Below are 144,179 nucleotides of genomic sequence, written 5' to 3' on the forward strand. Positions count from 1 at the left end.
AAGTTTAATTAACTTTCCTCAGTATCTTACATCACCAGTCACGCTCTCGATCCCGCTAGCTAGGCAATAAATCATCAAAAGTCGAGTTACAATTACGTTCTTATCCTACTTCAGAGCCCCTCACCTATCCGTTATCCAATTTCCTCTTCGAAATCCCATCGTGAAACCGACAATTAACTACTGTTCATCAGCATACGTACAGTTGACGGAATCGACATAATGAGACAGCGGAGTTAAATGTTAAAAAGTTTGCATATTTTATAATTTGAATGGCGTAAGGGAAAATAAGATGTTTGATTCGCCTAAGATCGTTTCATCCTGTATGGCACCAACATTTCATAAAATATTATATAACACAATTTGGAAAACAGGGTTGAGAATCATAGTGGTGTAAGTTAGGCCATTGCCAGTTTTCATCAAATAATCTTCTGTGTTTATTACCGTAAAAATAGATTACATCTGTTCAAACCGTGGAAACAGAAATGGTAGAGAATAAAGTTACGACTTAATCGGTTCTGAAACCAAAGGGAAGATATGTTTTAGAGTAAAAATGAATTCAAACATTCGGAATTACGACTTAAACCACTATGACATTGAATTTGTCGTATGAAACCTACGCGTTGGGGAACGTGTTGAGGATGTCCCGAAACGTAGTTACAAATTAAGACAGGTCCGCGAGGCTAACTGTAAAAGAGCGAGCGTAACTGTGCGGAGTCGATGTTAACGGAGAAGATCTTCCTGCCGAAGATTTGTTCCGCTATGTCTAGACGTTCTATCCTTTGTTTCCTCGTTGCATTTTTTTACTTTCATTATATCGCCACGAACAATGTTGCTCGTCGTGCTCTTAACCGTGCAACAGTCGGACAAAAACCCGTTCTACCTCGTATATAGCGTTCTGTTCGACACGGTCCACGAACTTACGGACAGATTTTTCGCGATTAAAAGAACAAGATAAGACAATTTCACGGTGATCTCATTGTTGTATATGTATACGGAAGTCCCATGGTTGTCGAAGTTTGTGCAGTAATTCTTCTTTCTCTTTCTCTTTTAATTATCGTTTTTTGCAGAAGAATGACCGTGGTGTAGAACATGATTGATGTTGATGGTGTAGTAATGGGCGGTGATGCTTCAAACGTATATAATACACTTGAGTTGTATCAAGCATGTTTTTACAACTTTGAGTCGGTTTTACGTGTTCTCATGTTATTGTAACGATTAAGTTACCATAAATATAGCAGTTTTCCCAATGGATCCACGCGTCGAGAGAAGCCATATCACGTAAAACATACATTTCCGTATAATGTTGTACAAATAACAGTCTAAGAAGAGTAAACACTCTTTATTACGATCATACATGTATATTGAAAATATAGCGATCGTTGCAACGTTATGAAAAATTATTGCAATGAAAAATTTTGACGGTGGATACGTATCGTTAGCAGATGATTCACAAGTTTCGAATCGTCTGACGGTACTGGTGCGTTGAACTTTCAGTGGTTGCGCGCGTACGCGTGTCGAGTCGAATTCTAGTTCGATTTCGCTATGGTAAATGTAATCGAGTGAACAATCGCGCTACCGGGTCTACGCGTATTCCGGAACTCGGCGCATAATGCCGCGGAAACGGGCATTACAGGTCATTCAGAAGTTACGTCTCATAAATTAAAATACATAGAAGAATGGCAATTACATTCTCCTTTTTATTATTTATATTCTATTATTAGAACACGTATCATTTTTCAAAATTTTCCTTGCAATCTACAATTGTTTATGTTATCTTCCTATTGATCATCGACTTTGTCATTTGCATGTCTCATTTTCCTCGTGTTCGGCATTTCAATATCAGGGAACGAATTTGTATCTTCTACATGAAATCATCTCTTTAATTTCAGATAGACGAATATGCGGCTGCTTCTGTTCCAAATATCTCCGTTACTGTGCCTGTTGACGGAAATCGGCGCGGCTGGGATCGGTAAAGCATGGCAGATCCTGCCATACGCGACCGATTCCTGGAATCACCCATCATGGCCACGGCTCGACTCTTCCGCGTTCGAAGTTCGCAGCGTGAGCGGGATTGGTCATCTCAATCCCTTGTTTAATTGTTGATTTTTTTAAATCTTTGTTTATTAATTCCAGATTTTTTACATATTTTTTTTTTACATGATTTTCTTCCAGAATAAACGCTGAATTCTGATTGTAGGGTGGTACAGGCAAAAGTACCGATACGCGACGGTACGACATAGCCATGCATTATTACATTTTTTTTCTTTTTTTTTTTTTTTAAGATTATTATTGTAACTTAAATTTAAGCCGCTGTTACGCTGTGCTTATGTGCGATATTTTAATTTATGTCCTGAAAGCCTGGACGCAAAAACAGGACAGTTCGTTAGCGTAGGAGGGAACTTCTTCGTTAGACTGAACTCTGTTGATTGACTATTGAAAGCGCAAAGCGTAATAAGTTATAGTAATTCTTTTGCACGAGATTAAATAATTCAAGAGCGTTATTTTTTAGTATTGATTATTTATTTTAAACATTGAAATTTACAATAAACATTTAGAATTTACAACAGAATTTGGCTAATAATTCAGTTGTATGAGAAAAATTTCAAGACAATTATCGATACATAATCCGACATCGCATTTTCTGCATTCTCTTATTTTTCTCACAAACAACACATTTTCTTCTCGATAATTAGATGCGACTGTCCTCGAAACAGGTAGACAATTATAACGAGACATTATTGGCATTTGCTTACTGCCGTTACTAAGGAATACATTCATATTTATCTCACATAAATGTAATAGTATTACTTCTACTTGATCGGAAAAATCGACAAACGCGTATATCTGTCCTTAGGCCATGCGGAATACTTGCAAAAAACGCATATATGTGTTCTGAGTCTACACCCATAGCTTTCGCCCGGCGCATATACGCGCCCATACATGCGTTAATAAGATAAGAGGAAATAAAAGACAGATTATCGATAAAATACACTAACACATATGTAATACGTGGATATATTACCACTCAGATTACACATATTATATATTATAAGGGAATACGTATACCACGTATACATATATGTAGAACGAACATTTCAAACTTGTTTATAGCGCGTGCGCACACATACATGCACGCACACGAACAATTTTTCGAACGATAATTATATTAATGATATATATTATGATAACCATTTATATTTTTTAAAATATGTTCTTATGGCATACATATTTATTCCACGCTTTATATCTATCCACATCCGTGACTGTAGGTGACATTGTTTTTAACAATTTTGCTATTATTTCATAATTCTTTAATTCATATTTCAAAGTCGTAACAGATGTTTCTTTTTTTTCAAGTTTTTCCCACATTGGACTTATTTCTAGCAGCCATGCTTGCTTACAAAGCAATTTTATATCCGCGCAAGAATATTTTTCAGTAGATTTTATTATGTGGTTTACAATATCCATATTCTCTAATAACTGGTTGCTAAGGTATAATTTGAACATATCGAGTCGAGTAACTTCATTTGGTAATGATACGTATATTTTCTTTTCGAGGCGTCTGTGTAAAGCTGAATCAATGTCCCTAATAATATATTTACAATAAATATTATTGTTCTGTTATATTAATAATAACGAAGGAATATTCCGAACAACACAATAATTAAGATTAAGATAATGAATAATTATGATATTAAGATATTTTCTACTTAGAAAACATTGAAATAGCGTGATATACATACCAAGGGCAATTAGTTGCAGCCAAAAGAACTACATTAGAATTTTCGTTAGATACTAATCCATCCAATCTAGAAAGAAGTTCTGATCTGAATCTCTTTGCAGGTTCAGACAATGTACAGTTTACTCCTCTATTTGTGCCTATCCAGTCAATCTCGTCGATAAAAATAATTGTAGGCGAATAATTATAGGCAAGTTCAAATAAAACCTGTTCAGTTTAACAAATGTATTTATTATTTATTAAATATTATATTCAAAATTCCTTAAATTCATTGTTTCATCACGAACGTAATATCATTTCGTTTTCCAAACAACTATTCTATTTATATATGAATGACGACAAATAAAAACAAATCTTTTTAAACCTAGAATCTCTTCTTCATAGACAAAGGAAATCAACTTACACGGATATACTTCTCGGAATCGCCTCTCCATTTGCTCACCAATGAGCTGGCCGTTATGTTAAAAAAGGTGCATTGGCATTCTGTTGCGACTGCCTTCGCCAACATCGTCTTCCCTATTTCGTAATTGATTGTAAACATGTACGGGAATGAAAGAAATACGAGTATCTTACCTGTACCAGGTGGTCCGTATAGCAGAATACCTTTCCAGGGAGAAAATGGGCCATTAAAAAAGATAGGGTACTTAAGGGGATACACAATGGCCTCCTTAATAGCAGATTTACATTCCTCTAGGCCTACAATGTTGTCCCAATATACATTTAATTTTGTCAGTATGATTTCCTGCGACAATACAAAGATGAAATGGCGCATAATCTCCGTATTAATTTCCGTAAGTGTTATGTAATTCGTTATTTAAAGCTTTACTGAAATCCCTGCGTCATTGATATACAGTGGATTGTTTATCGATAGGTATTTTATTTTTAAAAAGCTTTACAATACGTATATTAATCGAAAATAACTTACGCATGAAATGTCTTCAGCAATCTTCCGCAATTCCGGATTGTCTATATAAAGCTTCCGAGCCCGTTGCGATATCTTTGATTGCGTGGATTGTTCCATTGAGACGTTAAATAGCTCTTCTGATGAAGCTCCATCGCTTTCATTGGCGAAAATTGGTGTCACTGTCATTGCGAGATTAATATCATCCGTAGCGTCACCCGTCATCTTCTGTTGTACATTCCTCCCTTTCACAGACTCACTTCTCGTTTCTTTGCTAACAGATTTGACACGTTTTACTACTTCTTCGAAGATTGAATGATATTGTAATCGATACGTTGAATACGTTGAGAACGTTGAATAGTGTTAAATAATTTAAATTCTTACACTTTGTTCGCATTTGTCATTTCCCTCGTCTTTATTTCCTTTTCAGTTATTTTCTTGCACAATATAGGATATTTTTGGAATTTCATCTTGTAATAATTTTCATATTCTGTAAGAATAATTTCCAAATCGACGTTGTCGCAGACTCGATATTTCCGAGGTAGACGAGCTTCCCGGATTAATACATCGCTAATGTCTACATATCTAAAAAATATAATTTTTAATTCATTGAACAAATTTTATGCTATGAGTACACACTATACGATAATCATCAATTAACTGTTTTATTTCTAGGTAAGACAGACAAAAAGAATGTACTGTCTATTTATTATTATATAAATCCTCGGCGATAATATTTTGCCTTCTGCTTTTTAATTTCCAATTTTTAAAGTTTGAATTTATATATATTTTCATTTATAACTAGTTAATCTACGTTATCGATTGAGTTATTCTATAACTACTGAGTTACCGATGTCGATTTTCAAATTTTGGTTCCTTCCCCTCTTTCCGCACTAATTTCTATTTCGATTGGTCACCGATATTATTCGAAAAAATTGCAACTAAGAAGATATCTAAATTGCAATGTACTCACCCATTGCGTCCCAAATAATCACATATAAGGTACAATATGTTCCGATTACGTTCCGAAGTACGACTCTCCTCCTAATGCGACATTTATTTTTTTTATTATTAACAATAATTATTAATAATATAAAGATTTTCATGCAATTTTCTGTTACATTGCGAGTTTAATCAATTTGTTACACATAATTTTGTTATCTACCATCTTGATACGTGCAAAGATAAATCTTAATGATATATAATACAGCGTAAATGGTTATAAATAATTAATTATTGACAATAATTATAAGAATTATCGAAAGAAAAAATCATAGATACTATGTGCGAGTGTAAAATATCACAAAAAATGAACAACAATTGTGAAAAACGCAATATGGCAAATCAATGACAAAACACACTCATGACTGTCATGGAAGTTCCAAAGTCTAAAATCTAGAATATTCCTTACCTCTTTTCGCAAATTATAAGATATCTTATTTGTGGTACCTTGCAGCGATAAATCACCGTTCATTGTGATAGTTTTAAATGTGATAATGATATCCTTGTATTGACTATCGTTTTTCGATAGTTACGAGAATTTTCGTTTATTACTTTGAGACAATCCGTCACTTCCTTTCTCTTATAAAGTTTCCCTTCAACTCCGTTGAAAACTGAGCATCAAACAGGAGACGAACGATTTGTTGTCATGGCGATGTTGGTTCACGCATAAGCAGGGTGCGAATATAATGATGGAATAGTCGAGTCCTGTCTACTGTATAGTAAGATGGATGCGACATGGAAATAGAAAGAGAAGGCTGTATATAGGCATTTCCTGTCCTTGTTTAATCAGGCATGCACACTAGTGGACACTGACGGCGCTCGTTTACCGTTGTTACATATTTCCGGTACAAGTACGCGGGCATTAGAGAAGGACGGAACGGTCTCTCTCTTTAGCCCTATATCGCGTTTTTAGTTCGCTCACGCGCTCTGTACTTATATCTGTCGGACGCACGTCAGGATTGGGGGTGGGGGTGTTCGGTGAATCTTCGTTGGAATTAGCCATAGGTGCGGTGTAACAATGGTTGAGTTTATTGACACAAATTAGGGAGATTTACAGCGTCGATAGATAATCGCAAGGTTTCGATATTCGCGGCACTATGACAATGGTCTCGGCTCCGGCAACGTTTCCGCGGTCAACGGATACTGGACTTTACCCTTCGTTTGCGTTTAAGTTACACTATATGTTAGAGCACGGGGGCAATTATTTCGTATACGAAAGACAGGTCGATTACTGATGAGATCGCACTAGAGAGTGACTCTCCGTCGCGGTGACGCTGTCGAAGAAAACTATGATGGGTGTGCCTAAGGGCACGAGATCATCGGATTCGCGGAGAAAAGTCTTCGCTCGAAGGGTGAGGGAAATTGACGTTGCTGTTAATTGGTCAATTTCCATGTTGGTGGTTAGAGAAAGATATTAGCTGTCCTTGGGGAAAGTTGCTAGCGAGAAGCGTCGTTCGTGGAAGGATAGATTTCTCTTATCTTCCCGTAGTCGGGGCACAGGCCATTTGTCTATTTGAGAGACTTTGTGTAATTGAAATTTAATATTCGTAGCGGGTCCTCGCCCAGCTAAACATATACTGTGAAGATGCGTTGGCATCTGGCAATCGTCTTACCCGAAGGACAAAGTCTGCGTGTGGCGAGCCACGGGACAGAAATCGTTGAAATGTTTACCGTCGTGCCCCGTCCCAAGTATTTCTTTTAAGGAAAGCTATAGAGTTACTTCATGCCTCTGTTAGATAAAACGTTCATCCCTTGACCGCGACTACGTTCGGCGACCGGTTGTCACCTCGAGCCCGAGCTCACTATCATAAATTTCGAATAAGTACAGTCGGATCGAATTACAACAGTTTCTTAGTGCGGCTATGATGAAATCTGGATTACAGCGCTAAGGGGGTCCTCCCACCGCTCCAAAGGGGAGGCTCCGGTGTTCTTTCATCTCCGACACGGCCATTCTGACTATCACACGTCCTCGGGTGGATCTAAAATATTGGGTTTTCCTAATATTAAACTTGATATAACTGGTATTTTGTTCCTTTATAGTTTAGCTAAATTATATTGTACTGGTTTCTTTATGGCTTAACTAACTGTCCAAATAGGTCAAGGGCCCAGGTTAACAACAAAAATTTCGATTGGATGTTCAATGATAAAGTAGGGAAGAAAAAACACAAAAGTCAGTAGCATTATGATTGGTATTCAAAGCGCCAGTTGCATCTTGTGAGTTACCGGTCAGACCGTAATAACATGACAGATCATTTTCGATTTCGTACACGGATGAGTCTCAGTTTGTTGGATCCTATTACCGCACTGGGCGTGTGTGGAGACACTGGGTGCGGGTGCATTGATGTAATAGGCGTGTATGGAGACACTGAATGCGAGTGCAGTGTATGGAGACACTGAACACGAGTGCATTGATGTAATAGGCGTGTATGGTATCACTAGGCTTATGTGGGAATGCCGAATGCTAGTGTGTATTCGCACTAGGCTTGTGTGGAAATATCGAATGCTAGTGTGTGGTCGCACTAGGCTTATGTGGGAATGCCGAATGCTAGTGTGTATTCGCACTAGGCTTGTGTGGAAATATCGAATGCTAGTGTGTGGTCGCACTAGGCTTGTGTGGAAATATCGAATGCTAGTGTGTGGTCGCACTAGGCTTGTGTGTGGAAACATTGTGTTAAATGTCATAGTCATAGTGTTAATGATCCTCTGAGATCGGTGTAGTCATATCGTCATTGTCACTGCCATTGTCATCACTACAGACGTCCAACTCAGCAGGAACGCAACTATTCGGCATTTTTCTTAATCTATCATGACTGTATTTATACGATCGTTTGCCATCTAATGTCTTTAAAGTATATCTATCCCCTTCCAAAATCTCTGCTATTATCAATGGGCCGCTAAACTTTGGATCTAACTTGGTTTGGTTTCTTTCCTCGATTTTGCGCAATACGAAATCACCGACATTAAACCTAACCACTTTAGCTTTGGTGTTATCGAATCTTTCTTTGTCGTGTTTGGCAAAAATTGCTATATTTTTTGTCGCCTGTTGTCTTACATCGGAGATATCTATTTCTCTTTCTTCAACGCTATCAGGTAGCAACAAGTCGTACGGTCTTGCTGTCCTACCGATTAGTAGTTCCAGTGGGCTCGCTTTAGTCACGCGGTTGGTGGTGCAATTCAGGGCCAATTGTATCTCCCCAATCGCGTCTTGCCATGATCGACCGGTCGTCTCTACTACCGTGAACATATTTTTCAACGTACTCATAACACGCTCTACCTGCCCATTGGCTCTACTAGCACCGGTCGCTATCAAGTGGACTTTAATTTGTTTGCTTTCACAGAACTCCTGAAATTCCCTGCCCGTAAAACATCTACCCTGATCTGCTGTTATCCGGCAGGGACTGCCGAATAAAAATATAGCGGACTTGAGAGCTTCGATGGTGTTAAAGGAGTCTATCTTACGGGTATGATGTAAGTGTACAAACTTCGTGAAAGCATCGACTAAAACAATGACATATTCCTTGGAATCCTTTTTACCGCTTAGCTTGCCCGTTATGTCCGTGTGGACCGTATGCCAAGGTATGCTGGTCTTAGGTATAGGATGTAGCTCGGCCTGGATCTTACCCGAGCTTGCCTTCGAACTCTACAGGCATGACAGTTCTCTACGAATTTGCGAACATACTTCGCCATTCCTTCGAACCAGTAATACTCGTACAGCTTCTCGAGCGTCTTATCCCAACCCAAGTGCATAATCGACTGATGCACATGGTTGATAACGGACCATCTAAAGCCTCTCGGGACGATGGGCAAGCAGAGGGTTCTACCCCTCCGCTGCACTTTGCGATAGAGCATACCTGAGCGCAACTCATAGGTATTCGCGATATCTTCCGCGAGCTCGTCGTTTCGTAGTTTGCGGGTAGTTTCTATAATTTGCGGGTCGCGACGCTGTTCGGCCAGTAGCCAGTCTTCCGATATTTCGGCCAAGTTGATTTCTTTCTCCGCAATTTTATCAATTTTACGGTGGCCTAAGTCTACGGGATTTCGCGAGAAGAAATCTACGTGGGACATCCTCTTCCCTTCTCGGTACATAATGTCGAAGGTGAAAGTCTGCAAGTAAGCCCACCACCTGTGGACTCTATCGTTCAAATGCGCTTTGTTACTTGACGCTTTCAGCGAATTGCAATCCGTAACAACAAGAAATTCTCGTCCGTGTAGGTAGTGACGGAAATGCTTGATGGCGTTTACGACTGCTAACGTTTCTAGTTCGTAGGAATGATATCTAGATTCCGCGGGGGTAGTTCTTTTGCTGTAGTACTCGATTACTCTATTTTTACCTTCGACTTTATGCATCAAGATCGCTCCGTAGCCCTCCGAGCTGGCGTCGGTATGTAGCTCAATTGGGTAATTAGGGTCGAATATCATTAGTACCGGCGCGTCGGTCAGGACGGAAACTACCTGTTGTCTGATTTTCTCGTGCCTATCTGACCATGTTATGTTTTTGCTACCTGAGGTGAGCGCATACAGGGGTTTCATCATCTGCGAGAATTTAGGGACGAACCTACGGAAATACGAAGCTAACCCGATGAATTGTCTGAGCTGAGTGACGGTCGTTGGCGCGGGTAAGGAACTTAAGGCGTGTATTTTACCCGGGTTGGGGCGAACTTCTCCGTTATGGATTATATATCCCAAGTAAAGTACCGTTGTTTTCAGAAAAGAACATTTCGCGAAGTTGAACGAAAATCCGGCTTTCACAAGAGTATCTAGTACGGTGTTCAACCTTTCTAGAGCTTGATCTATCGAGTCGGCAATAACTAAGACGTCATCTAAATAAACGACGACGTAAGAATACGCAAGGTCGCCTAAGGCGTTAAAGATGGCCCTCTGAAAAACGGACGGTGCATTTTTCAATCCGAACGGCATTGTTACATACTCATATTGTCCGTCGGGTGTAACGAACGCGGTATACTCCGTTGAATTGGGATGTATGGGGATTTGGTGGAACCCGCTGGCCATATGGATATTAGCCTGGAGGCTAATGAAGTATTTCGCGTTCTGCAATCTCGCAATTTGGTCTGCGATAAGGGGTAGGGGATACCGATCCGCAACCGTATTTTTATTTAGCGCTCGGAAGTCTACGCACAGTCTATCCGAGCCGTCCTTCTTCTTCACGAGCAACATAGGACTTGCGAACGGTGACTTACTAGGTCTTATAATGTTTGCTTTAATTAGTTCGCTAATTCTCTCCCGCACGGTTTTCCGCTCTTCCTCGCTAAGTCTGTAAGGACTTCTTTGGACGGTGACGTTAGGGTCGATTAGTCGTATCTCTAGCTGGTCCGTAGTTACACGAGTACGTGGGAAACCCGTGATGAATGAGTTTTTAAACCTTTCGAGAATGGAAATTAACCGGCCCTTATCGTTACCAAGTACCTCGGTGTCTACTTCACCGAGATCGATCTCGTTTTCGACGGTCCTATTACAGGCGTTAACTATTTTCGTTTTGCAAATATTGAGACTGTCGCGCGTAATATGTACGTCGAAGCCTTGGCTCAAAATTTCGCGACCAATCATGATATCGTATTATAAGTGGCTATCGGGGAGGACGTGAAAAGTTATCTCGAGCGCAAAACCGTTGATGCATACGGTGGACAAAATCTGCGACGTACTCTTAACGCATGCATTCCCTATCCCTCGCATTACTACTACGTCGGCCGTTCGTATGCCGGGAAATTTCGGGGCAACGGACTCCTTAATTAACGAGCATTCGGCCCCAGAATCGAAGCAAAATGGGAACGACTCACCCTGGAGGCTTAATTTACCGGTTGGGGCCTCCACCACGCAGGATTCGACTCGACGTTCCTGGCCGTTGCTGTCTCCTCTCTCCTTCCGCAGCGGGTAGTCAGAGGCGATGTGTCCTTCCGCTTGACACTTGAAGCAAACCGGCTTGGACGATGTAGCTTGTCGGCCTCCTTCTGGACGTCGTATCTTCCGTTTCTCGGCCCGCATCTTCTTGCGGCACTCCGTCATTTTATGTCCAAAGGCACCGCAGTAGAGGCACTTGTTCTGGGGGTCGGACAGCTTGTGTCGTTTGGTTTCGGGTATTGCTTGTCGCCGGCCTCTTCTCGTGAGCGAAGACTCTTATTTCGCTTAAAAATTGGTCCTCGGTCCGGATATCCTTCTCGAGTGCCACTCGTTCGATACGCCGGTCGACTGACTTCACTCGATAAAAGGCGATAGCATTGAATAATTCCGGCAAGGTTATATGTTGCCACTTCATCTTTATGAGGGAACGGACGCGAGCGGCGAAAGCCGCCGTGTTTTCGCCCTTCTGTGGTTGTTCGTTAAGTATCTTTATTAGTGTCGAGGTTGCTGTATCCTTGCCACCAAAACGCGTCGTAAAAAGTTCCGTAAACGCTGGCCAAGTGAGGCCTTCTTCGAACACTCCCTGCGTAAACCAATTTGCTGCGGAACCCTTCAGAGCACTGCTCAAAGCGGTGGCTAGCGAACGGTCTTGTAGGGGGTGGTCCTTCATAATCAGACCAGCAGTGGTACACCATGCGACTGGATCGGCGCCCGGGATGTCGGGGTTAAAATCCGGTAGCACAGTTTTGGTAGGTTCCGCACTCGGCTTCAAATTCAGCTCCTCCACTAGGCCACGCAAAATGGCCCTCATTCCGTTCACCGTCATAACCGATTCGAATCCCACTTCTGATGTCGGACGCACGTCAGGATTGGGGGTGGGGGTGTTCGGTGAATCTTCGTTGGAATTAGCCATAGGTGCGGTGTAACAATGGTTGAGTTTATTGACACAAATTAAGGAGATTTACAGCGTCGATAGATAATCGCAAGGTTTCGATATTCGCGGCACTATGACAATGGTCTCGGCTCCGGCAACGTTTCCGCGGTCAACGGATACTGGACTTTACCCTTCGTTTGCGTCTAAGTTACACTATATGTTAGAGCACGGGGGCAATTATTTCGTATACGAAAGACAGGTCGATTACTGATGAGATCGCACTAGAGAGTGACTCTCCGTCGCGGTGACGCTGTCGAAGAAAACTATGATGGGTGTGCCTAAGGGCACGAGATCATCGGATTCGCGGAGAAAAGTCTTCGCTCGAAGGGTGAGGGAAATTGACGTTGCTGTTAATTGGTCAATTTCCATGTTGGTGGTTAGAGAAAGATATTAGCTGTCCTTGGGGAAAGTTGCTAGCGAGAAGCGTCGTTCGTGGAAGGATAGATTTCTCTTATCTTCCCGTAGTCGGGGCACAGGCCATTTGTCTATTTGAGAGACTTTGTGTAATTGAAATTTAATATTCGTAGCGGGTCCTCGCCCAGCTAAACATATACTGTGAAGATGCGTTGGCATCTGGCAATCGTCTTACCCGAAGGACAAAGTCTGCGTGTGGCGAGCCACGGGACAGAAATCGTTGAAATGTTTACCGTCGTGCCCCGTCCCAAGTATTTCTTTTAAGGAAAGCTATAGAGTTACTTCATGCCTCTGTTAGATAAAACGTTCATCCCTTGACCGCGACTACGTTCGGCGACCGGTTGTCACCTCGAGCCCGAGCTCACTATCATAAATTTCGAATAAGTACAGTCGGATCGAATTACAACAGTTTCTTAGTGCGGCTATGATGAAATCTGGATTACAGCGCTAAGGGGGTCCTCCCACCGCTCCAAAGGGGAGGCTCCGGTGTTCTTTCATCTCCGACATATCTATTACATTCCCACCATAAGCAGCGGCCGTGCCAGTGACTTACAAAAGTTTCGAACTCGCGGACGTTTAATCACGTTCCCTACTCCGAAAGGGTAAGTACAAAGTTGCTCGTCTCAGTACTCTTGTTAGAAGTTTTATCATATTTTTCATTTCGTGGCTACAAGTTTTTCCAGGAAATTCTTATCGTTTTACAAGGGCTGTGGGGCACAATGACGTCAGCTATCGATCATATACGCGAATTTGTTGTAAATTAATTAGGAGAATATCTGGAGTTCTTTATCGTTGTCAGCTGTAAAATATTAGAATTTTTCATTTATAATTGTCATATTTTCGACTCTTCCGTTGCCAAGACCATCTTGAAAGATTTTTGGTATGTTCCATCACCCTTGTTAAAAGTGTGCCCATTGGTTAGATATATTGATTTTAAAAACCAATACGTATATCAAGTTTATTATCTCACAGAAACAAAGAAATTCGTTTTATTAACGAATTTTCGATGTTTCTTCTCAATTTCCTTTAGTATCGAACGAAGAACATTATTTGATCAAACGTTTCATCGTTCAAGTAAGGTTCACCTTCTTTAATGTCAATGATTTTGAGATATGTTATTAAGCTCCAAATTCTAAGCAATCTTCTATATATGTACATATAATTGTGTATTATATATATATATAACATACGTATAATAGCCAAAGTTCAACTCCCAAGTATACGCAAAGCTTTTATTTTCAATTTATGCGATACCACTATGTTTCATGAATTTATTTGTTAACGGTATTGAAACAAATACCAAGCAGAGGACGAACTATCCGTGAACTGTTTTGCCAACGAGTACGCTTCCAATATTTTCTGTTTGAGAAAACACGATCTAAGGGGGGGGGGGGCAAAGCTTGATAATCTCGAAAGAATACAAGCATCAATTTCAAGCGCTTATAGGGAATCAAGCGGGCTTGTTAAGGTCGTAAGTTGGACAATTATCCCGTGTTAGGTTCAGTCAGCTTAGTCCTACACAAAATTGATCCAATCATGTGAAAACAAATGCATTCTGATTTTTGTCGCAGATATTTCTGGTCTACGCACTCCAGTGCCCACACAACAGTTATTTAAACAGCTGATTTTCCCCTATTCCAGAGCGACAACATCCCCTGATCTTTTACAACCATGAAGAACTCGTACTCGAAAATACTTGCAATGCTCATCTGCTTGCAGGTTATTTTTGTCACTTTCTTCCCGTCAGGGGCTGGTAAGTTGATACTGATTAATTATACCATCGAAATTCTATATAATGGCTACAAAAAATATTTGCATCATTACCCTCATTTCCTAACGAAGCGCGTCTTTTTACCAAGTTTTATATTTCATTTCATAGTATCAAATCTCTGTAGTTACACGAAAGTATTAAATGATAGGAAACTTGATATACACGAATTTAATTAATTAATAAGTTAGTCGTTATACAGCCATTATTATTTCATGTGAAATATTACAACGTCAAAAACTTAACGTTCTTGTACGTACAGTATTAATCACAAATTGTAAGAATGTTTACTGATAAGCAAAATATTTAATATGGGAAACGCAGATCTATGGAAAGAGAATTCCTGACATTAGACAGGAATACGCGATTGCACGAAATATTTTATGGTATGTCTAACATGGAGAATATATGAGGCGAAGTACGAAAAATTGTCGAGTGGCAAAGATATTGACGCTGGTAATCGTTTTCAGTGGCTTTAGGAGAAAACTGTATTGATTTCGAAGGAGAAGTTATCTCACATGGACTGATGTATGTGCCGGGACCTTCGGTTTGCAGCCTCTGCGTCTGCTACCATTCGGAGCCAAAATGGTGCCAGGCTATCTTCTGTTCACCTCCTTTTGTAAGTATATGCTCATTCTAAGAGCAACCAGCTTAACACAACCATGAGAAACTAAAGTACACCGTTAACGCTTGCATGCTGGTCGTTAAAACACATGCTGCGCGAATAGGGTACACAGCGATTCATTTAACTCGCCTTGAATTAGTTTTAGAAAAACAAACATGGACAGGGATAATTTTTGTCACGAGCCGTTTAATTTATTCGTTCATTAGAACGAATTAATTTACACCTGCTGAGATCGCGATTGATGCGACAAATTCGAAATCTTGTTCCATATAAATATTTTTAAACAAGCACGTCGTAAGCTTTGTATATTTTTTAATCGCAACGAAACTGTTCAGAGAAATGCTGAAATTATTAATTAGAAAAGGAGATTTCTACGCATCATTGTAAAAGTGTCAGGGAAAATATTCGTGAAACAGTTACGTTGTTACAAGTTCTACAAGAAGAAATATTGAAAATCACGTTCCACTTATTCAGTTGCACGTGTAAAAGGTATCTTGCGTTCGCGCAAAAAATCTCTGAAGGGTACATGCTTTATAATAATTGGAGTGTCGAAGTTGTTACGCGGATCGGCGTACACGTACCTTTTAATGAAACTAGGTTACTCATTCGTTATTCGTTCCTAATTTTCAGCTTCACGATTTTTACGCAATAAAATTTTATACACCTGTTCGGTTTATAAATGATTCAATTCAAATTTAACAGAATTAAAGTTGAAATAATCATTTGTACTTCGTTAAAAGGTTCTTTCAGCATCTCGTTTTAATATTTTTATTGGTAATATTTTGTTAATCGTTATATTTAAATGGAGTTTTTCAAAGGAGAGACATTTTAAGGTAGGAAATGGACATACATTTATAATAAGAATTCAGAAGAAAGAATATTTCATACAGAAAGAAATATTCCGTATGTATAAATAACTACGCTATGAATTTTATATGTATCGGATATTCCTTCTGGTTAATGTATCTGATGTTTTTTCACACGAGGTAGCGTATATTTGCATCTATATGTCTCTTCGTTTCTCAGTAGTAAAACTTAGCATTCATGCGGCTGATAAGTAGTTACGCACTGACAACGAGAAACATAAAATGAGTAAGAAGCATGAGACATTCTATAAGAAAAATAAAGTTGTTTTTATCTTTCATTGCATATTCGTCAGAATATTGTTAATAAATATTTAAGTTAAGAATTCAGTTGAAATAAATACATAGGATTATACATTTATTTATATATGTATCTATGAACGCATTTGACATAAAATTTTGATAACGACTAAAATTATATATTCTGATATTAAATTAATTTAATGAGAATAAAAAACTAATTTTTTTAAACAAGATTTTGTATAAAGTTATATTTATTAGGAAAAGTTCGTTCATCCCTTTATAACATGATAGGATTAGACTCATAGCTGTGTAAATCATTTCATGGAATAGTATATGTGTGCGTATGTGTTCTAAGTTTTTATTATAACAATGCTAAATGTACTAGGAGACGTTTTTAAAAATTCATAAATTTTTCTTCATCAAACATATCAATCGTTATATTGAAAAGTTAATTATCTTTTATTTGTTTCGAGCTGCACATTGATTGAGACATTCGTGTTGGTTATAATTGCGAATTTAACGCAACGAAGTTGTTTGAATCCCTTGCAAGCATGTAAATATATCGTCGAATTAATAGGTCAATTACTTGAGGTTGGAATTGAAAGAAAGGGAAAGGTGGAGGAGAAGTCTTGCGTTTGAATGCGGGACACTTTTAAAGCCCACAGTTCGTTGAAATTGCCAGAGAATTCAATTAAATGGCAAATTAAACCATTGAACTGAATCTGTTTCCAATCGCGAGCTTAGAAGTTCTATCCTTTGAATTTTTATATCAGTCAACTTTCTTTTTGTACGTACGGTAACGAATATAATTCATGAATTAATGAAGTATGTAATTGGATGAAAGTTCTTCCTCCTGGATTCAGTTTAGACTAAGAAAAATTATATAATAACGAAATTATTAACTTAAAATTGATAGAGTGTATAGTTTTTTTTTTTTTTTTTTTTTTTTTTTTTTTGCGTGAGGAGGGGAAAATGCTGTTACGCATACCCAGTGATCCGCATCACTGGGTTATGTGGGACTCGGGCGGATGTTGTTGCCATACCCACTAAAAACCCCTCCTCCTTTTTCCTTTGCTTTGAGGACAGACAACCCCGGTAAAACCTGTCGGCAGTCATCAGGGTTGTCCTTTCATGCCCCGTTGTATCTTCTTCGTCGGGCAGTTATTCTGTATATTCAGTATTGCTCTCGTCATCTTCTCAGCTAGTTCAGAATACTGGGCTGATCTCCTTCTGTGGTTCTTTGTTGTCTTGTATCTCTGCCTTCACTGCTCCGCGTAGTTGTTGTTGCTCTCGTTCTCCTCCTTACCTCCTTCAAGGCCTTCGCTGTCACCCTCCTGTGAGACATGACGGTCTTGCGAAATTGCCTGAATTTATCCCAGCTCTCGTTCTTGGCGGTCACCGTGGCGATCAGATTGTCCACGTCGCCAAGAGCGTTCTCCAGCTCAATCCTTCTGTCCGTTCACTTCGGGCACGTGAAGAGGGCGTGCTCTGCATCGTCGTTAGGGTGTGCACAGTCGAGACAGTTGCTGTCGCTGCTCTTGCCAATCCTCTTCCTATAGAAACCAAAACTCCTGTAGAGGTGAGCGTGTGTGCGTTATATATTTATTGGACGTGCGTGATAGTTGTAGTAGTTGGGCCTGGTCCGCTGTAATTGTCACTGGGAGCTGTAGATGTCGCTGCCGTCGTCCGACAGTATTTAGTGTCGAGTGGTGGTATTTGGCTTGTCGAGTGCCGTCACACTCCCATGCCCGGTTAACAGCTGCACGGTGTGATGATCGATGTCCATCTTCTTTTTGGTAAATAGCAGCGCACTCGGTATTAATTTCCTTGCGCCTCCAGTTCCTCCTTCAGCTCGTTGCCGTCATCCGCGCCGATCCTGGTCTTATGGATCTTGTTCCTCTCGTAAGTCTCTCCGAGCATCTTTATCTTTATGTAGATCGGGAGATTCCCGGTCAACACGCAAAGTGCAGCGTGGGAGACGGTACGGTATGCACAGGGCCGTTCGCTGTGTCCGTTTCAGCTTCTTCCTGTTCTTATCGGTATTCGCTAAGCTAATTCTTCTTTCTGAACCCATACTGCCTCCGATGGAACGGGTCCGTTCCGATGCATCTCTCGATGATCTTGTTAAAGCATTTTTCCCAGATCTTGCTCATGGCTGGGAGTATGCTTATCGGCCGGTACGCGTTAGGGAGACCGGGATCCTCTCCCGGCTTCCTTAGCAGTATTACTCTGACCGTCTTCCAGCAGTCTGGTTCCAGCTTGCTTCCAGCTCCTGCTTCCAGCAGTCCAGGAGTCTTCCATCGACTCCTGCAGCCTTCTTGGTGTTCATTCTTCCGGCGGCATCGACGACATCGCCTTCGCCGATGACGACGCTGAAGCTGATGTCTTCCTCTTCTTCGGTCTCTGCCTCTTCGCGGCCCTCGTAATGGGAGAGTCCGTGTCCCATGGTGAATAGCCTCTGTAGGACTGCTTCCACCATGTCGATCGGCATGTCGTTGGTTGGTTTCTTGCTTTTGCATCTCTTCATGACTGTGCGATAGGGTTTGCCTTCTTGCTTTTTTGTATGGATGGAAACGCGTTCTAAATGTAAAAGTAACGGAGTAATTAGCGATGCACGATCCCAGGCTGGTGAATATTTTTCCATCGGGAGAAGTCATGTCGAGCGATACAAGATTTATATGCTCGTTCTGCCAGTTATTTCAACGTCTGTTACGCGATAGAAAATGAACATAAATGAATAATAAATGTATTACAGCCATAAAGATTGCTTGATGTACGCCACCGTTTTTCCCCTATTTCTCCGATACAATTTTCCTTTTTTTTTCTTTGCCAAACACTTTACTAATCGGTACGTATTCGAATTATCCTCAATTATTCTCGGTTGTTTCCGTTTCCTTTGGATTTACATAAGTACTCGTTTGATGTACGTGCAGAGAGAGATAATAACTATTAACAGCTATAAAATAAGAAGCGAAGATACGTTGAAACTCGACTTCTAGATTCGCGAGACTTTGCAGAGCTTCGAAACTCTCGTGTTTCAAACCTAATAAAAAGTTGTAGAGGGAGAATTACATTGCGAGATCAGTTAAGGAAAATCGTATCGTTGTAATAGGATTATTTCAGCGAGGGAAATTCCGTGTTGCGTGTAACGCGTTGCAAAGCCATGAGCTTTTTTTCGGGTTAATATACATAATCGCCTTATCGAACTTTCCATCTAAACCGTTGCGCTCACACGTGAATTTTGCATTTCAATCTTCTTACTTGCAGTCCAGTCCAGTTTAGTGCGACTAAGCTAAATGTTTCAGCCCTTCCAGGTAGAATATGTTTTATAGAGAGACGTACAACTCTATGAAGGAGAGATCAATAAATTGGGTTATCTTTAAATCACTGACAATTATTTCATCGACACGATTTCACCGACAGCGAATTCATCGGCAATGTCTATCAAAGTTTATTTACCGATACACCGAGTGAAATCATCCACAATCATTTCACCAATATGCTTGCCACTACATGTTATCGTTGATTATATGTCTTTATTTACACATTCGTTTACGCGCATAACGAGATAAACGAAGAAACGAAAATGATATGTTGTCATGATGTATTGTTAAATTACTAATTAACACGAGTTATATATCTACCTACATGAAAGCTTCTAAATATCAAATATAATTCATGAAAGCACACAAGCTATTTTGCTATACACAAATAGAATTATAAGGAAATGTTACGTGCTAATGATTTAACGAAATCTATTCCTCTGTACATTCGACATTTCTGTATTATTACTTGTGTACTTTCTGCTCTTGTTTACGTCATGGGAAGTAAAAATACGTTAAGCGAATCAGCTAATCTATTTGAGCGATTCAATGGCTCGGTCTTCTCTTATTCGACTACCAAGTAGAAGATAAGTTCTTGGTTATATAACATTTTATAACATCCAAATTAACTTTTTTTTCATTTTCTTTTTCTTCCTTTTTCTTTTCTTCCTTTTCTTTCTTTTTTTTCCTTTCTCTTTTTCTTTTTTTTCCTTTTTCTTTTTTTTCCCATTTTCTTTTTCTTTTTTTATCCTTTCTCTTTTTCTTTTTCTTTCCTTTTTCTTTTTCTTTTTTTTTTTACGTGGGGAAAATTCGCTCGGACACGAAGCCACTTCTTAAGTGGCGTTGTAGTGAACATCCAAATTAACTGTTTTTTTTTCTTTTTCTTTTTTTTTCCTTTCTCTTTTTCTTTTTTTTTACGTGGAGGAAATCCGCATGGACACCAAGCCACTTTTGGGAGGGGGGGGGGGAGTGGCGTTGTAGTGAACATCCAAATCAACTGGGGCACTAATTAACTGAAGCTTCTAGTCAAACCAGGTATCAGTCTTTGTACGCAAAGGCATTCATTACAATCGTTTAAAGTTTGAAGATACACCGTTACAAATTCGTGATATGAGAGAAAGCGATTCAGAACTCGGATTCATTTGTTGGAACGACGCCGTGGGCAAAAGTACATAATGGAAAACTTTTTTCCAAGACCAATTGATATTCCTGGAACTCGATAATTCACTAGGTGATTGCTTTAACCGTGCAGAATACATGCATAAATAATTAATCGCTATTAATATTCCATCGACTTTTGAAAATCCCTGATGTGACCTATTTCACGAGATGAGAATACGTGTAAAGTAAGGTTATTGCTTGATTATCTTTAGCCGAATAAATCGAGTGATTGAAATTATAATGCGGAAGAAAGTCAAAACTATGTATATTATTTTTTTCAATTTTTATGTATCATTTGGCGGAAGGAAATTTGGTAAGTGAGGTTCACCTTCTTTAATGTCAATGATTTTGAGATATGTTATTAAGCTCCAAATTCTAAGCAATCTTCTATATATGTACATATAATTGTGTATTATATATATATAACACACGTATAATAGCCAAAGTTCAACTCCCAAGTATACGCAAAGCTTTTATTTTCAATTTATGCGATACCACTATGTTTCATGAATTTATTTGTTAACGGTATTGTAACAAATAACAAGCAGAGGACGAACTATCCGTGAACTGTTTTGCCAACGAGTACGCTTCCAATATTTTCTGTTTGAGAAAACACGATCTAAGGGGGGGGGGGGGGGCAAAGCTTGTTAATCTGGAAAGAATACAAGCATCAATTTCAAGCGCTTATAGGGAATCAAGCGGGCTTGTTAAGGTCGTAAGTTGGACAATTATCCCGTGTTGCATGCTCGATGATGGCGGCAAGCAGAACGGACACGTGCACGTCGCTCCGTAGGCATAACCGAAATATCTGGGTAAATTAAAGAACTCGGGCGGAAAAGTGCACGAAAGTGAAGTTTCTAGTGCTCCGGAATGAGTGGGAATACAAGAAATAGGGGAGCTCGCTGGTATAAAAGCGAGAGAAACGATTGAAAGTGCTGTGTGTGGAAAGTGAGGTTAGGGGCAGAGCGAAGGCCATCTTGGGTCGCGAGACCGAAGCGCCACCGTGCGGGCTACCTGGGTAACCAAGGAGTGGGAGAGCGCCCCCGTGGAGGGCCAGTCTAAACTCCCCGCGTCGAACAGTGATAGGGACACTGCGAGTTTAAGTATCCGGTCATCAGACAGACGACTGGCGACCTTACGACGACATCGGCAAGTTATTTAGGACACGAATCGCATACACGCGGAAGGATACACCTCAAACATACATATATATATATGTATATTAAAGTCATAAACACAATATGGACAAGTACTACAAGGTAAGTAAACTTACGGCTCAGGGGGTTTCGGAGCTTCCAGGCCCCGTCGGGGATTCGAGTAGCGTCCCAGGCTCGACCCGACGGTCACCCAACGACTGGACGAACGGCGAGGGGAAGGTCGATCCCAGGGCCTCCCCTCGTTCGGTAAACACGACCGGGGACCAAGAAACACCCGCAGATGTCACAGAGGAAAAGATGTGCAAAAAAAGCACAAGAAGATACCTCGAATTTGATGAAGACATCGCGGGATTCATCGAGGATGTCGAGATGCCAATGCAGGCACTCAAGGATAAGACACCACCCACCGAAAAGGCGACCCGATTCGCCAAGGAAAAAATCCCGAAAGGTGACAAGATCACCAGATATTTGAGAAAGTCCCCAGTGGAGGGGAGCGCGTGCAAGACAACGAGAAGCCTGGCCAGGAGCCAGCCGATGGCAACGAAGGACGAAGCGGCCAGCACCTCGGAGCTAGACACACCGGCGGAAATGTCGGACAGCGGCAGCGAAGCGGCGGCACCAAGGGAATGTCTCAGGAGGAAGGCCATGGCGAACAGAGCAACGGCCGAGACCGAAAGCAATGACGAGGACAGTATCGTCATCAAAATGAGCGAATGGAAGGCGATGACGGAAATCATCACAGAAGTCTTCCGCGAAATCCAATACATAGGTAGCAGACTCTACCTCATGAGCAAAAAGGATACCGACATCAAGAAAAGGAGGGACGCTATCAGTAAAAAAGCGTCCAAGCTCCACTCGATGTTGAACGAGATGAGGCTCAAGAGGAACGCTAGGACAGTCACGGCCACCAGGATGACCACCCCTTCGGGGAGGAGTGAGGAGAAGGAAGGAAAAAGGAAGGAGAGATCGCCCGTCGAGGGGAAGGGCGACACCAAGAGAAAGAGACCAACGACCATGGAGGCCTCCTACGCAGGAGCCTGTGCCGGCAACAGCTCGGCAAAAGCGACTACTGACTACACGGACAGCGATGTAAAGGATGACTGGATCCCTGTCCGCGGAAGGAGAGGAAAAAGAACGGACACCCCGACGGTGGTCAGTAAGGCGAACGCAGGAAGGGCGGCATTGGACAAGCCAAAGAGGCCGGAGGGACCGAAGAGGATACGTAACAGACCCGAAGCCATCCTCGTCAAAGTAGGGCAAGACAAGGAGTGGATCCAGGTCTACAAAGACTTGATGGGGGCAAAGGAGACCCTAAAAGAGAGCTGTGGAATTAGGAGGACCAGAACAGGTGACATTCTGATCGAGCTGAAAGCAGGTAGCAACGCTAAAAAGACCGCGGCGGATATGAACACGGCGCTAAGAGGCAAGGTGAGAGCGCTACCAATGCGCGACAAGACCTCCGTAGAGATCAGGGATATAGACCCGCTCGTAGGCAAGGAAGAACTAGCCAGGGTGATAGGAATGCATCTGGGCATAAGCGACATCACTGAGGTCGAAGTAAAGACCCTAAAAATGGCGCCGTGGGGCACCCAATCGGCAATAGTGACGATGCCGAAAGCCTACCTGGCCAAAGAGGGGGCGAGCCGGAAGATCAGAACCGGCTTGACGATAGCCTCGATAAAGGCACTACACAATGTAGTAAAGTGCTACAGATGTCACATGTTCGGTTATATCGCGAACAAATGCACGGCGATAAGCCCTGGAAAGGAGATTTGCAGGAAGTGCGGAGCCAAAGACCACACGATAGCTGCCTGCGCCAACGCACCCTGCTGCTCCATCTGCAGCAAGGAGAAAGGTGTGAAATTTGACCACGTAACCGGATCCCTGGCTTGTCCAGAGTATAGAAGGCGGTTGAAAGCGAATAAATGAGGATACTGCAGATAAACCTCAACAGATGCAAGCTGGCGCAGGACATGATGCACCAATGCGCGATCGAACTTAGGCCGGATATAATAATAATTTCCGAGCCGAACAGGCAGCTACCGCACTGGTTTAATGACACCAAAGGAGACGCCTCGATATGGGTCACACTCCTCAACGGCAAACTGCCTGATGAAACAACAGAGGTCAAGAGCGATGGGATAGTGGGCGTCCGCGTCGGCGACGTCTTCTGCTTCAGCGGATACTGTTCGCCCAACATAAATATGCTAGCATACTCCGAATACATAGACACGCTGTCGACTATGACGAAGAGCGCTGCTAGAAGACACGACAAGGTCGTCGTGGCCGGAGACTTCAACGCAAAGTCAACCTGTTGGGGAGGATCGACCACAGACAAGAGATGGAGAGTCTTAATGGAGGCACTAAGCAGCCACCGGGTGTTTCCACTGAGGCTCAAGGAAAAGTATACCTTCTTCATGAACGGGAAGACGAGCTTCCCCGACATAATAAGCGTATCCAATAAGGTCAGCGAGATACACGCCGGAAGCGCGGTCTTGGACAAATACTCGGCCTCGGACCATCTGTACGTGCTCCACAGGTTTAAGGCGAGGAAGACCCGAACCGTATCGAAGTTCTACAGGTACGTGACCAAGGACATATCGCCGGAGGAGTTCCTGAGCAGATTCGACGACACACTGAAGAAGGAAGACCTCAACGCGGCTATCGGAGAGGATGGGGCCGAGCCCCTGCAAAAGAGCATCGAAGGTACGTGCGAAGGGATGCTAAGGAAGTCGAACTGTGCGGGGACCCGCAAGTACGCGAACTACTGGTGGAACCCGATGATCGCGGAACTGAGAGCGCAGGCGCACAAAGCGCTCAGGAAGGTGACGAGAGAAAGGAAGAAGAACGCCGGCAACACCGAGCCCCTCGTCAACGCCTACAAGGAGATCCGAAGGCAATTAAAAAAGGAGATCGCCCGCAGCAAAAAAACAGCCTGGGCAGAATACTGCAAGATACTGGAGAGCGACCCTTGGGGCAAACCCTATCGCACGGTCATGAAGATGTGTAAAAGCAAGGGACCAACCAACGACATGCCGATCGACATGGTGAAGGCAGTCCTACAGAGGCTATTCAACTTGGGACACGGACCCCCCCATTATGAGGGCCGCGAAGAGGCAGAGACCGAAGAAGAAGGAGATATTAGCCTCAGCGTCGCCATCGGCGAAGGCGATGTCGTCGATGCCGCCGGAAGAATGAACACCAAGAAGGCTGCAGGAGTCGATGGCGTGCCGGGCGAGATCGCGAAGCTGGTAGCGAGTCGCAGGAGCGAGCTCGTGACAAGGGCGTTCAACGGCATCACTGAATCAGGAAGGATCCCAGTCTGCTGGAAGACGGCCAGAGTAATACTGCTAAGGAAACCGGGTAAGGATCCCAGTCTCCCTAACGCGTACCGGCCGATAAGCATACTCCCAACCATGAGCAAGATCTGGGAAAAATACTTTAAGAAGATCATCGAGAGATGCATCGGAATGGACCCGTTCCATCGGAAGCAATATGGCTTCAGAAAGAAGAGGAGTACGGTAGACGCCATCACGCAGGTGATGAAGTTTGCCAACATCTGCAGACAGAAGAAGGTAGTATGCGTGATGATCACCCTAGATATTAGCAATGCCTTCAATTCGCTCAGCTGGAAGAGCATATACGAGGAATTTGACAAGAGGAAGCTGCCATGGAAGGTCAAAAGGCTAATCGGCAGTTACCTATCCGGAAGGAGGATCATCGTGAGCAACCAGCACGGCACGGTGGAGCACGAGGTGGCGGCGGGAGTCCCGCAGGGATCCATCCTCGGACCATTCCTGTAGAACTTGGTATACGACCGGTTGCTCGAGAGACTCGACAACATGCCAATGGTCAGAGCAACCGCCTTCGCGGATGATCTGGCCATCACATGCTCCGTCGGGAGGAACGAAGAGGCCTCCGCTAAGGTCAACACGATGCTAAGGATCGCCAACGACTGGTGCACGAGTGTCGGGCTCACCCTGGCGAGAGAAAAGACGGAGGTCATGTTCATCACAAGCTTGCGAGTGCCGAGAGTGGTGAAACTCAGGTTGGGCTCCTCGGACATCGAAACGGTCGATCGCATCAGGTATCTCGGAGTCGTCATTGACTCCAAGTCGGAGGTTCGGTGCGCATATCGAGATGGTGTGTAACAGAGCCGACAAGTTAATAGGAGCACTTAGGGGAATTCTACCCAACATCAACGGGCCGCCCAGCTTGGCTCGTAGGCTCTACTACAATGTGTGGGAGTCCATCGTAACTTACGGAGCACCGGTGTGGGCTAGAGCAGCGAATACCGATAAGAACAGGAAAAAGCTGAAACGTGCACAACGAACGGCCCTGTGCATAACAACGACGGCATACCGTACCGTCTCCCACGCGGCACTTTGCGTGTTGACCGGGAATCTCCCGATTTACATAAAGATAAAGATGCTCGGAGAGACCTACGAGAGGAACAAGATCCATGGGTCCAGGAGTGGCACGGATGACGACTGCAAGCTGAAGGAGGAACTGGAGGCGATTCGCAAGAAGGCCCAAGAGGACTGGCAGAAGGAGTGGAACAACTACAAAAAAGAAAATATCACAAAGAAGCTAATACCGAGTGCGCTGCTATTTACCAAAAAGAAGATGGACATCGATCACCACACCATGCAGCTGCTAACCGGGCATGGGAGCTTCGGTGTCTATAGGAAAAGGATTGGCAGGGACAGCGACAGCAACTGTCTCGACTGTGGAGACCCGAACGACGATGCGGAGCACGCCCTCTTCGCGTGCCCGAAGTGGACGGACAGAAGGATCGAGCTGGAGAACGCTCTGGGCGGGAAGATAGACGTGGGCAATCTGATCGCCACGGCGACCGCCAAGGACGAGAGCTCGAATAAATTCAGGCAATTCTGCAAGACCGTCATGTGTCACAGGAGGGTGACAGCGAGGGCCTGGGAGGAAGCAAGGAGGAGAACGAGCGAAACAACAACTACGCGGGGCAATGAGGGCAAGAACATGAAACAACGAAAAACCGCAGAAGGAGACCAGCCCAGTATTCTGAACTGGCTGAGAGGACGACATGAGCAGTAACTGCCCGAAGAAGCAGATACTACGGGGCACGAAAGGACAACCCTGATGACTGCCGACAGGTTTTACCGGGGTTGTCTGCCCCCCAAGCGGAGGAAGAAGGAGGAGGGGTTTTTACTGGGTATGGCAACGACATCCGACGGACTCCCACATAACCCAGTGATGCGGGTCACTGGGCATGCGTAATAGCATTTTCCCCTCCCCACGCAAAAAAAAAAAAAATTATCCCGTGTTAGGTTCAGTCAGCTTAGTCCTACACAAAATTGATCCAATCATGTGAAAACAAATGTATTCTGATTTTTGTCGCAGATATTTCTGGTCTACGCACTCCAGTGCCCGCACAACTGATATTGAAACGCCTGATTTTCCCATATTCTACAGCGACAACATTACCTGATTTTTTACAACCATGAAGGACTCGAAAATACTTGCAATCCTCATCTGTGTGCAAACTATTTTCGTCACTATCGTCCCGTCAGGGGCTGGTAAGTTGATACTGATTAATTATACCATCGAAATTCTATATAATGGCTACAAAAAATATTTGCATCATTACCCTCATTTCTTTTTTTTCCCTTTTTCTTTTTCTTTTTTTTCCTTTCTCTTCTTCTTTTTTTTCTTTTTCTTTTTCTTTTTTCTTTTTTACGTGGGGAAAATTCGCTCGGACACGAAGCCACTTCTTAAGTGGCGTGGTAGTGAACATCCAAATTAACTGTTTTTTTTCTTTTTCTTTTTTTTCCTTTCTCTTTTTCTATTTTTTTTCCTTTTTCTTTTTCTTTTTTTTCCTTTCTCTTTTTCTTTTTTTTTCCTTTTTCTTTTTCTTTTTTTTTTACGTGGGGAAAATTCGCTCGGACACGAAGACACTTCATTAGTGGCGTGGTAGTGAACATCCAAATTAATTATTTTTTTTCTTTTTCTTTTGTTATCCTTTCTCTTTTTCTTTTTTTTCTTTTTCTTTTTCTTTTTTCTTTTTTACGTGGGGAGAATTCGCTCGGACACGAAGCCACTTCTTAAGTGGCGTGGTAGTGAACATCCAAATTAACTGTTTTTTTTCTTTTTCTCTTTTTTCCTTTTTCTTTTTCTATTTTTTTTCCTTTTCTTTTTCTTTTTTTTCCTTTCTCTTTTTCTTTTTTTTCCTTTTCTTTTTCTTGTTTTTTTTACGTGGGGGAAATCCGCTCGGACACGAAGCCACTTCTTAAGTGGCGTGGTAGTGAGCATCCAAATTAACTGTTTTTTTTCTTTTTCTTTTTTTTCCTTTCTCTTTTTCTATTTTTTTTCCTTTTTCTTTTTCTTTTTTTCCTATCTCTTTTTCTTTTTTTTCTTTTTTCTTTTTCTTTTTTTTTTACGTGGGGGAAATCCGCTCGGACACGAAGCCACTTCATAAGTGGCGTGGTAGTGAACATCCAAATTAACTGGGGCACTAATTAGCTGAAGCTTCTAGTCAAACCAGGTATCAGTCTTTGTACGCAAAGGCATTCATTACAATCGTTTAAAGTTTGAAGAAACACCGTTACAAATTCGTGATATGAGAGAAAGCGATTCAGAACTCGGATTCATTTGTTGGAACGACGCCGTGGGCAAAAGTACATAAGGGAAAACTTTTTTCCAAGACTAATTGATATTCCTGGAACTCGATAATTCACTAGGTGATTGCTTTAACCGTGCAGAATACATGCATAAATAATTAATCGCTATTAATATTCCATCGACTTTTGAAAATCCCTGATGTGACCTATTTCACGTGATGAGAATACGTGTAAAGTAAGGTTATTGCTTGATTATCTTTAGTCGAATAAATCGAGTGATTCAAATTATAATGCGGAAGAAACTATGTATATTATTTTTTTCAATTTTTATGTATCATTTGGCGGTAGGAAATTTGGTAAGTAAGGTTCACCTTCTTTAATGTCAATGATTTTGAGATATGTTATTAAGCTCCAAATTCTAAGCAATCTTCTATATATGTACATATAATTGTGTATTATATATATATATAACATACGTATAATAGCCAAAGTTCAACTCCCAAGTATACGCAAAGCTTTTATTTTCAATTTATGCGATACCACTATGTTTCATGAATTTATTTGTTAACGGTATTGAAACAAATACCAAGCAGAGGACGAACTATCCGTGAACTGTTTTGCCAACGAGTACGCTTCCAATATTTTCTGTTTGAGAAAACACGATCTAAGGGGGGGGGGGCAAAGCTTGATAATCTCGAAAGAATACAAGCATCAATTTCAAGCGCTTATAGGGAATCAAGCGGGCTTGTTAAGGTCGTAAGTTGGACAATTATCCCGTGTTAGGTTCAGTCAGCTTAGTCCTACACAAAATTGATCCAATCATGTGAAAACAAATGTATTCTGATTTTTGTCGCACATATTTCTGGTCTACGCACTCCAGTGCCCGCACAACTGATATTGAAACGCCTGATTTTCCCATATTCTACAGCGACAACATTACCTGATTTTTTACAACCATGAAGGACTCGAAAATACTTGCAATGCTCATCTGCTTGCAGGTTATTTTTGTCACTTTCTTCCCGTCAGGGGCTGGTAAGTTGATACTGATTAATTATACCATCGAAATTCTATATAATGGCTACAAAAAATATTTGCATCATTACCCTCATTTCTTTTTTTTCCCTTTTTCTTTTTCTTTTTTTTCCTTTCTCTTTTTCTTTTTTTTTCCTTTTTCTTTTTCTTTTTTTTTTGCGTGGGGAAAATTCGCTCGGACACGAAGACACTTCATTAGTGGCGTGGTAGTGAACATCCAAATTAATTATTTTTTTTCTTTTTCTTTTTTTATCCTTTCTCTTTTTCTTTTTTTTCTTTTTCTTTTTCTTTTTTCCTATCTCTTTTTCTTTTTTTTCCTTTTTCTTTTTCTTTTTTTTTTACGTGGAGGAAATCCGCTCGGACACGAAGCCACTTCATAAGTGGCGTGGTAGTGAACATCCAAATTAACTGGGGCACTAATTAGCTGAAGCTTCTAGTCAAACCAGGTATCAGTCTTTGTACGCAAAGGCATTCATTACAATCGTTTAAAGTTTGAAGAAGCACCGTTACAAATTCGTGATATAAGAGAAAGCGATTCAAAACTCGGACTCATTTGTTGGAACGACGCCGTGGGCAAAAGTACATAATGGAAAACTTTCTTCCAAGACCAATTGATAGCGCTGACGTAATTAAAATGTGACGATATTGCCAGCGACGTTTCTCCAAATAGACGACTAACTTATTTACGAATCGCCGTTACACGATTGTCGCTGGTAATACGGTTAGTAATCACTTTATTGAATTTTCGCTTGACGTGACAACGTCGAGTTCCTAGAGAGATTCTTCTCCCTTGTAAAACTATGTTTCTGCAACGACTGTATTTGTTGAATTACCGTTCGTGAACAAGTCCTTCTCTTTATTACGTGTAATAGATTCTTCTTTTTAAGTTTTAAATTACATTGGTAATTTTCTATAATTTATTACTCGAATATGGTAATTTTTTCTTAAAAAGTTTGCTTTTTCTACAATTATTTTACTACAAAACCCATCAAAAACATGATGTATGTATATATACCCTCAAATATTATCGGTTTATTCTCAAGCTATAGTTCAATTTCGGAAATTGCCAATTAAAATCATAAAAAAAAAACACAGAAAGTTCGTTAAAATATGCGATTTTCCAATCAAGATATAGAATTTATTCGAGTAATATAGATTACAGTAGCGATGGTGACGGCAACGATGAATGGACTGATTCTTCGTGCGAAAATAAATTGGTAGCGGAGAACGATGCATTGTTTCAGGGAATATCGATTTTCAAGCATGGTTTTGAAGTACGTGTGCGCGTGACTAGGTTTGTTAATTAATGCCGCTCCCAGGTTTTCAATATATAAATGTGACACCTACGTATCTTTAAGCTTAAAACAATTGGACTAACAATTTCATTAAATTTAAATCAATATTTATCTTTTTAAACGCAACAATATTTTTAATGACAACTTCACGTGTAAATCAAGTGCATACATATTCGATCGTTCTTGAAAACCTGATTCTCTGCGAAGAGAAAAATCCTTTGAGGTGGCCGTGTTGTGAGTTATAGTTGTGGTAGATAGTAGGCCTGTTCCGCTGTAAGTGTCACTGGGGGCTGTAGATGTCGCTGCCGGGGTACTGCTGATTTTTCGGCTTGTCGAGTGCCGCCACACCTTGAATAAAGATTTGATCTACGTTTTATACGCTACGTTTTACATCCACCTCTTTTCAGATATACCTCTCTATTTAAAATCATAGATCGTCACAATCTATAGGTATTTCCTTGAAAAGGTTAAAGTCGTTCTGTATAAAAGCCAATTCAAAGGGGAAGGAAATTCTGCGAAAAATTCTTTCAGATTACCCTATGTTTTTTATCGTTATATTACTTCTAAATTTTAAAGGACCAAATCACATGGCTGAAATTTTTAAAGTCTTTCTATATCTTCGAGGAAGTAAGATAAGGTTGATAGATAGTCGTTGTTGGTACTTAACCGAGTATGGTCATATAGTCGATTAAATGAAATTTCTATTCTTTCAGATATATATCGTCAAATATATATTATATATCAATGTTAATTGTTATCTGTGTTGGCGTAGTGAATAAACACATTGATGTTCGGTGTTTCAATTATCAGAATTATAATCGATGTTAAATGTATAGAGTGTCAAAAAATTATTTGTTATAGCTGTGGAAGATGGAGATCTGTTAGAGAAAATGGATCATGAAATTGATCTTGAGTATAATTTTCAGATAAAATTTTTTATTGCATCATAAAGTACTCATCACGAGAAACGAAAGTTTCAGAAAACCCCTGGATCGTAAATGATTCGTTCTTTTGAAAAAAGCTGTTTAAAATTTCTTATACTAATCCCTATACTAATTGTGTATACTAATTGTATTTAGTATATTATGTTATAAATAATGGTTAATATAAGTATCAAAACAAATAGACAACAATTAATTAGATAACATCGTAATAACATAATATAATATAATGGGCGTAATCATATACAGTAAAACTTAGAAAATGTGCTCTGGATGAATTCGGTGATAATTATCCTTTGTTCCGTGGTATGTATAGGCAATAACGAATGGTAGATCGCAGCATAATAGTTTCCAACCATCCACAATTGTTCTAATTCCTCACTCGACGTCTTTCATGTTCATTCATGTAGGAAAAAGTATGTTATCGTTTAATAATAAGCTTTTAAGCGTTTAATAACATCTCGTCGAGTAGAAATTCCACACGAAGCAGTGAGAAAAATAATATTTGAAGAAGATCTATGTTCTCAGCTTCGTCGTGTGCAAGAACTTTGTAGGATAGATTGTATCATGCGATGAAAATTTTATACTTGTAAGTTAAGAAAATTGGAACGAAAATTCACGTTGTCTCAAAGATATCTTGTTTTTGGATAGAAATAGTTACTTTACTAACAACATTCTCAATATTAAGGATATCAACATCTTAGATTTAATTAAAGCCGCTGGAATACGCCAGATATTTCATATCTGACTTAAACATGTACTGCGACGAGCGAAAAAAGTAAACACATAAATATAAAAAACTAATTTTTCAAGTGATCGGTAAAGATTAGGTAACAGTAACTACAAGTTATTATTAACGAAATGTAATAGTTAATTTTCATTAACATTAATAATGTACAAAACATTTTACAAAAATGGACATCTCAAACCACGTTTACAGTTTTACACATTAATTATACTCGTCGAATCAAGGTTTCAACATAGTATTTCGTCCACTAGTACTACTTCACGTTTATTATATCCAATAGAATTAACTACTATTTAGGTAAATTATTTTGTGGAATGGTCAAATAATGCTCTTTTCTCATTATACCTTCGACATTCGCTTTCTACATAAAATCAACGGGCTGTGTTTACACTTTTGCTTGTCACTGCATATCAAGGAAGATTGAAATATAAAGTAATTCGCACAAAAAAGTAGATATTAGTATTGATGTTATTGTATTCCATATTTGACCTTAAAATATGAATAAAATCAGTCTAAGTATTAATGAAATTGCAAACATTTTTTCTAAAAGAACGGAACTTTCCTTTCTAATGAGCACTATATGATGCAATAGAAAAACAATTTGACACTGAAAATTGTGGTCAAGATCAATTTTGCGCTACACTTATTTAACCAATTTTCATCAAATCGAAGGTGTAGAATGGCTTGAAAAAAAAACCGCGATAAATACTTTTTTGACACTCTGTACAAAGGTGTATATCAATGTGTATATCGATACACATACTCTGTATGTGCATATCCGTGGAACATATATCCGTTTTTCGAAGCAAAATGTCATCTACCTGTTCAAAAGAGCAAAGCAAAAACTCTACATAGAGGGTTTGTTACTGTTCACACTCTGTATTTCCGTGCGTAAAGTATCCAACCAGATATCCAGGAACAGCTTTCAGGGAACGAGATTGAATATTTGATCGAATATATTTAATATGGCAATGTTACGTATAACAATATACGTATGGAATTTTAAAAGTCACGAGGGTTGCAGCGGACTCAATTTTAATGTACATTAAACATTTTGCTCATTGATGACCTTACCTTAATTTTTTTCTCCTTCCTCACTTTCTTCTCCTATGCGAGTGACACAGCAAGATTGATAGTAACAAGCGATTTCATTAAAACACAATCTCCTTTTCCATTTGATGAACACGATACGAGACGAGGGAATGATTTAGGAACACGACTTTCGAGCGGTTTCAACAACTATTAAGTTTCATTTATAGCAACGAACACTGCCAAAGACGTAATCAATAAGATTCGCGTAGGTGCCGTAGATGACGTAGATGAAAAAACGTAGATCAAACGTAAATGACGAAATTATACATTAATTTATTTTAACGCGTTAAAATTACGCTAATGACAGTTGCTCCATTCTATTTGTTCACATATTTGAGCCCTATATGGAACAAAGTGAACGGAGCATCTGCAAGCGTGTTAACCGGACAACGACGAATTTTCACATCTACTCCACGAAGCTTCACATATATCAATGACCACTGCCGTAGTCATGGTCAAGCGTAGATGGCGAAGTTATGTATTGATTCACTTTAACACGTTAAGATTACGCTAGTGACACTTGCGCAGTACTATTTGTTCATATATTTAAGCCCTATATGCAACAAAGTGAACGTAGCATCAGCAAGCGTGTTAATTGGACAACCACGAATTTTCACATATATTGCACGAAGATTCGTATATAACAATGATCACTGCCATAATCATGGTCAAACGTAGATGACGAGATTATGCATTAATTCACTTTAAAAATTACGCTAGTGACAGTTGCGCCGTTCTATTTGTTCATATATTTAAGCCCTATATGCAACAAAGCGAACGTAGCATCTGCAAGCGTGTTAGTTGGACAACGACGAATTTCGTTTCGCAAACACGGACACGTGAAACATTTTGAAGTTACGTGGACGCGAGAGTAATTCGTTCCCTTAAATTGCTCAATTTCCATTTCTTTCGCCATGTATATTCGAGTATTGCATTTGAATTGCAGAGCAGTCGGAAGTAACGGCGCACGTCGTTGATATATCGACAGGAACATGAATTCTTTTTTCATAGGATGAATACTTTTTTCATCGAATTATTAAACCGAATCAAGTTTTCAAATCCAATCATTTAATTTCATCGTTTTACATCGAACGTTTCAATCTTTTTTCTTTTAAATACCTTACCTATATTTCATCTCGTTGAATATTCCATATTTTTAATGCTACTACCACTTATTGGTAATTTCAAATATGTAATTATCGTTCTGAAGTTAGAAATTCGAAATAGCATTCGTCAGTATATGATTCTACGTTTTATATAGAGTAATAAAAATGATACAATGAGTTTCGGTAAATAACCAATAAAAATTTTTGTTCCTTTTTCTTTTTCTTTTTTTTTTTTTTTTTGGTTTTATGTATCCCAGGTCGAGAATAAACTATGTGCACGTTTTCTCTCGTTTCTTGTATTTTTATGAGGAATTCAGTCTTTTTACGCCACAAGAGTCTCAACGTTTTCGTTTTCACGCCTACGTTACGCTCGTTAAACACGTTCCAACAAGACCATGAATAAGGATAACAGCTTTAATGTTTTCACATGTGTTTATTTATTATTTTAGACCTTAAATATTTTATTTATAAAATCTTTATTTAAACAAGTTACCATTGTCGCTACAATAAATCAATGAATGAAATCAGTTTAAATTTAAAATATCATTTCATAATTTCTCGTCACTTGTATCTAAAAACAAAAAAAACGGTGTACCCACATCGTGCGTAGACGGGAAATTAAAACAGTGGAGCTTAATTGAAACACTGATCATATTCCGCGATTGTAAAACAATAATAGAAAATCGTGTTTCTTTTGAAGGGTATGAAATTGTCAGGAGATTATGCCATAAATGAAATTGGAAACTGGCTGGTCAAAGGGATTAAATTCAATTAAACCGAACTGTGTTATATTGTACAAAGGCTAGAGAACTGCTACCAAATATCTGCTAGTTTAAAGGTGTCCCTTATAAATTATAATTATATTTCAAATTCAATCTCCTAGTAATAAGTAAATTAATATTTTACCTAAAATCTGTGATATAGATAACAAAAATAAATTCTTTACATTATTCGTTAGTTTGCAATATAATTAGAATATTATCTTTATTTTCTGGTGTCTTTGTTATTCTTAAAAGATAAACTGCTTATTTACAAATTTAACACTGCATATGCTATTAATAAATCATTTTATATTTAATTTTGCAACCTTCAGTCATTGTTAAAACTTGTTGACAATACTGTCGGTTAATAGAAATTTCTAAAATCCCCTTATTTCTACTCGATTAAAGGGTATATTGCAGAAACTATGTTAGCTACAGTGTTAGCTACAAATCACCTGTGTCACTCCATTAAACTTATACACAATAGTATTGATTCTTGTTTTAATTTAAAATAAAATATGTTATTGTAGGAATGAAGCAGAATGTTCAAATAATTGAAACAACTTTTTGTCCTATAATTAGTGCCTTTCATTTCAAAAATTAAAAAATTTTTAATCAACGATATTTGGAAGTTTCGATCTAAAATGACCAGGAATTGAAACAGAAAATATTTTTATGCCAATAAATACGTATTCTTCACATATAAAACAAATATGAAAACAAAAATCGATGTATATTAATGAATTTTGAAATGGGGAGGAATTATATGATTATACCCATTCTCTGTTGCGTTTAATTGTTTCAATTGATGTTTCATGAGAATTTTCATCGAATTTTTTAGAGATTTTTTTTTTATTAGAATATTTACGATCAATTCTCGTTGAGAATTTTCAGTAATTAATTTAATTTGGCGTGATACAATGACATGGATCATAATAGTTTTATATTGTTGGTTCTAGTAGAAACTAAGGATTTAATCTAGAGGCTATTTTCTTTTTAGTCTGCGGATCTGGTCCGTCGTGTCCAGTAGTTGGGTGACTAGTGGGTTGTGGTGGTTGTTGACTCTTGTGTTATATCTGCTTCTGGACTTGTGTATTTCATCTTTGACTGTAGGTATCTTGAGGTCACGGTGGATTGTTTCGTTGGTAAGATACCAGGGTGCATTTGATAGGGATCTTAGCGTTTTCGATTGGAAGCGTTGGAGTATTTCAATGTTGGAATTACTTGCTGTTCCCCATAGTTGGATTCCGTAGGTCCAGACAGGTTTTATTACGGCCTTCTAGAGGGCTATTTTGTTCTGTATGTTTAGCTTGGAGCGTCGGCCCGTGAGCCAATAGAATTTTCTTAGTTTTTCCTTTAGTTGCTTTGTTTTTTCTGAGATATGTTTTTTCCAAGTTAGTCTCCTGTCCAGGGTCATGCCCAGGTATCTTACGGAGTCCTTGCTTGGGATTATTGTGTTGTTAATGGTGACCTGGGGGCAGGTTTGTTTTCGGAGCGTGAAGGTTACATGAGAGGATTTTTTTCGTTTATTTTGAAGCCTCATTTTTCGAACCACTTTTCCATGGAGTCGAGACTTCGCTGGAGAGTGGATGAGGCAATTGCCGGGTCTGCGTGGGTAGCTAATAGTGCTGTGTCGTCGGCAAATGTTGCTATTGTTACCTCGTTTGATATAGGTAAGTCGGCAGTGTAGATGGAGAACAGTAGGGGTCCGAGGACACTACCTTGGGGTATGTCGGATTCTATTGGGAATGTTGCGGAAGTGGCGCCTAGGCATTTAACTATGAATTGTCTGTTGGTTAGGTAGGATTTTAAGATGGTGTAGTATGGGTGGGGTAGGATCTTTTTAAGCTTGTAGAGTAGCCCTTCATGCCATACTTTGTCGAATGCCTGTTGGATGTCTAGGAATACCGCTGAGCAGTATTTTTTCTTTTCAAGGGTTTGGCTGATCATGTGGGTTATGCGGTGGATTTGCTCTACTGTTGAGTGTTGTTTTCGGAAGCCGAATTGGTGATCTGGGAGTGTTTTCAATTCTTCTAGGAGTGGAAGGAGACGATTCGTGAGCATCCTCTCGAATAGTTTAGACAGTGTAGGTAAAAGACTGATTGGGCGATAGGAGCTGGTTTCATATATTGGTTTACCGGGTTTAGGGATGAGGGTGATCAGTGAGATTTTCCACGCCTGAGGAAAGTATTCAAGGCGGAAGATAGCGTTAAAGATTGATGCGATGAGTGCAATCCCTTTTATGGGAAGTTCCTTGATTGCTTTATTGTCTATTAGGTCGTGACCTGCTGCTTTCTTGGGGTTTAGGCGACTGATTGCTTCTATGATCTCTGAAGAAGTGAAGGGTTCAATAGGAGGGGACATTTGGAAGGGAGTGTGCAGATATTCGGTAACGTCCGCTGCAGCTATGGAGGAATGGGGTTGGAATACTTCAGTCAAGTGTTTGGCAACTAGGTTGGCTTTTTCTATAGGGCTACGCGCCCATCCACCCTGCGGACGGCGGATTGGAGGTATTATTTGTGGGAGGCGCGTGAGTTTCCTGGAGGCCTTCCATAGTGAGTAGTTGGAGTCGGCTGTGGGGGACAAGCTGACGAGATATTTGTGAAAACGGTCATTATTGTAGTTTTTTATAGTTTTGGATAATTTTCTAGTTGCGTTGTTTAGTTTGCGTTTGTCCTCCGGTGTTCTATGGGTCTGCCATATCCTTCTTAGTCTACGTTTTTCTGCTATTTTTTTTAATATGTACTGGGGGTATTCGTGATTGCCGATGGACGTTTTTGCCGGTGTGGAGAAGCGGATAGCGTTTATTATGCTCGTGTTTAAGTATTCCGTGGCTGCTTCGATTTCTTCATTGGTTTTTAGTGAAGTTGAGGCTGAAGTTGTGTGTGTAAAGACTTCTCTAAAGAGCTGCCAGTTGGTGTGTTGGTTATGTATGGAGCCATTAGGTGTATTCTCGATGATAGTTGAACTGACTGTTACTATCACGGGGGAATGATCAGAGGAGAGATCAGCCGAGGAATTGATTTGGACGTGTCTTGACGAGATATTTTTAGTTATGAGGAAATCAAGGAGATCGGGTATTTTGTTTGTGTCGGTGGGCCAGTGTGTAGGTTCGTATGTGGTAAGGTAGTTGAGGTTGTTGGTTATTACGCTGTTGAGGAGGTTTTTGCCTCTTACTGTAACCAGTCTGCTGCCCCATTGGGTGTGTTTGGCGTTGTAGTCTCCTCCAGCTATGAATCTATTGCCCAGGGTGTCCAGGAAGTCGTCAAAGTCTTCTTTGGCGATGGAGTGTCTGGGAGGGCAGTATACAGCTGAAGTGGTGATTGTACCATGACAGTCTTCTATTGCTACGTTTGTTGCTTGGAGGTAGTCTTTCTGGAATGGTGGAAGTTCGTAGTGCTTAATGTTTGATTCGATTATGATTCCGGTGCCGCCGTGGGCCTTTCCGCTGGGGTGTTGGGTGTGGTAGAAGTTGTAGCCGTGTATTTTGAGGTAGTTTTTATCGGTGAAGTGGGTTTCGGATATGAGCATCACATCGATTTGCTGTTGTTTTAAGAATAGTTCTAGTTCAAATTTGTGCTGAGCTAGACCGTTGGCGTTCCGCAGAGCTATTCGCATTGGTTTTATTTTGCTTCTGTGCGTATGAATTTGTCCATGAAGAGTGTGAGTAGTGACAGCAAGTTGTTAATTTGCTCTGATTGTTTCTCTATTAGCTTTTCAAGCCTAGAGACGTTGTCTGTATCAGGTGATTTGGGGGCACTATTTTGAGGAGGATCCCTGTGGCTAGTTGGTATATTTTGAGTGCCTTGTACCGCTTGGGCATAGGAGGTTGAGGGAGTGGTGAATTTGGTAGGGCTGGGTGTTTGATTGGTTGGGGAGATTGGGGTAAAGATGAATTTCGGTGAGCTGGGTATTTGGTAGGTTACCTCTTTTGTTCTAAGTTTGGGGTACTTGTTTGAGTACAGTGTTTTGTAGGCTGAGCAGCCTTTGTAGTTGGCAGGATGGTCACCTTGACAGTGGATGCACTTCGCTGGGATTTCTGGTGATTTACTGCACTGGTCGGTGGGGTGTGTACCTGCACATTTGACGCAGCGGAAGATATGGTTGCAGTATTTCTGCGTGTGCCCGTATCTTTGGCACCTCTTGCATTGCACTATCTCCTTTTTGATTTGCGGTGGTTCGAATTTTACTATAGCGTTCATTAGGCGACTGATGTTGTAGATTTCCTTATTGTTGGGTTTCTGTTTTAAATCGATAAAAAATAGGGATAACGGTTTTTTCGAGACTCTATGCCTTATGTTGCTGACATTGATGACTTCGTGGCCGAGTTTCGATAGTTCTAGGGCGGCTAGCACCCTTCCCTAACCACCAACATGGAAATTGACCAATTAACAGTAACGCCAATTTCCCTCACTTTCCGAACGAAGGCTTTTTTCCACGAATCCGATGATTTCGGGCCCTTAGGCACACCCATCATAGTTTTCCTCGACAGCGTTACCATGAACAGTTTGCTGGTGAGTGCCGAGGCGTGCAAACGTGTGTCCAGTGCCCTGCGAAGTCCACAAAACAGCACGTGACCATCCAGTTGCTGCTGAGTGCCGAGACGTGTGTCCAGTGCCCTGTGAAATTCACAAAACTCCACGTGACGCTCATCTGTCGAAAGCAAATCCAACAAACCTAGCTAAGGGTTAACAGCCTCTCGACTAGTTCTTTCACACTGAATTAACTAGCTCGATGATGGCTCTATCATTCCAAACAGGCTCTCCGGAGCTAAATTATAACACCGCCGTTTTTCCTCCCCCGTGGCAAGGGGGCAACACATCTATCCTGGTAAACGACCATCACTCGAAAAAACGCAAGCTGGAACCAAGCAAGACAAATGTGAATAAGAGTCAAACTAAACCACCAGCCAGCCAGGTGACCACCTTCAATAGATTCTCAATACTGGAGTCTACGGAAAACTCCATGAATACAACCGAGAAGGTAAATAATCTCCATACTCAAAGAATTCCCCCTCCTCCACCAATATTCATTGACGACGTAATCGACATACAGTCAATGATAAGGACCATTGAAAAAGATATCAGCAAAGAGGACTACAAGTTAAAAATTAACAACAACCACGTGAAAATTCTGCTGACCCACCCAGACGCCTGTAGAAAGTTAACTAAGTTGCTAAAAACGTTAAACGCTAAATTCCACACATATCAGCTCAAAGAAGAAAGACCTTTTCGTGTGGTGCTACGCAACATCCACCACTCAGTCGACCTAGATGAACTAAAGTACAAACTTCAAAATCTTGGCCATGAGGTAACAAACATAAGCAACATTAAACATAGAATCTCAAGATACCCACTATCACTATTCTTCATAGATTTAAAACAAAAAGGGAACAACAAAGAAATTTACAACGTCAACCGGCTGATGAACTCCATAGTTAAGTTCGAACCACCTCTTGTAAAGAAAGAAATAATACAATGTAAAAGGTGCCAAAGGTACGGCCACACGCAGAAATACTGCAACCATAACTTCCGGTGCGTAAAATGTGCAAGTAATCACCCCACTGACCAATACACTAAATCCCCCGAAACCCCCGCTAAGTGCATCCACTGTCAAGGAGAGCATCCTGCGAACTACAAAGGATGCTCAGCATATAAAACACTACATAATATTAAGTATCCAAAACTGAGACCCAAGGACATAACCATACAAGAACCTAGACCCCAAAGCTCACCTCACCATCAGTATCCCACGCGCAGGCAACACAAGGAAACGTAAACAACTCGAAAACCCACAGTGTACACACAGAAAATAGAATTCTCACCCCACAAAACACAAACAACTTCACCAGACTCGAAAAACTTATCGAGAAGCAAACTGAGCAAATTAACAACTTGCTGTCACTACTCACACTCTTCATGGACAAATTCATACGCACAGAAGCAAAATAAAACCAAGACGCATAGCTCTGCGGAACGCCAACGGTCTAGCTCAGCACAAATTTGAACTAGAACTATTCTTAAAACAACAGCAAATCGATGTGATGCTCATATCCGAAACCCACTTCACCGATAAAAACTACCTCAAAATACACGGCTACAACTTCTACCACACCCAACACCCCAGCGGAAAGGCCCACGGCGGCACCGGAATCATAATCGAATCAAACATTAAGCACTACGAACTTCCACCATTCCAGAAAGACTACCTCCAAGCAACAAACGTAGCAATAGAAGACTGTCATGGTACAATCACCACTTCAGCTGTATACTGCCCTCCCAGACGCTCCATCGCCAAAGAAGACTTTGACGACTTCCTGGACACCCTGGGCAATAGATTCATAGCTGGAGGAGACTACAACGCCAAACACACCCAATGGGGCAGCAGACTGGTTACAGTAAGAGGCAAAAACCTCCTCAACAGCGTAATAACCAACAACCTCAACTACCTTACCACATACGAACCTACACACTGGCCCACCGACACAAACAAAATACCCGATCTCCTTGATTTCCTCATAACTAAAAATATCTCGTCAAGACACGTCCAAATCAATTCCTCGGCTGATCTCTCCTCTGATCATTCCCCCGTGATAGTAACAGTCAGTTCAACTATCATCGAGAATACACCTAATGGCTCCATACATAACCAACACACCAACTGGCAGCTCTTTAGAGAAGTCTTTACACACACAACTTCAGCCTCAACTTCACTAAAAACCAATGAAGAAATCGAAGCAGCCACGGAATACCTAAACACGAGCATAATAAACGCTATCCGCTTCTCCACACCGGCAAAAACCTCCATCGGCAATCACGAATACCCCCAGTACATATTAAAAAAAATAGCAGAAAAACGTAGACTAAGAAGGATATGGCAGACCCATAGAACACCGGAGGACAAACGCAAACTAAACAACGCAACTAGAAAATTATCCAAAACTATAAAAAACTACAATAATGACCGTTTTCACAAATATCTCGTCAGCTTGTCCCCCACAGCCGACTCCAACTACTCACTATGGAAGGCCTCCAGGAAACTCACGCGCCTCCCACAAATAATACCTCCAATCCGCCGTCCGCAGGGTGGATGGGCGCGTAGCCCTATAGAAAAAGCCAACCTATTTGCCAAACACTTGACTGAAGTATTTCAACCCCATTCCTCCATAGCTGCAGCGGACGTTACCGAATATCTGCACACTCCCTTCCAAATGTCCCCTCCTATTGAACCCTTCACTTCTTCAGAGATCATAGAAGCAATCAGTCGCCTAAACCCCAAGAAAGCAGCAGGTCACGACCTAATAGACAATAAAGCAATCAAGGAACTTCCCATAAAAAGGAATTGCACTCATCGCATCAATCTTTAACGCTATCTTCCGCCTTGAACACTTTCCACAGGCGTGGAAAATCTCACTGATCACCCTCATCCCTAAACCCGGTAAACCAATATATGAAACCAGCTCCTATCGCCCAATCAGTCTTTTACCTACACTGTCTAAACTATTCGAGAGGATGCTCACGAATCGTCTCCTTCCACTCCTAGAAGAATTGAAAACACTCCCAGATCATCAATTCGGCTTCCGAAAACAACACTCAACAGTAGAGCAAATCCACCGCATAACCCACATGATCAGCCAAACCCTTGAAAAGAAAAAATACTGCTCAGCGGTATTCCTAGACATCCAACAGGCATTCGACAAAGTATGGCATGGAGGGCTACTCTACAAGCTTAAAAAGATCCTACCCCACCCATACTATTCCATCTTAAAATCCTACCTAACCAACAGACAATTCATAGTTAAATGCCTAGGCGCCACTTCCGCAACATTCCCAATAGAATCCGGCATACCCCAAGGTAGTGTCCTCGGACCCCTACTGTTCTCCATCCACACTGCCGACTTACCTATATCAAACGAGGTAACAATAGCAACATTTGCCGACGACACAGCACTATTAGCTACCCACGCAGACCCGGCAATTGCCTCATCCACTCTCCAGCAAAGTCTCGACTCCATGGAAAAGTGGTTCGAAAAATGAGGCTTCAAAATAAACGAAAAAAATCCTCTCATGTAACCTTCACGCTCCGAAAACAAACCTGCCCCCAGGTCACCATTAACAACACAATAATCCCAAGCAAGGACTCCGTAAGATACCTGGGCATGACCCTGGACAGGAGGCTAACTTGGAAAAAACATATCTCAGAAAAAACAAAGCAACTAAAGGAAAAACTAAGAAAATTCTATTGGCTCACGGGCCGACGCTCCAAGCTAAACATACAGAACAAAATAACCCTCTACAAGGCCGTAATAAAACCTGTCTGGACCTACGGAATCCAACTATGGGGAACAGCAAGTAATTCCAACATTGAAATACTCCAACGCTTCCAATCGAAAACGCTAAGATCCCTATCAAATGCACCCTGGTATCTTACCAACGAAACAATCCACCGTGACCTCAAGATACCTACAGTCAAAGATGAAATACACAAGTCCAGAAGCAGATATGACACAAGAGTCAACAACCACCACAACCCACTAGTCACCCAACTACTGGACACGACGGACCGATCTACATTTATCATATTTTATATAAAATTAGAAGGGACCTTTAAAAAATTGCATGCAACAACACACTTACAGGTACTCTTGAATTAGTTTTTCTACATGTCTGATTATGTCTTTATATGTGTATGTCAATTCAAATTTATTTTCTTAAAAGTCCCTTAATGAAAAACTAACACTTCATACTAACTTAGAACTTTTGAGTTCTTAGAATATTCTGATTTAGTCACTGGCTGTACCATAAATTCATTTACAGATATTATATTTCCACCAAGAGCTAGGTTTATTATGAGCCTTCCTGCATCATCATCGAATCCTTCTATTTGACCATAATTATTACCTTGTTTTCCAGCTATAATTTTCACAAATGTTCCTTTCTCGATTTTAACTTCTTCCTCTTCTTTTTTGGAATCTGTATTTTTCTTCTGCAATGCTACTTTGTCTGCTCCAAGACCCATACCTTTTGGTCGTAATTCTGGTATGACAGCTGCTACTAATCTGTAATAGTTAGAATAAACGATTGTGAAATAAAAAATGATGTTCTCTGTTTACTTTCCAATAAGTGATGTATTAAACACATATAATTAATTTAATCTAGAATAAAATTCATACTTTTCATTTCAACCAATTCCCTTTCCTGGTTGCCATCCCATTCCCTGTAACATTGCTACACCAAAAGCATCAATAGGAATTTTTTCATAATCTTGTAACGTAGACTGAAGAATAAAAAACAATATTTATAATATGCAAATGTAATACATCTGTGCATTGCACATCAATATGTTGATAACGTACCTGTTCTTTGCCTCTTAATGATTCATCTTCTACTAAAGGTAAAGTTAAATCATTTGTTTTAGTTTCATGTTCATTCTTTGACTTAAGTTCCTCAATGATTTCTTCCGCCGCTTGCTCTTCTAAAGTAACAACTTTATTTTCACTATCTTCAACTGGCTCTTTCTTTATTGATATTATTGGCGATGTTTTTCCATTAGATAGCTTTGATTTTGCCTCGTTAACACTAGCGTCTCCTACCTTTTCCTTATCTGCCTTCGGAAGGAAAATGTCTGCATCTATTTTATTAACAATTCTATCATGCCAGGTTTTTGAACCTAGTAATGGAATAATTAGAGATTCATCTTTTCTTTCTTCCTCATTGAAATAAAAAATTGTTTTCAAATATATATATTCCGCTATTGGTGATTTTTATAGGTTAGGTTGAGGTTATATGTTTCTTGATTATAAATTTTACTTTTTGAACTCACCCTATTACTTTAATACCTTTTTCATTAAGGCATTCAATGTAATCAACTTTCTTTTTTTCTTGTGGAATAGCATTTTTTCTTAATAGATTTCTTAATAGATTTTGCAAAACCGAAGGAAATCTTCTTTCCTTCTTCTGCTGGTTTGTTTGTTATTTTAACACTGACTTATAGATCAATACACATGTATATACTAGACATAAAGATTGATGTCACTTGAAACTATGTGCATGAATCTAATATCTTATTATACTTTATTAATCTACTCACAATTACTTGCACATTACTAAAATTTCATTCCGACAATATATCAAGCGCCTGAATAAGTGACATTAAAGTAAACATATATGAGAGAGGAAATAAGAAGAACTGACGCCTATGGTTTTCTATGTTACAGAGCTAGTGCTGCACCATACGGCCAAATGCCGAAAGTGGCTAGGATATCCCAGAGAGAGTAGTGCTGCACCATGCAGTCAAATGCCGAAGGTGGCTTATGCTAGTATATATCTGTCTATACGTTTCAATCAGAAAATCGATATTATGTGTTCATGTGAAAGTTCACATTTCCTTAGGAGCTGTATTTTGATAGATTTAAGCTTCTAATGGAGCATTTTAAACGTATAGAGTATACTATGAAGTAGAGTGCGGATCATTTTATATTCATAGAAAATTTGAATGTATGGAAATGTACCAAATGCTCATGATATGCAAAAATATGCAAAATATTCAAAGTAAACCAATCATCAAAAAGTTTAAAAGGTGAAACAAATTTCTTTAATAACACCTAGATTAATTTTTATTTGTTAACGATCTACATTCTACTACGCTTTTAATTCTACCCTAGTTTATGCACCATAGCGCATGACAGCGCTATTATGTCCTTTACAATTTATTCAAGATCATTCTATTTTCAGATCAGACTCTCTATTTTTCTTTTTGCATCCTGCAAATTACCGTATAGTGATGTAAAACGAAAGCTATTGCTCGTTAAAATTTGACGTACTTTTGTTTTCATGAAAATATACATATGTTGAATTAAATAAACTAAACTATTGATAATCACATTGAAAGTATATATATTTATATATAACTTAGATTTCACAGATTTGGATTCGATATTGAAGTACTTCTTATGTATTAACGAAGAAGATAAAACATACTAATACAAGCATAATTCAACTGAGCGATTATGATAATGTTAATGCGCATCTCCGAACGTGCAGAGGATAAATGAGCAGGTAAGTTGCTCCCATCACTTTCTCCTTTGTTTCATGCAACTGTAACTCTTAGAATGTAATGTATAAATGTATATAACTATCCTTAACCGCATTGACGAAATGATGATAGACACAATTACTTGTTTGTCAGTTGAAGATCTTTTCTTTCCTCTTACTACATATTTATGTACTCTTAACTTGTCTTTTTAGCAATACTATCGCTCGTTTGTTCTACAGTTTTCAGAATTCTACCTTTTAGCGTTCTACACACGATCGGAGCGTAAATGTGCCCGTAGTCTGCCTGTTCCTATAAGCTACTTTAAACGATCATCTTTGATTGTGTTGGCTCGTAGATCATAGAGGAAGCCATTTACCTATCTTTCGGAACAAGAACTACAGTTAAAAACAGCGACCAATTGAGAACGGTAGTTAAGTCCGCGAGTAGAGGGGTGAGCGTGTTTTAGCGGCGACAACAGCACACGGTATGCAGATACGAAGCCGGGGTAAACCGGCAAGCCGTAGTTCACGGACCGTAGTAAGCGTGGTAACTCTGAACAGTCAACGACATTTGAAAGCCGGCCGCGCTCTGGAATTCAGGTAAATTTACCTCTTTTTCGTCTTAAATTTTCATTGACATTTCTCTGCTTATAGATTATTATACGGTTAGAAATGACATATTTTTGGAGATATCGAGGAATGGTACTTTTAAGTAATTTTGATTTTCATCACTCATAAATTGAACCGAGGAAATTCCATCAATTTATTTACCGGCTGTTAAAAAGTTTTAATGAAATGGGACAAATGGTAATTAGTTGCGAAAATAAGGACAGTTGTGCCAGAGTTACAGTGTTTGCCTTTAATTTCAATTAACTGTACAGCCTGAACGTGGAGATTTTGTTCCTATGTAAATGATGAGATATACGACACACTGGACTGGTTTCTCGATAGTTAACATCTAAATGGTTAAATTAGGGAATGCTTTAACAAAGTTGATTCAAACATTTGATGAAAAACCCATAATTTACCTTTCTTAGAAATAGTCTTATACTCTTACATATCTTTTATACATTTTTCTTATATATAGAAATCTAACATTTATCAAATATGTGACAATTTCTACTGCAATCAAACATCTTATTTACTCTACGTAATGAAGCTAAGTTTAATTAACTTTCCTCAGTATCTTACATCACCAGTCACGCTCTCGATCCCGCTAGCTAGGCAATAAATCATCAAAAGTCGAGTTACAATTACGTTCTTATCCTACTTCAGAGCCCCTCACCTATCCGTTATCCAATTTCCTCTTCGAAATCCCATCGTGAAACCGACAATTAACTACTGTTCATCAGCATACGTACAGTTGACGGAATCGACATAATGAGACAGCGGAGTTAAATGTTAAAAAGTTTGCATATTTTATAATTTGAATGGCGTAAGGGAAAATAAGATGTTTGATTCGCCTAAGATCGTTTCATCCTGTATGGCACCAACATTTCATAAAATATTATATAACACAATTTGGAAAACAGGGTTGAGAATCATAGTGGTGTAAGTTAGGCCATTGCCAGTTTTCATCAAATAATCTTCTGTGTTTATTACCGTAAAAATAGATTACATCTGTTCAAACCGTGGAAACAGAAATGGTAGAGAATAAAGTTACGACTTAATCGGTTCTGAAACCAAAGGGAAGATATGTTTTAGAGTAAAAATGAATTCAAACATTCGGAATTACGACTTAAACCACTATGACATTGAATTTGTCGTATGAAACCTACGCGTTGGGGAACGTGTTGAGGATGTCCCGAAACGTAGTTACAAATTAAGACAGGTCCGCGAGGCTAACTGTAAAAGAGCGAGCGTAACTGTGCGGAGTCGATGTTAACGGAGAAGATCTTCCTGCCGAAGATTTGTTCCGCTATGTCTAGACGTTCTATCCTTTGTTTCCTCGTTGCATTTTTTTACTTTCATTATATCGCCACGAACAATGTTGCTCGTCGTGCTCTTAACCGTGCAACAGTCGGACAAAAACCCGTTCTACCTCGTATATAGCGTTCTGTTCGACACGGTCCACGAACTTACGGACAGATTTTTCGCGATTAAAAGAACAAGATAAGACAATTTCACGGTGATCTCATTGTTGTATATGTATACGGAAGTCCCATGGTTGTCGAAGTTTGTGCAGTAATTCTTCTTTCTCTTTCTCTTTTAATTATCGTTTTTTGCAGAAGAATGACCGTGGTGTAGAACATGATTGATGTTGATGGTGTAGTAATGGGCGGTGATGCTTCAAACGTATATAATACACTTGAGTTGTATCAAGCATGTTTTTACAACTTTGAGTCGGTTTTACGTGTTCTCATGTTATTGTAACGATTAAGTTACCATAAATATAGCAGTTTTCCCAATGGATCCACGCGTCGAGAGAAGCCATATCACGTAAAACATACATTTCCGTATAATGTTGTACAAATAACAGTCTAAGAAGAGTAAACACTCTTTATTACGATCATACATGTATATTGAAAATATAGCGATCGTTGCAACGTTATGAAAAATTATTGCAATGAAAAATTTTGACGGTGGATACGTATCGTTAGCAGATGATTCACAAGTTTCGAATCGTCTGACGGTACTGGTGCGTTGAACTTTCAGTGGTTGCGCGCGTACGCGTGTCGAGTCGAATTCTAGTTCGATTTCGCTATGGTAAATGTAATCGAGTGAACAATCGCGCTACCGGGTCTACGCGTATTCCGGAACTCGGCGCATAATGCCGCGGAAACGGGCATTACAGGTCATTCAGAAGTTACGTCTCATAAATTAAAATACATAGAAGAATGGCAATTACATTCTCCTTTTTATTATTTATATTCTATTATTAGAACACGTATCATTTTTCAAAATTTTCCTTGCAATCTACAATTGTTTATGTTATCTTCCTATTGATCATCGACTTTGTCATTTGCATGTCTCATTTTCCTCGTGTTCGGCATTTCAATATCAGGGAACGAATTTGTATCTTCTACATGAAATCATCTCTTTAATTTCAGATAGACGAATATGCGGCTGCTTCTGTTCCAAATATCTCCGTTACTGTGCCTGTTGACGGAAATCGGCGCGGCTGGGATCGGTAAAGCATGGCAGATCCTGCCATACGCGACCGATTCCTGGAATCACCCATCATGGCCACGGCTCGACTCTTCCGCGTTCGAAGTTCGCAGCGTGAGCGGGATTGGTCATCTCAATCCCTTGTTTAATTGTTGATTTTTTTAAATCTTTGTTTATTAATTCCAGATTTTTTACATATTTTTTTTTTACATGATTTTCTTCCAGAATAAACGCTGAATTCTGATTGTAGGGTGGTACAGGCAAAAGTACCGATACGCGACGGTACGACATAGCCATGCATTATTACATTTTTTTTCTTTTTTTTTTTTTAAGATTATTATTGTAACTTAAATTTAAGCCGCTGTTACGCTGTGCTTATGTGCGATATTTTAATTTATGTCCTGAAAGCCTGGACGCAAAAACAGGACAGTTCGTTAGCGTAGGAGGGAACTTCTTCGTTAGACTGAACTCTGTTGATTGACTATTGAAAGCGCAAAGCGTAATAAGTTATAGTAATTCTTTTGCACGAGATTAAATAATTCAAGAGCGTTATTTTTTAGTATTGATTATTTATTTTAAACATTGAAATTTACAATAAACATTTAGAATTTACAACAGAATTTGGCTAATAATTCAGTTGTATGAGAAAAATTTCAAGACAATTATCGATACATAATCCGACATCGCATTTTCTGCATTCTCTTATTTTTCTCACAAACAACACATTTTCTTCTCGATAATTAGATGCGACTGTCCTCGAAACAGGTAGACAATTATAACGAGACATTATTGGCATTTGCTTACTGCCGTTACTAAGGAATACATTCATATTTATCTCACATAAATGTAATAGTATTACTTCTACTTGATCGGAAAAATCGACAAACGCGTATATCTGTCCTTAGGCCATGCGGAATACTTGCAAAAAACGCATATATGTGTTCTGAGTCTACACCCATAGCTTTCGCCCGGCGCATATACGCGCCCATACATGCGTTAATAAGATAAGAGGAAATAAAAGACAGATTATCGATAAAATACACTAACACATATGTAATACGTGGATATATTACCACTCAGATTACACATATTATATATTATAAGGGAATACGTATACCACGTATACATATATGTAGAACGAACATTTCAAACTTGTTTATAGCGCGTGCGCACACATACATGCACGCACACGAACAATTTTTCGAACGATAATTATATTAATGATATATATTATGATAACCATTTATATTTTTTAAAATATGTTCTTATGGCATACATATTTATTCCACGCTTTATATCTATCCACATCCGTGACTGTAGGTGACATTGTTTTTAACAATTTTGCTATTATTTCATAATTCTTTAATTCATATTTCAAAGTCGTAACAGATGTTTCTTTTTTTTCAAGTTTTTCCCACATTGGACTTATTTCTAGCAGCCATGCTTGCTTACAAAGCAATTTTATATCCGCGCAAGAATATTTTTCAGTAGATTTTATTATGTGGTTTACAATATCCATATTCTCTAATAACTGGTTGCTAAGGTATAATTTGAACATATCGAGTCGAGTAACTTCATTTGGTAATGATACGTATATTTTCTTTTCGAGGCGTCTGTGTAAAGCTGCATCAATGTCCCTAATAATATATTTACAATAAATATTATTGTTCTGTTATATTAATAATAACGAAGGAATATTCCGAACAACACAATAATTAAGATTAAGATAATGAATAATTATGATATTAAGATATTTTCTACTTAGAAAACATTGAAATAGCGTGATATACATACCAAGGGCAATTAGTTGCAGCCAAAAGAACTACATTAGAATTTTCGTTAGATACTAATCCATCCAATCTAGAAAGAAGTTCTGATCTGAATCTCTTTGCAGGTTCAGACAATGTACAGTTTACTCCTCTATTTGTGCCTATCCAGTCAATCTCGTCGATAAAAATAATTGTAGGCGAATAATTATAGGCAAGTTCAAATAAAACCTGTTCAGTTTAACAAATGTATTTATTATTTATTAAATATTATATTCAAAATTCCTTAAATTCATTGTTTCATCACGAACGTAATATCATTTCGTTTTCCAAACAACTATTCTATTTATATATGAATGACGACAAATAAAAACAAATCTTTTTAAACCTAGAATCTCTTCTTCATAGACAAAGGAAATCAACTTACACGGATATACTTCTCGGAATCGCCTCTCCATTTGCTCACCAATGAGCTGGCCGTTATGTTAAAAAAGGTGCATTGGCATTCTGTTGCGACTGCCTTCGCCAACATCGTCTTCCCTATTTCGTAATTGATTGTAAACATGTACGGGAATGAAAGAAATACGAGTATCTTACCTGTACCAGGTGGTCCGTATAGCAGAATACCTTTCCAGGGAGAAAATGGGCCATTAAAAAAGATAGGGTACTTAAGGGGATACACAATGGCCTCCTTAATAGCAGATTTACATTCCTCTAGGCCTACAATGTTGTCCCAATATACATTTAATTTTGTCAGTATGATTTCCTGCGACAATACAAAGATGAAATGGCGCATAATCTCCGTATTAATTTCCGTAAGTGTTATGTAATTCGTTATTTAAAGCTTTACTGAAATCCCTGCGTCATTGATATACAGTGGATTGTTTATCGATAGGTATTTTATTTTTAAAAAGCTTTACAATACGTATATTAATCGAAAATAACTTACGCATGAAATGTCTTCAGCAATCTTCCGCAATTCCGGATTGTCTATATAAAGCTTCCGAGCCCGTTGCGATATCTTTGATTGCGTGGATTGTTCCATTGAGACGTTAAATAGCTCTTCTGATGAAGCTCCATCGCTTTCATTGGCGAAAATTGGTGTCACTGTCATTGCGAGATTAATATCATCCGTAGCGTCACCCGTCATCTTCTGTTGTACATTCCTCCCTTTCACAGACTCACTTCTCGTTTCTTTGCTAACAGATTTGACACGTTTTACTACTTCTTCGAAGATTGAATGATATTGTAATCGATACGTTGAATACGTTGAGAACGTTGAATAGTGTTAAATAATTTAAATTCTTACACTTTGTTCGCATTTGTCATTTCCCTCGTCTTTATTTCCTTTTCAGTTATTTTCTTGCACAATATAGGATATTTTTGGAATTTCATCTTGTAATAATTTTCATATTCTGTAAGAATAATTTCCAAATCGACGTTGTCGCAGACTCGATATTTCCGAGGTAGACGAGCTTCCCGGATTAATACATCGCTAATGTCTACATATCTAAAAAATATAATTTTTAATTCATTGAACAAATTTTATGCTATGAGTACACACTATACGATAATCATCAATTAACTGTTTTATTTCTAGGTAAGACAGACAAAAAGAATGTACTGTCTATTTATTATTATATAAATCCTCGGCGATAATATTTTGCCTTCTGCTTTTTAATTTCCAATTTTTAAAGTTTGAATTTATATATATTTTCATTTATAACTAGTTAATCTACGTTATCGATTGAGTTATTCTATAACTACTGAGTTACCGATGTCGATTTTCAAATTTTGGTTCCTTCCCCTCTTTCCGCACTAATTTCTATTTCGATTGGTCACCGATATTATTCGAAAAAATTGCAACTAAGAAGATATCTAAATTGCAATGTACTCACCCATTGCGTCCCAAATAATCACATATAAGGTACAATATGTTCCGATTACGTTCCGAAGTACGACTCTCCTCCTAATGCGACATTTATTTTTTTTATTATTAACAATAATTATTAATAATATAAAGATTTTCATGCAATTTTCTGTTACATTGCGAGTTTAATCAATTTGTTACACATAATTTTGTTATCTACCATCTTGATACGTGCAAAGATAAATCTTAATGATATATGATACAGCGTAAATGGTTATAAATAATTAATTATTGACAATAATTATAAGAATTATCGAAAGAAAAAATCATAGATACTATGTGCGAGTGTAAAATATCACAAAAAATGAACAACAATTGTGAAAAACGCAATATGGCAAATCAATGACAAAACACACTCATGACTGTCATGGAAGTTCCAAAGTCTAAAATCTAGAATATTCCTTACCTCTTTTCGCAAATTATAAGATATCTTATTTGTGGTACCTTGCAGCGATAAATCACCGTTCATTGTGATAGTTTTAAATGTGATAATGATATCCTTGTATTGACTATCGTTTTTCGATAGTTACGAGAATTTTCGTTTATTACTTTGAGACAATCCGTCACTTCCTTTCTCTTATAAAGTTTCCCTTCAACTCCGTTGAAAACTGAGCATCAAACAGGAGACGAACGATTTGTTGTCATGGCGATGTTGGTTCACGCATAAGCAGGGTGCGAATATAATGATGGAATAGTCGAGTCCTGTCTACTGTATAGTAAGATGGATGCGACATGGAAATAGAAAGAGAAGGCTGTATATAGGCATTTCCTGTCCTTGTTTAATCAGGCATGCACACTAGTGGACACTGACGGCGCTCGTTTACCGTTGTTACATATTTCCGGTACAAGTACGCGGGCATTAGAGAAGGACGGAACAGTCTCTCTCTTTAGCCCTATATCGCGTTTTTAGTTCGCTCACGCGCTCTGTACTTATATCTGTCGGACGCACGTCAGGATTGGGGGTGGGGGTGTTCGGTGAATCTTCGTTGGAATTAGCCATAGGTGCGGTGTAACAATGGTTGAGTTTATTGACACAAATTAAGGAGATTTACAGCGTCGATAGATAATCGCAAGGTTTCGATATTCGCGGCACTATGACAATGGTCTCGGCTCCGGCAACGTTTCCGCGGTCAACGGATACTGGACTTTACCCTTCGTTTGCGTCTAAGTTACACTATATGTTAGAGCACGGGGGCAATTATTTCGTATACGAAAGACAGGTCGATTACTGATGAGATCGCACTAGAGAGTGACTCTCCGTCGCGGTGACGCTGTCGAAGAAAACTATGATGGGTGTGCCTAAGGGCACGAGATCATCGGATTCGCGGAGAAAAGTCTTCGCTCGAAGGGTGAGGGAAATTGACGTTGCTGTTAATTGGTCAATTTCCATGTTGGTGGTTAGAGAAAGATATTAGCTGTCCTTGGGGAAAGTTGCTAGCGAGAAGCGTCGTTCGTGGAAGGATAGATTTCTCTTATCTTCCCGTAGTCGGGGCACAGGCCATTTGTCTATTTGAGAGACTTTGTGTAATTGAAATTTAATATTCGTAGCGGGTCCTCGCCCAGCTAAACATATACTGTGAAGATGCGTTGGCATCTGGCAATCGTCTTACCCGAAGGACAAAGTCTGCGTGTGGCGAGCCACGGGACAGAAATCGTTGAAATGTTTACCGTCGTGCCCCGTCCCAAGTATTTCTTTTAAGGAAAGCTATAGAGTTACTTCATGCCTCTGTTAGATAAAACGTTCATCCCTTGACCGCGACTACGTTCGGCGACCGGTTGTCACCTCGAGCCCGAGCTCACTATCATAAATTTCGAATAAGTACAGTCGGATCGAATTACAACAGTTTCTTAGTGCGGCTATGATGAAATCTGGATTACAGCGCTAAGGGGGTCCTCCCACCGCTCCAAAGGGGAGGCTCCGGTGTTCTTTCATCTCCGACACGGCCATTCTGACTATCACACGTCCTCGGGTGGATCTAAAATATTGGGTTTTCCTAATATTAAACTTGATATAACTGGTATTTTGTTCCTTTATAGTTTAGCTAAATTATATTGTACTGGTTTCTTTATGGCTTAACTAACTGTCCAAATAGGTCAAGGGCCCAGGTTAACAACAAAAATTTCGATTGGATGTTCAATGATAAAGTAGGGAAGAAAAAACACAAAAGTCAGTAGCATTATGATTGGTATTCAAAGCGCCAGTTGCATCTTGTGAGTTACCGGTCAGACCGTAATAACATGACAGATCATTTTCGATTTCGTACACGGATGAGTCTCAGTTTGTTGGATCATATTACCGCACTGGGCGTGTGTGGAGACACTGGGTGCGGGTGCATTGATGTAATAGGCGTGTATGGAGACACTGAATGCGAGTGCAGTGTATGGAGACACTGAACACGAGTGCATTGATGTAATAGGCGTGTATGGTATCACTAGGCTTATGTGGGAATGCCGAATGCTAGTGTGTATTCGCACTAGGCTTGTGTGGAAATATCGAATGCTAGTGTGTGGTCGCACTAGGCTTATGTGGGAATGCCGAATGCTAGTGTGTATTCGCACTAGGCTTGTGTGGAAATATCGAATGCTAGTGTGTGGTCGCACTAGGCTTGTGTGGAAATATCGAATGCTAGTGTGTGGTCGCACTAGGCTTGTGTGTGGAAACATTGTGTTAAATGTCATAGTCATAGTGTTAATGATCCTCTGAGATCGGTGTAGTCATATCGTCATTGTCACTGCCATTGTCATCACTACAGACGTCCAACTCAGCAGGAACGCAACTATTCGGCATTTTTCTTAATCTATCATGACTGTATTTATACGATCGTTTGCCATCTAATGTCTTTAAAGTATATCTATCCCCTTCCAAAATCTCTGCTATTATCAATGGGCCGCTAAACTTTGGATCTAACTTGGTTTAGTTTCTTTCCTCGATTTTGCGCAATACGAAATCACCGACATTAAACCTAACCACTTTAGCTTTGGTGTTATCGAATCTTTCTTTGTCGTGTTTGGCAAAAATTGCTATATTTTTTGTCGCCTGTTGTCTTACATCGGAGATATCTATTTCTCTTTCTTCAACGCTATCAGGTAGCAACAAGTCGTACGGTCTTGCTGTCCTACCGATTAGTAGTTCCAGTGGGCTCGCTTTAGTCACGCGGTTGGTGGTGCAATTCAGGGCCAATTGTATCTCCCCAATCGCGTCTTGCCATGATCGACCGGTCGTCTCTACTACCGTGAACATATTTTTCAACGTACTCATAACACGCTCTACCTGCCCATTGGCTCTACTAGCACCGGTCGCTATCAAGTGGACTTTAATTTGTTTGCTTTCACAGAACTCCTGAAATTCCCTGCCCGTAAAACATCTACCCTGATCTGCTGTTATCCGGCAGGGACTGCCGAATAAAAATATAGCGGACTTGAGAGCTTCGATGGTGTTAAAGGAGTCTATCTTACGGGTATGATGTAAGTGTACAAACTTCGTGAAAGCATCGACTAAAACAATGACATATTCCTTGGAATCCTTTTTACCGCTTAGCTTGCCCGTTATGTCCATGTGGACCGTATGCCAAGGTATGCTGGTCTTAGGTATAGGATGTAGCTCGGCCTGGATCTTACCCGAGCTTGCCTTCGAACTCTACAGGCATGACAGTTCTCTACGAATTTGCGAACATACTTCGCCATTCCTTCGAACCAGTAATACTCGTACAGCTTCTCGAGCGTCTTATCCCAACCCAAGTGCATAATCGACTGATGCACATGGTTGATAACGGACCATTTAAAGCCTCTCGGGACGATGGGCAAGCAGAGGGTTCTACCCCTCCGCTGCACTTTGCGATAGAGCATACCTGAGCGCAACTCATAGGTATTCGCGATATCTTCCGCGAGCTCGTCGTTTCGTAGTTTGCGGGTAGTTTCTATAATTTGCGGGTCGCGACGCTGTTCGGCCAGTAGCCAGTCTTCCGATATTTCGGCCAAGTTGATTTCTTTCTCCGCAATTTTATCAATTTTACGGTGGCCTAAGTCTACGGGATTTCGCGAGAAGAAATCTACGTGGGACATCCTCTTCCCTTCTCGGTACATAATGTCGAAGGTGAAAGTCTGCAAGTAAGCCCACCACCTGTGGACTCTATCGTTCAAATGCGCTTTGTTACTTGACGCTTTCAGCGAATTGCAATCCGTAACAACAAGAAATTCTCGTCCGTGTAGGTAGTGACGGAAATGCTTGATGGCGTTTACGACTGCTAACGTTTCTAGTTCGTAGGAATGATATCTAGATTCCGCGGGGGTAGTTCTTTTGCTGTAGTACTCGATTACTCTATTTTTACCTTCGACTTTATGCATCAAGATCGCTCCGTAGCCCTCCGAGCTGGCGTCGGTATGTAGCTCAATTGGGTAATTAGGGTCGAATATCATTAGTACCGGCGCGTCGGTTAGGACGGAAACTACCTGTTGTCTGATTTTCTCGTGCCTATCTGACCATGTTATGTTTTTGCTACCTGAGGTGAGCGCATACAGGGGTTTCATCATCTGCGAGAATTTAGGGACGAACCTACGGAAATACGAAGCTAACCCGATGAATTGTCTGAGCTGAGTGACGGTCGTTGGCGCGGGTAAGGAACTTAAGGCGTGTATTTTACCCGGGTTGGGGCGAACTTCTCCGTTATGGATTATATATCCCAAGTAAAGTACCGTTGTTTTCAGAAAAGAACATTTCGCGAAGTTGAACGAAAATCCGGCTTTCACAAGAGTATCTAGTACGGTGTTCAACCTTTCTAGAGCTTGATCTATCGAGTCGGCAATAACTAAGACGTCATCTAAATAAACGACGACGTAAGAATACGCAAGGTCGCCTAAGGCGTTAAAGATGGCCCTCTGAAAAACGGACGGTGCATTTTTCAATCCGAACGGCATTGTTACATACTCATATTGTCCGTCGGGTGTAACGAACGCGGTATACTCCGTTGAATTGGGATGTATGGGGATTTGGTGGAACCCGCTGGCCATATGGATATTAGCCTGGAGGCTAATGAAGTATTTCGCGTTCTGCAATCTCGCAATTTGGTCTGCGATAAGGGGTAGGGGATACCGATCCGCAACCGTATTTTTATTTAGCGCTCGGAAGTCTACGCACAGTCTATCCGAGCCGTCCTTCTTCTTCACGAGCAACATAGGACTTGCGAACGGTGACTTACTAGGTCTTATAATGTTTGCTTTAATTAGTTCGCTAATTCTCTCCCGCACGGTTTTCCGCTCTTCCTCGCTAAGTCTGTAAGGACTTCTTTGGACGGTGACGTTAGGGTCGATTAGTCGTATCTCTAGCTGGTCCGTAGTTACACGAGTACGTGGGAAACCCGTGATGAATGAGTTTTTAAACCTTTCGAGAATGGAAATTAACCGGCCCTTATCGTTACCAAGTACCTCGGTGTCTACTTCACCGAGATCGATCTCGTTTTCGACGGTCCTATTACAGGCGTTAACTATTTTCGTTTTGCAAATATTGAGACTGTCGCGCGTAATATGTACGTCGAAGCCTTGGCTCAAAATTTCGCGACCAATCATGATATCGTATTATAAGTGGCTATCGGGGAGGACGTGAAAAGTTATCTCGAGCGCAAAACCGTTGATGCATACGGTGGACAAAATCTGCGACGTACTCTTAACGCATGCATTCCCTATCCCTCGCATTACTACTACGTCGGCCGTTCGTATGCCGGGAAATTTCGGGGCAACGGACTCCTTAATTAACGAGCATTCGGCCCCAGAATCGAAGCAAAATGGGAACGACTCACCCTGGAGGCTTAATTTACCGGTTGGGGCCTCCACCACGCAGGATTCGACTCGACGTTCCTGGCCGTTGCTGTCTCCTCTCTCCTTCCGCAGCGGGTAGTCAGAGGCGATGTGTCCTTCCGCTTGACACTTGAAGCAAACCGGCTTGGACGATGTAGCTTGTCGGCCTCCTTCTGGACGTCGTATCTTCCGTTTCTCGGCCCGCATCTTCTTGCGGCACTCCGTCATTTTATGTCCAAAGGCACCGCAGTAGAGGCACTTGTTCTGGGGGTCGGACAGCTTGTGTCGTTTGGTTTCGGGTATTGCTTGTCGCCGGCCTCTTCTCGTGAGCGAAGACTCTTATTTCGCTTAAAAATTGGTCCTCGGTCCGGATATCCTTCTCGAGTGCCACTCGTTCGATACGCCGGTCGACTGACTTCACTCGATAAAAGGCGATAGCATTGAATAATTCCGGCAAGGTTATATGTTGCCACTTCATCTTTATGAGGGAACGGACGCGAGCGGCGAAAGCCGCCGTGTTTTCGCCCTTCTGTGGTTGTTCGTTAAGTATCTTTATTAGTGTCGAGGTTGCTGTATCCTTGCCACCAAAACGCGTCGTAAAAAGTTCCGTAAACGCTGGCCAAGTGAGGCCTTCTTCGAACACTCCCTGCGTAAACCAATTTGCTGCGGAACCCTTCAGAGCACTGCTCAAAGCGGTGGCTAGCGAACGGTCTTGTAGGGGGTGGTCCTTCATAATCAGACCAGCAGTGGTACACCATGCGACTGGATCGGCGCCCGGGATGTCGGGGTTAAAATCCGGTAGCACAGTTTTGGTAGGTTCCGCACTCGGCTTCAAATTCAGCTCCTCCACTAGGCCACGCAAAATGGCCCTCATTCCGTTCACCGTCATAACCGATTCGAATCCCACTTCTGATGTCGGACGCACGTCAGGATTGGGGGTGGGGGTGTTCGGTGAATCTTCGTTGGAATTAGCCATAGGTGCGGTGTAACAATGGTTGAGTTTATTGACACAAATTAAGGAGATTTACAGCGTCGATAGATAATCGCAAGGTTTCGATATTCGCGGCACTATGACAATGGTCTCGGCTCCGGCAACGTTTCCGCGGTCAACGGATACTGGACTTTACCCTTCGTTTGCGTCTAAGTTACACTATATGTTAGAGCACGGGGGCAATTATTTCGTATACGAAAGACAGGTCGATTACTGATGAGATCGCACTAGAGAGTGACTCTCCGTCGCGGTGACGCTGTCGAAGAAAACTATGATGGGTGTGCCTAAGGGCACGAGATCATCGGATTCGCGGAGAAAAGTCTTCGCTCGAAGGGTGAGGGAAATTGACGTTGCTGTTAATTGGTCAATTTCCATGTTGGTGGTTAGAGAAAGATATTAGCTGTCCTTGGGGAAAGTTGCTAGCGAGAAGCGTCGTTCGTGGAAGGATAGATTTCTCTTATCTTCCCGTAGTCGGGGCACAGGCCATTTGTCTATTTGAGAGACTTTGTGTAATTGAAATTTAATATTCGTAGCGGGTCCTCGCCCAGCTAAACATATACTGTGAAGATGCGTTGGCATCTGGCAATCGTCTTACCCGAAGGACAAAGTCTGCGTGTGGCGAGCCACGGGACAGAAATCGTTGAAATGTTTACCGTCGTGCCCCGTCCCAAGTATTTCTTTTAAGGAAAGCTATAGAGTTACTTCATGCCTCTGTTAGATAAAACGTTCATCCCTTGACCGCGACTACGTTCGGCGACCGGTTGTCACCTCGAGCCCGAGCTCACTATCATAAATTTCGAATAAGTACAGTCGGATCGAATTACAACAGTTTCTTAGTGCGGCTATGATGAAATCTGGATTACAGCGCTAAGGGGGTCCTCCCACCGCTCCAAAGGGGAGGCTCCGGTGTTCTTTCATCTCCGACATATCTATTACATTCCCACCATAAGCAGCGGCCGTGCCAGTGACTTACAAAAGTTTCGAACTCGCGGACGTTTAATCACGTTCCCTACTCCGAAAGGGTAAGTACAAAGTTGCTCGTCTCAGTACTCTTGTTAGAAGTTTTATCATATTTTTCATTTCGTGGCTACAAGTTTTTCCAGGAAATTCTTATCGTTTTACAAGGGCTGTGGGGCACAATGACGTCAGCTATCGATCATATACGCGAATTTGTTGTAAATTAATTAGGAGAATATCTGGAGTTCTTTATCGTTGTCAGCTGTAAAATATTAGAATTTTTCATTTATAATTGTCATATTTTCGACTCTTCCGTTGCCAAGACCATCTTGAAAGATTTTTGGTATGTTCCATCACCCTTGTTAAAAGTGTGCCCATTGGTTAGATATATTGATTTTAAAAACCAATACGTATATCAAGTTTATTATCTCACAGAAACAAAGAAATTCGTTTTATTAACGAATTTTCGATGTTTCTTCTCAATTTCCTTTAGTATCGAACGAAGAACATTATTTGATCAAACGTTTCATCGTTCAAGTAAGGTTCACCTTCTTTAATGTCAATGATTTTGAGATATGTTATTAAGCTCCAAATTCTAAGCAATCTTCTATATATGTACATATAATTGTGTATTATATATATATATAACATACGTATAATAGCCAAAGTTCAACTCCCAAGTATACGCAAAGCTTTTATTTTCAATTTATGCGATACCACTATGTTTCATGAATTTATTTGTTAACGGTATTGAAACAAATACCAAGCAGAGGACGAACTATCCGTGAACTGTTTTGCCAACGAGTACGCTTCCAATATTTTCTGTTTGAGAAAACACGATCTAAGGGGGGGGGGGCAAAGCTTGATAATCTCGAAAGAATACAAGCATCAATTTCAAGCGCTTATAGGGAATCAAGCGGGCTTGTTAAGGTCGTAAGTTGGACAATTATCCCGTGTTAGGTTCAGTCAGCTTAGTCCTACACAAAATTGATCCAATCATGTGAAAACAAATGCATTCTGATTTTTGTCGCAGATATTTCTGGTCTACGCACTCCAGTGCCCACACAACAGTTATTTAAACAGCTGATTTTCCCCTATTCCAGAGCGACAACATCCCCTGATCTTTTACAACCATGAAGAACTCGTACTCGAAAATACTTGCAATGCTCATCTGCTTGCAGGTTATTTTTGTCACTTTCTTCCCGTCAGGGGCTGGTAAGTTGATACTGATTAATTATACCATCGAAATTCTATATAATGGCTACAAAAAATATTTGCATCATTACCCTCATTTCCTAACGAAGCGCGTCTTTTTACCAAGTTTTATATTTCATTTCATAGTATCAAATCTCTGTAGTTACACGAAAGTATTAAATGATAGGAAACTTGATATACACGAATTTAATTAATTAATAAGTTAGTCGTTATACAGCCATTATTATTTCATGTGAAATATTACAACGTCAAAAACTTAACGTTCTTGTACGTACAGTATTAATCACAAATTGTAAGAATGTTTACTGATAAGCAAAATATTTAATATGGGAAACGCAGATCTATGGAAAGAGAATTCCTGACATTAGACAGGAATACGCGATTGCACGAAATATTTTATGGTATGTCTAACATGGAGAATATATGAGGCGAAGTACGAAAAATTGTCGAGTGGCAAAGATATTGACGCTGGTAATCGTTTTCAGTGGCTTTAGGAGAAAACTGTATTGATTTCGAAGGAGAAGTTATCTCACATGGACTGATGTATGTGCCGGGACCTTCGGTTTGCAGCCTCTGCGTCTGCTACCATTCGGAGCCAAAATGGTGCCAGGCTATCTTCTGTTCACCTCCTTTTGTAAGTATATGCTCATTCTAAGAGCAACCAGCTTAACACAACCATGAGAAACTAAAGTACACCGTTAACGCTTGCATGCTGGTCGTTAAAACACATGCTGCGCGAATAGGGTACACAGCGATTCATTTAACTCGCCTTGAATTAGTTTTAGAAAAACAAACATGGACAGGGATAATTTTTGTCACGAGCCGTTTAATTTATTCGTTCATTAGAACGAATTAATTTACACCTGCTGAGATCGCGATTGATGCGACAAATTCGAAATCTTGTTCCATATAAATATTTTTAAACAAGCACGTCGTAAGCTTTGTATATTTTTTAATCGCAACGAAACTGTTCAGAGAAATGCTGAAATTATTAATTAGAAAAGGAGATTTCTACGCATCATTGTAAAAGTGTCAGGGAAAATATTCGTGAAACAGTTACGTTGTTACAAGTTCTACAAGAAGAAATATTGAAAATCACGTTCCACTTATTCAGTTGCACGTGTAAAAGGTATCTTGCGTTCGCGCAAAAAATCTTTGAAGGGTACATGCTTTATAATAATTGGAGTGTCGAAGTTGTTACGCGGATCGGCGTACACGTACCTTTTAATGAAACTAGGTTACTCATTCGTTATTCGTTCCTAATTTTCAGCTTCACGATTTTTACGCAATAAAATTTTATACACCTGTTCGGTTTATAAATGATTCAATTCAAATTTAACAGAATTAAAGTTGAAATAATCATTTGTACTTCGTTAAAAGGTTCTTTCAGCATCTCGTTTTAATATTTTTATTGGTAATATTTTGTTAATCGTTATATTTAAATGGAGTTTTTCAAAGGAGAGACATTTTAAGGTAGGAAATGGACATACATTTATAATAAGAATTCAGAAGAAAGAATATTTCATACAGAAAGAAATATTCCGTATGTATAAATAACTACGCTATGAATTTTATATGTATCGGATATTCCTTCTGGTTAATGTATCTGATGTTTTTTCACACGAGGTAGCGTATATTTGCATCTATATGTCTCTTCGTTTCTCAGTAGTAAAACTTAGCATTCATGCGGCTGATAAGTAGTTACGCACTGACAACGAGAAACATAAAATGAGTAAGAAGCATGAGACATTCTATAAGAAAAATAAAGTTGTTTTTATCTTTCATTGCATATTCGTCAGAATATTGTTAATAAATATTTAAGTTAAGAATTCAGTTGAAATAAATACATAGGATTATACATTTATTTATATATGTATCTATGAACGCATTTGACATAAAATTTTGATAACGACTAAAATTATATATTCTGATATTAAATTAATTTAATGAGAATAAAAAACTAATTTTTTTAAACAAGATTTTGTATAAAGTTATATTTATTAGGAAAAGTTCGTTCATCCCTTTATAACATGATAGGATTAGACTCATAGCTGTGTAAATCATTTCATGGAATAGTATATGTGTGCGTATGTGTTCTAAGTTTTTATTATAACAATGCTAAATGTACTAGGAGACGTTTTTAAAAATTCATAAATTTTTCTTCATCAAACATATCAATCGTTATATTGAAAAGTTAATTATCTTTTATTTGTTTCGAGCTGCACATTGATTGAGACATTCGTGTTGGTTATAATTGCGAATTTAACGCAACGAAGTTGTTTGAATCCCTTGCAAGCATGTAAATATATCGTCGAATTAATAGGTCAATTACTTGAGGTTGGAATTGAAAGAAAGGGAAAGGTGGAGGAGAAGTCTTGCGTTTGAATGCGGGACACTTTTAAAGCCCACAGTTCGTTGAAATTGCCAGAGAATTCAATTAAATGGCAAATTAAACCATTGAACTGAATCTGTTTCCAATCGCGAGCTTAGAAGTTCTATCCTTTGAATTTTTATATCAGTCAACTTTCTTTTTGTACGTACGGTAACGAATATAATTCATGAATTAATGAAGTATGTAATTGGATGAAAGTTCTTCCTCCTGGATTCAGTTTAGACTAAGAAAAATTATATAATAACGAAATTATTAACTTAAAATTGATAGAGTGTATAGTTTTTTTTTTTTTTTTTTTTTTTTTTTTTGCGTGAGGAGGGGAAAATGCTGTTACGCATACCCAGTGATCCGCATCACTGGGTTATGTGGGACTCGGGCGGATGTTGTTGCCATACCCACTAAAAACCCCTCCTCCTTTTTCCTTTGCTTTGAGGACAGACAACCCCGGTAAAACCTGTCGGCAGTCATCAGGGTTGTCCTTTCATGCCCCGTTGTATCTTCTTCGTCGGGCAGTTATTCTGTATATTCAGTATACTGTATATTCAGTATTGCTCTCGTCATCTTCTCAGCTAGTTCAGAATACTGGGCTGATCTCCTTCTGTGGTTCTTTGTTGTCTTGTATCTCTGCCTTCACTGCTCCGCGTAGTTGTTGTTGCTCTCGTTCTCCTCCTTACCTCCTTCAAGGCCTTCGCTGTCACCCTCCTGTGAGACATGACGGTCTTGCGAAATTGCCTGAATTTATCCCAGCTCTCGTTCTTGGCGGTCACCGTGGCGATCAGATTGTCCACGTCGCCAAGAGCGTTCTCCAGCTCAATCCTTCTGTCCGTTCACTTCGGGCACGTGAAGAGGGCGTGCTCTGCATCGTCGTTAGGGTGTGCACAGTCGAGACAGTTGCTGTCGCTGCTCTTGCCAATCCTCTTCCTATAGAAACCAAAACTCCTGTAGAGGTGAGCGTGTGTGCGTTATATATTTATTGGACGTGCGTGATAGTTGTAGTAGTTGGGCCTGGTCCGCTGTAATTGTCACTGGGAGCTGTAGATGTCGCTGCCGTCGTCCGACAGTATTTAGTGTCGAGTGGTGGTATTTGGCTTGTCGAGTGCCGTCACACTCCCATGCCCGGTTAACAGCTGCACGGTGTGATGATCGATGTCCATCTTCTTTTTGGTAAATAGCAGCGCACTCGGTATTAATTTCCTTGCGCCTCCAGTTCCTCCTTCAGCTCGTTGCCGTCATCCGCGCCGATCCTGGTCTTATGGATCTTGTTCCTCTCGTAAGTCTCTCCGAGCATCTTTATCTTTATGTAGATCGGGAGATTCCCGGTCAACACGCAAAGTGCAGCGTGGGAGACGGTACGGTATGCACAGGGCCGTTCGCTGTGTCCGTTTCAGCTTCTTCCTGTTCTTATCGGTATTCGCTAAGCTAATTCTTCTTTCTGAACCCATACTGCCTCCGATGGAACGGGTCCGTTCCGATGCATCTCTCGATGATCTTGTTAAAGCATTTTTCCCAGATCTTGCTCATGGCTGGGAGTATGCTTATCGGCCGGTACGCGTTAGGGAGACCGGGATCCTCTCCCGGCTTCCTTAGCAGTATTACTCTGACCGTCTTCCAGCAGTCTGGTTCCAGCTTGCTTCCAGCTCCTGCTTCCAGCAGTCCAGGAGTCTTCCATCGACTCCTGCAGCCTTCTTGGTGTTCATTCTTCCGGCGGCATCGACGACATCGCCTTCGCCGATGACGACGCTGAAGCTGATGTCTTCCTCTTCTTCGGTCTCTGCCTCTTCGCGGCCCTCGTAATGGGAGAGTCCGTGTCCCATGGTGAATAGCCTCTGTAGGACTGCTTCCACCATGTCGATCGGCATGTCGTTGGTTGGTTTCTTGCTTTTGCATCTCTTCATGACTGTGCGATAGGGTTTGCCTTCTTGCTTTTTTGTATGGATGGAAACGCGTTCTAAATGTAAAAGTAACGGAGTAATTAGCGATGCACGATCCCAGGCTGGTGAATATTTTTCCATCGGGAGAAGTCATGTCGAGCGATACAAGATTTATATGCTCGTTCTGCCAGTTATTTCAACGTCTGTTACGCGATAGAAAATGAACATAAATGAATAATAAATGTATTACAGCCATAAAGATTGCTTGATGTACGCCACCGTTTTTCCCCTATTTCTCCGATACAATTTTCCTTTTTTTTTCTTTGCCAAACACTTTACTAATCGGTACGTATTCGAATTATCCTCAATTATTCTCGGTTGTTTCCGTTTCCTTTGGATTTACATAAGTACTCGTTTGATGTACGTGCAGAGAGAGATAATAACTATTAACAGCTATAAAATAAGAAGCGAAGATACGTTGAAACTCGACTTCTAGATTCGCGAGACTTTGCAGAGCTTCGAAACTCTCGTGTTTCAAACCTAATAAAAAGTTGTAGAGGGAGAATTACATTGCGAGATCAGTTAAGGAAAATCGTATCGTTGTAATAGGATTATTTCAGCGAGGGAAATTCCGTGTTGCGTGTAACGCGTTGCAAAGCCATGAGCTTTTTTTCGGGTTAATATACATAATCGCCTTATCGAACTTTCCATCTAAACCGTTGCGCTCACACGTGAATTTTGCATTTCAATCTTCTTACTTGCAGTCCAGTCCAGTTTAGTGCGACTAAGCTAAATGTTTCAGCCCTTCCAGGTAGAATATGTTTTATAGAGAGACGTACAACTCTATGAAGGAGAGATCAATAAATTGGGTTATCTTTAAATCACTGACAATTATTTCATCGACACGATTTCACCGACAGCGAATTCATCGGCAATGTCTATCAAAGTTTATTTACCGATACACCGAGTGAAATCATCCACAATCATTTCACCAATATGCTTGCCACTACATGTTATCGTTGATTATATGTCTTTATTTACACATTCGTTTACGCGCATAACGAGATAAACGAAGAAACGAAAATGATATGTTGTCATGATGTATTGTTAAATTACTAATTAACACGAGTTATATATCTACCTACATGAAAGCTTCTAAATATCAAATATAATTCATGAAAGCACACAAGCTATTTTGCTATACACAAATAGAATTATAAGGAAATGTTACGTGCTAATGATTTAACGAAATCTATTCCTCTGTACATTCGACATTTCTGTATTATTACTTGTGTACTTTCTGCTCTTGTTTACGTCATGGGAAGTAAAAATACGTTAAGCGAATCAGCTAATCTATTTGAGCGATTCAATGGCTCGGTCTTCTCTTATTCGACTACCAAGTAGAAGATAAGTTCTTGGTTATATAACATTTTATAACATCCAAATTAACTTTTTTTTCATTTTCTTTTTCTTTTTCTTTTTTTTCCTTTCTCTTTTTCTTTTTTTTCCTTTTTCTTTTTTTTCCCATTTTCTTTTTCTTTTTTTATCCTTTCTCTTTTTCTTTTTCTTTCCTTTTTCTTTTTCTTTTTTTTTTTACGTGGGGAAAATTCGCTCGGACACGAAGCCACTTCTTAAGTGGCGTTGTAGTGAACATCCAAATTAACTGTTTTTTTTTCTTTTTCTTTTTTTTCCTTTCTCTTTTTCTTTTTTTTTACGTGGAGGAAATCCGCATGGACACCAAGCCACTTTTGGGAGGGGGGGGGAGTGGCGTTGTAGTGAACATCCAAATCAACTGGGGCACTAATTAACTGAAGCTTCTAGTCAAACCAGGTATCAGTCTTTGTACGCAAAGGCATTCATTACAATCGTTTAAAGTTTGAAGATACACCGTTACAAATTCGTGATATGAGAGAAAGCGATTCAGAACTCGGATTCATTTGTTGGAACGACGCCGTGGGCAAAAGTACATAATGGAAAACTTTTTTCCAAGACCAATTGATATTCCTGGAACTCGATAATTCACTAGGTGATTGCTTTAACCGTGCAGAATACATGCATAAATAATTAATCGCTATTAATATTCCATCGACTTTTGAAAATCCCTGATGTGACCTATTTCACGAGATGAGAATACGTGTAAAGTAAGGTTATTGCTTGATTATCTTTAGCCGAATAAATCGAGTGATTGAAATTATAATGCGGAAGAAAGTCAAAACTATGTATATTATTTTTTTCAATTTTTATGTATCATTTGGCGGAAGGAAATTTGGTAAGTGAGGTTCACCTTCTTTAATGTCAATGATTTTGAGATATGTTATTAAGCTCCAAATTCTAAGCAATCTTCTATATATGTACATATAATTGTGTATTATATATATATAACACACGTATAATAGCCAAAGTTCAACTCCCAAGTATACGCAAAGCTTTTATTTTCAATTTATGCGATACCACTATGTTTCATGAATTTATTTGTTAACGGTATTGTAACAAATAACAAGCAGAGGACGAACTATCCGTGAACTGTTTTGCCAACGAGTACGCTTCCAATATTTTCTGTTTGAGAAAACACGATCTAAGGGGGGGGGGGCAAAGCTTGTTAATCTGGAAAGAATACAAGCATCAATTTCAAGCGCTTATAGGGAATCAAGCGGGCTTGTTAAGGTCGTAAGTTGGACAATTATCCCGTGTTAGGTTCAGTCAGCTTAGTCCTACACAAAATTGATCCAATCATGTGAAAACAAATGTATTCTGATTTTTGTCGCAGATATTTCTGGTCTACGCACTCCAGTGCCCGCACAACTGATATTGAAACGCCTGATTTTCCCATATTCTACAGCGACAACATTACCTGATTTTTTACAACCATGAAGGACTCGAAAATACTTGCAATCCTCATCTGTTTGCAAATTATTTTCGTCACTTTCGTCCCGTCAGGGGCTGGTAAGTTGATACTGATTAATTATACCATCGAAATTCTATATAATGGCTACAAAAAATATTTGCATCATTACCCTCATTTCTTTTTTTTCCCTTTTTCTTTTTCTTTTTTTCCTTTCTCTTTTTCTTTTTTTTTTCCTTTTTCTTTTTCTTTTTTTTTTACGTGGGGAAAATTCGCTCGGACACGAAGACACTTCATTAGTGACGTGGTAGTGAACATCCAAATTAATTATTTTTTTTCTTTTTCTTTTTTTATCCTTTCTCTTTTTCTTTTTTTTTCTTTTTCTTTTTCTTTTTTCTTTTTTACGTGGGGAAAATTCGCTCGGACACGAAGCCACTTCTTAAGTGGCGTGGTAGTGAACATCCAAATTAACTGTTTTTTTTCTTTTTCTTTTTTTTCCTTTCTCTTTTTCTATTTTTTTTCCTTTTTCTTTTTCTTTTTTTCCTATCTCTTTTTCTTTTTTTTCTTTTTTCTTTTTCTTTTTTTTTTACGTGGGGGAAATCCGCTCGGACACGAAGCCACTTCATAAGTGGCGTGGTAGTGAACATCCAAATTAACTGGGGCACTAATTAGCTGAAGCTTCTAGTCAAACCAGGTATCAGTCTTTGTACGCAAAGGCATTCATTACAATCGTTTAAAGTTTGAAGAAACACCGTTACAAATTCGTGATATGAGAGAAAGCGATTCAGAACTCGGATTCATTTGTTGGAACGACGCCGTGGGCAAAAGTACATAAGGGAAAACTTTTTTCCAAGACTAATTGATATTCCTGGAACTCGATAATTCACTAGGTGATTGCTTTAACCGTGCAGAATACATGCATAAATAATTAATCGCTATTAATATTCCATCGACTTTTGAAAATCCCTGATGTGACCTATTTCACGTGATGAGAATACGTGTAAAGTAAGGTTATTGCTTGATTATCTTTAGTCGAATAAATCGAGTGATTCAAATTATAATGCGGAAGAAAGTCAAAACTATGTATATTATTTTTTTCAATTTTTATGTATCATTTGGCGGAAGGAAATTTGGTAAGTAAGGTTCACCTTCTTTAAAGTCAATGATTTTGAGATATGTTATTAAGCTCCAAATTCTAAGCAATCTTCTATATATGTACATATAATTGTGTATTATATATATATAACACACGTATAATAGCCAAAGTTCAACTCCCAAGTATACGCAAAGCTTTTATTTTCAATTTATGCGATACCACTATGTTTCATGAATTTATTTGTTAACGGTATTGTAACAAATAACAAGCAGAGGACGAACTATCCGTGAACTGTTTTGCCAACGAGTACGCTTCCAATATTTTCTGTTTGAGAAAACACGATCTAAGGGGGGGGGGGCAAAGCTTGATAATCTCGAAAGAATACAAGCATCAATTTCAAGCGCTTATAGGGAATCAAGCGGGCTTGTTAAGGTCGTAAGTTGGACAATTATCCCGTGTTAGGTTCAGTCAGCTTAGTCCTACACAAAATTGATCCAATCATGTGAAAACAAATGCATTCTGATTTTTGTCGCAGATATTTCTGGTCTACGCACTCCAGTGCCCACACAACAGTTATTTAAACAGCTGATTTTCCCCTATTCTAGAGCGACAACATCCCCTGATCTTTTACAACCATGAAGAACTCGTACTCGAAAATACTTGCAATGCTCATCTGCTTGCAGGTTATTTTTGTCACTTTCTTCCCGTCAGGGGCTGGTAAGTTGATACTGATTAATTATACCATCGAAATTCTATATAATGGCTACAAAAAATATTTGCATCATTACCCTCATTTCTTTTTTTTCCCTTTTTCTTTTTCTTTTTTTTCCTTTCTCTTTTTCTTTTTTTTCCTTTTTCTTTTTCTTTTTTTTTTACGTGGGGAAAATTCGCTCGGACACGAAGACACTTCATTAGTGGCGTGGTAGTGAACATCCAAATTAATTATTTTTTTTCTTTTTCTTTTTTTATCCTTTCTCTTTTTCTTTTTTTTCTTTTTCTTTTTCTTTTTTCTTTTTTACGTGGGGAAAATTCGCTCGGACACGAAGCCACTTCTTAAGTGGCGTGTTAGTGAACATCCAAATTAACTGTTTTTTTTCTTTTTCTTTTCTTTCCTTTCTCTTTTTCTATTTTTTTTCCTTTTTCTTTTTCTTTTTTTTTCCTTTCTCTTTTTCTTTTTTTTCCTTTTCTTTTTCTTGTTTTTTTTACGTGGGGGAAATCCGCTCGGACACGAAGCCACTTCTTAAGTGGCGTGGTAGTGAACATCCAAATTAACTGTTTTTTTTCTTTTTCTTTTTTTCCTTTCTCTTTTTCTATTTTTTTTCCTTTTTCTTTTTCTTCTTTTCCTATCTCTTTTTCTTTTTTTTTCCTTTTTCTTTTTCTTTTTTTTTTACGTGGAGGAAATCCGCTCGGACACGAAGCCACTTCATAAGTGGCATGGTAGTGAACATCCAAATTAACTGGGGCACTAATTAGCTGAAGCTTCTAGTCAAACCAGGTATCAGTCTTTGTACGCAAAGGCATTCATTACAATCGTTTAAAGTTTGAAGAAGCACCGTTACAAATTCGTGATATAAGAGAAAGCGATTCAAAACTCGGACTCATTTGTTGGAACGACGCCGTGGGCAAAAGTACATAATGGAAAACTTTCTTCCAAGACCAATTGATAGCGCTGACGTAATTAAAATGTGACGATATTGCCAGCGACGTTTCTCCAAATAGACGACTAACTTATTTACGAATCGCCGTTACACGATTGTCGCTGGTAATACGGTTAGTAATCACTTTATTGAATTTTCGCTTGACGTGACAACGTCGAGTTCCTAGAGAGATTCTTCTCCCTTGTAAAACTATGTTTCTGCAACGACTGTATTTGTTGAATTACCGTTCGTGAACAAGTCCTTCTCTTTATTACGTGTAATAGATTCTTCTTTTTAAGTTTTAAATTACATTGGTAATTTTCTATAATTTATTACTCGAATATGGTAATTTTTTCTTAAAAAGTTTGCTTTTTCTACAATTATTTTACTACAAAACCCATCAAAAACATGATGTATGTATATATACCCTCAAATATTATCGGTTTATTCTCAAGCTATAGTTCAATTTCGGAAATTGCCAATTAAAATCATAAAAAAAAAAAAAACACAGAAAGTTCGTTAAAATATGCGATTTTCCAATCAAGATATAGAATTTATTCGAGTAATATAGATTACAGTAGCGATGGTGGCGGCAACGATGAATGGACTGATTCTTCGTGCGAAAATAAATTGGTAGCGGAGAACGATGCATTGTTTCAGGGAATATCGATTTTCAAGCATGGTTTTGAAGTACGTGTGCGCGTGACTAGGTTTGTTAATTAATGCCGCTCCCAGGTTTTCAATATATAAATGTGACACCTACATATCTTTAAGCTTAAAACAATTGGACTAACAATTTCATTAAATTTAAATCAATATTTATCTTTTTAAACGCAACAATATTTTTAATGACAACTTCACGTGTAAATCAAGTGCATACATATTCGATCGTTCTTGAAAACCTGATTCTCTGCGAAGAGAAAAATCCTTTGAGGTGGCCGTGTTGTGAGTTATAGTTGTGGTAGATAGTAGGCCTGTTCCGCTGTAAGTGTCACTGGGGGCTGTAGATGTCGCTGCCGGGGTACTGCTGATTTTTCGGCTTGTCGAGTGCCGCCACACCTTGAATAAAGATTTGATCTACGTTTTATACGCTACGTTTTACATCCACCTCTTTTCAGATATACCTCTCTATTTAAAATCATAGATCGTCACAATCTATAGGTATTTCCTTGAAAAGGTTAAAGTCGTTCTGTATAAAAGCCAATTCAAAGGGGAAGGAAATTCTGCGAATAATTCTTTCAGATTACCCTATGTTTTTTATCGTTATATTACTTCTAAATTTTAAAGGACCAAATCACATGGCTGAAATTTTTAAAGTCTTTCTATATCTTCGAGGAAGTAAGATAAGGTTGATAGATAGTCGTTGTTGGTACTTAACCGAGTATGGTCATATAGTCGATTAAATGAAATTTCTATTCTTTCAGATATATATCGTCAAATATATATTACATATCAATGTTAATTGTTATCTGTGTTGGCGTAGTGAATAAACACATTGATGTTCGGTGTTTCAATTATCAGAATTATAATCGATGTTAAATGTATAGAGTGTCAAAAAATTATTTGTTATAGCTGTGGAAGATGGAGATCTGTTAGAGAAAATGGATCATGAAATTGATCTTGAGTATAATTTTCAGATAAAATTTTTTATTGCATCATAAAGTACTCATCAGGAGAAACGAAAGTTTCAGAAAACCCCTGGATCGTAAATGATTCGTTCTTTTGAAAAAAGCTGTTTAAAATTTCTTATACTAATCCCTATACTAATTGTGTATACTAATTGTATTTAGTATATTATGTTATAAATAATGGTTAATATAAGTATCAAAACAAATAGACAACAATTAATTAGATAACATCGTAATAACATAATATAATATAATGGGCGTAATCATATACAGTAAAACTTAGAAAATGTGCTCTGGATGAATTCGGTGATAATTATCCTTTGTTCCGTGGTATGTATAGGCAAAAACGAATGGTAGATCGCAGCATAATAGTTTCCAACCATCCACAATTGTTCTAATTCCTCACTCGACGTCTTTCATGTTCATTCATGTAGGAAAAAGTATGTTATCGTTTAATAATAAGCTTTTAAGCGTTTAATAACATCTCGTCGAGTAGAAATTCCACACGAAGCAGTGAGAAAAATAATATTTGAAGAAGATCTATGTTCTCAGCTTCGTCGTGTGCAAGAACTTTGTAGGATAGATTGTATCATGCGATGAAAATTTTATACTTGTAAGTTAAGAAAATTGGAACGAAAATTCACGTTGTCTCAAAGATATCTTGTTTTTGGATAGAAATAGTTACTTTACTAACAACATTCTCAATATTAAGGATATCAACATCTTAGATTTAATTAAAGCCGCTGGAATACGCCAGATATTTCATATCTGACTTAAACATGTACTGCGACGAGCGAAAAAAGTAAACACATAAATATAAAAAACTAATTTTTCAAGTGATCGGTAAAGATTAGGTAACAGTAACTACAAGTTATTATTAACGAAATGTAATAGTTAATTTTCATTAACATTAATAATGTACAAAACATTTTACAAAAATGGACATCTCAAACCACGTTTACAGTTTTACACATTAATTATACTCGTCGAATCAAGGTTTCAACATAGTATTTCGTCCACTAGTACTACTTCACGTTTATTATATCCAATAGAATTAACTACTATTTAGGTAAATTATTTTGTGGAATGGTCAAATAATGCTCTTTTCTCATTATACCTTCGACATTCGCTTTCTACATAAAATCAACGGGCTGTGTTTACACTTTTGCTTGTCACTGCATATCAAGGAAGATTGAAATATAAAGTAATTCGCACAAAAAAGTAGATATTAGTATTGATGTTATTGTATTCCATATTTGACCTTAAAATATGAATAAAATCAGTCTAAGTATTAATGAAATTGCAAACATTTTTTCTAAAAGAACGGAACTTTCCTTTCTAATGAGCACTATATGATGCAATAGAAAAACAATTTGACACTGAAAATTGTGGTCAAGATCAATTTTGCGCTACACTTATTTAACCAATTTTCATCAAATCGAAGGTGTAGAATGGCTTGAAAAAAAAACCGCGATAAATACTTTTTTGACACTTTGTACAAAGGTGTATATCAATGTGTATATCGATACACATACTCTGTATGTGCATATCCGTGGAACATATATCCGTTTTTCGAAGCAAAATGTCATCTACCTGTTCAAAAGAGCAAAGCAAAAACTCTACATAGAGGGTTTGTTACTGTTCACACTCTGTATTTCCGTGCGTAAAGTATCCAACCAGATATCCAGGAACAGCTTTCAGGGAACGAGATTGAATATTTGATCGAATATATTTAATATGGCAATGTTACGTATAACAATATACGTATGGAATTTTAAAAGTCACGAGGGTTGCAGCGGACTCAATTTTAATGTACATTAAACATTTTGCTCATTGATGACCTTACCTTAATTTTTTTCTCCTTCCTCACTTTCTTCTCCTATGCGAGTGACACAGCAAGATTGATAGTAACAAGCGATTTCATTAAAACACAATCTCCTTTTCCATTTGATGAACACGATACGAGACGAGGGAATGATTTAGGAACACGACTTTCGAGCGGTTTCAACAACTATTAAGTTTCATTTATAGCAACGAACACTGCCAAAGACGTAATCAATAAGATTCGCGTAGGTGCCGTAGATGACGTAGATGAAAAAACGTAGATCAAACGTAAATGACGAAATTATACATTAATTTATTTTAACGCGTTAAAATTACGCTAATGACAGTTGCTCCATTCTATTTGTTCACATATTTGAGCCCTATATGGAACAAAGTGAACGGAGCATCTGCAAGCGTGTTAACCGGACAACGACGAATTTTCACATCTACTCCACGAAGCTTCACATATATCAATGACCACTGCCGTAGTCATGGTCAAGCGTAGATGGCGAAGTTATGTATTGATTCACTTTAACACGTTAAGATTACGCTAGTGAGACTTGCGCAGTACTATTTGTTCATATATTTAAGCCCTATATGCAACAAAGTGAACGTAGCATCAGCAAGCGTGTTAATTGGACAACCACGAATTTTCACATATATTGCACGAAGATTCGTATATAACAATGATCACTGCCATAATCATGGTCAAACGTAGATGACGAGATTATGCATTAATTCACTTTAAAAATTACGCTAGTGACAGTTGCGCCGTTCTATTTGTTCATATATTTAAGCCCTATATGCAACAAAGCGAACGTAGCATCTGCAAGCGTGTTAGTTGGACAACGACGAATTTCGTTTCGCAAACACGGACACGTGAAACATTTTGAAGTTACGTGGACGCGAGAGTAATTCGTTCCCTTAAATTGCTCAATTTCCATTTCTTTCGCCATGTATATTCGAGTATTGCATTTGAATTGCAGAGCAGTCGGAAGTAACGGCGCACGTCGTTGATATATCGACAGGAACATGAATTCTTTTTTCATAGGATGAATACTTTTTTCATCGAATTATTAAACCGAATCAAGTTTTCAAATCCAATCATTTAATTTCATCGTTTTACATCGAACGTTTCAATCTTTTTTCTTTTAAATACCTTACCTATATTTCATCTCGTTGAATATTCCATATTTTTAATGCTACTACCACTTATTGGTAATTTCAAATATGTAATTATCGTTCTGAAGTTAGAAATTCGAAATAGCATTCGTCAGTATATGATTCTACGTTTTATATAGAGTAATAAAAATGATACAATGAGTTTCGGTAAATAACCAATAAAAATTTTTGTTCCTTTTTCTTTTTCTTTTTTTTTTTTTTTTTTTGTTTTATGTATCCCAGGTCGAGAATAAACTATGTGCACGTTTTCTCTCGTTTCTTGTATTTTTATGAGGAATTCAGTCTTTTTACGCCACAAGAGTCTCAACGTTTTCGTTTTCACGCCTACGTTACGCTCGTTAAACACGTTCCAACAAGACCATGAATAAGGATAACAGCTTTAATGTTTTCACATGTGTTTATTTATTATTTTAGACCTTAAATATTTTATTTATAAAATCTTTATTTAAACAAGTTACCATTGTCGCTACAATAAATCAATGAATGAAATCAGTTTAAATTTAAAATATCATTTCATAATTTCTCGTCACTTGTATCTAAAAACAACAAAAAAAAACGGTGTACCCACATCGTGCGTAGACGGGAAATTAAAACAGTGGAGCTTAATTGAAACACTGATCATATTCCGCGATTGTAAAACAATAATAGAAAATCGTGTTTCTTTTGAAGGGTATGAAATTGTCAGGAGATTATGCCATAAATGAAATTGGAAACTGGCTGGTCAAAGGGATTAAATTCAATTAAACCGAACTGTGTTATATTGTACAAAGGCTAGAGAACTGCTACCAAATATCTGCTAGTTTAAAGGTGTCCCTTATAAATTATAATTATATTTCAAATTCAATCTCCTAGTAATAAGTAAATTAATATTTTACCTAAAATCTGTGATATAGATAACAAAAATAAATTCTTTACATTATTCGTTAGTTTGCAATATAATTAGAATATTATCTTTATTTTCTGGTGTCTTTGTTATTCTTAAAAGATAAACTGCTTATTTACAAATTTAACACTGCATATGCTATTAATAAATCATTTTATATTTAATTTTGCAACCTTCAGTCATTGTTAAAACTTGTTGACAATACTGTCGGTTAATAGAAATTTCTAAAATCCCCTTATTTCTACTCGATTAAAGGGTATATTGCAGAAACTATGTTAGCTACAGTGTTAGCTACAAATCACCTGTGTCACTCCATTAAACTTATACACAATAGTATTGATTCTTGTTTTAATTTAAAATAAAATATGTTATTGTAGGAATGAAGCAGAATGTTCAAATAATTGAATCAACTTTTTGTCCTATAATTAGTGCCTTTCATTTTAAAAATTAAAAAATTTTTAATCAACGATATTTGGAAGTTTCGATCTAAAATGACCAGGAATTGAAACAGAAAATATTTTTATGCCAATAAATACGTATTCTTCACACATAAAACAAATATGAAAACAAAAATCGATGTATATTAATGAATTTTGAAATGGGGAGGAATTATATGATTATACCCATTCTCTGTTGCGTTTAATTGTTTCAATTGATGTTTCATGAGAATTTTCATCGAATTTTTTAGAGATTTTTTTTTATTAGAATATTTACGATCAATTCTCGTTGAGAATTTTCAGTAATTAATTTAATTTGGCGTGATACAATGACATGGATCATAATAGTTTTATATTGTTGGTTCTAGTAGAAACTAAGGATTTAATCTAGAGGGTATTTTCTTTTTAGTCTGCGGATCTGGTCCGTCGTGTCCAGTAGTTGGGTGACTAGTGGGTTGTGGTGGTTGTTGACTTTTGTGTTATATCTGCTTCTGGACTTGTGTATTTCATCTTTGACTGTAGGTATCTTGAGGTCACGGTGGATTGTTTCGTTGATAAGATACCAGGGTGCATTTGATAGGGATCTTAGCGTTTTCGATTGGAAGCGTTGGAGTATTTCAATGTTGGAATTACTTGCTGTTCCCCATAGTTGGATTCCGTAGGTCCAGACAGGTTTTATTACGGCCCTGTAGAGGGTTATTTTGTTCTGTATGTTTAGCTTGGAGCGTCAGCCCGTGAGCCAATAGAATTTTCTTAGTTTTTCCTTTAGTTGCATTGTTTTTTCTGAGATATGTTTTTTCCAAGTTAGCCTCCTGTCCAGGGTCATGCCCAGGTATCTTACGGAGTCCTTGCTTGGGATTATTGTGTTGTTAATGGTGACCTGGGGGCAGGTTTGTTTTCGGAGCGTGAAGGTTACATGAGAGGATTTTTTTCGTTTATTTTGAAGCCTCATTTTTCGAACCACTTTACCATGGAGTCGAGACTTCGCTGGAGAGTGGATGAGGCAATTGCCGGGTCTGCGTGGGTAGCTAATAGTGCTGTGTCGTCGGCAAATGTTGCTATTGTTACCTCGTTTGATATAGGTAAGTCGGCAGTGTGGATGGAGAACAGTAGGGGTCCGAGGACACTACCTTGGGGTATGCCGGATTCTATTGGGAATGTTGCGGAAGTGGCGCCTAGGCATTTAACTATGAATTGTCTGTTGGTTAGGTAGGATTTTAAGATGGAATAGTATGGGTGGGGTAGGATCTTTTTAAGCTTGTAGAGTAGCCCTTCATGCCATACTTTGTCGAATGCCTGTTGGATGTCTAGGAATACCGCTGAGCAGTATTTTTTCTTTTCAAGGGTTTGGCTGATCATGTGGGTTATGCGGTGGATTTGCTCTACTGTTGAGTGTTGTTTTCGGAAGCCGAATTGATGATCTGGGAGTGTTTTCAATTCTTCTAGGAGTGGAAGGAGACGATTCGTGAGCATCCTCTCGAATAGTTTAGACAGTGTAGGTAAAAGACTTATTGGGCGATAGGAGCTGGTTTCATATATTGGTTTACCGGGTTTAGGGATGAGGGTGATCAGTGAGATTTTCCACGCCTGAGGAAAGTGTTCAAGGCGGAAGATAGCGTTAAAGATTGATGCGATGAGTGCAATTCCTTTTTATGGGAAGTTCCTTGATTGCTTTATTGCCTATTAGGTCGTGACCTGCTGCTTTCTTGGGGTTTAGGCGACTGATTGCTTCTATGATCTCTGAAGAAGTGAAGGGTTCAATAGGAGGGGACATTTGGAAGGGAGTGTGCAGATATTCGGTAACGTCCGCTGCAGCTATGGAGGAATGGGGTTGGAATACTTCAGTCAAGTGTTTGGCAAATAGGTTGGCTTTTTCTATAGGGCTACGCGCCCATCCACCCTGCGGACGGCGGATTGGAGGTATTATTTGTGGGAGGCGCGTGAGTTTCCTGGAGGCCTTCCATAGTGAGTAGTTGGAGTCGGCTGTGGGGGACAAGCTGACGAGATATTTGTGAAAACGGTCATTATTGTAGTTTTTTATAGTTTTGGATAATTTTCTAGTTGCGTTGTTTAGTTTGCGTTTGTCCTCCGGTGTTCTATGGGTCTGCCATATCCTTCTTAGTCTACGTTTTTCTGCTATTTTTTTAAATATGTACTGGGGGTATTCGTGATTGCCGATGGACGTTTTTGCCGGTGTGGAGAAGCGGATAGCGTTTATTATGCTCGTGTTTAAGTATTCCGTGGCTGCTTCGATTTCTTCATTGGTTTTTAGTGAAGTTGAGGCTGAAGTTGTGTGTGTAAAGACTTCTCTAAAGAGCTGCCAGTTGGTGTGTTGGTTATGTATGGAGCCATTAGGTGTATTCTCGATGATAGTTGAACTGACTGTTACTATCACGGGGGAATGATCAGAGGAGAGATCAGCCGAGGAATTGATTTGGACGTGTCTTGACGAGATATTTTTAGTTATGAGGAAATCAAGGAGATCGGGTATTTTGTTTGTGTCGGTGGGCCAGTGTGTGTAGGTTCGTATGTGGTAAGGTAGTTGAGGTTGTTGGTTATTACGCTGTTGAGGAGGTTTTTGCCTCTTACTGTAACCAGTCTGCTGCCCCATTGGGTGTGTTTGGCGTTGTAGTCTCCTCCAGCTATGAATCTATTGCCCAGGGTGTCCAGGAAGTCGTCAAAGTCTTCTTTGGCGATGGAGTGTCTGGGAGGGCAGTATACAGCTGAAGTGGTGATTGTACCATGACAGTCTTCTATTGCTACGTTTGTTGCTTGGAGGTAGTCTTTCTGGAATGGTGGAAGTTCGTAGTGCTTAATGTTTGATTCGATTATGATTCCGGTGCCGCCGTGGGCCTTTCCGCTGGGGTGTTGGGTGTGGTAGAAGTTGTAGCCGTGTATTTTGAGGTAGTTTTTATCGGTGAAGTGGGTTTCGGATATGAGCATCACATCGATTTGCTGTTGTTTTAAGAATAGTTCTAGTTCAAATTTGTGCTGAGCTAGACCGTTGGCGTTCCGCAGAGCTATTCGCATTGGTTTTATTTTGCTTCTGTGCGTATGAATTTGTCCATGAAGAGTGTGAGTAGTGACAGCAAGTTGTTAATTTGCTCTGATTGTTTCTCTATTAGCTTTTCAAGCCTAGAGACGTTGTCTGTATCAGGTGATTTGGGGGCACTATTTTGAGGAGGATCCCTGTGGCTATTTGGTATATTTTGAGTGCCTTGTACCGCTTGGGCATAGGAGGTTGAGGGAGTGGTGAATTTGGTAGGGCTGGGTGTTTGATTGGTTGGGGAGATTGGGGTAAAGATGAATTTCGGTGAGCTGGGTATTTGGTAGGTTACCTCTTTTGTTCTAAGTTTGGGGTACTTGTTTGAGTACAGTGTTTTGTAGGCTGAGCAGCCTTTGTAGTTGGCAGGATGGTCACCTTGACAGTGGATGCACTTCGCTGGGATTTCCGGTGATTTACTGCACTGGTCGGTGGGGTGTGTACCTGCACATTTGACGCAGCGGAAGATATGGTTGCAGTATTTCTGCGTGTGCCCGTATCTTTGGCACCTCTTGCATTGCACTATCTCCTTTTTGATTTGCGGTGGTTCGAATTTTACTATAGCGTTCATTAGGCGACTGATGTTGTAGATTTCCTTATTGTTGGGTTTCTGTTTTAAATCGATAAAAAATAGGGATAACGGTTTTTTCGAGACTCTATGCCTTATGTTGCTGACATTGATGACTTCGTGGCCGAGTTTCGATAGTTCTAGGGCGGCTAGCACCCTTCCCTAACCACCAACATGGAAATTGACCAATTAACAGTAACGCCAATTTCCCTCACTTTCCGAACGAAGGCTTTTTTCCACGAATCCGATGATTTCGGGCCCTTAGGCACACCCATCATAGTTTTCCTCGACAGCGTTACCATGAACAGTTTGCTGGTGAGTGCCGAGGCGTGCAAACGTGTGTCCAGTGCCCTGCGAAGTCCACAAAACAGCACGTGACCATCCAGTTGCTGCTGAGTGCCGAGACGTGTGTCCAGTGCCCTGTGAAATTCACAAAACTCCACGTGACGCTCATCTGTCGAAAGCAAATCCAACAAACCTAGCTAAGGGTTAACAGCCTCTCGACTAGTTCTTTCACACTGAATTAACTAGCTCGATGATGGCTCTATCATTCCAAACAGGCTCTCCGGAGCTAAATTATAACACCGCCGTTTTTCCTCCCCCGTGGCAAGGGGGCAACACATCTATCCTGGTAAACGACCATCACTCGAAAAAACGCAAGCTGGAACCAAGCAAGACAAATGTGAATAAGAGTCAAACTAAACCACCAGCCAGCCAGGTGACCACCTTCAATAGATTCTCAATACTGGAGTCTACGGAAAACTCCATGAATACAACCGAGAAGGTAAATAATCTCCATACTCAAAGAATTCCCCCTCCTCCACCAATATTCATTGACGACGTAATCGACATACAGTCAATGATAAGGACCATTGAAAAAGACATCAGCAAAGAGGACTACAAGTTAAAAATTAACAACAACCACGTGAAAATTCTGCTGACCCACCCAGACGCCTGTAGAAAGTTAACTAAGTTGCTAAAAACGTTATACGCTAAATTCCACACATATCAGCTCAAAGAAGAAAGACCTTTTCGTGTGGTGCTACGCAACATCCACCACTCAGTCGACCTAGATGAACTAAAGTACAAACTTCAAAATCTTGGCCATGAGGTAACAAACATAAGCAACATTAAACATAGAATCTCAAGATACCCACTATCACTATTCTTCATAAATTTAAAACAAAAAGGGAACAACAAAGAAATTTACAACGTCAACCGGCTGATGAACTCCATAGTTAAGTTCGAACCACCTCTTGTAAAGAAAGAAATAATACAATGTAAAAGGTGCCAAAGGTACGGCCACACGCAGAAATACTGCAACCATAACTTCCGGTGCGTAAAATGTGCAAGTAATCACCCCACTGACCAATACACTAAATCCCCCGAAACCCCCGCTAAGTGCATCCACTGTCAAGGAGAGCATCCTGCGAACTACAAAGGATGCTCAGCATATAAAACACTACATAATATTAAGTATCCAAAACTGAGACCCAAGGACATAACCATACAAGAACCTAGACCCCAAAGCTCACCTCACCATCAGTATCCCACGCGCAGGCAACACAAGGAAACGTAAACAACTCGAAAACCCACAGTGTACACACAGAAAATAGAATTCCCACCCCACAAAACACAAACAACTTCACCAGACTCGAAAAACTTATCGAGAAGCAAACTGAGCAAATTAACAACTTGCTGTCACTACTCACACTCTTCATGGACAAATTCATACGCACAGAAGCAAAATAAAACCAAGACGCATAGCTTTGCGGAACGCCAACGGTCTAGCTCAGCACAAATTTGAACTAGAACTATTCTTAAAACAACAGCAAATCGATGTGATGCTCATATCCGAAACCCACTTCACCGATAAAAACTACCTCAAAATACACGGATACAACTTCTACCACACCCAACACCCCAGCGGAAAGGCCCACGGCGGCACCGGAATCATAATCGAATTAAACATTAAGCACTACGAACTTCCACCATTCCAGAAAGACTACCTCCAAGCAACAAACGTAGCAATAGAAGACTGTCATGGTACAATCACCACTTCAGCTGTATACTGCCCTCCCAGACACTCCATCGCCAAAGAAGACTTTGACGACTTCCTGGACACCCTGGGCAATAGATTCATAGCTGGAGGAGACTACAACGCCAAACACACCCAATGGGGCAGCAGACTGGTTACAGTAAGAGGCAAAAACCTCCTCAACAGCGTAATAACCAACAACCTCAACTACCTTACCACATACGAACCTACACACTGGCCCACCGACACAAACAAAATACCCGATCTCCTTGATTTCCTCATAACTAAAAATATCTCGTCAAGACACGTCCAAATCAATTCCTCGGCTGATCTCTCCTCTGATCATTCCCCCGTGATAGTAACAGTCAGTTCAACTATCATTGAGAATACACCTAATGGCTCCATACATAACCAACACACCAACTGGCAGCTCTTTAGAGAAGTCTTTACACACACAACTTCAGCCTCAACTTCACTAAAAACCAATGAAGAAATCGAAGCAGCCACGGAATACTTAAACACGAGCATAATAAACGCTATCCGCTTCTCCACACCGGCAAAAACGTCCATCGGCAATCACGAATACCCCCAGTACATATTAAAAAAATAGCAGAAAAACGTAGACTAAGAAGGATATGGCAGACCCATAGAACACCGGAGGACAAACGCAAACTAAACAACGCAACTAGAAAATTATCCAAAACTATAAAAATCTACAATAATGACCGTTTTCACAAATATCTCGTCAGCTCGTCCCCCACAGCCGACTCCAACTACTCACTATGGAAGGCCTCCAGGAAACTCACGCGCCTCCCACAAATAATACCTCCAATCCGCCGTCCGCAGGGTGGATGGGCGCGTAGCCCTATAGAAAAAGCCAACCTATTTGCCAAACACTTGACTGAAGTATTCCAACCCCATTCCTCCATAGCTGCAGCGGACGTTACCGAATATCTGCACACTCCCTTCCAAATGTCCCCTCCTATTGAACCCTTCACTTCTTCAGAGATCATAGAAGCAATCAGTCGCCTAAACCCCAAGAAAGCAGCAGGTCACGACCTAATATACAATAAAGCAATCAAGGAACTTCCCATAAAAGGGATTGCACTCATCGCATCAATCTTTAACGCTATCTTCCGCCTTGAATACTTTCCTCAGGCGTGGAAAATCTCACTGATCACCCTCATCCCTAAACCCGGTAAACCAATATATGAAACCAGCTCCTATCGCCCAATCAGTCTTTTACCTACACTGTCTAAACTATTCGAGAGGATGCTCACGAATCGTCTCCTTCCACTCCTAGAAGAATTGAAAACACTCCCAGATCACCAATTCGGCTTCCGAAAACAACACTCAACAGTAGAGCAAATCCACCACATAACCCACATGATCAGCCAAACCCTTGATAAGAAAAAATACTGCTCAGCGGTATTCCTAGACATCCAACAGGCATTCGACAAAGTATGGCATGAAGGGCTACTCTACAAGCTTAAAAAGATCCTACCCCACCCATACTACACCATCTTAAAATCCTACCTAACCAACAGACAATTCATAGTTAAATGCCTAGGCGCCACTTCCGCAACATTCCCAATAGAATCCGACATACCCCAAGGTAGTGTCCTCGGACCCCTACTGTTCTCCATCTACACTGCCGACTTACCTATATCAAACGAGGTAACAATAGCAACATTTGCCGACGACACAGCACTATTAGCTACCCACGCAGACCCGGCAATTGCCTCATCCACTCTCCAGCGAAGTCTCGACTCCATGGAAAAGTGGTTCGAAAAATGAGGCTTCAAAATAAACGAAAAAAATCCTCTCATGTAACCTTCACGCTCCGAAAACAAACCTGCCCCCAGGTCACCATTAACAACACAATAATCCCAAGCAAGGACTCCGTAAGATACCTGGGCATGACCCTGGACAGGAGGCTAACTTGGAAAAAACATATCTCAGAAAAAACAAAGCAACTAAAGGAAAAACTAAGAAAATTCTATTGGCTCACGGGCCGACGCTCCAAGCTAAACATACAGAACAAAATAACCCTCTACAAGGCCGTAATAAAACCTGTCTGGACCTACGGAATCCAACTATGGGGAACAGCAAGTAATTCCAACATTGAAATACTCCAACGCTTCCAATCGAAAACGCTAAGATCCCTATCAAATGCACCCTGGTATCTTACCAACGAAACAATCCACCGTGACCTCAAGATACCTACAGTCAAAGATGAAATACACAAGTCCAGAAGCAGATATGACACAAGAGTCAACAACCACCACAACCCACTAGTCACCCAACTACTGGACACGACGGACCGATCTACATTTATCATATTTTATATAAAATTAGAAGGGACCTTTAAAAAATTGCATGCAACAACACACTTACAGGTACTCTTGAATTAGTTTTTCTACATGTCTGATTATGTCTTTATATGTGTATGTCAATTCAAATTTATTTTCTTAAAAGTCCCTTAATGAAAAACTAACACTTCATACTAACTTAGAACTTTTGAGTTCTTAGAATATTCTGATTTAGTCACTGGCTGTACCATAAATTCATTTACAGATATTATATTTCCACCAAGAGCTAGGTTTATTATGAGCCTTCCTGCATCATCATCGAATCCTTCTATTTGACCATAATTATTACCTTGTTTTCCAGCTATAATTTTCACAAATGTTCCTTTCTCGATTTTAACTTCTTCCTCTTCTTTTTTGGAATCTGTATTTTTCTTCTGCAATGCTACTTTGTCTGCTCCAAGACCCATACCTTTTGGTCGTAATTCTGGTATGACAGCTGCTACTAATCTGTAATAGTTAGAATAAACGATTGTGAAATAAAAAATGATGTTCTCTGTTTACTTTCCAATAAGTGATGTATTAAACACATATAATTAATTTAATCTAGAATAAAATTCATACTTTTCATTTCAACCAATTCCCTTTCCTGGTTGCCATCCCATTCCCTGTAACATTGCTACACCAAAAGCATCAATAGGAATTTTTTCATAATCTTGTAACGTAGACTGAAGAATAAAAAACAATATTTATAATATGCAAATGTAATACATCTGTGCATTGCACATCAATATGTTGATAACGTACCTGTTCTTTGCCTCTTAATGATTCATCTTCTACTAAAGGTAAAGTTAAATCATTTGTTTTAGTTTCATGTTCATTCTTTGACTTAAGTTCCTCAATGATTTCTTCCGCCGCTTGCTCTTCTAAAGTAACAACTTTATTTTCACTATCTTCAACTGGCTCTTTCTTTATTGATATTATTGGCGATGTTTTTCCATTAGATAGCTTTGATTTTGCCTCGTTAACACTAGCGTCTCCTACCTTTTCCTTATCTGCCTTCGGAAGGAAAATGTCTGCATCTATTTTATTAACAATTCTATCATGCCAGGTTTTTGAACCTAGTAATGGAATAATTAGAGATTCATCTTTTCTTTCTTCCTCATTGAAATAAAAAATTGTTTTCAAATATATATATTCCGCTATTGGTGATTTTTATAGGTTAGGTTGAGGTTATATGTTTCTTGATTATAAATTTTACTTTTTGAACTCACCCTATTACTTTAATACCTTTTTCATTAAGGCATTCAATGTAATCAACTTTCTTTTTTTCTTGTGGAATAGCATTTTTTCTTAATAGATTTCTTAATAGATTTTGCAAAACCGAAGGAAATCTTCTTTCCTTCTTCTGCTGGTTTGTTTGTTATTTTAACACTGACTTATAGATCAATACACATGTATATACTAGACATAAAGATTGATGTCACTTGAAACTATGTGCATGAATCTAATATCTTATTATACTTTATTAATCTACTCACAATTACTTGCACATTACTAAAATTTCATTCCGACAATATATCAAGCGCCTGAATAAGTGACATTAAAGTAAACATATATGAGAGAGGAAATAAGAAGAACTGACGCCTATGGTTTTCTATGTTACAGAGCTAGTGCTGCACCATACGGCCAAATGCCGAAAGTGGCTAGGATATCCCAGAGAGAGTAGTGCTGCACCATGCAGTCAAATGCCGAAGGTGGCTTATGCTAGTATATATCTGTCTATACGTTTCAATCAGAAAATCGATATTATGTGTTCATGTGAAAGTTCACATTTCCTTAGGAGCTGTATTTTGATAGATTTAAGCTTCTAATGGAGCATTTTAAACGTATAGAGTATACTATGAAGTAGAGTGCGGATCATTTTATATTCATAGAAAATTTGAATGTATGGAAATGTACCAAATGCTCATGATATGCAAAAATATGCAAAATATTCAAAGTAAACCAATCATCAAAAAGTTTAAAAGGTGAAACAAATTTCTTTAATAACACCTAGATTAATTTTTATTTGTTAACGATCTACATTCTACTACGCTTTTAATTCTACCCTAGTTTATGCACCATAGCGCATGACAGCGCTATTATGTCCTTTACAATTTATTCAAGATCATTCTATTTTCAGATCAGACTCTCTATTTTTCTTTTTGCATCCTGCAAATTACCGTATAGTGATGTAAAACGAAAGCTATTGCTCGTTAAAATTTGACGTACTTTTGTTTTCATGAAAATATACATATGTTGAATTAAATAAACTAAACTATTGATAATCACATTGAAAGTATATATATTTATATATAACTTAGATTTCACAGATTTGGATTCGATATTGAAGTACTTCTTATGTATTAACGAAGAAGATAAAACATACTAATACAAGCATAATTCAACTGAGCGATTATGATAATGTTAATGCGCATCTCCGAACGTGCAGAGGATAAATGAGCAGGTAAGTTGCTCCCATCACTTTCTCCTTTGTTTCATGCAACTGTAACTCTTAGAATGTAATGTATAAATGTATATAACTATCCTTAACCGCATTGACGAAATGATGATAGACACAATTACTTGTTTGTCAGTTGAAGATCTTTTCTTTCCTCTTACTACATATTTATGTACTCTTAACTTGTCTTTTTAGCAATACTATCGCTCGTTTGTTCTACAGTTTTCAGAATTCTACCTTTTAGCGTTCTACACACGATCGGAGCGTAAATGTGCCCGTAGTCTGCCTGTTCCTATAAGCTACTTTAAACGATCATCTTTGATTGTGTTGGCTCGTAGATCATAGAGGAAGCCATTTACCTATCTTTCGGAACAAGAACTACAGTTAAAAACAGCGACCAATTGAGAACGGTAGTTAAGTCCGCGAGTAGAGGGGTGAGCGTGTTTTAGCGGCGACAACAGCACACGGTATGCAGATACGAAGCCGGGGTAAACCGGCAAGCCGTAGTTCACGGACCGTAGTAAGCGTGGTAACTCTGAACAGTCAACGACATTTGAAAGCCGGCCGCGCTCTGGAATTCAGGTAAATTTACCTCTTTTTCGTCTTAAATTTTCATTGACATTTCTCTGCTTATAGATTATTATACGGTTAGAAATGACATATTTTTGGAGATATCGAGGAATGGTACTTTTAAGTAATTTTGATTTTCATCACTCATAAATTGAACCGAGGAAATTCCATCAATTTATTTACCGGCTGTTAAAAAGTTTTAATGAAATGGGACAAATGGTAATTAGTTGCGAAAATAAGGACAGTTGTGCCAGAGTTACAGTGTTTGCCTTTAATTTCAATTAACTGTACAGCCTGAACGTGGAGATTTCGTTCCTATGTAAATGGTGAGATATACGACACACTGGACTGGTTTCTCGATAGTTAACATCTAAATGGTTAAATTAGGGAATGCTTTAACAAAGTTGATTCAAACATTTGATGAAAAACCCATAATTTACCTTTCTTAGAAATAGTCTTATACTCTTACATATCTTTTATACATTTTTCTTATATATAGAAATCTAACATTTATCAAATATGTGACAATTTTTACTGCAATCAAACATCTTATTTACTCTACGTAATGAAGCTAAGTTTAATTAACTTTCCTCAGTATCTTACATCACCAGTCACGCTCTCGATCCCGCTAGCTAGGCAATAAATCATCAAAAGTCGAGTTACAATTACGTTCTTATCCTACTTCAGAGCCCCTCACCTATCCGTTATCCAATTTCCTCTTCGAAATCCCATCGTGAAACCGACAATTAACTACTGTTCATCAGCATACGTACAGTTGACGGAATCGACATAATGAGACAGCGGAGTTAAATGTTAAAAAGTTTGCATATTTTATAATTTGAATGGCGTAAGGGAAAATAAGATGTTTGATTCGCCTAAGATCGTTTCATCCTGTATGGCACCAACATTTCATAAAATATTATATAACACAATTTGGAAAACAGGGTTGAGAATCATAGTGGTGTAAGTTAGGCCATTGCCAGTTTTCATCAAATAATCTTCTGTGTTTATTACCGTAAAAATAGATTACATCTGTTCAAACCGTGGAAACAGAAATGGTAGAGAATAAAGTTACGACTTAATCGGTTCTGAAACCAAAGGGAAGATATGTTTTAGAGTAAAAATGAATTCAAACATTCGGAATTACGACTTAAACCACTATGACATTGAATTTGTCGTATGAAACCTACGCGTTGGGGAACGTGTTGAGGATGTCCCGAAACGTAGTTACAAATTAAGACAGGTCCGCGAGGCTAACTGTAAAAGAGCGAGCGTAACTGTGCGGAGTCGATGTTAACGGAGAAGATCTTCCTGCCGAAGATTTGTTCCGCTATGTCTAGACGTTCTATCCTTTGTTTCCTCGTTGCATTTTTTTACTTTCATTATATCGCCACGAACAATGTTGCTCGTCGTGCTCTTAACCGTGCAACAGTCGGACAAAAACCCGTTCTACCTCGTATATAGCGTTCTGTTCGACACGGTCCACGAACTTACGGACAGATTTTTCGCGATTAAAAGAACAAGATAAGACAATTTCACGGTGATCTCATTGTTGTATATGTATACGGAAGTCCCATGGTTGTCGAAGTTTGTGCAGTAATTCTTCTTTCTCTTTCTCTTTTAATTATCGTTTTTTGCAGAAGAATGACCGTGGTGTAGAACATGATTGATGTTGATGGTGTAGTAATGGGCGGTGATGCTTCAAACGTATATAATACACTTGAGTTGTATCAAGCATGTTTTTACAACTTTGAGTCGGTTTTACGTGTTCTCATGTTATTGTAACGATTAAGTTACCATAAATATAGCAGTTTTCCCAATGGATCCACGCGTCGAGAGAAGCCATATCACGTAAAACATACATTTCCGTATAATGTTGTACAAATAACAGTCTAAGAAGAGTAAACACTCTTTATTACGATCATACATGTATATTGAAAATATAGCGATCGTTGCAACGTTATGAAAAATTATTGCAATGAAAAATTTTGACGGTGGATACGTATCGTTAGCAGATGATTCACAAGTTTCGAATCGTCTGACGGTACTGGTGCGTTGAACTTTCAGTGGTTGCGCGCGTACGCGTGTCGAGTCGAATTCTAGTTCGATTTCGCTATGGTAAATGTAATCGAGTGAACAATCGCGCTACCGGGTCTACGCGTATTCCGGAACTCGGCGCATAATGCCGCGGAAACGGGCATTACAGGTCATTCAGAAGTTACGTCTCATAAATTAAAATACATAGAAGAATGGCAATTACATTCTCCTTTTTATTATTTATATTCTATTATTAGAACACGTATCATTTTTCAAAATTTTCCTTGCAATCTACAATTGTTTATGTTATCTTCCTATTGATCATCGACTTTGTCATTTGCATGTCTCATTTTCCTCGTGTACGGCATTTCAATATCAGGGAACGAATTTGTATCTTCTACATGAAATCATCTCTTTAATTTCAGATAGACGAATATGCGGCTGCTTCTGTTCCAAATATCTCCGTTACTGTGCCTGTTGACGGAAATCGGCGCGGCTGGGATCGGTAAAGCATGGCAGATCCTGCCATACGCGACCGATTCCTGGAATCACCCATCATGGCCACGGCTCGACTCTTCCGCGTTCGAAGTTCGCAGCGTGAGCGGGATTGGTCATCTCAATCCCTTGTTTAATTGTTGATTTTTTTAAATCTTTGTTTATTAATTCCAGATTTTTTACATATTTTTTTTTTACATGATTTTCTTCCAGAATAAACGCTGAATTCTGATTGTAGGGTGGTACAGGCAAAAGTACCGATACGCGACGGTACGACATAGCCATGCATTATTACATTTTTTTTCTTTTTTTTTTTTTTTAAGATTATTATTGTAACTTAAATTTAAGCCGCTGTTACGCTGTGCTTATGTGCGATATTTTAATTTATGTCCTGAAAGCCTGGACGCAAAAACAGGACAGTTCGTTAGCGTAGGAGGGAACTTCTTCGTTAGACTGAACTCTGTTGATTGACTATTGAAAGCGCAAAGCGTAATAAGTTATAGTAATTCTTTTGCACGAGATTAAATAATTCAAGAGCGTTATTTTTTAGTATTGATTATTTATTTTAAACATTGAAATTTACAATAAACATTTAGAATTTACAACAGAATTTGGCTAATAATTCAGTTGTATGAGAAAAATTTCAAGACAATTATCGATACATAATCCGACATCGCATTTTCTGCATTCTCTTATTTTTCTCACAAACAACACATTTTCTTCTCGATAATTAGATGCGACTGTCCTCGAAACAGGTAGACAATTATAACGAGACATTATTGGCATTTGCTTACTGCCGTTACTAAGGAATACATTCATATTTATCTCACATAAATGTAATAGTATTACTTCTACTTGATCGGAAAAATCGACAAACGCGTATATCTGTCCTTAGGCCATGCGGAATACTTGCAAAAAACGCATATATGTGTTCTGAGTCTACACCCATAGCTTTCGCCCGGCGCATATACGCGCCCATACATGCGTTAATAAGATAAGAGGAAATAAAAGACAGATTATCGATAAAATACACTAACACATATGTAATACGTGGATATATTACCACTCAGATTACACATATTATATATTATAAGGGAATACGTATACCACGTATACATATATGTAGAACGAACATTTCAAACTTGTTTATAGCGCGTGCGCACACATACATGCACGCACACGAACAATTTTTCGAACGATAATTATATTAATGATATATATTATGATAACCATTTATATTTTTTAAAATATGTTCTTATGGCATACATATTTATTCCACGCTTTATATCTATCCACATCCGTGACTGTAGGTGACATTGTTTTTAACAATTTTGCTATTATTTCATAATTCTTTAATTCATATTTCAAAGTCGTAACAGATGTTTCTTTTTTTTCAAGTTTTTCCCACATTGGACTTATTTCTAGCAGCCATGCTTGCTTACAAAGCAATTTTATATCCGCGCAAGAATATTTTTCAGTAGATTTTATTATGTGGTTTACAATATCCATATTCTCTAATAACTGGTTGCTAAGGTATAATTTGAACATATCGAGTCGAGTAACTTCATTTGGTAATGATACGTATATTTTCTTTTCGAGGCGTCTGTGTAAAGCTGCATCAATGTCCCTAATAATATATTTACAATAAATATTATTGTTCTGTTATATTAATAATAACGAAGGAATATTCCGAACAACACAATAATTAAGATTAAGATAATGAATAATTATGATATTAAGATATTTTCTACTTAGAAAACATTGAAATAGCGTGATATACATACCAAGGGCAATTAGTTGCAGCCAAAAGAACTACATTAGAATTTTCGTTAGATACTAATCCATCCAATCTAGAAAGAAGTTCTGATCTGAATCTCTTTGCAGGTTCAGACAATGTACAGTTTACTCCTCTATTTGTGCCTATCCAGTCAATCTCGTCGATAAAAATAATTGTAGGCGAATAATTATAGGCAAGTTCAAATAAAACCTGTTCAGTTTAACAAATGTATTTATTATTTATTAAATATTATATTCAAAATTCCTTAAATTCATTGTTTCATCACGAACGTAATATCATTTCGTTTTCCAAACAACTATTCTATTTATATATGAATGACGACAAATAAAAACAAATCTTTTTAAACCTAGAATCTCTTCTTCATAGACAAAGGAAATCAACTTACACGGATATACTTCTCGGAATCGCCTCTCCATTTGCTCACCAATGAGCTGGCCGTTATGTTAAAAAAGGTGCATTGGCATTCTGTTGCGACTGCCTTCGCCAACATCGTCTTCCCTATTTCGTAATTGATTGTAAACATGTACGGGAATGAAAGAAATACGAGTATCTTACCTGTACCAGGTGGTCCGTATAGCAGAATACCTTTCCAGGGAGAAAATGGGCCATTAAAAAAGATAGGGTACTTAAGGGGATACACAATGGCCTCCTTAATAGCAGATTTACATTCCTCTAGGCCTACAATGTTGTCCCAATATACATTTAATTTTGTCAGTATGATTTCCTGCGACAATACAAAGATGAAATGGCGCATAATCTCCGTATTAATTTCCGTAAGTGTTATGTAATTCGTTATTTAAAGCTTTACTGAAATCCCTGCGTCATTGATATACAGTGGATTGTTTATCGATAGGTATTTTATTTTTAAAAAGCTTTACAATACGTATATTAATCGAAAATAACTTACGCATGAAATGTCTTCAGCAATCTTCCGCAATTCCGGATTGTCTATATAAAGCTTCCGAGCCCGTTGCGATATCTTTGATTGCGTGGATTGTTCCATTGAGACGTTAAATAGCTCTTCTGATGAAGCTCCATCGCTTTCATTGGCGAAAATTGGTGTCACTGTCATTGCGAGATTAATATCATCCGTAGCGTCACCCGTCATCTTCTGTTGTACATTCCTCCCTTTCACAGACTCACTTCTCGTTTCTTTGCTAACAGATTTGACACGTTTTACTACTTCTTCGAAGATTGAATGATATTGTAATCGATACGTTGAATACGTTGAGAACGTTGAATAGTGTTAAATAATTTAAATTCTTACACTTTGTTCGCATTTGTCATTTCCCTCGTCTTTATTTCCTTTTCAGTTATTTTCTTGCACAATATAGGATATTTTTGGAATTTCATCTTGTAATAATTTTCATATTCTGTAAGAATAATTTCCAAATCGACGTTGTCGCAGACTCGATATTTCCGAGGTAGACGAGCTTCCCGGATTAATACATCGCTAATGTCTACATATCTAAAAAATATAATTTTTAATTCATTGAACAAATTTTATGCTATGAGTACACACTATACGATAATCATCAATTAACTGTTTTATTTCTAGGTAAGACAGACAAAAAGAATGTACTGTCTATTTATTATTATATAAATCCTCGGCGATAATATTTTGCCTTCTGCTTTTTAATTTCCAATTTTTAAAGTTTGAATTTATATATATTTTCATTTATAACTAGTTAATCTACGTTATCGATTGAGTTATTCTATAACTACTGAGTTACCGATGTCGATTTTCAAATTTTGGTTCCTTCCCCTCTTTCCGCACTAATTTCTATTTCGATTGGTCACCGATATTATTCGAAAAAATTGCAACTAAGAAGATATCTAAATTGCAATGTACTCACCCATTGCGTCCCAAATAATCACATATAAGGTACAATATGTTCCGATTACGTTCCGAAGTACGACTCTCCTCCTAATGCGACATTTATTTTTTTTATTATTAACAATAATTATTAATAATATAAAGATTTTCATGCAATTTTCTGTTACATTGCGAGTTTAATCAATTTGTTACACATAATTTTGTTATCTACCATCTTGATACGTGCAAAGATAAATCTTAATGATATATAATACAGCGTAAATGGTTATAAATAATTAATTATTGACAATAATTATAAGAATTATCGAAAGAAAAAATCATAGATACTATGTGCGAGTGTAAAATATCACAAAAAATGAACAACAATTGTGAAAAACGCAATATGGCAAATCAATGACAAAACACACTCATGACTGTCATGGAAGTTCCAAAGTCTAAAATCTAGAATATTCCTTACCTCTTTTCGCAAATTATAAGATATCTTATTTGTGGTACCTTGCAGCGATAAATCACCGTTCATTGTGATAGTTTTAAATGTGATAATGATATCCTTGTATTGACTATCGTTTTTCGATAGTTACGAGAATTTTCGTTTATTACTTTGAGACAATCCGTCACTTCCTTTCTCTTATAAAGTTTCCCTTCAACTCCGTTGAAAATTGAGCATCAAACAGGAGACGAACGATTTGTTGTCATGGCGATGTTGGTTCACACATAAGCAGGGTGCGAATATAATGATGGAATAGTCGAGTCCTGTCTACTGTATAGTAAGATGGATGCGACATGGAAATAGAAAGAGAAGGCATATAGGTATATAGGCATTTCCTGTCCTTGTTTAATCAGGCATGCACACTAGTGGACACTGACGGCGCTCGTTTACCGTTGTTACATATTTCCGGTACAAGTACGCGGGCATTAGAGAAGGACGGAACGGTCTCTCTCTTTAGCCCTATATCGCGTTTTTAGTTCGCTCACGCGCTCTGTACTTATATCTGTCGGACGCACGTCAGGATTGGGGGTGGGGGTGTTCGGTGAATCTTCGTTGGAATTAGCCATAGGTGCGGTGTAACAATGGTTGAGTTTATTGACACAAATTAGGGAGATTTACAGCGTCGATAGATAATCGCAAGGTTTCGATATTCGCGGCACTATGACAATGGTCTCGGCTCCGGCAACGTTTCCGCGGTCAACGGATACTGGACTTTACCCTTCGTTTGCGTCTAAGTTACACTATATGTTAGAGCACGGGGGCAATTATTTCGTATACGAAAGACAGGTCGATTACTGATGAGATCGCACTAGAGAGTGACTCTCCGTCGCGGTGACGCTGTCGAAGAAAACTATGATGGGTGTGCCTAAGGGCACGAGATCATCGGATTCGCGGAGAAAAGTCTTCGCTCGAAGGGTGAGGGAAATTGACGTTGCTGTTAATTGGTCAATTTCCATGTTGGTGGTTAGAGAAAGATATTAGCTGTCCTTGGGGAAAGTTGCTAGCGAGAAGCGTCGTTCGTGGAAGGATAGATTTCTCTTATCTTCCCGTAGTCGGGGCACAGGCCATTTGTCTATTTGAGAGACTTTGTGTAATTGAAATTTAATATTCGTAGCGGGTCCTCGCCCAGCTAAACATATACTGTGAAGATGCGTTGGCATCTGGCAATCGTCTTACCCGAAGGACAAAGTCTGCGTGTGGCGAGCCACGGGACAGAAATCGTTGAAATGTTTACCGTCGTGCCCCGTCCCAAGTATTTCTTTTAAGGAAAGCTATAGAGTTGCTTCATGCCTCTGTTAGATAAAACGTTCATCCCTTGACCGCGACTACGTTCGGCGACCGGTTGTCACCTCGAGCCCGAGCTCACTATCATAAATTTCGAATAAGTACAGTCGGATCGAATTACAACAGTTTCTTAGTGCGGCTATGATGAAATCTGGATTACAGCGCTAAGGGGGTCCTCCCACCGCTCCAAAGGGGAGGCTCCGGTGTTCTTTCATCTCCGACACGGCCATTCTGACTATCACACGTCCTCGGGTGGATCTAAAATATTGGGTTTTCCTAATATTAAACTTGATATAACTGGTATTTTGTTCCTTTATAGTTTAGCTAAGTTATATTGTACTGGTTTCTTTATGGCTTAACTAACTGTCCAAATAGGTCAAGGGCCCAGGTTAACAACAAAAATTTCGATTGGATGTTCAATGATAAAGTAGGGAAGAAAAAACACAAAAGTCAGTAGCATTATGATTGGTATTCAAAGCGCCAGTTGCATCTTGTGAGTTACCGGTCAGACCGTAATAACATGACAGATCATTTTCGATTTCGTACACGGATGAGTCTCAGTTTGTTGGATCCTATTACCGCACTGGGCGTGTGTGGAGACACTGGGTGCGGGTGCATTGATGTAATAGGCGTGTATGGAGACACTGAATGCGAGTGCAGTGTATGGAGACACTGAACACGAGTGCATTGATGTAATAGGCGTGTATGGTATCACTAGGCTTATGCGGGAATGCCGAATGCTAGTGTGTATTCGCACTAGGCTTGTGTGGAAATATCGAATGCTAGTGTGTGGTCGCACTAGGCTTATGTGGGAATGCCGAATGCTAGTGTGTATTCGCACTAGGCTTGTGTGGAAATATCGAATGCTAGTGTGTGGTCGCACTAGGCTTGTGTGGAAATATCGAATGCTAGTGTGTGGTCGCACTAGGCTTGTGTGTGGAAACATTGTGTTAAATGTCATAGTCATAGTGTTAATGATCCTCTGAGATCGGTGTAGTCATATCGTCATTGTCACTGCCATTGTCATCACTACAGACGTCCAACTCAGCAGGAACGCAACTATTCGGCATTTTTCTTAATCTATCATGACTGTATTTATACGATCGTTTGCCATCTAATGTCTTTAAAGTATATCTATCCCCTTCCAAAATCTCTGCTATTATCAATGGGCCGCTAAACTTTGGATCTAACTTGGTTTGGTTTCTTTCCTCGATTTTGCGCAATACGAAATCACCGACATTAAACCTAACCACTTTAGCTTTGGTGTTATCGAATCTTTCTTTGTCGTGTTTGGCAAAAATTGCTATATTTTTTGTCGCCTGTTGTCTTACATCGGAGATATCTATTTCTCTTTCTTCAACGCTATCAGGTAGCAACAAGTCGTACGGTCTTGCTGTCCTACCGATTAGTAGTTCCAGTGGGCTCGCTTTAGTCACGCGGTTGGTGGTGCAATTCAGGGCCAATTGTATCTCCCCAATCGCGTCTTGCCATGATCGACCGGTCGTCTCTACTACCGTGAACATATTTTTCAACGTACTCATAACACGCTCCACCTGCCCATTGGCTCTACTAGCACCGGTCGCTATCAAGTGGACTTTAATTTGTTTGCTTTCACAGAACTCCTGAAATTCCCTGCCCGTAAAACATCTACCCTGATCTGCTGTTATCCGGCAGGGACTGCCGAATAAAAATATAGCGGACTTGAGAGCTTCGATGGTGTTAAAGGAGTCTATCTTACGGGTATGATGTAAGTGTACAAACTTCGTGAAAGCATCGACTAAAACAATGACATATTCCTTGGAATCCTTTTTACCGCTTAGCTTGCCCGTTATGTCCATGTGGACCGTATGCCAAGGTATGCTGGTCTTAGGTATAGGATGTAGCTCGGCCTGGATCTTACCCGAGCTTGCCTTCGAACTCTACAGGCATGACAGTTCTCTACGAATTTGCGAACATACTTCGCCATTCCTTCGAACCAGTAATACTCGTACAGCTTCTCGAGCGTCTTATCCCAACCCAAGTGCATAATCGACTGATGCACATGGTTGATAACGGACCATCTAAAGCCTCTCGGGACGATGGGCAAGCAGAGGGTTCTACCCCTCCGCTGCACTTTGCGATAGAGCATACCTGAGCGCAACTCATAGGTATTCGCGATATCTTCCGCGAGCTCGTCGTTTCGTAGTTTGCGGGTAGTTTCTATAATTTGCGGGTCGCGACGCTGTTCGGCCAGTAGCCAGTCTTCCGATATTTCGGCCAAGTTGATTTCTTTCTCCGCAATTTTATCAATTTTACGGTGGCCTAAGTCTACGGGATTTCGCGAGAAGAAATCTACGTGGGACATCCTCTTCCCTTCTCGGTACATAATGTCGAAGGTGAAAGTCTGCAAGTAAGCCCACCACCTGTGGACTCTATCGTTCAAATGCGCTTTGTTACTTGACGCTTTCAGCGAATTGCAATCCGTAACAACAAGAAATTCTCGTCCGTGTAGGTAGTGACGGAAATGCTTGATGGCGTTTACGACTGCTAACGTTTCTAGTTCGTAGGAATGATATCTAGATTCCGCGGGGGTAGTTCTTTTGCTGTAGTACTCGATTACTCTATTTTTACCTTCGACTTTATGCATCAAGATCGCTCCGTAGCCCTCCGAGCTGGCGTCGGTATGTAGCTCAATTGGGTAATTAGGGTCGAATATCATTAGTACCGGCGCGTCGGTCAGGACGGAAACTACCTGTTGTCTGATTTTCTCGTGCCTATCTGACCATGTTATGTTTTTGCTACCTGAGGTGAGCGCATACAGGGGTTTCATCATCTGCGAGAATTTAGGGACGAACCTACGGAAATACGAAGCTAACCCGATGAATTGTCTGAGCTGAGTGACGGTCGTTGGCGCGGGTAAGGAACTTAAGGCGTGTATTTTACCCGGGTTGGGGCGAACTTCTCCGTTATGGATTATATATCCCAAGTAAAGTACCGTTGTTTTCAGAAAAGAACATTTCGCGAAGTTGAACGAAAATCCGGCTTTCACAAGAGTATCTAGTACGGTGTTCAACCTTTCTAGAGCTTGATCTATCGAGTCGGCAATAACTAAGACGTCATCTAAATAAACGACGACGTAAGAATACGCAAGGTCGCCTAAGGCGTTAAAGATGGCCCTCTGAAAAACGGACGGTGCATTTTTCAATCCGAACGGCATTGTTACATACTCATATTGTCCGTCGGGTGTAACGAACGCGGTATACTCCGTTGAATTGGGATGTATGGGGATTTGGTGGAACCCGCTGGCCATATGGATATTAGCCTGGAGGCTAATGAAGTATTTCGCGTTCTGCAATCTCGCAATTTGGTCTGCGATAAGGGGTAGGGGATACCGATCCGCAACCGTATTTTTATTTAGCGCTCGGAAGTCTACGCACAGTCTATCCGAGCCGTCCTTCTTCTTCACGAGCAACATAGGACTTGCGAACGGTGACTTACTAGGTCTTATAATGTTTGCTTTAATTAGTTCGCTAATTCTCTCCCGCACGGTTTTCCGCTCTTCCTCGCTAAGTCTGTAAGGACTTCTTTGGACGGTGACGTTAGGGTCGATTAGTCGTATCTCTAGCTGGTCCGTAGTTACACGAGTACGTGGGAAACCCGTGATGAATGAGTTTTTAAACCTTTCGAGAATGGAAATTAACCGGCCCTTATCGTTACCAAGTACCTCGGTGTCTACTTCACCGAGATCGATCTCGTTTTCGACGGTCCTATTACAGGCGTTAACTATTTTCGTTTTGCAAATATTGAGACTGTCGCGCGTAATATGTACGTCGAAGCCTTGGCTCAAAATTTCGCGACCAATCATGATATCGTATTTTAAGTGGCTATCGGGGAGGACGTGAAAAGTTATCTCGAGCGCAAAACCGTTGATGCATACGGTGGACAAAATCTGCGACGTACTCTTAACGCATGCATTCCCTATCCCTCGCATTACTACTACGTCGGCCGTTCGTATGCCGGGAAATTTCGGGGCAACGGACTCCTTAATTAACGAGCATTCGGCCCCAGAATCGAAGCAAAATGGGAACGACTCACCCTGGAGGCTTAATTTACCGGTTGGGGCCTCCACCACGCAGGATTCGACTCGACGATCCTGGCCGTTGCTGTCTCCTCTCTCCTTCCGCAGCGGGTAGTCAGAGGCGATGTGTCCTTCCGCTTGACACTTGAAGCAAACCGGCTTGGACGATGTAGCTTGTCGGCCTCCTTCTGGACGTCGTATCTTCCGTTTCTCGGCCCGCATCTTCTTGCGGCACACCGTCATTTTATGTCCAAAGGCACCGCAGTAGAGGCACTTGTTCTGGGGGTCGGACAGCTTGTGTCGTTTGGTTTCGGGTATTGCTTGTCGCCGGCCTCTTCTCGTGAGCGAAGACTCTTATTTCGCTTAAAAATTGGTCCTCGGTCCGGATATCCTTCTCGAGTGCCACTCGTTCGATACGCCGGTCGACTGACTTCACTCGATAAAAGGCGATAGCATTGAATAATTCCGGCAAGGTTATATGTTGCCACTTCATCTTTATGAGGGAACGGACGCGAGCGGCGAAAGCCGCCGTGTTTTCGCCCTTCTGTGGTTGTTCGTTAAGTATCTTTATTAGTGTCGAGGTTGCTGTATCCTTGCCACCAAAACGCGTCGTAAAAAGTTCCGTAAACGCTGGCCAAGTGAGGCCTTCTTCGAACACTCCCTGCGTAAACCAATTTGCTGCGGAACCCTTCAGAGCACTGCTCAAAGCGGTGGCTAGCGAACGGTCTTGTAGGGGGTGGTCCTTCATAATCAGACCAGCAGTGGTACACCATGCGACTGGATCGGCGCCCGGGATGTCGGGGTTAAAATCCGGTAGCACAGTTTTGGTAGGTTCCGCACTCGGCTTCAAATTCAGCTCCTCCACTAGGCCACGCAAAATGGCCCTCATTCCGTTCACCGTCATAACCGATTCGAATCCCACTTCTGATGTCGGACGCACGTCAGGATTGGGGGTGGGGGTGTTCGGTGAATCTTCGTTGGAATTAGCCATAGGTGCGGTGTAACAATGGTTGAGTTTATTGACACAAATTAAGGAGATTTACAGCGTCGATAGATAATCGCAAGGTTTCGATATTCGCGGCACTATGACAATGGTCTCGGCTCCGGCAACGTTTCCGCGGTCAACGGATACTGGACTTTACCCTTCGTTTGCGTCTAAGTTACACTATATGTTAGAGCACGGGGGCAATTATTTCGTATACGAAAGACAGGTCGATTACTGATGAGATCGCACTAGAGAGTGACTCTCCGTCGCGGTGACGCTGTCGAAGAAAACTATGATGGGTGTGCCTAAGGGCACGAGATCATCGGATTCGCGGAGAAAAGTCTTCGCTCGAAGGGTGAGGGAAATTGACGTTGCTGTTAATTGGTCAATTTCCATGTTGGTGGTTAGAGAAAGATATTAGCTGTCCTTGGGGAAAGTTGCTAGCGAGAAGCGTCGTTCGTGGAAGGATAGATTTCTCTTATCTTCCCGTAGTCGGGGCACAGGCCATTTGTCTATTTGAGAGACTTTGTGTAATTGAAATTTAATATTCGTAGCGGGTCCTCGCCCAGCTAAACATATACTGTGAAGATGCGTTGGCATCTGGCAATCGTCTTACCCGAAGGACAAAGTCTGCGTGTGGCGAGCCACGGGACAGAAATCGTTGAAATGTTTACCGTCGTGCCCCGTCCCAAGTATTTCTTTTAAGGAAAGCTATAGAGTTACTTCATGCCTCTGTTAGATAAAACGTTCATCCCTTGACCGCGACTACGTTCGGCGACCGGTTGTCACCTCGAGCCCGAGCTCACTATCATAAATTTCGAATAAGTACAGTCGGATCGAATTACAACAGTTTCTTAGTGCGGCTATGATGAAATCTGGATTACAGCGCTAAGGGGGTCCTCCCACCGCTCCAAAGGGGAGGCTCCGGTGTTCTTTCATCTCCGACATATCTATTACATTCCCACCATAAGCAGCGGCCGTGCCAGTGACTTACAAAAGTTTCGAACTCGCGGACGTTTAATCACGTTCCCTACTCCGAAAGGGTAAGTACAAAGTTGCTCGTCTCAGTACTCTTGTTAGAAGTTTTATCATATTTTTCATTTCGTGGCTACAAGTTTTTCCAGGAAATTCTTATCGTTTTACAAGGGCTGTGGGGCACAATGACGTCAGCTATCGATCATATACGCGAATTTGTTGTAAATTAATTAGGAGAATATCTGGAGTTCTTTATCGTTGTCAGCTGTAAAATATTAGAATTTTTCATTTATAATTGTCATATTTTCGACTCTTCCGTTGCCAAGACCATCTTGAAAGATTTTTGGTATGTTCCATCACCCTTGTTAAAAGTGTGCCCATTGGTTAGATATATTGATTTTAAAAACCAATACGTATATCAAGTTTATTATCTCACAGAAACAAAGAAATTCGTTTTATTAACGAATTTTCGATGTTTCTTCTCAATTTCCTTTAGTATCGAACGAAGAACATTATTTGATCAAACGTTTCATCGTTCAAGTAAGGTTCACCTTCTTTAATGTCAATGATTTTGAGATATGTTATTAAGCTCCAAATTCTAAGCAATCTTCTATATATGTACATATAATTGTGTATTATATATATATATAACATACGTATAATAGCCAAAGTTCAACTCCCAAGTATACGCAAAGCTTTTATTTTCAATTTATGCGATACCACTATGTTTCATGAATTTATTTGTTAACGGTATTGAAACAAATACCAAGCAGAGGACGAACTATCCGTGAACTGTTTTGCCAACGAGTACGCTTCCAATATTTTCTGTTTGAGAAAACACGATCTAAGGGGGGGGGGGGCAAAGCTTGATAATCTCGAAAGAATACAAGCATCAATTTCAAGCGCTTATAGGGAATCAAGCGGGCTTGTTAAGGTCGTAAGTTGGACAATTATCCCGTGTTGCATGCTCGATGATGGCGGCAAGCAGAACGGACACGTGCACGTCGCTCCGTAGGCATAACCGAAATATCTGGGTAAATTAAAGAACTCGGGCGGAAAAGTGCACGAAAGTGAAGTTTCTAGTGCTCCGGAATGAGTGGGAATACAAGAAATACGGGAGCTCGCTGGTATAAAAGCGAGAGAAACGATTGAAAGTGCTGTGTGTGGAAAGTGAGGTTAGGGGCAGAGCGAAGGCCATCTTGGGTCGCGAGACCGAAGCGCCACCGTGCGGGCTACCTGGGTAACCAAGGAGTGGGAGAGCGCCCCCGTGGATGGCCAGTCTAAACTCCCCGCGTCGAACAGTGATAGGGACACTGCGAGTTTAAGTATCCGGTCATCAGACAGACGACTGGCGACCTTACGACGACATCGGCAAGTTATTTAGGACACGAATCGCATACACGCGGAAGGATACACCTCAAACATACATATATATATATGTATATTAAAGTCATAAACACAATATGGACAAGTACTACAAGGTAAGTAAACTTACGGCTCAGGGGGTTTCGGAGCTTCCAGGCCCCGTCGGGGATTCGAGTAGCGTCCCAGGCTCGACCCGACGGTCACCCAACGACTGGACGAACGGCGAGGGGAAGGTCGATCCCAGGGCCTCCCCTCGTTCGGTAAACACGACCGGGGACCAAGAAACACCCGCAGATGTCACAGAGGAAAAGATGTGCAAAAAAAGCACAAGAAGATACCTCGAATTTGATGAAGACATCGCGGGATTCATCGAGGATGTCGAGATGCCAATGCAGGCACTCAAGGATAAGACACCACCCACCGAAAAGGCGACCCGATTCGCCAAGGAAAAAATCCCGAAAGGTGACAAGATCACCAGATATTTGAGAAAGTCCCCAGTGGAGGGGAGCGCGTGCAAGACAACGAGAAGCCTGGCCAGGAGCCAGCCGATGGCAACGAAGGACGAAGCGGCCAGCACCTCGGAGCTAGACACACCGGCGGAAATGTCGGACAGCGGCAGCGAAGCGGCGGCACCAAGGGAATGTCTCACGAGGAAGGCCATGGCGAACAGAGCAACGGCCGAGACCGAAAGCAATGACGAGGACAGTATCGTCATCAAAATGAGCGAATGGAAGGCGATGACGGAAATCATCACAGAAGTCTTCCGCGAAATCCAATACATAGGTAGCAGACTCTACCTCATGAGCAAAAAGGATACCGACATCAAGAAAAGGAGGGACGCTATCAGTAAAAAAGCGTCCAAGCTCCACTCGATGTTGAACGAGATGAGGCTCAAGAGGAACGCTAGGACAGTCACGGCCACCAGGATGACCACCCCTTCGGGGAGGAGTGAGGAGAAGGAAGGAAAAAGGAAGGAGAGATCGCCCGTCGAGGGGAAGGGCGACACCAAGAGAAAGAGACCAACGACCATGGAGGCCTCCTACGCAGGAGCCTGTGCCGGCAACAGCTCGGCAAAAGCGACTACTGACTACACGGACAGCGATGTAAAGGATGACTGGATCCCTGTCCGCGGAAGGAGAGGAAAAAGAACGGACACCCCGACGGTGGTCAGTAAGGCGAACGCAGGAAGGGCGGCATTGGACAAGCCAAAGAGGCCGGAGGGACCGAAGAGGATACGTAGCAGACCCGAAGCCATCCTCGTCAAAGTAGGGCAAGACAAGGAGTGGATCCAGGTCTACAAAGACTTGATGGGGGCAAAGGAGACCCTAAAAGAGAGCTGTGGAATTAGGAGGACCAGAACAGGTGACATTCTGATCGAGCTGAAAGCAGGTAGCAACGCCAAAAAGACCGCGGCGGATATGAACACGGCGCTAAGAGGCAAGGTGAGAGCGCTACCAATGCGCGACAAGACCTCCGTAGAGATCAGGGATATAGACCCGCTCGTAGGCAAGGAAGAACTAGCCAGGGTGATAGGAATGCATCTGGGCATAAGCGACATCACTGAGGTCGAAGTAAAGACCCTAAAAATGGCGCCGTGGGGCACCCAATCGGCAATAGTGACGATGCCGAAAGCCTACCTGGCCAAAGAGGGGGCGAGCCGGAAGATCAGAACCGGCTTGACGATAGCCTCGATAAAGGCACTACCCAATGTAGTAAAGTGCTACAGATGTCACATGTTCGGTCATATCGCGAACAAATGCACGGCGATAAGCCCTGGAAAGGAGATTTGCAGAAAGTGCGGAGCCAAAGACCACACGATAGCTGCCTGCGCCAACGCACCCTGCTGCTCCATCTGCAGCAAGGAGAAAGGTGTGAAATTTGACCACGTAACCGGATCCCTGGCTTGTCCAGAGTATAGAAGGCGGTTGAAAGCGAATAAATGAGGATACTGCAGATAAACCTCAACAGATGCAAGCTGGCGCAGGACATGATGCACCAATGCGCGATCGAACTTAGGCCGGATATAATAATAATTTCCGAGCCGAACAGGCAGCTACCGCACTGGTTTAATGACACCAAAGGAGACGCCTCGATATGGGTCACACTCCTCAACGGCAAACTGCCTGATGAAACAACAGAGGTCAAGAGCGATGGGATAGTGGGCGTCCGCGTCGGCGACGTCTTCTGCTTCAGCGGATACTGTTCGCCCAACATAAATATGCTAGCATACTCCGAATACATAGACACGCTGTCGACTATGACGAAGAGCGCTGCTAGAAGACACGACAAGGTCGTCGTGGCCGGAGACTTCAACGCAAAGTCAACCTGTTGGGGAGGATCGACCACAGACAAGAGATGGAGAGTCTTAATGGAGGCACTAAGCAGCCACCGGGTGTTTCCACTGAGGCTCAAGGAAAAGTATACCTTCTTCATGAACGGGAAGACGAGCTTCCCCGACATAATAAGCGTATCCAATAAGGTCAGCGAGATACACGCCGGAAGCGCGGTCTTGGACAGATACTCGGCCTCGGACCATCTGTACGTGCTCCACAGGTTTAAGGCGAGGAAGACCCGAACCGTATCGAAGTTCTACAGGTACGTGACCAAGGACATATCGCCGGAGGAGTTCCTGAGCAGATTCGACGACACACTGAAGAAGGAAGACCTCAACGCGGCTATCGGAGAGGATGGGGCCGAGCCCCTGCAAAAGAGCATCGAAGGTACGTGCGAAGGGATGCTAAGGAAGTCGAACTGTGCGGCGACCCGCAAGTACGCGAACTACTGGTGGAACCCGATGATCGCGGAACTGAGAGCGCAGGCGCACAAAGCGCTCAGGAAGGTGACGAGAGAAAGGAAGAAGAACGCCGGCAACACCGAGCCCCTCGTCAACGCCTACAAGGAGATCCGAAGGCAATTAAAAAAGGAGATCGCCCGCAGCAAAAAAACAGCCTGGGCAGAATACTGCAAGATACTGGAGAGCGACCCTTGGGGCAAACCCTATCGCACGGTCATGAAGATGTGTAAAAGCAAGGGACCAACCAACGACATGCCGATCGACATGGTGAAGGCAGTCCTACAGAGGCTATTCAACTTGGGACACGGACCCCCCCATTATGAGGGCCGCGAAGAGGCAGAGACCGAAGAAGAAGGAGATATTAGCCTCAGCGTCGCCATCGGCGAAGGCGATGTCGTCGATGCCGCCGGAAGAATGAACACCAAGAAGGCTGCAGGAGTCGATGGCGTGCCGGGCGAGATCGCGAAGCTGGTAGCGAGTCGCAGGAGCGAGCTCGTGACAAGGGCGTTCAACGGCATCACTGAATCAGGAAGGATCCCAGTCTGCTGGAAGACGGCCAGAGTAATACTGCTAAGGAAACCGGGTAAGGATCCCAGTCTCCCTAACGCGTACCGGCCGATAAGCATACTCCCAACCATGAGCAAGATCTGGGAAAAATACTTTAAGAAGATCATCGAGAGATGCATCGGAATGGACCCGTTCCATCGGAAGCAATATGGCTTCAGAAAGAAGAGGAGTACGGTAGACGCCATCACGCAGGTGATGAAGTTTGCCAACATCTGCAGACAGAAGAAGGTAGTATGCGTGATGATCACCCTAGATATTAGCAATGCCTTCAATTCGCTCAGCTGGAAGAGCATATACGAGGAATTTGACAAGAGGAAGCTGCCATGGAAGGTCAAAAGGCTAATCGGCAGTTACCTATCCGGAAGGAGGATCATCGTGAGCAACCAGCACGGCACGGTGGAGCACGAGGTGGCGGCGGGAGTCCCGCAGGGATCCATCCTCGGACCATTCCTGTAGAACTTGGTATACGACCGGTTGCTCGAGAGACTCGACAACATGCCAATGGTCAGAGCAACCGCCTTCGCGGATGATCTGGCCATCACATGCTCCGTCGGGAGGAACGAAGAGGCCTCCGCTAAGGTCAACACGATGCTAAGGATCGCCAACGACTGGTGCACGAGTGTCGGGCTCACCCTGGCGAGAGAAAAGACGGAGGTCATGTTCATCACAAGCTTGCGAGTGCCGAGAGTGGTGAAACTCAGGTTGGGCTCCTCGGACATCGAAACGGTCGATCGCATCAGGTATCTCGGAGTCGTCATTGACTCCAGTCGGAGGTTCGGTGCGCATATCGAGATGGTGTGTAACAGAGCCGACAAGTTAATAGGAGCACTTAGGGGAATTCTACCCAACATCAACGGGCCGCCCAGCTTGGCTCGTAGGCTCTACTACAATGTGTGGGAGTCCATCGTAACTTACGGAGCACCGGTGTGGGCTAGAGCAGCGAATACCGATAAGAACAGGAAAAAGCTGAAACGTGCACAACGAACGGCCCTGTGCATAACAACGACGGCATACCGTACCGTCTCCCACGCGGCACTTTGCGTGTTGACCGGGAATCTCCCGATTTACATAAAGATAAAGATGCTCGGAGAGACCTACGAGAGGAACAAGATCCATGGGTCCAGGAGTGGCACGGATGACGACTGCAAGCTGAAGGAGGAACTGGAGGCGATTCGCAAGAAGGCCCAAGAGGACTGGCAGAAGGAGTGGAACAACTACAAAAAAGAAAATATCACAAAGAAGCTAATACCGAGTGCGCTGCTATTTACCAAAAAGAAGATGGACATCGATCACCACACCATGCAGCTGCTAACCGGGCATGGGAGCTTCGGTGTCTATAGGAAAAGGATTGGCAGGGACAGCGACAGCAACTGTCTCGACTGTGGAGACCCGAACGACGATGCGGAGCACGCCCTCTTCGCGTGCCCGAAGTGGACGGACAGAAGGATCGAGCTGGAGAACGCTCTGGGCGGGAAGATAGACGTGGGCAATCTGATCGCCACGGCGACCGCCAAGGACGAGAGCTGGAATAAATTCAGGCAATTCTGCAAGACCGTCATGTGTCACAGGAGGGTGACAGCGAGGGCCTGGGAGGAAGCAAGGAGGAGAACGAGCGAAACAAGAACTACGCGGGGCAATGAGGGCAAGAACATGAAACAGCGAGAAACCGCAGAAGGAGACCAGCTCAGTATTCTGAACTGGCTGAGAGGACGACATGAGCAGTAACTGCCCGAAGAAGCAGATACTACGGGGCACGAAAGGACAACCCTGATGACTGCCGACAGGTTTTACCGGGGTTGTCTGCCCCCCAAGCGGAGGAAGAAGGAGGAGGGGTTTTTACTGGGTATGGCAACGACATCCGACCGACTCCCACATAACCCAGTGATGCGGGTCACTGGGCATGCGTAATAGCATTTTCCCCTCCCCACGCAAAAAAAAAAAAAAATTATCCCGTGTTAGGTTCAGTCAGCTTAGTCCTACACAAAATTGATCCAATCATGTGAAAACAAATGTATTCTGATTTTTGTCGCAGATATTTCTGGTCTACGCACTCCAGTGCCCGCACAACTGATATTGAAACGCCTGATTTTCCCATATTCTACAGCGACAACATTACCTGATTTTTTACAACCATGAAGGACTCGAAAATACTTGCAATCCTCATCTGTTTGCAAATTATTTTCGTCACTTTCGTCCCGTCAGGGGCTGGTAAGTTGATACTGATTAATTATACCATCGAAATTCTATATAATGGCTACAAAAAATATTTGCATCATTACCCTCCTTTCTTTTTTTTCCCTTTTTCTTTTTCTTTTTTTCCTTTCTCTTTTTCTTTTTTTTTCCTTTTTCTTTTTCTTTTTTTTTTACGTGGGGAAAATTCGCTCGGACACGAAGACACTTCATTAGTGACGTGGTAGTGAACATCCAAATTAATTATTTTTTTTCTTTTTCTTTTTTTATCCTTTCTCTTTTTCTTTTTTTTTCTTTTTCTTTTTCTTTTTTCTTTTTTACGTGGGGAAAATTCGCTCGGACACGAAGCCACTTCTTAAGTGGCGTGGTAGTGAACATCCAAATTAACTGTTTTTTTTCTTTTTCTTTTTTTTCCTTTCTCTTTTTCTATTTTTTTTCCTTTTTCTTTTTCTTCTTTTCCTATCTCTTTTTCTTTTTTTTTCCTTTTCTTTTTCTTGTTTTTTTTACGTGGGGGAAATCCGCTCGGACACGAAGCCACTTCTTAAGTGGCGTGGTAGTGAACATCCAAATTAACTGTTTTTTTTCTTTTTCTCTTTTTTCCTTTCTCTTTTTCTATTTTTTTTCCTTTTTCTTTTTCTTTTTTTTCCTTTCTCTTTTTCTTTTTTTTCCTTTTCTTTTTCTTGTTTTTTTTACGTGGGGGAAATCCGCTCGGACACGAAGCCACTTCTTAAGTGGCGTGGTAGTGAACATCCAAATTAACTGTTTTTTTTCTTTTTCTTTTTTTTCCTTTCTCTTTTTCTATTTTTTTTCCTTTTTCTTTTTCTTTTTTTTCCTTTTTCTTTTTCTTTTTTTTTTACGTGGGGGAAATCCGCTCGGACACGAAGCCACTTCATAAGTGGCGTGGTAGTGAACATCCAAATTAACTGGGGCACTAATTAGCTGAAGCTTCTAGTCAAACCAGATATCAGTCTTTGTACGCAAAGGCATTCATTACAATCGTTTAAAGTTTGAAGAAACACCGTTACAAATTCGTGATATGAGAGAAAGCGATTCAGAACTCGGATTCATTTGTTGGAACGACGCCGTGGGCAAAAGTACATAATGGAAAACTTTTTTCCAAGACTAATTGATATTCCTGGAACTCGATAATTCACTAGGTGATTGCTTTAACCGTGCAGAATACATGCATAAATAATTAATCGCTATTAATATTCCATCGACTTTTGAAAATCCCTGATGTGACCTATTTCACGTGATGAGAATACGTGTAAAGTAAGGTTATTGCTTGATTATCTTTAGTCGAATAAATCGAGTGATTCAAATTATAATGCGGAAGAAAGTCAAAACTATGTATATTATTTTTTTCAATTTTTATGTATCATTTGGCGGAAGGAAATTTGGTAAGTAAGGTTCACCTTCTTTAAAGTCAATGATTTTGAGATATGTTATTAAGCTCCAAATTCTAAGCAATCTTCTATATATGTACATATAATTGTGTATTATATATATATAACACACGTATAATAGCCAAAGTTCAACTCCCAAGTATACGCAAAGCTTTTATTTTCAATTTATGCGATACCACTATGTTTCATGAATTTATTTGTTAACGGTATTGAAACAAATACCAAGCAGAGGACGAACTATCCGTGAACTGTTTTGCCAACGAGTACGCTTCCAATATTTTCTGTTTGAGAAAACACGATCTAAGGGGGGGGGGGGCGAAGCTTGATAATCTCGAAAGAATACAAGCATCAATTTCAAGCGCTTATAGGGAATCAAGCGGGCTTGTTAAGGTCGTAAGTTGGACAATTATCCCGTGTTAGGTTCAGTCAGCTTAGTCCTACACAAAATTGATCCAATCATGTGAAAACAAATGCATTCTGATTTTTGTCGCAGATATTTCTGGTCTACGCACTCCAGTGCCCACACAACAGTTATTTAAACAGCTGATTTTCCCCTATTCTAGAGCGACAACATCCCCTGATCTTTTACAACCATGAAGAACTCGTACTCGAAAATACTTGCAATGCTCATCTGCTTGCAGGTTATTTTTGTCACTTTCTTCCCGTCAGGGGCTGGTAAGTTGATACTGATTAATTATACCATCGAAATTCTATATAATGGCTACAAAAAATATTTGCATCATTACCCTCATTTCTTTTTTTTCCCTTTTTCTTTTTCTTTTTTTTCCTTTCTCTTTTTCTTTTTTTTCCTTTTTCTTTTTCTTTTTTTTTTACGTGGGGAAAATTCGCTCGGACACGAAGACACTTCATTAGTGGCGTGGTAGTGAACATCCAAATTAATTATTTTTTTTCTTTTTCTTTTTTTATCCTTTCTCTTTTTCTTTTTTTTCTTTTTCTTTTTCTTTTTTCTTTTTTACGTGGGGAAAATTCGCTCGGACACGAAGCCACTTCTTAAGTGGCGTGGTAGTGAACATCCAAATTAACTGTTTTTTTTCTTTTTCTTTTCTTTCCTTTCTCTTTTTCTATTTTTTTTCCTTTTTCTTTTTCTTTTTTTTCCTTTCTCTTTTTCTTTTTTTTCCTTTTCTTTTTCTTGTTTTTTTTACGTGGGGAAAATTCGCTCGGACACGAAGCCACTTCTTAAGTGGCGTGGTAGTGAACATCCAAATTAACTGTTTTTTTTCTTTTTCTTTTTTTCCTTTCTCTTTTTCTATTTTTTTTCCTTTTTCTTTTTCTTCTTTTCCTATCTCTTTTTCTTTTTTTTTCCTTTTTCTTTTTCTTTTTTTTTTACGTGGAGGAAATCCGCTCGGACACGAAGCCACTTCATAAGTGGCGTGGTAGTGAACATCCAAATTAACTGGGGCACTAATTAGCTGAAGCTTCTAGTCAAACCAGGTATCAGTCTTTGTACGCAAAGGCATTCATTACAATCGTTTAAAGTTTGAAGAAGCACCGTTACAAATTCGTGATATAAGAGAAAGCGATTCAAAACTCGGACTCATTTGTTGGAACGACGCCGTGGGCAAAAGTACATAATGGAAAACTTTCTTCCAAGACCAATTGATAGCGCTGACGTAATTAAAATGTGACGATATTGCCAGCGACGTTTCTCCAAATAGACGACTAACTTATTTACGAATCGCCGTTACACGATTGTCGCTGGTAATACGGTTAGTAATCACTTTATTGAATTTTCGCTTTATTACGTGTAATAGATTCTTCTTTTTAAGTTTTAAATTACATTGGTAATTTTCTATAATTTATTACTCGAATATGGTAATTTTTTCTTAAAAAGTTTGCTTTTTCTACAATTATTTTACTACAAAACCCATCAAAAACATGATGTATGTATATATACCCTCAAATATTATCGGTTTATTCTCAAGCTATAGTTCAATTTCGGAAATTGCCAATTAAAATCATAAAAAAAAAAAAACACAGAAAGTTCGTTAAAATATGCGATTTTCCAATCAAGATATAGAATTTATTCGAGTAATATAGATTATAGTAGCGATGGTGGCGGCAACGATGAATGGACTGATTCTTCGTGCGAAAATAAATTGGTAGCGGAGAACGATGCATTGTTTCAGGGAATATCGATTTTCAAGCATGGTTTTGAAGTACGTGTGCGCGTGACTAGGTTTGTTAATTAATGCCGCTCGCAGGTTTTCAATATATAAATGTGACACCTACATATCTTTAAGCTTAAAACAATTGGACTAACAATTTCATTAAATTTAAATCAATATTTATCTTTTTAAACGCAACAATATTTTTAATGACAACTTCACGTGTAAATCAAGTGCATACATATTCGATCGTTCTTGAAAACCTGATTCTCTGCGAAGAGAAAAATCCTTTGAGGTGGCCGTGTTGTGAGTTATAGTTGTGGTAGATAGTAGGCCTGTTCCGCTGTAAGTGTCACTGGGGGCTGTAGATGTCGCTGCCGGGGTACTGCTGATTTTTCGGCTTGTCGAGTGCCGCCACACCTTGAATAAAGATTTGATCTACGTTTTATATGCTACGTTTTACATCCACCTCTTTTCAGATATACCTCTCTATTTAAAATCATAGATCGTCACAATCTATAGGTATTTCCTTGAAAAGGTTAAAGTCGTTCTGTATAAAAGCCAATTCAAAGGGGAAGGAAATTCTGCGAAAAATTCTTTCAGATTACCCTATGTTTTTTATCGTTATATTACTTCTAAATTTTAAAGGACCAAATCACATGGCTGAAATTTTTAAAGTCTTTCTATATCTTCGAGGAAGTAAGATAAGGTTGATAGATAGTCGTTGTTGGTACTTAACCGAGTATGGTCATATAGTCGATTAAATGAAATTTCTATTCTTTCAGATATATATCGTCAAATATATATTATATATCAATGTTAATTGTTATCTGTGTTGGCGTAGTGAATAAACACATTGATGTTCGGTGTTTCAATTATCAGAATTATAATCGATGTTAAATGTATAGAGTGTCAAAAAATTATTTGTTATAGCTGTGGAAGATGGAGATCTGTTAGAGAAAATGGATCATGAAATTGATCTTGAGTATAATTTTCAGATAAAATTTTTTATTGCATCATAAAGTACTCATCACGAGAAACGAAAGTTTCAGAAAACCCCTGGATCGTAAATGATTCGTTCTTTTGAAAAAAGCTGTTTAAAATTTCTTATACTAATCCCTATACTAATTGTGTATACTAATTGTATTTAGTATATTATGTTATAAATAATGGTTAATATAAGTATCAAAACAAATAGACAACAATTAATTAGATAACATCGTAATAACATAATATAATATAATGGGCGTAATCATATACAGTAAAACTTAGAAAATGTGCTCTGGATGAATTCGGTGATAATTATCCTTTGTTCCGTGGTATGTATAGGCAAAAACGAATGGTAGATCGCAGCATAATAGTTTCCAACCATCCACAATTGTTCTAATTCCTCACTCGACGTCTTTCATGTTCATTCATGTAGGAAAAAGTATGTTATCGTTTAATAATAAGCTTTTAAGCGTTTAATAACATCTCGTCGAGTAGAAATTCCACACGAAGCAGTGAGAAAAATAATATTTGAAGAAGATCTATGTTCTCAGCTTCGTCGTGTGCAAGAACTTTATAGGATAGATTGTATCATGCGATGAAAATTTTATACTTGTAAGTTAAGAAAATTGGAACGAAAATTCACGTTGTCTCAAAGATATCTTGTTTTTGGATAGAAATAGTTACTTTACTAACAACATTCTCAATATTAAGGATATCAACATCTTAGATTTAATTAAAGCCGCTGGAATACGCCAGATATTTCATATCTGACTTAAACATGTACTGCGACGAGCGAAAAAAGTAAACACATAAATATAAAAAACTAATTTTTCAAGTGATCGGTAAAGATTAGGTAACAGTAACTACAAGTTATTATTAACGAAATGTAATAGTTAATTTTCATTAACATTAATAATGTACAAAACATTTTACAAAAATGGACATCTCAAACCACGTTTACAGTTTTACACATTAATTATACTCGTCGAATCAAGGTTTCAACATAGTATTTCGTCCACTAGTACTACTTCACGTTTATTATATCCAATAGAATTAACTACTATTTAGGTAAATTATTTTGTGGAATGGTCAAATAATGCTCTTTTCTCATTATACCTTCGACATTCGCTTTCTACATAAAATCAACGGGCTGTGTTTACACTTTTGCTTGTCACTGCATATCAAGGAAGATTGAAATATAAAGTAATTCGCACAAAAAAGTAGATATTAGTATTGATGTTATTGTATTCCATATTTGACCTTAAAATATGAATAAAATCAGTCTAAGTATTAATGAAATTGCAAACATTTTTTCTAAAAGAACGGAACTTTCCTTTCTAATGAGCACTATATGATGCAATAGAAAAACAATTTGACACTGAAAATTCTGGTCAAGATCAATTTTGCGCTACACTTATTTAACCAATTTTCATCAAATCGAAGGTGTAGAATGGCTTGAAAAAAAAACCGCGATAAATACTTTTTTGACACTTTGTACAAAGGTGTATATCAATGTGTATATCGATACACATACTCTGTATGTGCATATCCGTGGAACATATATCCGTTTTTCGAAGCAAAATGTCATCTACCTGTTCAAAAGAGCAAAGCAAAAACACTACATAGAGGGTTTGTTACTGTTCACACTCTGTATTTCCGTGCGTAAAGTATCCAACCAGATATCCAGGAACAGCTTTCAGGGAACGAGATTGAATATTTGATCGAATATATTTAATATGGCAATGTTACGTATAACAATATACGTATGGAATTTTAAAAGTCACGAGGGTTGCAGCGGACTCAATTTTAATGTACATTAAACATTTTGCTCATTGATGACCTTACCTTAATTTTTTTCTCCTTCCTCACTTTCTTCTCCTATGCGAGTGACACAGCAAGATTGATAGTAACAAGCGATTTCATTAAAACACAATCTCCTTTTCCATTTGATGAACACGATACGAGACGAGGGAATGATTTAGGAACACGACTTTCGAGCGGTTTCAACAACTATTAAGTTTCATTTATAGCAACGAACACTGCCAAAGACGTAATCAATAAGATTCGCGTAGGTGCCGTAGATGACGTAGATGAAAAAACGTAGATCAAACGTAAATGACGAAATTATACATTAATTTATTTTAACGCGTTAAAATTACGCTAATGACAGTTGCTCCATTCTATTTGTTCACATATTTGAGCCCTATATGGAACAAAGTGAACGGAGCATCTGCAAGCGTGTTAACCGCACAACGACGAATTTTCACATCTACTCCACGAAGCTTCACATATATCAATGACCACTGCCGTAGTCATGGTCAAGCGTAGATGACGAAGTTATGTATTGATTCACTTTAACACGTTAAGATTACGCTAGTGAGACTTGCGCAGTACTATTTGTTCATATATTTAAGCCCTATATGCAACAAAGTGAACGTAGCATCAGCAAGCGTGTTAGTTGGACAACCACGAATTTTCACATATATTGCACGAAGATTCGTATATAACAATGATCACTGCCATAATCATGGTCAAACGTAGATGACGAGATTATGCATTAATTCACTTTAAAAATTACGCTAGTGACAGTTGCGCCGTTCTATTTGTTCATATATTTAAGCCCTATATGCAACAAAGTGAACGTAGCATCAGCAAGCGTGTTAGTTGGACAACCACGAATTTTCACATATATTGCACGAAGATTCGTATATAACAATGATCACTGCCATAATCATGGTCAAACGTAGATGACGAGATTATGCATTAATTCACTTTAAAAATTACGCTAGTGACACTTGCGCAGTACTATTTGTTCATATATTTAAGCCCTATATGCAACAAAGTGAACGTAGAATCTGCAAGCGTGTTAGTTGGACAACGACGAATTTCGTTTCGCAAACACGGACACGTGAAACATTTTGAAGTTACGTGGACGCGAGAGTAATTCGTTCCCTTAAATTGCTCAATTTCCATTTCTTTCGCCATGTATATTCGAGTATTGCATTTGAATTGCAGAGCAGTCGGAAGTAACGGCGCACGTCGTTGATATATCGACAGGAACATGAATTCTTTTTTCATAGGATGAATACTTTTTTCATCGAATTATTAAACCGAATCAAGTTTTCAAATCCAATCATTTAATTTCATCGTTTTACATCGAACGTTTCAATCTTTTTTCTTTTAAATACCTTACCTATATTTCATCTCGTTGAATATTCCATATTTTTAATGCTACTACCACTTATTGGTAATTTCAAATATGTAATTATCGTTCTGAAGTTAGAAATTCGAAATAGCATTCGTCAGTATATGATTCTACGTTTTATATAGAGTAATAAAAATGATACAATGAGTTTCGGTAAATAACCAATAAAAATTTTTGTTCCTTTTTCTTTTTCTTTTTTTTTTTTTTTTTGGTTTTATGTATCCCAGGTCGAGAATAAACTATGTGCACGTTTTCTCTCGTTTCTTGTATTTTTATGAGGAATTCAGTCTTTTTACGCCACAAGAGTCTCAACGTTTTCGTTTTCACGCCTACGTTACGCTCGTTAAACACGTTCCAACAAGACCATGAATAAGGATAACAGCTTTAATGTTTTCACATGTGTTTATTTATTATTTTAGACCTTAAATATTTTATTTATAAAATCTTTATTTAAACAAGTTACCATTGTCGCTACAATAAATCAATGAATGAAATCAGTTTAAATTTAAAATATCATTTCATAATTTCTCGTCACTTGTATCTAAAAACAACAAAAAAAACGGTGTACCCACATCGTGCGTAGACGGGAAATTAAAACAGTGGAGCTTAATTGAAACACTGATCATATTCCGCGATTGTAAAACAATAATAGAAAATCGTGTTTCTTTTGAAGGGTATGAAATTGTCAGGAGATTATGCCATAAATGAAATTGGAAACTGGCTGGTCAAAGGGATTAAATTCAATTAAACCGAACTGTGTTATATTGTACAAAGGCTAGAGAACTGCTACCAAATATCTGCTAGTTTAAAGGTGTCCCTTATAAATTATAATTATATTTCAAATTCAATCTCCTAGTAATAAGTAAATTAATATTTTACCTAAAATCTGTGATATAGATAACAAAAATAAATTCTTTACATTATTCGTTAGTTTGCAATATAATTAGAATATTATCTTTATTTTCTGGTGTCTTTGTTATTCTTAAAAGATAAACTGCTTATTTACAAATTTAACACTGCATATGCTATTAATAAATCATTTTATATTTAATTTTGCAACCTTCAGTCATTGTTAAAACTTGTTGACAATACTGTCGGTTAATAGAAATTTCTAAAATCCCCTTATTTCTACTCGATTAAAGGGTATATTGCAGAAACTATGTTAGCTATAGTGTTAGCTACAAATCACCTGTGTCACTCCATTAAACTTATACACAATAGTATTGATTCTTGTTTTAATTTAAAATAAAATATGTTATTGTAGGAATGAAGCAGAATGTTCAAATAATTGAAACAACTTTTTGTCCTATAATTAGTGCCTTTCATTTTAAAAATTAAAAAATTTTTAATCAACGATATTTGGAAGTTTCGATCTAAAATGACCAGGAATTGAAACAGAAAATATTTTTATGCCAATAAATACGTATTCTTCACACATAAAACAAATATGAAAACAAAAATCGATGTATATTAATGAATTTTGAAATGGGGAGGAATTATATGATTATACCCATTCTCTGTTGCGTTTAATTGTTTCAATTGATGTTTCATGAGAATTTTCATCGAATTTTTTAGAGATTTTTTTTTTATTAGAATATTTACGATCAATTCTCGTTGAGAATTTTCAGTAATTAATTTAATTTGGCGTGATACAATGACATGGATCATAATAGTTTTATATTGTTGGTTCTAGTAGAAACTAAGGATTTAATCTAGAGGGTATTTTCTTTTTAGTCTGCGGATCTGGTCCGTCGTGTCCAGTAGTTGGGTGACTAGTGGGTTGTGGTGGTTGTTGACTCTTGTGTGATATCTGCTTCTGGACTTGTGTATTTCATCTTTGACTGTAGGTATCTTGAGGTCACGGTGGATTGTTTCGTTGGTAAGATACCAGGGTGCATTTGATAGGGATCTTAGCGTTTTCGATTGGAAGCGTTGGAGTATTTCAATGTTGGAATTACTTGCTGTTCCCCATAGTTGGATTCCGTAGGTCCAGACAGGTTTTATTACGGCCTTGTAGAGGGCTATTTTGTTCTGTATGTTTAGCTTAGAGCGTCGGCCCGTGAGCCAATAGAATTTTCTTAGTTTTTCCTTTAGTTGCTTTGTTTTTTCTGAGATATGTTTTTTCCAAGTTAGCCTCCTGTCCAGGGTCATGCCCAGGTATCTTACGGAGTCCTTGCTTGGGATTATTGTGTTGTTAATGGTGACCTGGGGGCAGGTTTGTTTTCGGAGCGTGAAGGTTACATGAGAGGATTTTTTTCGTTTATTTTGAAGCCTCATTTTTCGAACCACTTTACCATGGAGTCGAGACTTCGCTGGAGAGTGGATGAGGCAATTGCCGGGTCTGCGTGGGTAGCTAATAGTGCTGTGTCGTCGGCAAATGTTGCTATTGTTACCTCGTTTGATATAGGTAAGTCGGCAGTGTGGATGGAGAACAGTAGGGGTCCGAGGACACTACCTTGGGGTATGCCGGATTCTATTGGGAATGTTGCGGAAGTGGCGCCTAGGCATTTAACTATGAATTGTCTGTTGGTTAGGTAGGATTTTAAGATGGAATAGTATGGGTGGGGTAGGATCTTTTTAAGCTTGTAGAGTAGCCCTTCATGCCATACTTTGTCGAATGCCTGTTGGATGTCTAGGAATACCGCTGAGCAGTATTTTTTCTTTTCAAGGGTTTGGCTGATCATGTGGGTTATGCGGTGGATTTGCTCTACTGTTGAGTGTTGTTTTCGGAAGCCGAATTGATGATCTGGGAGTGTTTTCAATTCTTCTAGGAGTGGAAGGAGACGATTCGTGAGCATCCTCTCGAATAGTTTAGACAGTGTAGGTAAAAGACTTATTGGGCGATAGGAGCTGGTTTCATATATTGGTTTACCGGGTTTAGGGATGAGGGTGATCAGTGAGATTTTCCACGCCTGAGGAAAGTGTTCAAGGCGGAAGATAGCGTTAAAGATTGATGCGATGAGTGCAATTCCTTTTTATGGGAAGTTCCTTGATTGCTTTATTGCCTATTAGGTCGTGACCTGCTGCTTTCTTGGGGTTTAGGCGACTGATTGCTTCTATGATCTCTGAAGAAGTGAAGGGTTCAATAGGAGGGGACATTTGGAAGGGAGTGTGCAGATATTCGGTAACGTCCGCTGCAGCTATGGAGGAATGGGGTTGGAATACTTCAGTCAAGTGTTTGGCAAATAGGTTGGCTTTTTCTATAGGGCTACGCGCCCATCCACCCTGCGGACGGCGGATTGGAGGTATTATTTGTGGGAGGCGCGTGAGTTTCCTGGAGGCCTTCCATAGTGAGTAGTTGGAGTCGGCTGTGGGGGACAAGCTGACGAGATATTTGTGAAAACGGTCATTATTGTAGTTTTTTATAGTTTTGGATAATTTTCTAGTTGCGTTGTTTAGTTTGCGTTTGTCCTCCGGTGTTCTATGGGTCTGCCATATCCTTCTTAGTCTACGTTTTTCTGCTATTTTTTTAAATATGTACTGGGGGTATTCGTGATTGCCGATGGACGTTTTTGCCGGTGTGGAGAAGCGGATAGCTTTTATTATGCTCGTGTTTAAGTATTCCGTGGCTGCTTCGATTTCTTCATTGGTTTTTAGTGAAGTTGAGGCTGAAGTTGTGTGTGTAAAGACTTCTCTAAAGAGCTGCCAGTTGGTGTGTTGGTTATGTATGGAGCCATTAGGTGTATTCTCGATGATAGTTGAACTGACTGTTACTATCACGGGGGAATGATCAGAGGAGAGATCAGCCGAGGAATTGATTTGGACGTGTCTTGACGAGATATTTTTAGTTATGAGGAAATCAAGGAGATCGGGTATTTTGTTTGTGTCGGTGGGCCAGTGTGTAGGTTCGTATGTGGTAAGGTAGTTGAGGTTGTTGGTTATTACGCTGTTGAGGAGGTTTTTGCCTCTTACTGTAACCAGTCTGCTGCCCCATTGGGTGTGTTTGGCGTTGTAGTCTCCTCCAGCTATGAATCTATTGCCCAGGGTGTCCAGGAAGTCGTCAAAGTCTTCTTTGGCGATGGAGTGTCTGGGAGGGCAGTATACAGCTGAAGTGGTGATTGTACCATGACAGTCTTCTATTGCTACGTTTGTTGCTTGGAGGTAGTCTTTCTGGAATGGTGGAAGTTCGTAGTGCTTAATGTTTGATTCGATTATGATTCCGGTGCCGCCGTGGGCCTTTCCGCTGGGGTGTTGGGTGTGGTAGAAGTTGTAGCCGTGTATTTTGAGGTAGTTTTTATCGGTGAAGTGGGTTTCGGATATGAGCATCACATCGATTTGCTGTTGTTTTAAGAATAGTTCTAGTTCAAATTTGTGCTGAGCTAGACCGTTGGCGTTCCGCAGAGCTATTCGCATTGGTTTTATTTTGCTTCTGTGCGTATGAATTTGTCCATGAAGAGTGTGAGTAGTGACAGCAAGTTGTTAATTTGCTCTGATTGTTTCTCTATTAGCTTTTCAAGCCTAGAGACGTTGTCTGTATCAGGTGATTTGGGGGCACTATTTTGAGGAGGATCCCTGTGGCTATTTGGTATATTTTGAGTGCCTTGTACCGCTTGGGCATAGGAGGTTGAGGGAATGGTGAATTTGGTAGGGCTGGGTGTTTGATTGGTTGGGGAGATTGGGGTAAAGATGAATTTCGGTGAGCTGGGTATTTGGTAGGTTACCTCTTTTGTTCTAAGTTTGGGGTACTTGTTTGAGTACAGTGTTTTGTAGGCTGAGCAGCCTTTGTAGTTGGCAGGATGGTCACCTTGACAGTGGATGCACTTCGCTGGGATTTCCGGTGATTTACTGCACTGGTCGGTGGGGTGTGTACCTGCACATTTGACGCAGCGGAAGATATGGTTGCAGTATTTCTGCGTGTGCCCGTATCTTTGGCACCTCTTGCATTGCACTATCTCCTTTTTGATTTGCGGTGGTTCGAATTTTACTATAGCGTTCATTAGGCGACTGATGTTGTAGATTTCCTTATTGTTGGGTTTCTGTTTTAAATCGATAAAAAATAGGGATAACGGTTTTTTCGAGACTCTATGCCTTATGTTGCTGACATTGATGACTTCGTGGCCGAGTTTCGATAGTTCTAGGGCGGCTAGCACCCTTCCCTAACCACCAACATGGAAATTGACCAATTAACAGTAACGCCAATTTCCCTCACTTTCCGAACGAAGGCTTTTTTCCACGAATCCGATGATTTCGGGCCCTTAGGCACACCCATCATAGTTTTCCTCGACAGCGTTACCATGAACAGTTTGCTGGTGAGTGCCGAGGCGTGCAAACGTGTGTCCAGTGCCCTGCGAAGTCCACAAAACAGCACGTGACCATCCAGTTGCTGCTGAGTGCCGAGACGTGTGTCCAGTGCCCTGTGAAATTCACAAAACTCCACGTGACGCTCATCTGTCGAAAGCAAATCCAACAAACCTAGCTAAGGGTTAACAGCCTCTCGACTAGTTCTTTCACACTGAATTAACTAGCTCGATGATGGCTCTATCATTCCAAACAGGCTCTCCGGAGCTAAATTATAACACCGCCGTTTTTCCTCCCCCGTGGCAAGGGGGCAACACATCTATCCTGGTAAACGACCATCACTCGAAAAAACGCAAGCTGGAACCAAGCAAGACAAATGTGAATAAGAGTCAAACTAAACCACCAGCCAGCCAGGTGACCACCTTCAATAGATTCTCAATACTGGAGTCTACGGAAAACTCCATGAATACAACCGAGAAGGTAAATAATCTCCATACTCAAAGAATTCCCCCTCCTCCACCAATATTCATTGACGACGTAATCGACATACAGTCAATGATAAGGACCATTGAAAAAGACATCAGCAAAGAGGACTACAAGTTAAAAATTAACAACAACCACGTGAAAATTCTGCTGACCCACCCAGACGCCTGTAGAAAGTTAACTAAGTTGCTAAAAACGTTAAACGCTAAATTCCACACATATCAGCTCAAAGAAGAAAGACCTTTTCGTGTGGTGCTACGCAACATCCACCACTCAGTCGACCTAGATGAACTAAAGTACAAACTTCAAAATCTTGGCCATGAGGTAACAAACATAAGCAACATTAAACATAGAATCTCAAGATACCCACTATCACTATTCTTCATAGATTTAAAACAAAAAGGGAACAACAAAGAAATTTACAACGTCAACCGGCTGATGAACTCCATAGTTAAGTTGGAACCACCTCTTGTAAAGAAAGAAATAGTACAATGTAAAAGGTGCCAAAGGTACGGCCACACGCAGAAATACTGCAACCATAACTTCCGGTGCGTAAAATGTGCAAGTAATCACCCCACTGACCAATACACTAAATCCCCCGAAACCCCCGCTAAGTGCATCCACTGTCAAGGAGAGCATCCTGCGAACTACAAAGGATGCTCAGCATATAAAACACTACATAATATTAAGTATCCAAAACTGAGACCCAAGGACATAACCATACAAGAACCTAGACCCCAAAGCTCACCTCACCATCAGTATCCCACGCGCAGGCAACACAAGGAAACGTAAACAACTCGAAAACCCACAGTGTACACACAGAAAATAGAATTCCCACCCCACAAAACACAAACAACTTCACCAGACTCGAAAAACTTATCGAGAAGCAAACTGAGCAAATTAACAACTTGCTGTCACTACTCACACTCTTCATGGACAAATTCATACGCACAGAAGCAAAATAAAACCAAGACGCATAGCTTTGCGGAACGCCAACGGTCTAGCTCAGCACAAATTTGAACTAGAACTATTCTTAAAACAACAGCAAATCGATGTGATGCTCATATCCGAAACCCACTTCACCGATAAAAACTACCTCAAAATACACGGCTACAACTTCTACCACACCCAACACCCCAGCGGAAAGGCCCACGGCGGCACCGGAATCATAATCGAATTAAACATTAAGCACTACGAACTTCCACCATTCCAGAAAGACTACCTCCAAGCAACAAACGTAGCAATAGAAGACTGTCATGGTACAATCACCACTTCAGCTGTATACTGCCCTCCCAGACACTCCATCGCCAAAGAAGACTTTGACGACTTCCTGGACACCCTGGGCAATAGATTCATAGCTGGAGGAGACTACAACGCCAAACACACCCAATGGGGCAGCAGACTGGTTACAGTAAGAGGCAAAAACCTCCTCAACAGCGTAATAACCAACAACCTCAACTACCTTACCACATACGAACCTACACACTGGCCCACCGACACAAACAAAATACCCGATCTCCTTGATTTCCTCATAACTAAAAATATCTCGTCAAGACACGTCCAAATCAATTCCTCGGCTGATCTCTCCTCTGATCATTCCCCCGTGATAGTAACAGTCAGTTCAACTATCATTGAGAATACACCTAATGGCTCCATACTTAACCAACACACCAACTGGCAGCTCTTTAGAGAAGTCTTTACACACACAACTTCAGCCTCAACTTCACTAAAAACCAATGAAGAAATCGAAGCAGCCACGGAATACTTAAACACGAGCATAATAAACGCTATCCGCTTCTCCACACCGGCAAAAACGTCCATCGGCAATCACGAATACCCCCAGTACATATTAAAAAAATAGCAGAAAAACGTAGACTAAGAAGGATATGGCAGACCCATAGAACACCGGAGGACAAACGCAAACTAAACAACGCAACTAGAAAATTATCCAAAACTATAAAAATCTACAATAATGACCGTTTTCACAAATATCTCGTCAGCTCGTCCCCCACAGCCGACTCCAACTACTCACTATGGAAGGCCTCCAGGAAACTCACGCGCCTCCCACAAATAATACCTCCAATCCGCCGTCCGCAGGGTGGATGGGCGCGTAGCCCTATAGAAAAAGCCAACCTATTTGCCAAACACTTGACTGAAGTATTCCAACCCCATTCCTCCATAGCTGCAGCGGACGTTACCGAATATCTGCACACTCCCTTCCAAATGTCCCCTCCTATTGAACCCTTCACTTCTTCAGAGATCATAGAAGCAATCAGTCGCCTAAACCCCAAGAAAGCAGCAGGTCACGACCTAATATACAATAAAGCAATCAAGGAACTTCCCATAAAAGGGATTGCACTCATCGCATCAATCTTTAACGCTATCTTCCGCCTTGAATACTTTCCTCAGGCGTGGAAAATCTCACTGATCACCCTCATCCCTAAACCCGGTAAACCAATATATGAAACCAGCTCCTATCGCCCAATCAGTCTTTTACCTACACTGTCTAAACTATTCGAGAGGATGCTCACGAATCGTCTCCTTCCACTCCTAGAAGAATTGAAAACACTCCCAGATCACCAATTCGGCTTCCGAAAACAACACTCAACAGTAGAGCAAATCCACCACATAACCCACATGATCAGCCAAACCCTTGAAAAGAAAAAATACTGCTCAGCGGTATTCCTAGACATCCAACAGGCATTCGACAAAGTATGGCATGAAGGGCTACTCTACAAGCTTAAAAAGATCCTACCCCACCCATACTACACCATCTTAAAATCCTACCTAACCAACAGACAATTCATAGTTAAATGCCTAGGCGCCACTTCCGCAACATTCCCAATAGAATCCGACATACCCCAAGGTAGTGTCCTCGGACCCCTACTGTTCTCCATCTACACTGCCGACTTACCTATATCAAACGAGGTAACAATAGCAACATTTGCCGACGACACAGCACTATTAGCTACCCACGCAGACCCGGCAATTGCCTCATCCACTCTCCAGCGAAGTCTCGACTCCATGGAAAAGTGGTTCGAAAAATGAGGCTTCAAAATAAACGAAAAAAATCCTCTCATGTAACCTTCACGCTCCGAAAACAAACCTGCCCCCAGGTCACCATTAACAACACAATAATCCCAAGCAAGGACTCCGTAAGATACCTGGGCATGACCCTGGACAGGAGACTAACTTGGAAAAAACATATCTCAGAAAAAACAAAGCAACTAAAGGAAAAACTAAGAAAATTCTATTGGCTCACGGGCCGACGCTCCAAGCTAAACATACAGAACAAAATAGCCCTCTAGAAGGCCGTAATAAAACCTGTCTGGACCTACGGAATCCAACTATGGGGAACAGCAAGTAATTCCAACATTGAAATACTCCAACGCTTCCAATCGAAAACGCTAAGATCCCTATCAAATGCACCCTGGTATCTTACCAACGAAACAATCCACCGTGACCTCAAGATACCTACAGTCAAAGATGAAATACACAAGTCCAGAAGCAGATATGACACAAGAGTCAACAACCACCACAACCCACTAGTCACCCAACTACTGGACACGACGGACCGATCTACATTTATCATATTTTATATAAAATTAGAAGGGACCTTTAAAAAATTGCATGCAACAACACACTTACAGGTACTCTTGAATTAGTTTTTCTACATGTCTGATTATGTCTTTATATGTGTATGTCAATTCAAATTTATTTTCTTAAAAGTCCCTTAATGAAAAACTAACACTTCATACTAACTTAGAACTTTTGAGTTCTTAGAATATTCTGATTTAGTCACTGGCTGTACCATAAATTCATTTACAGATATTATATTTCCACCAAGAGCTAGGTTTATTATGAGCCTTCCTGCATCATCATCGAATCCTTCTATTTGACCATAATTATTACCTTGTTTTCCAGCTATAATTTTCACAAATGTTCCTTTCTCGATTTTAACTTCTTCCTCTTCTTTTTTGGAATCTGTATTTTTCTTCTGCAATGCTACTTTGTCTGCTCCAAGACCCATACCTTTTGGTCGTAATTCTGGTATGACAGCTGCTACTAATCTGTAATAGTTAGAATAAACGATTGTGAAATAAAAAATGATGTTCTCTGTTTACTTTCCAATAAGTGATGTATTAAACACATATAATTAATTTAATCTAGAATAAAATTCATACTTTTCATTTCAACCAATTCCCTTTCCTGGTTGCCATCCCATTCCCTGTAACATTGCTACACCAAAAGCATCAATAGGAATTTTTTCATAATCTTGTAACGTAGACTGAAGAATAAAAAACAATATTTATAATATGCAAATGTAATACATCTGTGCATTGCACATCAATATGTTGATAACGTACCTGTTCTTTGCCTCTTAATGATTCATCTTCTACTAAAGGTAAAGTTAAATCATTTGTTTTAGTTTCATGTTCATTCTTTGACTTAAGTTCCTCAATGATTTCTTCCGCCGCTTGCTCTTCTAAAGTAACAACTTTATTTTCACTATCTTCAACTGGCTCTTTCTTTATTGATATTATTGGCGATGTTTTTCCATTAGATAGCTTTGATTTTGCCTCGTTAACACTAGCGTCTCCTACCTTTTCCTTATCTGCCTTCGGAAGGAAAATGTCTGCATCTATTTTATTAACAATTCTATCATGCCAGGTTTTTGAACCTAGTAATGGAATAATTAGAGATTCATCTTTTCTTTCTTCCTCATTGAAATAAAAAATTGTTTTCAAATATATATATTCCGCTATTGGTGATTTTTATAGGTTAGGTTGAGGTTATATGTTTCTTGATTATAAATTTTACTTTTTGAACTCACCCTATTACTTTAATACCTTTTTCATTAAGGCATTCAATGTAATCAACTTTCTTTTTTTCTTGTGGAATAGCATTTTTTCTTAATAGATTTCTTAATAGATTTTGCAAAACCGAAGGAAATCTTCTTTCCTTCTTCTGCTGGTTTGTTTGTTATTTTAACACTGACTTATAGATCAATACACATGTATATACTAGACATAAAGATTGATGTCACTTGAAACTATGTGCATGAATCTAATATCTTATTATACTTTATTAATCTACTCACAATTACTTGCACATTACTAAAATTTCATTCCGACAATATATCAAGCGCCTGAATAAGTGACATTAAAGTAAACATATATGAGAGAGGAAATAAGAAGAACTGACGCCTATGGTTTTCTATGTTACAGAGCTAGTGCTGCACCATACGGCCAAATGCCGAAAGTGGCTAGGATATCCCAGAGAGAGTAGTGCTGCACCATGCAGTCAAATGCCGAAGGTGGCTTATGCTAGTATATATCTGTCTATACGTTTCAATCAGAAAATCGATATTATGTGTTCATGTGAAAGTTCACATTTCCTTAGGAGCTGTATTTTGATAGATTTAAGCTTCTAATGGAGCATTTTAAACGTATAGAGTATACTATGAAGTAGAGTGCGGATCATTTTATATTCATAGAAAATTTGAATGTATGGAAATGTACCAAATGCTCATGATATGCAAAAATATGCAAAATATTCAAAGTAAACCAATCATCAAAAAGTTTAAAAGGTGAAACAAATTTCTTTAATAACACCTAGATTAATTTTTATTTGTTAACGATCTACATTCTACTACGCTTTTAATTCTACCCTAGTTTATGCACCATAGCGCATGACAGCGCTATTATGTCCTTTACAATTTATTCAAGATCATTCTATTTTCAGATCAGACTCTCTATTTTTCTTTTTGCATCCTGCAAATTACCGTATAGTGATGTAAAACGAAAGCTATTGCTCGTTAAAATTTGACGTACTTTTGTTTTCATGAAAATATACATATGTTGAATTAAATAAACTAAACTATTGATAATCACATTGAAAGTATATATATTTATATATAACTTAGATTTCACAGATTTGGATTCGATATTGAAGTACTTCTTATGTATTAACGAAGAAGATAAAACATACTAATACAAGCATAATTCAACTGAGCGATTATGATAATGTTAATGCGCATCTCCGAACGTGCAGAGGATAAATGAGCAGGTAAGTTGCTCCCATCACTTTCTCCTTTGTTTCATGCAACTGTAACTCTTAGAATGTAATGTATAAATGTATATAACTATCCTTAACCGCATTGACGAAATGATGATAGACACAATTACTTGTTTGTCAGTTGAAGATCTTTTCTTTCCTCTTACTACATATTTATGTACTCTTAACTTGTCTTTTTAGCAATACTATCGCTCGTTTGTTCTACAGTTTTCAGAATTCTACCTTTTAGCGTTCTACACACGATCGGAGCGTAAATGTGCCCGTAGTCTGCCTGTTCCTATAAGCTACTTTAAACGATCATCTTTGATTGTGTTGGCTCGTAGATCATAGAGGAAGCCATTTACCTATCTTTCGGAACAAGAACTACAGTTAAAAACAGCGACCAATTGAGAACGGTAGTTAAGTCCGCGAGTAGAGGGGTGAGCGTGTTTTAGCGGCGACAACAGCACACGGTATGCAGATACGAAGCCGGGGTAAACCGGCAAGCCGTAGTTCACGGACCGTAGTAAGCGTGGTAACTCTGAACAGTCAACGACATTTGAAAGCCGGCCGCGCTCTGGAATTCAGGTAAATTTACCTCTTTTTCGTCTTAAATTTTCATTGACATTTCTCTGCTTATAGATTATTATACGGTTAGAAATGACATATTTTTGGAGATATCGAGGAATGGTACTTTTAAGTAATTTTGATTTTCATCACTCATAAATTGAACCGAGGAAATTCCATCAATTTATTTACCGGCTGTTAAAAAGTTTTAATGAAATGGGACAAATGGTAATTAGTTGCGAAAATAAGGACAGTTGTGCCAGAGTTACAGTGTTTGCCTTTAATTTCAATTAACTGTACAGCCTGAACGTGAAGATTTCGTTCCTATGTAAATGGTGAGATATACGACACACTGGACTGGTTTCTCGATAGTTAACATCTAAATGGTTAAATTAGGGAATGCTTTAACAAAGTTGATTCAAACATTTGATGAAAAACCCATAATTTACCTTTCTTAGAAATAGTCTTATACTCTTACATATCTTTTATACATTTTTCTTATATATAGAAATCTAACATTTATCAAATATGTGACAATTTTTACTGCAATCAAACATCTTATTTACTCTACGTAATGAAGCTAAGTTTAATTAACTTTCCTCAGTATCTTACATCACCAGTCACGCTCTCGATCCCGCTAGCTAGGCAATAAATCATCAAAAGTCGAGTTACAATTACGTTCTTATCCTACTTCAGAGCCCCTCACCTATCCGTTATCCAATTTCCTCTTCGAAATCCCATCGTGAAACCGACAATTAACTACTGTTCATCAGCATACGTACAGTTGACGGAATCGACATAATGAGACAGCGGAGTTAAATGTTAAAAAGTTTGCATATTTTATAATTTGAATGGCGTAAGGGAAAATAAGATGTTTGATTCGCCTAAGATCGTTTCATCCTGTATGGCACCAACATTTCATAAAATATTATATAACACAATTTGGAAAACAGGGTTGAGAATCATAGTGGTGTAAGTTAGGCCATTGCCAGTTTTCATCAAATAATCTTCTGTGTTTATTACCGTAAAAATAGATTACATCTGTTCAAACCGTGGAAACAGAAATGGTAGAGAATAAAGTTACGACTTAATCGGTTCTGAAACCAAAGGGAAGATATGTTTTAGAGTAAAAATGAATTCAAACATTCGGAATTACGACTTAAACCACTATGACATTGAATTTGTCGTATGAAACCTACGCGTTGGGGAACGTGTTGAGGATGTCCCGAAACGTAGTTACAAATTAAGACAGGTCCGCGAGGCTAACTGTAAAAGAGCGAGCGTAACTGTGCGGAGTCGATGTTAACGGAGAAGATCTTCCTGCCGAAGATTTGTTCCGCTATGTCTAGACGTTCTATCCTTTGTTTCCTCGTTGCATTTTTTTACTTTCATTATATCGCCACGAACAATGTTGCTCGTCGTGCTCTTAACCGTGCAACAGTCGGACAAAAACCCGTTCTACCTCGTATATAGCGTTCTGTTCGACACGGTCCACGAACTTACGGACAGATTTTTCGCGATTAAAAGAACAAGATAAGACAATTTCACGGTGATCTCATTGTTGTATATGTATACGGAAGTCCCATGGTTGTCGAAGTTTGTGCAGTAATTCTTCTTTCTCTTTCTCTTTTAATTATCGTTTTTTGCAGAAGAATGACCGTGGTGTAGAACATGATTGATGTTGATGGTGTAGTAATGGACGGTGATGCTTCAAACGTATATAATACACTTGAGTTGTATCAAGCATGTTTTTACAACTTTGAGTCGGTTTTACGTGTTCTCATGTTATTGTAACGATTAAGTTACCATAAATATAGCAGTTTTCCCAATGGATCCACGCGTCGAGAGAAGCCATATCACGTAAAACATACATTTCCGTATAATGTTGTACAAATAACAGTCTAAGAAGAGTAAACACTCTTTATTACGATCATACATGTATATTGAAAATATAGCGATCGTTGCAACGTTATGAAAAATTATTGCAATGAAAAATTTTGACGGTGGATACGTATCGTTAGCAGATGATTCACAAGTTTCGAATCGTCTGACGGTACTGGTGCGTTGAACTTTCAGTGGTTGCGCGCGTACGCGTGTCGAGTCGAATTCTAGTTCGATTTCGCTATGGTAAATGTAATCGAGTGAACAATCGCGCTACCGGGTCTACGCGTATTCCGGAACTCGGCGCATAATGCCGCGGAAACGGGCATTACAGGTCATTCAGAAGTTACGTCTCATAAATTAAAATACATAGAAGAATGGCAATTACATTCTCCTTTTTATTATTTATATTCTATTATTAGAACACGTATCATTTTTCAAAATTTTCCTTGCAATCTACAATTGTTTATGTTATCTTCCTATTGATCATCGACTTTGTCATTTGCATGTCTCATTTTCCTCGTGTTCGGCATTTCAATATCAGGGAACGAATTTGTATCTTCTACATGAAATCATCTCTTTAATTTCAGATAGACGAATATGCGGCTGCTTCTGTTCCAAATATCTCCGTTACTGTGCCTGTTGACGGAATTCGGCGCGGCTGGGATCGGTAAAGCATGGCAGATCCTGCCATACGCGACCGATTCCTGGAATCACCCATCATGGCCACGGCTCGACTCTTCCGCGTTCGAAGTTCGCAGCGTGAGCGGGATTGGTCATCTCAATCCCTTGTTTAATTGTTGATTTTTTTAAATCTTTGTTTATTAATTCCAGATTTTTTACATATTTTTTTTTACATGATTTTCTTCCAGAATAAACGCTGAATTCTGATTGTAGGGTGGTACAGGCAAAAGTACCGATACGCGACGGTACGACATAGCCATGCATTATTACATTTTTTTTCTTTTTTTTTTTTAAGATTATTATTGTAACTTAAATTTAAGCCGCTGTTACGCTGTGCTTATGTGCGATATTTTAATTTATGTCCTGAAAGCCTGGACGCAAAAACAGGACAGTTCGTTAGCGTAGGAGGGAACTTCTTCGTTAGACTGAACTCTGTTGATTGACTATTGAAAGCGCAAAGCGTAATAAGTTATAGTAATTCTTTTGCACGAGATTAAATAATTCAAGAGCGTTATTTTTTAGTATTGATTATTTATTTTAAACATTGAAATTTACAATAAACATTTAGAATTTACAACAGAATTTGGCTAATAATTCAGTTGTATGAGAAAAATTTCAAGACAATTATCGATACATAATCCGACATCGCATTTTCTGCATTCTCTTATTTTTCTCACAAACAACACATTTTCTTCTCGATAATTAGATGCGACTGTCCTCGAAACAGGTAGACAATTATAACGAGACATTATTGGCATTTGCTTACTGCCGTTACTAAGGAATACATTCATATTTATCTCACATAAATGTAATAGTATTACTTCTACTTGATCGGAAAAATCGACAAACGCGTATATCTGTCCTTAGGCCATGCGGAATACTTGCAAAAAACGCATATATGTGTTCTGAGTCTACACCCATAGCTTTCGCCCGGCGCATATACGCGCCCATACATGCGTTAATAAGATAAGAGGAAATAAAAGACAGATTATCGATAAAATACACTAACACATATGTAATACGTGGATATATTACCACTCAGATTACACATATTATATATTATAAGGGAATACGTATACCACGTATACATATATGTAGAACGAACATTTCAAACTTGTTTATAGCGCGTGCGCACACATACATGCACGCACACGAACAATTTTTCGAACGATAATTATATTAATGATATATATTATGATAACCATTTATATTTTTTAAAATATGTTCTTATGGCATACATATTTATTCCACGCTTTATATCTATCCACATCCGTGACTGTAGGTGACATTGTTTTTAACAATTTTGCTATTATTTCATAATTCTTTAATTCATATTTCAAAGTCGTAACAGATGTTTCTTTTTTTTCAAGTTTTTCCCACATTGGACTTATTTCTAGCAGCCATGCTTGCTTACAAAGCAATTTTATATCCGCGCAAGAATATTTTTCAGTAGATTTTATTATGTGGTTTACAATATCCATATTCTCTAATAACTGGTTGCTAAGGTATAATTTGAACATATCGAGTCGAGTAACTTCATTTGGTAATGATACGTATATTTTCTTTTCGAGGCGTCTGTGTAAAGCTGCATCAATGTCCCTAATAATATATTTACAATAAATATTATTGTTCTGTTATATTAATAATAACGAAGGAATATTCCGAACAACACAATAATTAAGATTAAGATAATGAATAATTATGATATTAAGATATTTTCTACTTAGAAAACATTGAAATAGCGTGATATACATACCAAGGGCAATTAGTTGCAGCCAAAAGAACTACATTAGAATTTTCGTTAGATACTAATCCATCCAATCTAGAAAGAAGTTCTGATCTGAATCTCTTTGCAGGTTCAGACAATGTACAGTTTACTCCTCTATTTGTGCCTATCCAGTCAATCTCGTCGATAAAAATAATTGTAGGCGAATAATTATAGGCAAGTTCAAATAAAACCTGTTCAGTTTAACAAATGTATTTATTATTTATTAAATATTATATTCAAAATTCCTTAAATTCATTGTTTCATCACGAACGTAATATCATTTCGTTTTCCAAACAACTATTCTATTTATATATGAATGACGACAAATAAAAACAAATCTTTTTAAACCTAGAATCTCTTCTTCATAGACAAAGGAAATCAACTTACACGGATATACTTCTCGGAATCGCCTCTCCATTTGCTCACCAATGAGCTGGCCGTTATGTTAAAAAAGGTGCATTGGCATTCTGTTGCGACTGCCTTCGCCAACATCGTCTTCCCTATTTCGTAATTGATTGTAAACATGTACGGGAATGAAAGAAATACGAGTATCTTACCTGTACCAGGTGGTCCGTATAGCAGAATACCTTTCCAGGGAGAAAATGGGCCATTAAAAAAGATAGGGTACTTAAGGGGATACACAATGGCCTCCTTAATAGCAGATTTACATTCCTCTAGGCCTACAATGTTGTCCCAATATACATTTAATTTTGTCAGTATGATTTCCTGCGACAATACAAAGATGAAATGGCGCATAATCTCCGTATTAATTTCCGTAAGTGTTATGTAATTCGTTATTTAAAGCTTTACTGAAATCCCTGCGTCATTGATATACAGTGGATTGTTTATCGATAGGTATTTTATTTTTAAAAAGCTTTACAATACGTATATTAATCGAAAATAACTTACGCATGAAATGTCTTCAGCAATCTTCCGCAATTCCGGATTGTCTATATAAAGCTTCCGAGCCCGTTGCGATATCTTTGATTGCGTGGATTGTTCCATTGAGACGTTAAATAGCTCTTCTGATGAAGCTCCATCGCTTTCATTGGCGAAAATTGGTGTCACTGTCATTGCGAGATTAATATCATCCGTAGCGTCACCCGTCATCTTCTGTTGTACATTCCTCCCTTTCACAGACTCACTTCTCGTTTCTTTGCTAACAGATTTGACACGTTTTACTACTTCTTCGAAGATTGAATGATATTGTAATCGATACGTTGAATACGTTGAGAACGTTGAATAGTGTTAAATAATTTAAATTCTTACACTTTGTTCGCATTTGTCATTTCCCTCGTCTTTATTTCCTTTTCAGTTATTTTCTTGCACAATATAGGATATTTTTGGAATTTCATCTTGTAATAATTTTCATATTCTGTAAGAATAATTTCCAAATCGACGTTGTCGCAGACTCGATATTTCCGAGGTAGACGAGCTTCCCGGATTAATACATCGCTAATGTCTACATATCTAAAAAATATAATTTTTAATTCATTGAACAAATTTTATGCTATGAGTACACACTATACGATAATCATCAATTAACTGTTTTATTTCTAGGTAAGACAGACAAAAAGAATGTACTGTCTATTTATTATTATATAAATCCTCGGCGATAATATTTTGCCTTCTGCTTTTTAATTTCCAATTTTTAAAGTTTGAATTTATATATATTTTCATTTATAACTAGTTAATCTACGTTATCGATTGAGTTATTCTATAACTACTGAGTTACCGATGTCGATTTTCAAATTTTGGTTCCTTCCCCTCTTTCCGCACTAATTTCTATTTCGATTGGTCACCGATATTATTCGAAAAAATTGCAACTAAGAAGATATCTAAATTGCAATGTACTCACCCATTGCGTCCCAAATAATCACATATAAGGTACAATATGTTCCGATTACGTTCCGAAGTACGACTCTCCTCCTAATGCGACATTTATTTTTTTTATTATTAACAATAATTATTAATAATATAAAGATTTTCATGCAATTTTCTGTTACATTGCGAGTTTAATCAATTTGTTACACATAATTTTGTTATCTACCATCTTGATACGTGCAAAGATAAATCTTAATGATATATAATACAGCGTAAATGGTTATAAATAATTAATTATTGACAATAATTATAAGAATTATCGAAAGAAAAAATCATAGATACTATGTGCGAGTGTAAAATATCACAAAAAATGAACAACAATTGTGAAAAACGCAATATGGCAAATCAATGACAAAACACACTCATGACTGTCATGGAAGTTCCAAAGTCTAAAATCTAGAATATTCCTTACCTCTTTTCGCAAATTATAAGATATCTTATTTGTGGTACCTTGCAGCGATAAATCACCGTTCATTGTGATAGTTTTAAATGTGATAATGATATCCTTGTATTGACTATCGTTTTTCGATAGTTACGAGAATTTTCGTTTATTACTTTGAGACAATCCGTCACTTCCTTTCTCTTATAAAGTTTCCCTTCAACTCCGTTGAAAACTGAGCATCAAACAGGAGACGAACGATTTGTTGTCATGGCGATGTTGGTTCACACATAAGCAGGGTGCGAATATAATGATGGAATAGTCGAGTCCTGTCTACTGTATAGTAAGATGGATGCGACATGGAAATAGAAAGAGAAGGCATATAGGTATATAGGCATTTCCTGTCCTTGTTTAATCAGGCATGCACACTAGTGGACACTGACGGCGCTCGTTTACCGTTGTTACATATTTCCGGTACAAGTACGCGGGCATTAGAGAAGGACGGAACGGTCTCTCTCTTTAGCCCTATATCGCGTTTTTAGTTCGCTCACGCGCTCTGTACTTATATCTGTCGGACGCACGTCAGGATTGGGGGTGGGGGTGTTCGGTGAATCTTCGTTGGAATTAGCCATAGGTGCGGTGTAACAATGGTTGAGTTTATTGACACAAATTAGGGAGATTTACAGCGTCGATAGATAATCGCAAGGTTTCGATATTCGCGGCACTATGACAATGGTCTCGGCTCCGGCAACGTTTCCGCGGTCAACGGATACTGGACTTTACCCTTCGTTTGCGTCTAAGTTACACTATATGTTAGAGCACGGGGGCAATTATTTCGTATACGAAAGACAGGTCGATTACTGATGAGATCGCACTAGAGAGTGACTCTCCGTCGCGGTGACGCTGTCGAAGAAAACTATGATGGGTGTGCCTAAGGGCACGAGATCATCGGATTCGCGGAGAAAAGTCTTCGCTCGAAGGGTGAGGGAAATTGACGTTGCTGTTAATTGGTCAATTTCCATGTTGGTGGTTAGAGAAAGATATTAGCTGTCCTTGGGGAAAGTTGCTAGCGAGAAGCGTCGTTCGTGGAAGGATAGATTTCTCTTATCTTCCCGTAGTCGGGGCACAGGCCATTTGTCTATTTGAGAGACTTTGTGTAATTGAAATTTAATATTCGTAGCGGGTCCTCGCCCAGCTAAACATATACTGTGAAGATGCGTTGGCATCTGGCAATCGTCTTACCCGAAGGACAAAGTCTGCGTGTGGCGAGCCACGGGACAGAAATCGTTGAAATGTTTACCGTCGTGCCCCGTCCCAAGTATTTCTTTTAAGGAAAGCTATAGAGTTGCTTCATGCCTCTGTTAGATAAAACGTTCATCCCTTGACCGCGACTACGTTCGGCGACCGGTTGTCACCTCGAGCCCGAGCTCACTATCATAAATTTCGAATAAGTACAGTCGGATCGAATTACAACAGTTTCTTAGTGCGGCTATGATGAAATCTGGATTACAGCGCTAAGGGGGTCCTCCCACCGCTCCAAAGGGGAGGCTCCGGTGTTCTTTCATCTCCGACACGGCCATTCTGACTATCACACGTCCTCGGGTGGATCTAAAATATTGGGTTTTCCTAATATTAAACTTGATATAACTGGTATTTTGTTCCTTTATAGTTTAGCTAAGTTATATTGTACTGGTTTCTTTATGGCTTAACTAACTGTCCAAATAGGTCAAGGGCCCAGGTTAACAACAAAAATTTCGATTGGATGTTCAATGATAAAGTAGGGAAGAAAAAACACAAAAGTCAGTAGCATTATGATTGGTATTCAAAGCGCCAGTTGCATCTTGTGAGTTACCGGTCAGACCGTAATAACATGACAGATCATTTTCGATTTCGTACACGGATGAGTCTCAGTTTGTTGGATCCTATTACCGCACTGGGCGTGTGTGGAGACACTGGGTGCGGGTGCATTGATGTAATAGGCGTGTATGGAGACACTGAATGCGAGTGCAGTGTATGGAGACACTGAACACGAGTGCATTGATGTAATAGGCGTGTATGGTATCACTAGGCTTATGTGGGAATGCCGAATGCTAGTGTGTATTCGCACTAGGCTTGTGTGGAAATATCGAATGCTAGTGTGTGGTCGCACTAGGCTTATGTGGGAATGCCGAATGCTAGTGTGTATTCGCACTAGGCTTGTGTGGAAATATCGAATGCTAGTGTGTGGTCGCACTAGGCTTGTGTGGAAATATCGAATGCTAGTGTGTGGTCGCACTAGGCTTGTGTGTGGAAACATTGTGTTAAATGTCATAGTCATAGTGTTAATGATCCTCTGAGATCGGTGTAGTCATATCGTCATTGTCACTGCCATTGTCATCACTACAGACGTCCAACTCAGCAGGAACGCAACTATTCGGCATTTTTCTTAATCTATCATGACTGTATTTATACGATCGTTTGCCATCTAATGTCTTTAAAGTATATCTATCCCCTTCCAAAATCTCTGCTATTATCAATGGGCCGCTAAACTTTGGATCTAACTTGGTTTGGTTTCTTTCCTCGATTTTGCGCAATACGAAATCACCGACATTAAACCTAACCACTTTAGCTTTGGTGTTATCGAATCTTTCTTTGTCGTGTTTGGCAAAAATTGCTATATTTTTTGTCGCCTGTTGTCTTACATCGGAGATATCTATTTCTCTTTCTTCAACGCTATCAGGTAGCAACAAGTCGTACGGTCTTGCTGTCCTACCGATTAGTAGTTCCAGTGGGCTCGCTTTAGTCACGCGGTTGGTGGTGCAATTCAGGGCCAATTGTATCTCCCCAATCGCGTCTTGCCATGATCGACCGGTCGTCTCTACTACCGTGAACATATTTTTCAACGTACTCATAACACGCTCCACCTGCCCATTGGCTCTACTAGCACCGGTCGCTATCAAGTGGACTTTAATTTGTTTGCTTTCACAGAACTCCTGAAATTCCCTGCCCGTAAAACATCTACCCTGATCTGCTGTTATCCGGCAGGGACTGCCGAATAAAAATATAGCGGACTTGAGAGCTTCGATGGTGTTAAAGGAGTCTATCTTACGGGTATGATGTAAGTGTACAAACTTCGTGAAAGCATCGACTAAAACAATGACATATTCCTTGGAATCCTTTTTACCGCTTAGCTTGCCCGTTATGTCCGTGTGGACCGTATGCCAAGGTATGCTGGTCTTAGGTATAGGATGTAGCTCGGCCTGGATCTTACCCGAGCTTGCCTTCGAACTCTACAGGCATGACAGTTCTCTACGAATTTGCGAACATACTTCGCCATTCCTTCGAACCAGTAATACTCGTACAGCTTCTCGAGCGTCTTATCCCAACCCAAGTGCATAATCGACTGATGCACATGGTTGATAACGGACCATCTAAAGCCTCTCGGGACGATGGGCAAGCAGAGGGTTCTACCCCTCCGCTGCACTTTGCGATAGAGCATACCTGAGCGCAACTCATAGGTATTCGCGATATCTTCCGCGAGCTCGTCGTTTCGTAGTTTGCGGGTAGTTTCTATAATTTGCGGGTCGCGACGCTGTTCGGCCAGTAGCCAGTCTTCCGATATTTCGGCCAAGTTGATTTCTTTCTCCGCAATTTTATCAATTTTACGGTGGCCTAAGTCTACGGGATTTCGCGAGAAAAAATCTACGTGGGACATCCTCTTCCCTTCTCGGTACATAATGTCGAAGGTGAAAGTCTGCAAGTAAGCCCACCACCTGTGGACTCTATCGTTCAAATGCGCTTTGTTACTTGACGCTTTCAGCGAATTGCAATCCGTAACAACAAGAAATTCTCGTCCGTGTAGGTAGTGACGGAAATGCTTGATGGCGTTTACGACTGCTAACGTTTCTAGTTCGTAGGAATGATATCTAGATTCCGCGGGGGTAGTTCTTTTGCTGTAGTACTCGATTACTCTATTTTTACCTTCGACTTTATGCATCAAGATCGCTCCGTAGCCCTCCGAGCTGGCGTCGGTATGTAGCTCAATTGGGTAATTAGGGTCGAATATCATTAGTACCGGCGCGTCGGTCAGGACGGAAACTACCTGTTGTCTGATTTTCTCGTGCCTATCTGACCATGTTATGTTTTTGCTACCTGAGGTGAGCGCATACAGGGGTTTCATCATCTGCGAGAATTTAGGGACGAACCTACGGAAATACGAAGCTAACCCGATGAATTGTCTGAGCTGAGTGACGGTCGTTGGCGCGGGTAAGGAACTTAAGGCGTGTATTTTACCCGGGTTGGGGCGAACTTCTCCGTTATGGATTATATATCCCAAGTAAAGTACCGTTGTTTTCAGAAAAGAACATTTCGCGAAGTTGAACGAAAATCCGGCTTTCACAAGAGTATCTAGTACGGTGTTCAACCTTTCTAGAGCTTGATCTATCGAGTCGGCAATAACTAAGACGTCATCTAAATAAACGACGACGTAAGAATACGCAAGGTCGCCTAAGGCGTTAAAGATGGCCCTCTGAAAAACGGACGGTGCATTTTTCAATCCGAACGGCATTGTTACATACTCATATTGTCCGTCGGGTGTAACTAACGCGGTATACTCCGTTGAATTGGGATGTATGGGGATTTGGTGGAACCCGCTGGCCATATGGATATTAGCCTGGAGGCTAATGAAGTATTTCGCGTTCTGCAATCTCGCAATTTGGTCTGCGATAAGGGGTAGGGGATACCGATCCGCAACCGTATTTTTATTTAGCGCTCGGAAGTCTACGCACAGTCTATCCGAGCCGTCCTTCTTCTTCACGAGCAACATAGGACTTGCGAACGGTGACTTACTAGGTCTTATAATGTTTGCTTTAATTAGTTCGCTAATTCTCTCCCGCACGGTTTTCCGCTCTTCCTCGCTAAGTCTGTAAGGACTTCTTTGGACGGTGACGTTAGGGTCGATTAGTCGTATCTCTAGCTGGTCCGTAGTTACACGAGTATGTCACGTAAAAATAAAGAGAAATTTTATAAGGAAGAACAAGACTTTATTTTCACTTGGTTTATACAAGTATAAGACACTTCCGAACTTTAGCCGTGACCGTACGAGAGTGAGTCTTACAATCTTTTTACTTTCGGTCATCTGTTCTCTCATTATCCCCACTACCCTGTAGGCGTACGTGACCGTTGCTACGCTTCTGGAACATTTGGTGGAAGGGCCGTTAGGCCATAAATGAATCCTCAGGTACTCCGCCAATATACATTGTCGCCAAGGTCGCCATGTGTTCCTCTCGTCGGTCCATCGGGTTCGAAGTATGCCGACCGGGACACCATCCTGCCCGAGGTGTGTGTGTGTCCTGGTCTCTGATGTGATTTACGTTACATACCTCCCTCCTTAGATTGATTTTGGTCCTCTAAAATCTCAGTGTTTCTTCAGGATTGTTTTATGGAGGCTAATTGGCTAAAAGTGTGTTTTCTTCTTTGTCTTAATCGACAAGACAAAACAAAAACAAAGTGCATAACAGCTACTTATGGAGAAGGTGAAGACCGTCCTGGAAAATAAGGTTTAATACGATTACCATGTATTTTCCTAATCGAGTCATTCACCATTATTTCGTAATAAGGGGTTTTTACTTTTTCAATGGTGTACGGCCCTAACCATTCAGTATCTAATTTGTGTTTTTTATGATCATTATGAACTAATATTAAATCTCCTTCTCTAAAAATGGATTGAGGTTTAATAATTTTTTTTCTTTGATCTCTTTGGTATCTTTGTTTACTCTTCATTAGAGTTTCCCTGGCTTTAAGTAGCTTGGCATCCCATTCTCGTTTCCTGAAGCTGACCTCATCAGCGTATGTTCTTTGCGAATTTTGGGATATGGTAGATGGGAGATTGGCCTTGTGTCCAAATGTTAGTTCGAAAGGGGTATATCCAGTGGCATCATGAACCATAGTGTTATATGCTAGACACACAAAATTTAGGTTTTGATCCCATTCTGTTTCATTATCGTTTTGTATAGCTTTTAACATGTCGGATATTACAGCATGTGTTCGTTCTAGGCTTCCGTTGGATTGTGGATGGAATGAGGTGGTTTTTATGTGTTTGATCCTAAATGCTTCTTCGTATCGTTGCATTAGCTCGCTAATGAAACTTTGTCCTCTGTCAGTTAATATACGTTTCGGTGCGGAGAATATATAAATGTAATGATTCAATAAAGCATTCCAGATTGATTGGGTCTGTTGTGTTTTTAGGGGCACAAGTATTAAATATTTGGTTAGTTCATCGTGTATAGAGAGAATGTATTGGTTTCCTATCTTGGTCTTTTTCAACGGGCCTATCACATCCATAGCGATTTTGTCGTTAGATTCTAACGGGGTGTCGGTTATCTGTGGTTCCTCCTTTCCTCTTATCCGAGTAATCTTTGATGTTTGACATGTCGCGCAAGTTCCTATTCTGCTTTTTATTCTGTCTATTAGGTGTGGGATATCATATTTGCCTCGGATTCTGTCGTACGTCTTTTGTATTCCGGGATGTCCTACCAAGTCATGATTTTCTTTTAGTACTTGTTCTATTTCCTCTTCGCTTAAACTCTGTATTGGTTCGTAAGCAAATTCTATGTCGTCGCGTTGGTCATTGAAAAATAAAAGAAATCTTTTTATGTGTGCTTTGTCTTGTGCGTTTAAGTTATTGTCTCCTATTCCTATCTTTCTATTTGTTTTAAGTATGTCTGATATTTTCTGTAACCATACGGTTTCGTCATATGGGCCCAGATATGATTTTGTTAATTGGAAAAAGTTGTCTTTGTTAGATGTTAGTTTCAATAATTTTGGTATTTCTTCTGATTTTTCCCAGTCTCTGAATTGTCTTAATAAAACGTCAGTTTGTGTTATCGCGTGTACTCTGGATAGGGTGTCAGCGGCTACGTTTTCCTTTCCTTTTACGTACTCTATATCGTATTCGTATTCCTCTAATCTCAATCTCCATCGAATCAATCGACTAGAGGGGTCCTTGCAGTTGTGCAGCCATTTAAGGGCTTGGTGGTCTGTTTGAATTTTGAATTTGCGGCCTAATAAATATTGCCTAAATCTTCTAACTGCCCAAACGATGGCCAATAATTCTTTTTCCGTCGTAGTATAATTTCGTTCAGGGGGGTTTAATGTCCTTGAAATGAAGCAACAAGGGTGTCCGTCTTGTGAAAGGATGGCTCCTAGACCTTCATTACTGGCGTCCGTTGTTAACGTAAATGTTTTCGTATAGTCGGGGTATTTTAGTACTGGTGCTTGGCATAGTCTTTCTTTTAATGTATCGAAGCTAAGTTGTGTTTTGTCAGTCCAGTGGAATTGTATGTCTTTCTTAGTTAGTTCCGTTAACGGTTTGGCAATTTTCGAGAAATTCTTAATAAATTTTCTATAGTATCCGGCTAACCCAAGGAACGATTTTACATCCGTAGGATTTTTGGGTAGTTTGAAGTTCTTTACTGCTTCTATCTTTTC

The 144,179-nt window shown here is 39.6% G+C and overlaps 4 protein-coding genes and 12 long non-coding RNA genes across 19 annotated transcripts in view; 8 read left to right on the forward strand and 8 right to left on the reverse strand.

Annotated features, from left to right (window-relative positions):
* Positions 1–3,558, forward strand: part of LOC126927492 (uncharacterized) — a 4,817-nt gene extending 1,259 nt beyond the window's left edge. For 2 of the 3 annotated variants that reach the window (XR_007715533.1, XR_007715532.1), the window contains one exon: positions 1,890–3,558. This is a non-coding gene — a long non-coding RNA (uncharacterized LOC126927492). Of the gene's footprint in view, positions 1,176–1,889 lie in introns of those variants that run through there. The other variant, XR_007715531.1, reaches the window with a different exon arrangement.
* On the reverse strand, positions 3,000–6,284 carry LOC126927488 (katanin p60 ATPase-containing subunit A-like 2). 2 transcript variants are annotated; one of them, XM_050743603.1, is made up of 6 exons: positions 5,614–6,284; positions 5,025–5,225; positions 4,665–4,909; positions 4,313–4,481; positions 4,143–4,255; positions 3,000–3,946 (listed from the first exon to the last, which is right to left on the reverse strand). In XM_050743603.1, the coding sequence occupies exons 3-6, from the start codon at positions 4,863–4,865 to the stop codon at positions 3,707–3,709; spliced, it is 723 nt and encodes a 240-aa protein (XP_050599560.1). In that variant the 5' UTR covers positions 4,866–4,909; positions 5,025–5,225; positions 5,614–6,284; the 3' UTR covers positions 3,000–3,706. The 2 variants fall into 2 exon arrangements, with proteins under 2 accessions (XP_050599560.1, XP_050599559.1); XM_050743602.1 differs by having other exon boundaries at positions 4,665–4,914; positions 5,614–6,282.
* Positions 6,285–20,056: 13,772 nt separating this feature from the next.
* Positions 20,057–20,622, reverse strand: LOC126927509 (uncharacterized). Its single transcript, XR_007715551.1, has 2 exons — positions 20,535–20,622; positions 20,057–20,328 (listed from the first exon to the last, which is right to left on the reverse strand). It is a non-coding gene; the product is annotated as an uncharacterized LOC126927509 (long non-coding RNA).
* A 23,567-nt stretch (positions 20,623–44,189) lies between these two features.
* LOC126927506 (uncharacterized) lies at positions 44,190–45,811 on the reverse strand. Its single transcript, XR_007715548.1, has 4 exons — positions 45,647–45,811; positions 45,367–45,569; positions 44,730–45,258; positions 44,190–44,615 (listed from the first exon to the last, which is right to left on the reverse strand). It is a non-coding gene; the product is annotated as an uncharacterized LOC126927506 (long non-coding RNA).
* Positions 45,812–46,001: 190 nt separating this feature from the next.
* Positions 46,002–46,435, forward strand: LOC126927514 (uncharacterized). The gene is made up of 2 exons (XR_007715555.1): positions 46,002–46,135; positions 46,291–46,435. It is a non-coding gene; the product is annotated as an uncharacterized LOC126927514 (long non-coding RNA).
* A 57-nt stretch (positions 46,436–46,492) lies between these two features.
* On the forward strand, positions 46,493–48,926 carry LOC126927494 (uncharacterized). Its single transcript, XR_007715535.1, has 3 exons — positions 46,493–46,614; positions 46,831–47,190; positions 47,245–48,926. It is a non-coding gene; the product is annotated as an uncharacterized LOC126927494 (long non-coding RNA).
* Positions 48,927–50,748: 1,822 nt separating this feature from the next.
* On the reverse strand, positions 50,749–52,916 carry LOC126927484 (katanin p60 ATPase-containing subunit A-like 2). Its single transcript, XM_050743596.1, has 6 exons — positions 52,774–52,916; positions 52,414–52,663; positions 52,062–52,230; positions 51,892–52,004; positions 51,493–51,695; positions 50,749–51,335 (listed from the first exon to the last, which is right to left on the reverse strand). The coding sequence occupies exons 1-6, from the start codon at positions 52,857–52,859 to the stop codon at positions 50,951–50,953; spliced, it is 1,206 nt and encodes a 401-aa protein (XP_050599553.1). The 5' UTR covers positions 52,860–52,916; the 3' UTR covers positions 50,749–50,950.
* A 6,573-nt stretch (positions 52,917–59,489) lies between these two features.
* Positions 59,490–69,482, forward strand: LOC126927518 (uncharacterized). The gene is made up of 2 exons (XR_007715559.1): positions 59,490–61,674; positions 68,889–69,482. It is a non-coding gene; the product is annotated as an uncharacterized LOC126927518 (long non-coding RNA).
* A 524-nt stretch (positions 69,483–70,006) lies between these two features.
* On the forward strand, positions 70,007–72,691 carry LOC126927502 (uncharacterized). Its single transcript, XR_007715544.1, has 2 exons — positions 70,007–70,146; positions 72,044–72,691. It is a non-coding gene; the product is annotated as an uncharacterized LOC126927502 (long non-coding RNA).
* A 14,876-nt stretch (positions 72,692–87,567) lies between these two features.
* LOC126927516 (uncharacterized) lies at positions 87,568–88,427 on the forward strand. Its single transcript, XR_007715557.1, has 2 exons — positions 87,568–88,127; positions 88,283–88,427. It is a non-coding gene; the product is annotated as an uncharacterized LOC126927516 (long non-coding RNA).
* Positions 88,428–92,742: 4,315 nt separating this feature from the next.
* On the reverse strand, positions 92,743–94,910 carry LOC126927482 (katanin p60 ATPase-containing subunit A-like 2). Its single transcript, XM_050743594.1, has 6 exons — positions 94,768–94,910; positions 94,408–94,657; positions 94,056–94,224; positions 93,886–93,998; positions 93,487–93,689; positions 92,743–93,329 (listed from the first exon to the last, which is right to left on the reverse strand). The coding sequence occupies exons 1-6, from the start codon at positions 94,851–94,853 to the stop codon at positions 92,945–92,947; spliced, it is 1,206 nt and encodes a 401-aa protein (XP_050599551.1). The 5' UTR covers positions 94,854–94,910; the 3' UTR covers positions 92,743–92,944.
* Positions 94,911–113,755: 18,845 nt separating this feature from the next.
* On the reverse strand, positions 113,756–116,827 carry LOC126927498 (uncharacterized). Its single transcript, XR_007715540.1, has 2 exons — positions 116,412–116,827; positions 113,756–113,996 (listed from the first exon to the last, which is right to left on the reverse strand). It is a non-coding gene; the product is annotated as an uncharacterized LOC126927498 (long non-coding RNA).
* Positions 116,828–127,136: 10,309 nt separating this feature from the next.
* On the reverse strand, positions 127,137–128,758 carry LOC126927504 (uncharacterized). Its single transcript, XR_007715546.1, has 4 exons — positions 128,594–128,758; positions 128,314–128,516; positions 127,677–128,205; positions 127,137–127,562 (listed from the first exon to the last, which is right to left on the reverse strand). It is a non-coding gene; the product is annotated as an uncharacterized LOC126927504 (long non-coding RNA).
* A 190-nt stretch (positions 128,759–128,948) lies between these two features.
* On the forward strand, positions 128,949–129,382 carry LOC126927517 (uncharacterized). Its single transcript, XR_007715558.1, has 2 exons — positions 128,949–129,082; positions 129,238–129,382. It is a non-coding gene; the product is annotated as an uncharacterized LOC126927517 (long non-coding RNA).
* Positions 129,383–129,439: 57 nt separating this feature from the next.
* LOC126927496 (uncharacterized) lies at positions 129,440–130,543 on the forward strand. The gene is made up of 3 exons (XR_007715538.1): positions 129,440–129,561; positions 129,778–130,137; positions 130,192–130,543. It is a non-coding gene; the product is annotated as an uncharacterized LOC126927496 (long non-coding RNA).
* A 3,150-nt stretch (positions 130,544–133,693) lies between these two features.
* On the reverse strand, positions 133,694–135,861 carry LOC126927483 (katanin p60 ATPase-containing subunit A-like 2). The gene is made up of 6 exons (XM_050743595.1): positions 135,719–135,861; positions 135,359–135,608; positions 135,007–135,175; positions 134,837–134,949; positions 134,438–134,640; positions 133,694–134,280 (listed from the first exon to the last, which is right to left on the reverse strand). The coding sequence occupies exons 1-6, from the start codon at positions 135,802–135,804 to the stop codon at positions 133,896–133,898; spliced, it is 1,206 nt and encodes a 401-aa protein (XP_050599552.1). The 5' UTR covers positions 135,805–135,861; the 3' UTR covers positions 133,694–133,895.
* Between the last annotated feature and the right edge of the window lie 8,318 nt (positions 135,862–144,179).

Source organism: Bombus affinis, unplaced genomic scaffold (genome assembly GCF_024516045.1).
Source record: "Bombus affinis isolate iyBomAffi1 unplaced genomic scaffold, iyBomAffi1.2 ctg00000123.1, whole genome shotgun sequence".
NCBI lineage: Eukaryota > Metazoa > Arthropoda > Insecta > Hymenoptera > Apidae > Bombus > Bombus affinis.

Bases quoted from the DNA above. Each gene is read 5' to 3' on its own strand.
- LOC126927488 (XM_050743602.1), bottom strand. From the start codon at position 5,110: ATGAAATTCCAAAAATATCCTATATTGTGCAAGAAAATAACTGAAAAG. The intron at 4,915-5,024 runs GTAAGAATTTAA...CAAATCTGTTAG, and splicing joins ATGACAAATGCGAACAAAGT to CAAAGAAACGAGAAGTGAGT. The intron at 4,256-4,312 runs GTAAGATACTCG...ATTACGAAATAG, and splicing joins ATACGGACCACCTGGTACAG to GGAAGACGATGTTGGCGAAG.
- LOC126927484 (XM_050743596.1), bottom strand. From the start codon at position 52,859: ATGAAATTCCAAAAATATCCTATATTGTGCAAGAAAATAACTGAAAAG. The intron at 52,664-52,773 runs GTAAGAATTTAA...CAAATCTGTTAG, and splicing joins ATGACAAATGCGAACAAAGT to CAAAGAAACGAGAAGTGAGT. The intron at 52,231-52,413 runs GTAAGTTATTTT...GTATTGTCGCAG, and splicing joins TTGCTGAAGACATTTCATGC to GAAATCATACTGACAAAATT.
- LOC126927482 (XM_050743594.1), bottom strand. From the start codon at position 94,853: ATGAAATTCCAAAAATATCCTATATTGTGCAAGAAAATAACTGAAAAG. The intron at 94,658-94,767 runs GTAAGAATTTAA...CAAATCTGTTAG, and splicing joins ATGACAAATGCGAACAAAGT to CAAAGAAACGAGAAGTGAGT. The intron at 94,225-94,407 runs GTAAGTTATTTT...GTATTGTCGCAG, and splicing joins TTGCTGAAGACATTTCATGC to GAAATCATACTGACAAAATT.
- LOC126927483 (XM_050743595.1), bottom strand. From the start codon at position 135,804: ATGAAATTCCAAAAATATCCTATATTGTGCAAGAAAATAACTGAAAAG. The intron at 134,641-134,836 runs GTAAGTTGATTT...TAAACTGAACAG, and splicing joins ATTCCGAGAAGTATATCCGT to GTTTTATTTGAACTTGCCTA. The intron at 134,281-134,437 runs GTATGTATATCA...ATATATTATTAG, and splicing joins GCTGCAACTAATTGCCCTTG to GGACATTGATGCAGCTTTAC.